The sequence below is a fragment of the Callospermophilus lateralis genome, chromosome 6 (assembly GCF_048772815.1).
Source record: "Callospermophilus lateralis isolate mCalLat2 chromosome 6, mCalLat2.hap1, whole genome shotgun sequence".
Classification (NCBI taxonomy): Eukaryota; Metazoa; Chordata; class Mammalia; order Rodentia; family Sciuridae; genus Callospermophilus; species Callospermophilus lateralis.
In genome coordinates this window covers 49,795,508-49,916,320 of record NC_135310.1, presented here as the reverse complement: position 1 = coordinate 49,916,320, position 120,813 = coordinate 49,795,508, and the positions used below count along the sequence as shown (strand labels likewise).

The window sequence follows — 120,813 nt, the reverse complement described above, 5'->3', positions numbered from 1 at the left end:
TGCAATGTGAAATCAACTTCATTATATCAGCCAAAATTGAAATCAAATTATTTTTCCTAAATTGCATAGCCAATAAAAATTATTTAGAAAGAAATACATTAGTGAATAAAATCAATCTTCATAACATTTTATACAATTATTACATCAGAACAAATGAGCAAATAAGAATTTTTTAATCAACACTTCTTTAGTTTGAATGCATATTTAGCAACAGTCCTATAGAACACAAGTTCCCAAATTTTCTGAATGTTAGAATAACAAGAATTTTAAATCTTTGGGAATTATTATTTTATTAGTACAGTCTACAGTTTGGGCATCAGAAGTTTTAAATATTCTCTGAAGTTTTATGTGCAGTAAGGCTTGGGGACCACTGTTATGTGTAACATTGGTTCTATCTCTGACTGCACATTCAAAAGAACCATCTGGTACCTTTAAAAGCAGGATGCTTAAGCTGCATCCTAGGATTTAAGTCAGAATTTCTGAGGGTAAGACCAGCTGTGCTAGGTATTCGCAGGTGATACTATTGTACAGCCAGGGGTTAGATTTAGTATTACAGAATAGTGCAAGGGCCAGTTCTTATCTTCTTTTGAATCTTACAATACAAAATCCTATAAGGCTTGGTTTACCAGCTGGTATAAAACTGGTGTAATCTCAACTACTTTTGGCAGAGTTAGAGGATAGTGTGTAATTCACCTTAATTGGTTCTGATGAAATAAAATATTATGATGTGAAGTTCAGTATTATAGTGTGGATTTGAGGTGTCCCCCAAAAGCTCACATGTGAGACAGTACAAGAAGATTTAGAGGAGAAATGATTGGGTTGTAAGAGTCTTAACCCAATCAATGAATTAATCCCCTGATAGGGGCTTGCTGAGTGGTAATTGAAGTGGTAGGGTGTGGCTGGAGGAGGTGGGAATTAGGGCATGGCTTTGGGGTATATATTTGTATCTGATAAGTGGAGACTCTCTCTCTTTGCTTCCTGATCATGATGGGAGCTACTTCCCTTTGCTATTCCGCCATGATGTTCAGCCTCACCTGCAGCCCTGAAGAATTGGGATCTGAAACTGTGAGCCTTCAAATGAACTTTTCCTCCTCTGCAGTTGTGCTGGTTGGGTCTTCTAGTTGTGGTGGCAAAAAAGTTGTCTAAAACAGCCAGGTATTTATCATGAAAGAATCAATCCATCAAACAAAAACGCCCAAGAAACAAACAAAACCAGGCACATTCCAGTCCATAAAGACTGATTAATAAACTGTGATAATAAACAACATTTATTGACTTCTCATTCCTTGCCAGACAGGCACATGTGCAATGTTTTATTTACTCTTTATAGCGAATGAGATAAGTACAAATATTAGACTTCTACTCATGAGGAAAGTAGAACTAAAATATGTTAAATGATTGCCTGTCTCAAGCCATACACTAAGTGACATGGCAGATTCTAAATTTGAGCCCAGTTTTGTTCAACCTCAAAATCCAGCCTCTTGGTTGATGGACACAGTAAGTTCTCCATGATTGTATCTAGACTGGGACACAGCTGCAGTCTGAAACTGCATTCTAATTTAATAAATATGTGCTGTGCTACTAAATAGGAGGAAGAAATTTAGAAATGAAGACATTTCTAGCATGAGGAAACTTACAGGTTAGTAAAGAAGATAAAAGGAAAACAAACAAAACTCTAAATTAAAGCTCTCTTGGGATAGGAGAACTGGCATCCTGAAAGACAAGTTTAGTCTCTGGCAATTAAGTCGCTTTTGGAATCACATGTGCTTAAGTTACTGATGAAAAGATTTACTCTGGCCTTATGTATTCAGTTTACCTAGAAAAATACTTAGTAAATTCAAAACTTCAGTAGGTCTTTATACTTTTGCAAATATATATGAGGTGATTTAGTGGAAAGGGGATGGACTTGATTTAGCAAACTTAATCATTTATGGTCTGAGCTATTTGTTTTGTGAAATTCACTTCAACTTTCTGAGTCTGTTCCCTCATCTGTCAGATGATATAATACCCATATCAGTATCTGTGAGAATAAAATAAGACACATGTGGATGTGCTTGCTGTACTCAATCATCCGTCAGAAGGTTGTGAGGCCAGGAAATATGTACCTGAAGAAGTGTATGTAAACTTGTGGCTCAGGGTGGAGGTGGAGCTCAGTTATGATTAGCAATGTAGGTAAGTGTTTCATTTCGTTTTAATGATGAAAACTATGGTTAAGGAGCTTGAGTCATTTGGGATTGAGCTGTAGCAGCAGAACAGGTTCAGTAGTGAAGAAGAACAGGCCAGGGCTAGAAAAGCCAGGAAAGAAGACCTGAGTGGGGAAGTCTGGAGAAGTTTCAATGGATGTCTGGCTGGGACTGAATGCTCAGAAATGGAAGAGGAAGCTCAAGGAGATTGTCACTGAATAAGTACAACCAGAGGGCAAAATGGCTTGAACAAGCCAAATAATCATCCCTCTTCAATAACCCAAGAATGAGAAAATGTATAGGTGGAGGGTAAGGCAGTTTCACAAAGAGAGTAAATTTTACCTGAGGAGAAAAATATGTTTTAAGAACTGAAGCAGTTATACAGTCCTGGGCCATGACTGGTTAAAACCTACATGGGGTAGATTTTAGTTTAATTGAGTGAATTAAACTCAATAAGAGAACAGAAACCATCTAACTGTAACAGCCTTATAACATTGGTGTCTGTTAGCTAGAACCAGGAATACACCAATGACAACTATATATATATATATATATACACACACACACACACACACACACATATATATATATATATATATATATTTTTTTTTTTTCCAGGAATTGAACTCAGGGGTGCTTAACCACTGAACCACATCCCCAGCCCTTTTTATTTTTTAATTTTGATACAGGGTCTCTCTGAGTTGCTTATGGTCTTGCTAAACTGCTGCGGGTAGCTTTGAACTCACAGTCTTCTTGCTTCAGCCTCCTGGGCTGCTGGAATTATAGGCCTGAGCCACTGCACTTGGCAAAAATAAATAAATAAATAAATAAATAAATACATAAAATTTGGTCCATCAGGAACATAAAAGGGATGCCTCTGCTCTATATAAATGACCTCAAAAATAGAAAGAATTCCCTTTTTTTCTTTTCTACCATAAACAACAACAACATTGAATTAAAAAGGTAAAATAAACTTCCTAAGAATAAACTGGAAACTAAGAGAGAAGAAGAAGTTGTAAGAATATATCCTAGGTCTCTAAAGCTTAACTCTTCTTACCCAGAAATTTTACGTGTCAGCAAGGAGAGTTTACCAATAAGGACTTGCAACTAGAATCCACAGAAAGAGATGAACACTAAAAAATTGGAGATGCACAGATGTACAAATTTTCAAGAAAAAGGGCTGAAACCAAGATAAGAGACTTCTTATCCTGAAACCAAGAAAAGAGACTTTTTACAATGAATAAAATTAATAAACCTATTATTAATGTAATAGGCATTTAGAAAAAAGAAAGGAATAATTAAGTAGAAGTTAACAAGAATTCACTAATTAGTAGTCATTTCCTTTTTGACAGTATTGCTATACCAATAGAACAAAGACATCTAACAAAGTGCATCTGCTATTTGATTGCAGCTGCATCTGGGAGAAAGGGCTCACTTTTTCTCATCTTTCAATTGGGGTGAGGGTGAGGGTACCCTTTTCTAATTCTTGTAAAGGTGCCATGCACCTATGCACACTAGGCTGCTGTCCAGGGACAGGGAAGAAAATATGCCTACGAAACATGGGTCCTCATTTGATAAGAATATGCAACAGCATGAGAAATCTGTGTCAGTTGGCAGTGGAAAGTACCTGAACACAAGAACTTAAATGAATACAGACTGGACTTGCAGAGCATGTAAAATTGGGAGATAGACTTTCTCAATTATGCCCATAGTACCCAACATATCAACAAGCTAAAGAGGTCAAATTTAACACAATAAAATTCACTAGAAGCACATGTAAGTGTTGAACACAAACTGCAATGTCTATTGGTTGGAGAGACGTAGCAGCGATTCTGAAAAACAGTTTACCACTTTAGGGTTTTAGTAGATTGTAATATAAGAATCAATGGGGGTAATATAATTAGAAGAAAAATTTAGTAATTAGAACAAAGCATTTAACATCATTCTTACTCTTCCATTTGGATGAAAGCTTTAATTCAGTTCTTGAGATCAGGTTTTGAGAGGGATCTTGGCAAAGTCCAACGGATAAAGAAACGTTGATGGAAGTGGGTATGTACCTAAGTAAACTGAAGCATTCTCCTTTAGAACCAAGGCTACATGCACCCTGTAGATTCAGAAGGCACAATTACAGATTTATGGAGTTGTACTGTAATGAGGGCTCTTTGCAAAAGTGGATGTCATCCAGAGGCATATTTCCAAGTCAAGCAATGGTAAATGACAGTAGGTACTGCCTCCTTTTGAGAATTCTCAATACTGATTGTGAGTTATAATCAAGTGGAAAGAGATTTTAAAATGTTGACCCTGCTGATGCTTAGACCCTTCCCTAGAAATCCTGATTTATTGGTCTAATAAAAAGAATTTATAATAGCTGATGATTCTGAGGTATTAGGTTGGAGAATAACTGACTAGAAGGTTACTTTTTGGAGTGAGTGTTGTACTTACTACCTGCCTGTAATCTCAGCTACTCAGGAGACTGAGACTGGAGGGTTTCAAGTTTGAGCCCAGCCTGGGGAAAATAGCAAGAACCTGACTCAAACAAACAAAAATACTATTTGTTGGGAAGCTAAATAAATTAAACCAGATGTTTTCTCTAAGATCTCTTCCAAATTTGAAAAGATAAGTGGAAATTAACAAATGGACTACATACTACTAGGCATTTACACAATTTATCCTAATAATTAGTAGATATAAATATCTTAGCATTGTGGACGGCATGTAGCAAACTCTCAATAATTAGCCATTTTTAATGCATCCCCTCTGTAACTATTCAGTGGAGGTATTATCTCTCTAAATATACTACAGATTAGGAAACTAAGACTGAATTATCTTAGCTTTCCACAGTTCACTGTAAATTGCAAAGTAAGGATTTGAATCATATTAAGACAAATTCTAAGTTCTAGAGCCCTTTCTCTCCTCCACAGTCCATCTCTAACACATAAGAAAATGTGTGCAAATCAGTGATTTACCTGCGGGAACATTTAACAACTTTAAAAAGACCATTCCCTCCAGAACTGCTTGTGAGGAATCTTTTAAACGCAATTTCTGAAAAGAAGAGAAGTATAAAAGTAGACATGCCCTATTTTTCTAAAAATGTAGCTGGATAGAAGCTCCTTTAGGTTTTTGGAACCTCTGAGGCCAAAGGGAATGGAAGGAGGGGGCCTTTCAGAACTCAAAACAAAGTTCTTGAAAGCAAACAGTGAGAAAAACACTTTCCCCAGTAAAACACCTTCCATTGTAATGAATTGGGTAAATAGCCCACACATCTATCATCTCTGTACAGTTGAGCTTTGGTAGGCTAATTACTGCTCACTGCGGGGGTGGGGTGGGGGAATTGACCCTAGGTGATGTCCCTGGTCAGTTCTAACAACTCCCTGGGGCCTGGTTGAACTAGGTTGTGTTTGTCTACTTTTAACAAAACATGAGGAAACTTTTCTCCAAAAGGTTGTAACTACTAAGGTGGCAAATGATCCACCTGAAAAACTTGGGTAGATGAGGGATCTCCCCACCCCCCTTTTACACACACACACACCCATGATATAAGATAATGAATTTTCCTCTTGTGAGTTGCAAACATCAAATGCTCTGCTTCCAACCCTTTATCTTTTATGATTAAAATCTGTTCAGTATGCAGGGCTTAGTGCTTCCGGATTTAGTGTATTTTGTGGTACAGTCAAAGCGAGAACTGCTTCTGATTAGGTGATTTCCTTCTCTTTGGGAGTAAAACCGAGTACGGGAGAAAAGGAAAAGTCACTATTTTGGAAGCCGCAGAAAGCAGTAGGTTTGCTCTCTGGGGGCTGCAGGGAAGCATCAGCTCTTCCTCTCTGGCCTCCAAAAGTTATCTTTCCTTTGGGTGCGATCCCAGAGTGGAACCTGAAGTATTTGCGTTCTAAGAAACTATACAGAGCAAGTTAGAGCCAAAGAGGCCTGGCAGGGCAGGGGTGCCTGGAGTCCGGCCGGTGGTGGGGAAGGCCAAGCGCAGCTCCAGGCGGCGAACCCGGGAGAAGAGGAGAAGAGCGCAGGGAGGGCCGGAGGTCGGGGTTCGGCCAGGGGAGGGGTCCTAGTTTCCCCTTCCCCATCCTCGCCTCCCCAGGCTCTGCTGACGTTGCGGTTTCCTCCTCCCTCCAGCCCAGCCGCAGCGCCCGCCGCGTACCGCCCTCCGCCCCTTTTTCGCCCACACCCCACCCACCCGCTCTGGCCCGGCTCGCAGTAGCGCCTCCCGAGGCTGCAGCGGCGCATCCCGGGGCGCGGCGCCCCACCGGCACCCATGGCGCGGCGGTCGCGTTGAGGGTTCGGCTCCTGGCGGGCCGGGGGCCCGGGCGCCCTGGAGTAACTGGGGCGGGAAGGAGGTCGAGGCTGAGGGGGCGACGCGGGAGAGGACCGAGCCTTGGCTGGGAGCGGTAAGCAGAGGCGCGCCCGCGGGGCGGCCGGGGCGCGTGGCGGGTGCTGCTGTGGGTCCCGAGCCGCACAACTTTTTTCCAGAGTCTCGGGCGGGTCGCCTGCGGGGCTGGCCGGGAGCCTCCGGGAAGCTCAGAGCCACGTCCCTGCTGGGCGCCGCGCGCAGCAGGCTGCGCGCCCGGGCCCGGCTGAGCTGGATTCCCCAAGGGCGCCCGAGGCGTGAAACCCGAGGCGTGGGCTTCCCTCAAAGGCAGCTATTAGTCCCTTCTACTCCTTGAATAGCCAGCACCAAGCTCGGCCCCCCGTAGGAACCGGGGATCGCTTTTGGCGCATCCGGGCTGCCTGGCCCAGCTGCGATTTCCCGGACGGCCCAGGGGGCTTCGGCTTCTTTCTGCCGGGTTGGGTGGCACAGATTCGTGCACTCCTTTCCCTCCGTATGAGCGCCAGCCCGGGGTGGTGGTGATCCTGTGTACCTTTCCCGGCGCTGGCAGATCGACTTTGTGGCTGAGGAAGCCGAAGGAGCACGTCGCGAGCCTCTCCCAGATGCTGGATTCCAGCGCTCCTTGGCTCCACGGACAATCGGAGAAACTGTTGGTAAACCTCACCGCCGAGGCGGCCCCAGGCAGGGGGTTGACTCACTGACTGGGAAGCGTTGTAAGCGATGCCACATGGGCTCAGCATCTGTCGCCCTGGAATCTGAGCTGTTTGTGATCTGAGAACTTTTTCGTTTTCATCTTTCATTTAAGCCAGCAACCTCCTGTTAGGCCGGCTGGCATTAAGATTAAAACTCAGTCCACTGCTCCCAGAAGTATGAGGTGAACCTCATTTACCTGGAATTCTTTAAGTCAGGAAATATGACACGTTAATTTTCTAGGGACCTTTGCGAAATAAAGTTCTTTTAAAACTTTTCCCCCTCCTCAAGCTTTAGTTTATATTACATTAAATTTGAAATAAATATAGATTCTCACTTATAAATATTTTCATTGTTTTGCATTATAGAATTTAACCTTTCAAGAATTCCCTTTTTGATTTCTCAATAAATGGACAATCTCTATGAAATGAAATATTGAGGTTAAATATTTTATAGACTATTCAGATTGTGCTACTAAATGGGGTTACAAAAATGAAATGTGCATGGAAGAAATATAGGATTATTTATGAGAGTGACATGTTTCTTTTTTCCTTAAAGGTTGCTATACAGACATAAGACCTTTGGTGGAGTATGTAGGTGAGATCTGTTTTTAAAAAACAGAAAATTGAATTTGATGTCTCCCTCACCTTGTGACCCCCTGTGTGGGTTTAGGGAAAATGCAAGAGAGGGCTGTTAAATAAAGGGACATACAGAGGTACATGAGAAACAGCTCTAGCCTTCTTGGAACTGCAAATGTAGAAAGAAAGAAAAACATATGAGCAGCCCCTCAGAATTTCAGTTATTTTTCATTGACAGGTATATGATGTCAGTATCAGTTTCATTAAGTTTTAGTTAAATAGTAACAGTGGCCTACAAATCACATTCTAACATTCAGATTTAAAAATGATAGTACAGTCACCCAGGAAAAAGGGGACCCTTGGGGGAAAAAAAGAACTAGACAAAGAGGGAAATTTGCAGCAAAATACAATATGGGCTTTTGCATGATGGGGTAGATCCCCCCCCCCATCCTTCTGGGTAGACACTGTTTTAAGTTCCTTCCTTTGAGGTTGAGGCCTAGTGGAGGGAAAACACTTGCTAAGAAAAATCAGCTAGATTTGTCAGGTAAGGTCAGAACCACCTTAGTGACTAATCTTTGTGTGTGCATTTACTTCAGTATTTGATGAAAGTAGTTCAACAGTAAGCTAGAACTGTGCATTTTAGTGAGATAGTATGTCCAGTCCAATATCTGGTAGTACTGCTCTGGGAGAACCTGGTGGACATGCTGAGATGAAGTTCTTAACTTCACAGATGTTTCCCAGTGCTTCATTTACAAAATCTCGTTTTGGGCTGGGGTTGTGGCTCAGCGGTAGAGCGCTTGCTTAGCATGTGTGCAGCCCTGAGTTCGATCCTCAGCACCACATATAAGTAAATAAAAATAAATATATTTTTTAAAATCTTGTTTTAATCACTGAGAAAGTATTTTGTGATCATAGATGAAAATGCATTCTGCAATTAACAAAATGTTGCTTTATACATTTCTTAATGTTATTTGTGATAGGCTACTTTTTTATTCCTACTTTCCTTGGATCATTGTGTGTTGCATGAAAGAAATTACACAATTCTCAATCAGTGTCATGATTTTAAATGTGATCCCAAATTCTGGTCTTCTAACTTTAGTTGTTTTACAATTCTAGTTATTTATAGAGGAGTGGCTTGGGTAGCTCATGGTGAAGCATTTAAAAAATAATTAAAGTAGAAGAGAAATAGAAAGTATTGTGAATAGAATAAAGAGGGGTTATTAGTATTAATAAACTCACACTTTTAAACCCATGTGCATTTAGACAATTGAAGGAAAGGAAAAGTCCCTGATAGATGATACAAAATACTTATGTACACAAATACTTAATTGCATTTTAAATTGACTCGGCATTCCTCCCCCCTCATCAAAGAATGCTAATAATGCTATATTTTAGCCTAACGGAAATGAAGGGTGATGTAGAACAGGTGTCTTATCTTCATTTTGGTGGTGTGGAAATAGAAATACTGAAGGTAAGTCTTGTCTATCATTTTACAAGTAATTAGTAGCGCAATTTAAACATGAAATTAACATAAATTGCACATTTAATGCTACTTTTCTCTGTTGTGACTCCAAATTCAGATTATTAAAGACTCTTAGATTTCATTTTCCTATACATCTACTTTATTATCCCTTTTATTACTCACTGCTGCTCATGAACTGTCATTCCCCTAGAATGTTTATGTGCTTTCCAGGCTTCTGTAACTGACTGTTTACAGACTGCCTTTCTGCAGCCCCCTGCTCTTCCACTCTTCTGTATCTCTTCTTGTGTCTTGTGAGGATTCCTTGTTGAGGCCTCTTCTAAATTCCTGCAGAGTCCTGGGCTCATCTCTCCATTCTCATTAGCTGGCTTCTGTCTTTTACTGTCCTTGCTTTACCAATAGTGTTGCCATATGTAGGCAAGCTGCAGCCTGTTGAGGGAGTGGATTCCAGATCCTCTTTCACATGCCCAGAAGAGTATAAACCTGCTGGAGGAGCAGCGTTCAGAAAGCCTGTTAGAGATTTCAGAAGAGGAAGGGAATGATTTTAATTTAGAAAGAAAAGATTGTTGAGGCTGTTTATTTCCTGAAAGGAATAGTTTGTTCAGTTCTTAAATCAGAATACACTGTGAATTTTATTGTGTATTATAATAATCACTGAACTTCCTTCTATTCATTTTATCTTTCTTAGAATATTCTATAAATGTGATCTTGGTGAATGTTGTCATCAAATGTTAGAAATTATGAAAGAACAGAACTTGCCTCTTCGGTAATACATAGAATCTACAGACAATATTGATAATAAGCATGATTTTCCTTGGTATCTACATTTGGGAATAGCTACAACCATTAGTCATGTTATAAAAAACGTTAACAAAAGACATTTATGCAATTAGATTTTAATTACACATACATGACATATTAATTATGGGTTGTTTGTATCTTATCTGTTTTGTTCTAGACAGGGTCAGAAAGAGTTTGCCACTACATGAATGTGTCTGTATGTTAAGAAAACCCCAGAAAAACAAAAAACTTTTTTGGGGATATATGTAGAATTAATAGTACCTCTCTTCTCCCCAATTAGTGTGAAAGATAGTAAGTAGGGTAATTATATTAAAATACTAGTATTTTAAGCTAGCATTCTTACTCTTTTAGTAGTAATTTAATAGATCCACATTCAAATTAAAAAGTTGTCTTTACATCTTTCCATTTGAAATACTTATTGCATATCTCTCTATATCTACTTATATACCATAGAGTTATAAATTATGTTTTTGATTAAATCTGGCGTTTGCATATTTTTTCATGTACAACAAACAGCTCCTAAGCAACAGGCATTTAATGCATGCAGAAATTATACCACAACCAAGTTGAATCAGCATTTCATAACTCTTAAAAGGAAATTTATAAAGGAAATGGGCTCAGCAGGCTTGTGGGCCTATAATATTTTTATTGATGGAATATGCACACAGTATACTGGCTTTACTGTTGCTGTCAAATGGCTATTGCAAGGGAAAATGAGGATATTTGTTAGCAATTCCTGAAGTAGGAGGTAACAGTGTTTGTTGTACAAATTTTCGTGCAAAATGTAATAATCTACAGATTATGTCATTAATCCAGTATTGATTACTCATTTGAGGAATAGGTGACTAGAAATTGACTATTTACAGAGTACTCTTTTCAATGAGAGTATCGAAAGGATTACTGCATCTCTAAAGTTACAGCCAGAAAATTGCATCAAAGACAAGAAATTCAAGAACTGCATAATAAAAATCACTAAGTAGTTTAAAAATATTTCATGCCAATGTACACTGAACACCCAACACAGAGCAGAGTGGTGGTAAAGACCAAGATGCTGGGCTGCAAGAAAGCACAGCTTACTTTTGTAGCCAGTAGTTTTAAAGCTATTTTAAACAGCCTATAAGCATTGGATTTCCAGAATTCCACAGATTCTGGGGAAAACCTTTTCTTATGGCCTTTGCAGTTTAATGACATAACTCTGGGAGGTATGAATGGGACTAGGTTCTCCAGCCCCATGGACAGGCAGATAAAGACCAGCTGGATTTTTGAAACACCTGCAGTGTTTTCACTTCTCTCAAGGGGGGATTGTCCTGGCAGGAAGGAAAAAGTAGAATGAAAGAGAATGTTGAACAGCTGTTTTCTATCTTCCCTGAAGAAAAAGAAGGGGGAAATTGACTTATAGTAAGCATCGAGAGGGATTTATACTAAATACAAGGAAGTTTTTCTGAATGTTTTTATCCTTGAAGATGGATTTCTGAAGGAGGCCTTTGAGTTCTCCGGAAGAGTTTAAATGAGGTTGTCTTGAAATGTTAGACTTTGTCTTCTGGGACTTGACTTCAATTCATCTAAACTTGAAAATGTTAAAAATTAAAAATGATTTAATTATGTGAATGTAGAAGGCATTGTCAGTTTTTCTGTTTTAAATTAAAGTTGCCTTTTCAGTTTCTACTTATCATTTTTATTAGAACAAAGTATTTACTAACTTATCAATCATTTAAGATTCCTTCAGCCTTCATTTCATAAACATTACAAAACTCAAACAAATGCTAAATTTGTTTTCTCCCTTAAAGACACCTTTTCCCCCTACATATTTGTACAAAAGAGGACATATTTAATTGACAGATCAGTTTGATATGCATGTACATTGTGTAATGACTACCACAAATTAATTACTACCCATACTGTACTTTAGATCCCCATCCCCATTTCTCTCTTATTCTAGAAAAATCTTTAAAAAACAATGTTGGCACAAAACTATGGTGTTCTGTTTGGACTTTCATTTGTCTTTTACCTTTCTCTGCTCCATTTCTGTGGTAGACCCAGACTGGTTTCATAGGAGAGGAATTTCCATGAATGGTCACAGGAACAGGGGTCTTCATTAGTCATGTGGTCAAAACTTGGTGGTTGTCCATGTCAGAAAAAATCTGGGAAACTTCTCTCACCAAGCTTCTTATAACAGTGTTATGGCTAAAACCAGTAATGATATTTAAAAAAAAAAAAAAAAAAAAACAGAATGTAAACTTTGTTTCATTGTGTTTACAAGATAGAATCTCGAAGAGAATTGATCCCATGCTTTAGGGAGTGGTTCTGTTTGTTTGTTTTTGTTTTCTTCTCAATATTAAAATCAGGCAGTATTGTACTTAAGATGCAATTATATTGAAAGCAGGTTCATTTTGGTGCGGCAGAGAGTGTTGAAAATTCATACTCAGGTCATACTGAGTCTGGGGGCTTGGTGGATACCAAAAACGGAGCTTAGCAAAGTCAGTGTCTTAGGCAGTTGGCATGAAGTGTTTTAACTTACTTAGATAGTAATTTTAAAGCTATTTTAAACAAAAAAAAATATATTGTTCTATTTTTTATGTTTTTGCAGTCCTGGGGATTGAACCCAGGACCTTACACATGCTAGACAAGTACCCTACCTGTGAGGTACATCCCCAGCCTCTAAAGCAACTTGACGTACTTTCCACATTTACCCTTCTCAAAAGAAGCTAATTCTCAGAAGCTCTGAAAACTTGCAAAGTTCTCTTAGGGTAAAGTATCTTTTAATTGGCCACTTTACTTTCTAGATTATTTTTTCTTCTCTTCCTCTTCTACCTTTACCTGAAGACTTCCACAGTTATAGCCTGTTGATTCCAATGAAAATTCAGGAGGAACAGAGAACAAATAAGAATTGATCTTTTGCTTTTATATATCATTGCAGTTTATCTTTCTTAAGCATTAGTGTGAAACATTAAAATCCATCTTTTTCTACCCTAAGGAAGCTAGTGTTATTGAGGACATCCTATTATCTAGGTGCTATGTTAGTGTCCTAAGATTTTTATCATTAAATTTTTTTTGACTTAATGTGACTTACATAGAATTATTCTTTATAAAAATTAACAAATGATAGTTATTTGCTATGGGAACTTTAAAAGTACAGTTTCACCTCAACTTGCTAAATTTCATCTTGCAAATTTGATATTATTGGGCCACTTCCATTATCTCTTTCTTGGGCAAGGTATGTATGGCAGTATTTATACTACTAAATTGCCCCCAAATGATAAACCCTGTGAAGTTGAGTTGTGAGCTAGCAGTGTTAGGGTGGTTATATTACAGACCTTTTTTGTGTGTGCTTATATTTTTTTTCTTATTGTTGAAGCCACTGACTTTTGGCTCAGAGATTGCAAGTTTTAAAAAGATAAATCCGTTTCTCCAAGTGAATGAATGCTTTGATGTATAACTTTTTCCAATGTACTTTTGAACTTGGAGAGTCAGATGAAAGAACATTATATACTTCAACGATAGGAATACTGAAAGGATTTAGTCATTCAACAAGTATTTGCTAGGTACTTTTTTGTTTGAGGGGAAGTCTGGGTGGCAGGAACTGAGGAGGTATACAAAATAAATATGTCATGATTTTCAACCTTGAGCTATAAAATCTTGTTGGAAAAGAATAACTGAGTATGAAACTTTATGAGAACAATTAACTGCTGAATGGAGACAAAAGCATGCAGTGATATTGCAGGAAGGAAGAGATCTGAGAGGCTTACAAGGGCAGACGACTCAACTATGGAGGGGGGTGAATTGGGCCTCAAAGGATTTTATGCAAAAAAAAAAAATGATAGGGAGAAAGCATTGCAAGCAGAGAAGCAATGGAGAGAAGGCACAGGAAGAGGAGGAACAGAAACGAATTGGCTGTCAGATCCAGGGAGACTTCTTGGAAAAATTTTGAAAACTTACTCATTCTTTTTATGACATTCTCTTTCCTTTTTTTTCATCCCTTCTTAATATATGGTTGTTTCCCACATGTGTTTTGAAGGACTGTATTGTATGTAATCAATGGTGCTTGACACTTGATGACTTAGACAAAGATGTCTAAGACTTTGACTTTATCCCTGAGGAGGTGACATCTACCTCAAATCCCTTTTGGAGCCAGAAAGGACTGAACTAATAAATGCAAAAAATGAAGATAACCATATACCTTCCAATAACTCAGTATGCATATAACTAGTAGTAATGTATAGTAGAGATAGTTTATGTTTTACACATTTTTACTGACCTTATTTTTTAGACCCAATTAGATGCTAACTTCTTAGTACACCTTCCTCATTCAACCCAGCTAGAAGTATTTACTCTTCTACAAATTTCTGTAGCACTTGGTCATTCTCATACAAAATGACTTCCTTTTATTTTAGTGGTTTGCATAAATATTTTATTTTTCATCTTGTAAGATGACATAAGCATTTTCATCACTGGACTGTCTCTGAATTCTCAAAAGAATATTGAGCAATACATAAATGGGCTTCCAGGGGAGATGATTATTCATGGATTTGCAGGGAAGGCTTCGTTAAAGAAAGGTGTATTCTTTGAATGAGAAAAGTACCAGGTGGGGTATGAAGCTGATAGAGAGATGGAATCCCATGCAAGAGGTGACCTCTGGAGAAAAATGGGAGTTTTGCTTAAGCAATAAGTGAGTCTGAAAAGTACATTGGTGTATTGAAGAAATTACTGTAAGACTGGACAGATAGGTCAGAGTTACATTGTAGAAGCTAATGAATTTTAGAGGGAATTGTTCATTCTGCTGAGGGAAACCAGCTTTTGGGTAGGGAAATGACATGGTGGTGAGTAATTTTGGAGGAACATTATGGTTTACAAAAACGATTGTTTCATAGGAAGTATTGGTCAGAATGCCTGGATTTATATATTTTCTCCTCACTTTGTATGTGACCTTTGGTAACTTACTTAATTTTTCTATGTCTTAGTTTTTTCTGCTCTGAAAAGGGGATGATATTTATCCATATATATATTATAGGACCAAGAAGAGGATTAAATGAGCTAATCTGTGTGAAATACTAGTATATATCCTGGCATGTGATACACACTATATATATATATATATTGTCTATTGGTGTAGTTATGATAAGAATTATAGTGTCTACTTTAGAAAGAAGAAAATTATAGAAGTAGAACTCTGTGTTAAATTTACTAGAACTAACAAAACATAGTACCACAAACTGTGTGGCTTAAACAACAGAAATTTATTGTTTCACAATGCTTGAGGCTGGAAGTCTAAAATTAAGGCATTGGCAGACTGGTTCCTCCTGAGGCTATAAGGGAAAATGTGTTTCATGTCTTTCTGCCAGATTGTGTGTGTATATCTGTATTTCTCTCTCTCTCTCTCTCTCTCTCTCTCTCTCTCTTTCTGTGTGTGTGAGAGAGAGAGAGGGAGAGAGAGAGAGAGAGAGAGAGAGAGAAAGATCGAACCCTGGGTCTTGCATGTGGTAAGCAAGCACCTTACCATTGAGCTCTTTTCCATTTCCCATGAGTCTGGTGGTTTTTGGCAGTCATTAGCATCCTTAGCTGATAGATGCTTCACCCTTTGTCTGCTTTCATCTTCACATATCATTCTGTGTGTACTTGGGTCTGTCTACAAATTGTCTCTTTTTATACTGACACAGTCAGGCTGGATTAGGGCCAACCCTATACCAGTAAGACCTGATGTTAACCAACAACATCTGCAATCATCCTGTTTTCAAATAAAGTCACATTCAAAGTATTAAGGATTAGAACTTCAACATATGAATTTCAGAGAGACAAAATTTAACCTATAGTAGATTCCATGTCAGATCTTTTAAGTCTACAATACTACGGTCATGGTGTGCCAAAAGGATTATAGAAAAGAGGAGGAATCTGTAGGTTTATTTGATAATAAATACATATCTATTTATTTATTATTGTCCTGATTCTTCTCTTTCTTGTTTTCCTGGCCCTGCACCATTCCCTGGATAGCTACTATGATGGATATGCCACAGAGGCCTTGGAATATCACTGTGCTCCCCATCATTTCCTAAAAGGATCTTCCTTCCAGTATGGCACTCTCTTTCACTTTTTAAAAATTGGGGTTGGAGATAAAATTATGAAGATAAGTTTAGAGATGCTGTGCTTGTATTGGATATTTTAAGTCTTCTCTCTAAATTTGGATGAGACATCACTGTCCCAATGTACAGGTGATAAAGGAAGAACTGAATGCTTTTGTAAAGAGGCAAAATAGTAAGGGTTTTATTATGGATTCAATTGAAGATGAATAATCAGGTATATGTGTGAAGCTGTGTGGTTAGACAGAAATTGGTACCTCTCTGGCTTCTGGTAAGGATTGAGGTAAATAGACAAATATGACTATGATTTCTTTAGTCACTGAGGAAGTTGGAAATATCCCCAAAGCAATAGAAATAACTTGTGAAGATGAAAAAGAATATATAGACAAATGGTGATAAGGTGATTTCAAGTCATGAAAGTGCCAGTTGAGTTACGCCTAGAGGGTCACTCAGAGAACTAAGATGTCCCTAGGGATTGAAGAGGCTGGCCCTGCCTCATTTGTGGTTTGGGAGAATGTGAGTTTGTCTTCTAGTGGAGACCAACAGAGAATAAGGTGTCACTGAGACAACTACTGCATCAATCTTTAATTAGAAAGGATCCTAGGTGGTATCTGCCCCCCTCCACCCACCTCACTGACCTCAGGAATCATCAGACCCATATATTTGGGACAAGACATGAGAGGAAATTTTGAAAAATTAGTACAAAAGGGAGTTTTCTTTAGCATGAGCAGAATGGAATTCATCAGCTTTGATCAAAGGAGTAGTTAGAGGGAATCTAGCCATGGATAGAGATAGAATCTAATGGGTAGGATAAATATGAAAGTTTGGGTGGAGAAATAGACAAGTGAGACAATAAGGAGATGTAAAGAATGGGGCTAACCTCAGAGTATGATGCTGAGGACAGAATGAAATTCCGACAGCTTATTCATCAAGGTGAGAAAGCATGCACCAAATTAAACATTCATGACCTTGTACATGCACACAGACATAAACATTAAGTATCTGGCTATGTTTTAGGCTCTGATTCAGACTATTTCTTTCATTTTTTAGGAAAAAAATCAGAATTCCTTTTATGTTTTATATGCCAGTCTTAACATTGGGAACCTTGCTCATATTGTCCCTAATCTCCTTACACTTTGGCATATGGATATTTTTATTGCCATTTGATAGATGTAGATGAATCGGGATAGTTATTCAGGAGCATGACTTTTTGTCCTATGGATACAACTCATAAATTCATAAATTATTCTCTTATTCCACATAGGGTAGTAGTCTACTAAAACATTTTTTTTTTCCTTAAGACTGGTATTCCTATAATAGAACTGTAAATGTCATAGCAAAAAAAAAAAGTAGGTAAAGAAGAAATAACAGCATCCTCATTATTTGAATTGTCCAGTTGAAAAAGTTTTAAGTGCAGAAAGTCTTTTTTGAACTTACAAATACTAACACCAATAAAACCTGTATACCAAACCATTAAATAATAATAATTATCCTTAGAAATATGTTTCAAAGTAGGAACATGAAGGGAATTTCTTTAAGTTTCAAATTTTAATTAAAATAGAATTTTTAGCCCCAAAATAGTCATCCGGCAGAAAGGGAGGCCCACTGGTCTTGAGGAAGAGTGATGGGCTGTCTAATCATGTAAGATGGGGTTAATGTTTTGAGATGACATTTAATAAAAAGACCCTGAGAAGACTCATGAGAACTATCAGTGGAATGTCAGGAAGCAACAAGGGACATTCAGAAAGTGACTTGCGATAATAAGTGCACAAGGCAGGTTACTGATGGCATAGTGAAACTTGGTTGAGCAAATCACCTGTCAGTCTGGAGTGGACTTTTAGTGAAAGCCTGTGCCTCAGCCCTCAGTAAACTATAATAATTACCCTGAGTAACCCTGAAGATTTAAGTATTATACTTTAACTCCAAAGGGTTTGTCTTGGTGTAAAAAGATTTTTATGTAATTATATTCATATTGCTGTATAACCATATGTACCATTATCTCAGAGTATTTAAATGTTTACACATTAGTTAAAAATATTCATTCAATAAGTGTTTTCTGAGTGTTCATCAATAAGTATTCTTGGATGGAGAGACCATCAGGAGATGCAAGAATGGGGCTAATGTCAGGGTATAATGCTGAGGACAGAATGAAATACGGACAGCTCATTCATCAAGGTGAGTGTTAGGCACTCTCTTCCTGTTCAGCCATGGTGGTCTCCTTGCTATTTTTATGACAAGAGGTGTGGCCTCCTTAGTATTTGTTCCTTCCACCTAGAATGCTTACCCCACAAGTCTGTATGGCTTGCACTCTCATCCACATTAAATATATGCTCAACTGTCACTTTCTTAGGCCAGCAGTGATCATTTTATTTAAATTATATCCTTAGTCTGACCAGCTATTACTCTTCCCCAACTCTCTTCTGGGTTTTATTTTTCTTCCCAGCACTTATGACCTACTAATCTACTATATAATTTATTTATTTCTTTGGTGTTCCTGGATTCTCCTTCTAGAATATAACCTCTGGGAATGGGGTGGGTGGGGAAAAGAAAGAGCAGAGACAGAGTGAGAGAGTGAGTGAGAGAGAGAAAGAGAGGGGGGAGGGGGGAATGTGAAGGCAAAAGACAGAGAGGCATGGCCAGACCACGCAGAGCCTAGAGAGCTTTTGTCCAGACTGTGGTGTTTAGTCTTTATGACACAGGAATCCTTTGGAGGGTTTTAAACAAAGCAGCATATAATCTGAATTATAATGGAATAGGATCACTCTGGTTATGCTGAGAACCTCCATACAGAGGTAAGAGTGAGGGCAGGGGCACTGGTTTGGAGGCTGTTGCAAGCAAGACGTGGTGTGGCTTAAACTATTACAGTGATGGTGAAAATGGATGCATTTGCGAGAAGAGCCAACAAAATATGCTGATGGTTGGGATATGGAAAGAAAGGTAGGAAGGGAGAATAGAGGAACTGTAATTTGTGCGTGAATTCCTGGCAGGATTTGTTGCCAGTAACGAGATGGGGAAGTCTGAGAAAGCAGTGCTTATTATGTCTTTGGGTTGGTTCCATGTATGTATCATTGTTTTAAAAACCAAATCTGTGGTATTCTGAATTTGATTATGATTCATAGTAAGACATTTTGAAAGTACCCAGGGATTTTGAAGCTAAAGAACTATGATCTGTGAGATTAAAAAAAAAAAAAAAAAAAAAAAAAAAACCACCTACATGTATAAAAGTGTTATAAGTATGTGAAAGGCAGCAAGAAAAAAAAAAGAGGTAAATTTTGTCATTGATGAGCATTTAAAGATTTGAATACTGAAAAAGAATGGAGGAATGCTTGAATATATAAGTAAGGACTAAAAAATAGATTCATATATAATGATAAGAGCATTTCTCCATATATACTTACCCAGCAAACTGAATTTCCATTTTAGTCAAATGAACTGAAGGATATAATGCCAATTAATTACTTTCCTGTGCATTCCCTAAGTCTTTTCCTTAACATCTACATATTTCATTTTTAGACAATTTCTAAGGCTTTTTTAAAAAAGTATAAGACTAATATATTCTGGGGATGTGGTCGTAGCTCAGTGGAAGAGCACTTACCTAACATGTGTGAGGCACTGGGTTTGAACCTCAATACCACATGAAGAAAAAAATGATAATAACAGATAAAATAAAGGTATTGTGTTCATCTATAACTTAAAAAAAAAGACTAGTATATTCTGCTGTTGTTTTTCTGCGTATAAACTTCAGAGAAAAATAGCAAAAGTTGAGTAAGGAAAAAATTTGATGAAAACTACTATCATATTTTCCTTTTTAATAGGTTATAAAGCATTATGGCAAGACTTATAATTTTAGCAGGACTTTAAATAATTCCATTAAAAGGAAGAGAAAGGGAATGTGGGGTGAGGGATCCTCAAGACTATCAGTCAGCTTGGTGAGTCACTAGAATAATTCACAAAATTTGCTATAATCATAGTTATGGTGTAATAGGGCCAGGACGCAAGTTAAGATCAGTAAAGGGAAAAGGAACATAGGGTAAAGTCCAGGAAAACCAGACACAAGCTTCCAGGTGTTCTCTCCTAGTGGAGTCACACAGCTTGTGATGAGATTCTTGCCAGCCTAGAAAGCTCACCTGAACCTTGATGTCCATATCTGTTGTTGGAATTCAGTCGTGTGGGCATGAAACACCTGTGTGATTGACTTCAGCTGCTCAGAATATATTCCTGCTAGAGCAAAGATTCACCAAAAATGTTGCTAGCATAAATGTCTGATCAAAGTCATACCACTTGACCCAAAGCCTCAGGCATAAAGAAAAAAAAAAAATCTCTTTGTCAGGCAGAATATTCTAGGGCTCAGTGCTCATCTGCCAGGAGCTGGCCCAGGGCCAGTCCTAAAGACAAGCTTCTTTTGGGAAAGTGTAGCTTTTGAGCCTCTTGGGCCTGCTGAGTTAACCCTTTCCTACATAGCAGGATAGGCACTGAACATGGGATTAGTGCTTTTAAGACATGTTATTGTTACAGGATTATTATAGAATAAACTGATAAATCCTCATTCTGGAAGACATGATAAAAGGCTATACCCAAAATATGCATCATTTCAAAAAGGGTCTAGCTAAATTCATAAATGATCAAGTAAGAGTAGATTATATAAGAGGTTAGACATGTTTTGTGGTATTTCTACTGAAAAATCTATAATAGATATTATGACTCACCCACAGGACTTTGCAAATACAAGCTAGAAGAAACAGAAAAACTGACTTGAAAGTATATGTGGTATTGACCCGATTCAAGAAAGAAGCCAAAAGCAGGGGGATGGGGTTGTGGCTCAGTGGTTGAGCGCTCGCCTAGCACACGTGAGGCCCTGGGTTCGATCCTCAGCACCACATATAAATAAATAAATAGAAAACAAAGATATTATGTTCAACTACAACTAAAAAATAAATATTTTAAAAAAAGAAGCCAAAGGAGAAAAGACAGCCCAGAAGTTGATGTTGAATTCTAGAACATAGTCTCAGGAGTCTGTCTTTAAAATGCAGAGTAATATTGCTTTGAGGGAAAAATGAAAACATTCTGGTAAGAAAATTAGATGCAGAAGAAGCAAGACAGAGAAGGTGATTTCCAAATAATCAGTTTGAGAAAATATAGTGAAGAAATCAGTTTTGAATAGAAGGTGAACTTAGTTTTAGATGAGGGATGAGCACTGTGAGCAATAAGTTATCAGGAATCAGGTGGAAGTGACCATGAGAGGTGCACAGTCAGGATACTTCCATGTGAAGCGCTGCAGCCGCACATTTGTGGGAAGTCCCAGGACGTAGGTACTGGAGGAGACTCATGGAAACACAGCAAGTGAGGCATAGTGGTGAAAATTTTGACCCTGAAATCAGATCTGGAGTCAAATACAAACCTGACCACACATAGAGTGTCACTGGCTAAATTATGTAACCATTCTAAATGTCACTTGCCTCATCCGTTGAAGACGAAACAGATGTCAGAATTAAACCTGGTAACGAAATTAGCATGCTTTGCACAGTACAACCAATGACTATCTTAGAACGAAGCATAAGAATAATTTTCCAGAGAGTTGTTAGGAGAATATGGTATCCCTGAAATTGAAAGTCTTCAACGTGTTGAAGAAGAGGAAATATACTTTAGGATATCATAGGTAGTCAGCATTTGGGAGAGTGAGTGCCAAGAAAGGGTCACTGGGTTTCTCTAAGGTGTTTTTGAAAGAGTTCTTGGCTTGAGTAGCTTTAATTAGTGCATCAATCAGGATTTCCAGAGAAAAAACCAATAAGAGATCTCTTTCCCTGTCTATCTATTTATATCTGTATCTATATCTACCTATCTAATCTATCTAGAAAGAATGTTATCATGGGTATTGATTTATGCTATTATGAGGCTCAGAGATCCCAACATTAGCTGCCATCTGCAAGCTGGAGACTCAGGAAAGTTGGCAGTGTAGTACCACCCTGAGTCCTAAGACCTGAGACCAGGAAAGCTGATGATGTAAGTCCCAGTGGGAGAATAGGAGACCAATGTCCCAGCTCAAGCCCTCAGGCAGTGTGTTGGGGGATATTCTGCCTTTTTGTTGTATTCAGGTCCTCAAAGGATTGGAAAAGTCCTAGGGACATTGGGGAGAGAAGTCTACTTTATTCAGTTTACTGACTGAAATGCTAATCCCTTCTAGAAGCCTCTTTACCTACATTTCCAGAAACAACATTTGACTACATATCCTGCACCTCATGACCCAGACAAGTCCACACATAAAGTGAACTATCACATAACTAGTAAGAAATAAAGTCATTTACCTCCAACTCAAAGGGGAAAAGTTAGTGATACAGAATGAAAGAGAGTATTGTACACAAACTGAAGGAGTTACATCAGCTGAAAATGAATGTCTCTTGTCATTTTCAGGAAGTGGATGTTTTTCCATTAAGCACCAAATTTTCAAAAGTTACATTTAAATCCCAAAGAAACTTTTACATTTCAAAAGGACTGATGTTTCTACATTTAGGATGTTTCCCTAACTGTGTAAGCACATATATATCATTATATTGTGTATCAGTAAGCTTTATCTACAAACTTTGGTTGGTGAAGAAATTGTATTCATTTTAAAGACTTCCTTTTCCCCCAGATGTATTCAGTCACTTAGAATTCTTAGCTTGAAAGTTATTAATGTGCAGTTGAGCAGGAAGGAGAAACTTCTTGTCATCAAATACTTTATGTTTATCAAAATATTTGGTATTTTTAGACTCTGGAAGAGACTGCAAGGTAGTCCATTAACAATGCATTGTACCTATTTGGGGAATGAAGGTCTCTGGGTGAGTTTTGTGAGCACTTCCTTGGGAGTCATGGTGCCCTCTCTCCCTGTTGGCCTGACCTTGCCTTTCTCATTGACAAGATGATGATGACTGCTACTGTTTCTTGAACTCTTTCTAAATCCTGGCACCCTTTTAATGCTTTAAATATATCAGCTAATTTAAGCCTCATGAAACCTGCAAAGAAGGGTTTTATCCATTTTACAGAGGGAGGAAAACAGGAACATAGCTGAAGATGCAGTGGTGCTAGAGTTCAAACCCAGGAAGTCTGGTTCCAGCTTACACCTTTAGCCACTAATCATGTTCTGAGGTGAATCATAACTAGCATTTTTAAAAAAATTTTTATTTTTTATTAGTTGCTCGAGACAATACAATGATCATGACATATCATACATTTGATTCAAATGGGGTATGAATTCATAACTAGCATTTTTTGATCATCATAAAGTGACACATGCTTTATAGGTGTTATTTAATATTCCAACCAGTCTATAAGAGAAATACCTAATTTTTATTTAATTTTAAATGAAGAAAGAGGTTTAGACAGTTTGTCCAGCTCTTTTCTTCATGAATCTGTATCAGGAATAAAGTTTTACTTCACTTTCCATGAGTATTTCATGGTGTAGTTTAACTGGTATTTGAAATTCTGTAAGGTTGAGATTTAGCTTTTCACATCAATTATACTTATTCTTTTCTTTTTTTTTTTTCTGGACTTTTTAGCCAGTAAACCACAAAAGTGCATTTTCATAGTTAAAACTATTGCTGAGAAAGCTATAACTGGCCCTTGGGACTCTTTCAAGAAAAACTTTGGTTACTTTCCATTGGAGAAATTTTGTAAAAGAAAAAAAAAGGATTGTGAATTTCCTCCTGGGGCCAGGAACAATAGGTTAAGAACATTGCTTTGGATGGAGGGAAATGCTTATTCATCTATATTGTCAGACAGTAGTACAAGCACTGCAGTTTTTACAAAAATCTCAGAAACACAATTTCTTCTATATTTATCCTATAGTTATTTAGAATAATTTAGGATAATTTCCTTGTTCATATCCTCAATTCCTAGCATAGTTTCTGGATTGAATAGCTGCTCGATATATAGTAGAACCAACTGATATTTGCAAGAATTTCTAATTTCCAGCATGGTTAGGGACTTAATGTTTCATTTTAGGGTAATAGTGCACTGAAAAACATGACATGCATCAATTACTATCTTTTAAAGATTCAGGTAAAGAAGTAGCAGATGATGTTTGGTTGGTAAAGTGCTACATACAATAGAATCTACTTATAGCTTCTCAGAAAGTATAATCCTTTCACTTTCCCTTTTAGCCTCTTTGTAAGCAAAATTAAGTGCCCTGCTAGTCTCATCAGAGTCTTCATACCTCCCACCTCTGCCCTCCTTTCTCTTTGCCACCATGAAAATGATTAGGATTTCACTTTCTTTCTGCATTTTTAAATGCTAACCTCTCTTTCAAAAGCTGGATCTTAATGGTTCTTAGTTTTGTAGTCATGTGTACCAGGCAAACCTCTACTATTAATTATGCATTCAGTTTGATAGCCACTGAAGTACTCACTCAAGTGGTCACTGGCAAATAGGGATGGAGCTTTCAAATTGATAGCAGAAAATCTTTGTGGCCATTTCAAACATAATTTAGAAGTGTTATTCTTCTCATATAAGGAAGTTGTAAAATTACCATTGTTGGTGTAGGAAAGTAAGTGGGCTTCATGTTATGTTATAAGAAAATGTATCTCTGTGAAAACCTTCCAGGGGGCAATTATAGATATGTTCTTTGCACCGAGCTGCACTTACCTTAAAACCTAACCAAATGTTTCTCTGATGTTGTGTGTGAAGGTGGTGAGCATCATTATTACTCACAGTGTGGTTTTGCTGTGTGGGCTCAGAGTTATAATTACTCCTTCAGTACTGTGTGTGAATTCTAGAGAGTTCCATATGCTATCATTTCATATTGTGGATTTTTGTTTAGAAATGACTTTTGGGAGGTATTTTTCATTTCACCCTTAAGTAAGGAAACAATAATCCCTCAGTAAAAGGAAGTTTCACTTTGATTAAGAGCTCTTGGTTTTTAAGTTTTTCTTTTTTTGTCTGAGTCCACAGGCTTTACCCATCAGGGAATATAGTTTTAGGGAATGACTGCATGGTATTCAAACCATATGTTTTCTTAGGATTTGACATATTTAAAGGTAAGATTAGATTTATTTCACTACAAAAATTTGTCAAAAACATAGAAGGTTTGATATATGATAGAAGTATCATATTTTGATACTGAGGAAAAAGTTTTCTTTTCCAAAAAATTATTTTAATCATGCATCTAATAAAATTGAAATAGGAAAGTGAGGGAACTTAAAAAATATGTATATTCCATTAATTAAAATATATGGAAATGGTGTCAAGTAGAACATGTAAGGGAGCAAGGTGTTTCCCAAGCATTGATACACAATATAATGATATATCACACGAAAATAGATTTTTCTGAGGGTTAAAGGTGTGATTTTGACCAGTCGAGTTGACCCAGGTCCAAGGTCCTTCCTGTTATCTTTGTCCTGATTTATTCCTCTTCACCAGGAAAGCGTATGATAATTTTACTTCCTTTGTCAATTTCCTATGAACTCAGAAATATTTCTCAATCTGCTTGGTAGTTGTATTTATGGTAAACAGATATGCTGACATTGGAGTTACACTGTTAGCATTCTAGAATGTTAGAATGTCAGTGTGTGTGTGTGTGTGTGTGTGTGTGTGTATGGGAGAGAGTTGATTAGCATTAGATAGCAGCTCACCTCCCAGAATAATCAGCTGAGATACTGATGACATAGACAGCCAAGGCTAGATGATTCTAGACTGAGGTTATCCCATCACCTCTGGCAGTGACAGCAGATGTCCCCTGAGTATTCATGAATCCTTTCTATTGTAAAGTATATTACTGGGAAACAGCTTTACAGCCAGAGATTGTGTTTCCCAGCTACTATGGTATCACTGAGACTTTCTTTTAAAAGAATACAGTAAGAAGCAGTTCCTCTTGTGCATCAGGAATCACTGGTCTTCAGAAGCATTCAAACTCAGTTCATAGCTTTTTAAATCTGTTATTCATTTAGTTGGGGCCATCTCCTCACACCAGCACTTGAAAAATGTTAAGGATCATATGCTTTCCTTTCTAGTGAGTGATGAGCTTACTGTGAATGATGAGTTGAAGAGTTGGGATCACTGTGTTCCAATTTCAGCTAAGTTTCTAACAAGCAGCATGACCTCACCCTAGTCAGTTAACAACTCTGGTTCTCAATATTTGCCTATAAAGTCAGAAGATTTAGTTTCTTTCAAATAAAATGCTTTTGGGGTAGGTTAGTATGAACTTATATGTCTGGAACTTCTCTTCTACTAAAAAATAAATATTTATTGCACCTTTATTCCATGTTGAATTTTAGGCTGAGTGTATCACAGGCATTCAGTCACCCCATGAAGAAGTTACCATTTTATGGATGAGACAATGGAGGCTTTGAGAGTGGAAGTCAGTTGATCAAAGCTAGCAGACAGCTGAACTGCGATTTATCCTTAGGTCTGCCCAACTCCTCACTCCATACCGTTAATCATTATGCTGTGCTCCTTAGATTTGGCACGTACAAGGGTTTTTAATCTATCTTAATTTGGGATATGTTTTACTTTCTATGGGGTGATTTTTCTCTTCCATCCTTATACTTTCTATATTTTCTAAAGCCTGAGGAATTGAAAGAACTTTTGTACTACCATGTGTTTCATTCTATAAGCAGTCTCAGACGATTTGGAAACTAACATCTTTTTTTGAAACTTGATGTACTAGTTTAGGGTTCAGTTCTTTCCCTCTCGGCCTACTCTTTCTGTACTTTCTTTGTTTAAAGATGGCAAAAATGGAACTTCTAATGTTGTTGAAAGTTCTTAACAATTTGTTTGGTTAAAGGAAAGAAACTTGGCTTAGTATTTAGGGGATTCAGGGTCTAATTCAGCCTTTGAAGTTTATTCTATTGGAACATACAATACTGTTTTGCCACGTTTTTAGATTATTGTAAAGTAAAAGATCAAATATGTGACAAGCATTTAGAAGCAGAGAAACAAAATTTTCTCTGTCTGTCAGCAATCACAATATCTGTATGGATTACTGAAATCAGAATTAAAGCAAAATAATTTGGAGCTTTTTGTGGCATTATGAAGATCTACTTAAGACAATTATAATTCGTTTGACTTGGTCTAACTTGGACTAATGTACATACATGTAGGCATCCAGGTAGAAGGATGGTCAAATTACTGTCTGAATGTATTGTCTTATAGTAACAGTGATTCTTAAGTGAATATCCATTGATTAAGTGAAAACTTAGTCATATTTTACTAAGATGTATACAGTAAGATAAAAAGTGGGAAGGATAACTGGATTATGAAAGTGTACGAAAGTGAAGGGGAAGAGGGAAGAGTGATTTTCAGAGAAATGAGGCTCAATAAGGTCATTGAGAAACAGCCTAAGGCATGAATTCTGGATAACTATGTGTTAATAGAGTCAGCTGCTGAGTGTAGCTGGTGGTTTTACAGTATGGAAATGCCCCTTCATGAATTAGGGGCATTCAACACAGTGAACTAAGGAGTGTGTAGCTTGAAAGATTGTCCATGGCATCTCAAAGTTCAGTCTCATTTCTCCCAGGCTCCATGTGTGGGAGAGAGGAATGGTAGGTAGAATGGGAGGTTTGGGATTGGTCTTTCTGGTATACTCCATTGTCTTCAGCATCGATTGTTTCTCTGAACCTTTTCAGAGTCTCCCAAAGTTTCTTCAGACACTATACTCAACAATTTTTGCCATGTTCGTATACTTTCTTTTCTTATTTTTAAACTCGAATGTATTTTACTTTTTATTTGTTCTATTTAGTTATGTATGATAGTAGAATGTATTTCGACACATATATTTATGGAGTATAACTTCTCATTATATATGATATAGAATTAACATTGGTCATTTAATCATATATGTGCATAGGAAAGTCATGTCTGATTCATTTTGTCTTTCCTGTTCCCATTCCCCCTCCCCTTCTTTCATTCCATTTTGTCTAATACAAAGTACTTCTATTCTTCCCTATGGACCCCCGCCCCACATTGCAAATTAGCATCTGCATATCAGAGAATACATTCGCATCCATTTACCAGCAAATGCCATTATTCTGTTCTTCTTTATGACTAATATTCTGTTGTATATCTATATCACATTCTCTTTACCCATTCATCTGTTGAAGAGTACCCAGGTTGGTTCCATAAACTTGAATATATTTTAAACACAAACTTTATATTTTTGTTATAATCTCAACTTTCATATGTTAGTTATAGTTTTTCTTAATGCACACTGAAATAAGTACATAAAATTAGCATAAAACCTGCCTATTTGGGTTCTCTTAAAATTATCTTGAGAAATGCGCTTTTCATTTAATTTTAGCTCTTCTCTTTATAGATTGGGTAGACAGAGAACCTACAGTGAATGATCAAAGGGGAAGTTCAAAGACTGGAAATAGGGGATTTGGAGTAGAATTTTCTAGACAAATGTAAAATGATGGATGGGAAGAACTATGTTTCCCTGTAGGTTATCAGCCTAAAGCAAATTTGGATTAGACTTACATTTAATTTTTCTTTCTTTTTTAAAACATAAAGACCAAAAAATCTACTGAGTAGTGTGTAGGCTACTTAAATTTTTAGACTTTGTGTTTTCTCCCATTAATTTCTTGGCAGAAATTTTGTCTGGAAAATTTCAAACTTGCCTTGGCTTCAAGTAGAGGGGAACAGGATTTACAAGATTTCTTCTTGTTCATGTTAGTGATGAGATATACTCACTAGCTCCTAAACCCAAGAGTTTAGTTCTGAGCCAGCATCTGTGAGTTACCTTTTATATGCCAGATTCAGTACTGAGCCCCATGATGCACAGAGGAAGCCATGGCTCCTGCCCTCTGGAAGGCCAGACATGTGAACAGCTGAAATAGTCCAGTGTGATGCGGTATGTGCCAGATCCAGGAGAAACCAACTCCTTGTGTAGATCAACAAAGGCTGTAATAGCTGGGAGAGCAGGAGGGCCTGGGCGCACTGAGGCAACATACAATTGGTGGCAGGGTCCTTCCTTTCTCCTTAGGTAATCTCCATAGGTGAGTGTTATTCAGAATTTCTGTGGGTTCTGTATTGGCCCACATGATATTCCCAGGAGCCATTAATGTTTTGAATATACAATAACTTGCAGCCTTGCTTCTCTGCCACTTTCACATGAATTTGAAACAAAAACTAGGGAGCCTTAAAAAATAGTTGGCATATTGAGATGGCATCATTTCCAAAACAATATCTGAATGAGATTCTGTGCTTCAGGGTCAACTCTTCTTGTTTAAATATACTCAGGCCTACTCTATGTAACTGGAAGCAATGTGACTGGGATTATAGGGTGAGTTTTGTCAGGTTAGACAAGTTGTCTTTACAGTGTAAAGAACTCTTTAGAGCAGCCCTCACTATCTGAATGACTCCATGTCTGGGTAGCAGGGTGGTATGTGCAGGGTGGGAGAAACAGAATAAAGCAAATCAACCTTTGCCAGTTTAGGGAATGTTTGTACAGAATCTGAGGTAGCAAAATTCTGGTCTCCACTTACCTTCTTACCCTCCCTATAACCTGAGCCCCTCTCCCCTCTCCCCCTGCATCACAGTTACAAACCAATAGTTGAGAGAACTTCAGTTGCTTCAAATACTTACAGGGGCCAATTAAAGGGAACCTTCCAGACTCTTCTGGGTGCCTAAATACCTACTATGCTAATTACATTGATGCCAGCTTCCAGTCTTTGACTTTTGGGGATTTTATAAATATACAGGCTTTCCTTTTTCTTTTTCTAAATCACTGGCAGGACTTTTTTTTTCTTTTTCTTTTTTTCCTGAAAGGAGCAAGAAATAATCCCCTGAGGAGATTGAGCACTACTTCAGACCTAGCCACTTCAGACCTTGCCCCTCCTCAGGCATAACCTTAGAGGACTATTTCTTTTGGCCAGGTCTCTGACCTTGAAGGATCCACCCAGCTGCCTTGAAGCTTTGGGTGCTAGACATAATATTGGCAGAATCCAAGAGTTATTTCTGTTTTATGTGTTTTATTTAGCATGACTGTATTAACTTTTTTTAATTCACCAGACGTTCTGCTCTAAAATACGGAATGCTTCCCCCAAACCACTGCTGTTGAGTTTTCTTATACATATATTTATAGTCTAAAGCACATTTAAGAATATAGAGACTCTTAGAATAAGGTAGCACACACAAGGGATGCCATATTGCCTTTCTCTTGGAGTCAGGACAGGTCGAGAATGTGGATTGACCTTCAGTGTGTGTTACATTTCAGTTTTTTCTCTTGAATGTGATGAGGCAGTTTTTCCTTGAAAAAATAGTTTGTGTTCAGCTTGGGAGGTGGATTTTTCACTGTCGGTTTTTCCCTTTAATAATTGAAAACCACTGTTCATTATTTACATAAAACTGTCTTTTCCTGGTCTGCTTTCTATAACCTTTCCCCTCTTAAGAATTTTAAGAATTCCCTGACTTTCCTCTGGGGGATTTTATGCCTGCTTTATCCCAGATGTGGACATAGACTATGCCGAGGGTTTTTTTAATTTAATTTTATTTATTTTATTTTTTGTGTGTGTGCCTACATTTGAAAGACGTTCTTTTAACCAGTGTACAAATCTACCACTGAAAAAAGGGGATTTTAAGAAAGTGAAGTAGTTGAGAAAATATGTGAACTTGGTTTAAATTTTTGATTTACTGAATGACTCCCAACATCTTGTAGGCAAAATGAAAAAATAGACCATAATTTCAGATAATAAAGGGAAAACACACATGTTTTCAGCATTTTAATTCCTAGATTTTATTTTCTGAATGAAGGCATGTCAGTTTCTAGTCCAGGCAGCCCTGTGTCTGGTCTTCAGGATGGGTTGGCTGATGTCAGCCAGGGAATGCATGAGCTTGGCTGATGTTCATACTCTCTTTGTCCTCTCTGTCTCCACCTTCTGTTCACACAAAGAGAATCTGTAGCCACACTCATGGTATTTTGTCTGCTTACATGTGCATAGATGTCTTGTCCTTAATCCCTGGTTCAGAATGTAAAATGCTAGGAAGACAGAAGTTAGAGTGAAGGAGCCTGTATTAAGAAATACAGGATTTTCTGTTTTTTCATAATGTGTGCTCAGATTCCTAGCTGACAGTTCACCCTCAGCTTTTGGTTATTGTGGTTTATGTATTAATGTCTAAAAAATACCATAAAATCTAAACTTCTCTGCATTTGAGAAACAATGTCAAGGTTTGTTCTTTCCCTACTTGAACAAACATACTGTTTATCTAGTATATTTCTTCCTAATTCATATTTTTGTTGTATTTAAAAAATAAAAATTTGTAAGTTTTGATTTTAATTCTTTTCCTAGTAAGTGAGGTTCCCATCTACCCCCAACCTGTGCCGTGTTCCTTTGAGTGACATATGCTCTTCTTTATTTTCTCATGTAGGATCTTTCGAAGATGGTTTGGCTGCCTTGGAGGTTTGGAGATCTGATGCCACAATGAGGACTCATACACGGGGGGCCCCCAGTGTGTTTTTCATATATTTGCTTTGCCTCGTGTCAGCGTACATCACTGACGAGAACCCAAAAGTCATGATCCCCTTCACCAATGCCAACTACGACAGCCACCCAATGCTGTACTTCTCTAGGGCAGAGGTGGCTGAGCTCCAGCTCAGGGCTGCAAGCTCACATGAGCACATTGCGGCCCGGCTAAGAGAGGCTGTGCACACTATGCTGTCCAGCCCCTTGGAATACCTCCCTCCCTGGGATCCCAAGGACTACAGTGCCCGCTGGAATGAAATTTATGGAAACAACTTGGGCGCCTTGGCAATGTTCTGCGTGCTGTATCCTGAGAACATTGAAGCCCGTGACATGGCCAAAGACTACATGGAGAGGATGGCAGCGCAGCCTAGTTGGTAGATTTTTGTCTTTTTCTTCCTTTTCTATTAACTGCAATTTAAAGAAATGAATCCATCAGTGAAATCTCAGAGACCAGATTTTCGTGTGTTCATGTGTGTGTGTGTGTGTGTGTGTGTGTGTAGGAGGAGTTCTTGTTACTTGTGTTGCCTGTGGCTTATGAGCGGCCTGTTTCAAAAAACACAGTTACCATACCATGTTTCAAGTAAGAAGGAAAATGTTTAGATGCAAATTAACCAAAGAAAAAAGTAATTTGCTGCTTGGGGCATACAGTGTCGGGTTGATTGTTGAGAATTCTTTCTCCTTTGTGCAATCTGCATGTACAGTCATGTATCACTTAACAACAGGGATGTGTTCTGAGAAATGCACCATTAAGTGGTTTTGGCATTATACAGACATCAAAAGGTGTACTTACACATACCTACATAATATACCTATTGCACACCTGAGCTATTTGGTACATGTGTTTAGTGTATATGTGTGGTGTATACAAATACATACATACATATACTCCAGTCCCTTGGAGTACTTCCCTCCCTAGAACTCCAAGGACTACATGCCTACTGGAATGAAGTTTATAGAAACATTTGGGGGCCTTGTACACATACACATGCCATATATGTGTGTGTGTGTGTATGTGTGTATATATACATATATATGTATAAAATGAAATTATATATTTATATGTAAATATACACATTATATATATGTGTATGTGATCATATATATAGAATGTGTATATGTATATATAAATATATAACTACATTTTATATACATATGTATATGTATATGAACATTAGTAGGGTTTTTTTGTTTGTTTGTTTCTATTTCGGTATTAGGCTTTGATTGATCTCTCCCTGTGATTTAAACTTTTGGCTAGCAAGAAATTTCAGCCAATTAGGACTTATATGCATTTTATGACAATAAATAGCTACAAGTCAGTATGATGGATTACTAACAATTTAAAATAATATTCTATCCAGTAAACAACCAGACTGTCCAAACCTTTTGGAAAATCAGTGTTATAGTATAATTGTGTGAAGAATTCTAACTATGTAATAGTTTACTTTTAGAGGTTTACAATTCAAGAACAAGCTTCAAATATCTTTTGATTAGCTTGAATTCATTTTATTTGTTTATAATTAATGTTTCCATCTGCTTCCAGAAAGATACAGGCTGAATTGACTAAACTAGGCATTCTGTAGTTATTTTTAGTGATACTGAGTTTTAATATTCATTCATGATTCAGTTGCACTAAAAAGATTTATATGATATAAGAAATATCCTTTGAAAATTACAGAAGATGCTACTTGTAATAGGGATGATGAGGGCGCATTTTTAAATGCTTAGAAAAATCAATGAATGCAAGTAATTTTGTGATGAATTGCATCTTTCATAAATTATATTTTGTATATCACAGAGGTGAAGAATAGTGATTTGTGAGTTTAATAAGTATCTAAAATTTCTTATTGAAAAAAATTATGGAAGAGTTGTCATTAAATCCATATGAGAACTGAATTTTTTAGCATTATTGTTACGTATATATACTAATTTCGAAGCTTACAATATTTTAGGATGAGAAGAATCTTTTATTGTTGTTGTTGTTATTACAGAGCCTAGCCATGTATGTGGCAGTTTCTAGTTTTGAGTCACATTAGCTGATCTTATTCTTGATACCAAGAGATAAAAGATAGATGGAAAATGTATCTGGTATTTGAACTATAAGATTATATTATTTAGTGTTGCAATAACTCACTTGACATTCATGCAGTTCATTAAAATGGCAACCATGTTTATCTTGTTTAGGGAAAAAAAACCCTTTAATGTTTACAAGGGTATTTTTTCTTTTAAAGTCCTTTTTATTTCAGATAATTGAATTCTGACAGATTAAGATATTGATGAAAATGTCCCATAGACATTACTGTAAAAAATTGCCTATTTTGGGATGGGGATATAGATCAGTTGGTAGAGTGCTTGCCTTGAATGCACAAGGCCCTGGTTTGTATCTCTAGCACCACAAAAAAATAAACAAATAAATAAATAAAATCATCTATTTCACCTCAGAAAAGACTTAACATTGTGAAGTGCCTTTTCTAGTGGATATACTTTTAACATAAATACAATAACATAGAGAATTATACAAGACTAGTATGATTTTATCATTAAAATACAAAACATTCAGATGTATTAATATGAACGAATATTGTTATTTTAGAGGATTAGATATCTTCTTTGATTGAAAGAAGGAAAATAGGTAACTTCAGGAAAATTTTTAATTTTCACATAATTTCTACAGGTTCAGATTTACTGGTCATTGGAGATGTATGGAAATTGATAAAAGGATGAATACTTTATTAATGGTAGTATTGATAAAAATAGGTATAATTCTATGCCATTCTCTATAGCCAACAACCAATCTATGACTTAATGGATCTGAAGTTGACTCTTTTGATCTCATGAAGCTGAAGGATAGAAACTAAGGGTATGCCTTTACAACTAGTTTCTAATTCCAAAAGTGATCAGTAATAGTATTATTCAAATAATAGTATTTGAACATTTCAAATTGTGCATTTTAATGATTTTATGAAAATTTCAGCTTTTTAAAAACTGAAGAAGGTTTTAACAACTTTTTAAAATGGATTTTTAAAAAAATCCATTGACTGGATTGTCCTCATTGACTTATTCATTAAATCAACAAACATTTACTGGGCATTTACTTTGTGTTGTACACTGTTGAACGCTAGGGATTTAAAGATGAAGAAATGGCTTAGTAATTTTATAATTTGCATCCAGCAGAGGGATGGATGGATACCCAAAGCATTGGATATTAGAAGTATTTCTTCTTCTCAGAATGAAGTGTAAGGATTATTTAGTGAGGGGTTTCTTTAGTTTTCATCAATGATTGACTTAAACAGTGGTATCCTGTTTCACTCTAGTGCAGTGGGAAAGTACCCACTTGGAATAATCCTCTGGGCCTATGTGTAAATTCTATCTCCCCACTCTTGATCTGTGTTACATCAGATTAATTTTCTTAGTTTGAGCATTAGTGTCTTTCCCCCACTTTTTTGATACAGGAGATTGAACCCAGGGGCACTTAACCACTGAGTTACATCCCTTCCCCTTTTTATTTATTATTTTGAGACACAGTCTAAATTGTTCAGGGCCTCGATAAATTATTGAGGTTGGTTTTGAACTTGAGATCCTCCTGCTTCAGCCTCCTGAGCTGTTGGGATTATAGGCATGTTCCAGCTGAGCATTAGTATCTTGAGTGATATATAGCTGCTATATCTAACTCCTAAGGTTGTTAGGAGGATTAAGCGAGAGAAAAATAGTGTAAAGTACTCAGCAAAGGTCTTGTAACCTAGAAAGCCTTCAGTAAAAAACAGTGACAGTTATGGTAGTTACTGCTGCTATTATTTTACCTAGTGCTTAGACCCTGTTTGGCTTGCAACTTGGTATGTGTAAGCGCTAAGGAAACAAGTTTTTATTTAGAGACTTTACCACCTGTATTCAAAATGTTCTCAAACTGGATCTGTTTAATTCATACAATTTTCCTTTTGTATTTATTCCGTTAAAGTTTTTAGTGATGCTCCCCTGGGCCTCTTCTTAACGCAACACATTAATGGTAGCACCAGTGAAGAAGGCTCTGGGGAAAGTGACAATGGTATGTCTTTTGTCTGAAAGTGCATATGAGATAAACATGATATAGATTTACTAATGTGGCTCATTTCATTGAGTAGTAAATAAGGAACTTCAAAGTTTACCTCTATAAATAAGTTTAAGAATTTGGGCCATCATGGAAGAAAAGTTAAATGGAAAATACTATATAATTGTACTGTTTCCATCTAATTTACCACAAAGTAGAAAGGGAATCTAAAAGATTGATAAGAATAATGGTGGTGATTGAAAATGGACAGCATGTATTTTAATTGTGTGTGTTTCTGAGTACCCAGACCACTGGGCACCACAGAAAGATGAAGCGTATCTGTGCACTGTGTCTGCCTTCGAAGGACTGCCCACATTCTTTCTCAGAAGATCTCTCCTTTTTTTCTGGTTTCTACTAATCCTCACACATTGTTTCTTTCATTAAAGTAACAGCTTGCGCTTAACTTGGTTCTAAAAATCAGATTTAAAAAAGATAGTCTTTTTAAAAATCCTTTTAAATAAGGATTTTTCCTCTGTAGATCTTGTCTTCCAAAAGGATTTAGATTGCACTTAGATCTGCTTTATCCAAAAGCTCAATTAGAACTTAACATACAACACTTTTAGAAGGCATAATGATCTAAGGTGATAAACCCAGGGCTGGTAACAAGTACACTTAAAGTGAATTCACTCTTTCTATAATATCTCCTAGTCTGTGTAGCCAAGTTCTGTGTATGCCAATTGGCACATGGGGCTTATTTTTAAATGATTGTTTCCTGAATTCTAGTCTTACATGGTTTTAAAAAAAAAAGTCCTAACAGAAATATTGCAAATATGTAAAATCATCTTTCATTTTTTTTCCCCTCAAGAGCTTAAACTTTGAGCTAAGGATATAGCTCAGTTGGTAGAGTGCTTGCTTCGCATGCACAAGGCCCTGGGTTCAATCCCCAGCACCAAAAAAAAAAAAAAAAAAAAAAAAAAAAATGCCCCAAGAGCTTAAACTTTAAGGTAGGAAAATAATAAAAACAGGATTTACAGATTTAAAAGAAATTTTTCAAAAAAATCAGTTTCTAGAGTGAGTTTGTGGAGTACTTTTGTAAAATTTTCATAATATTCCTGTATTTTCATTTGCTTATTTGTGCTTGTTTGTGCATGCTATCCTTCCCTATCTTAAGGAAATGTAAAATACAAAATTCAAATTAAAAGTATCTGAGAAGCCAGGCCTGTTGGCTCATGCCTGAAATCCCAGCAACTGGTGGGGCTGAAGCAGAAGGATCACGAGTTCAAGCCAGCCTCAGCAAAAATGAGGTGCTATGCAACTCAGTGAGACCCTGTTTCTAAATAAAATACAAAATAGGGCTGGAGATGTGGCTCAGTGGTCGAGTGCCTCTGAGTACAAGCCCCAGTACAAAAAAAAAAAAAAAAAAGAAAGAAAGAAAGAAAAAAAGTATCTGAGAAATAAAAGAGGGCGGGTGATTGGGGACATCAACCGGAAAAGGCATAACTCAGTTGCTAAAATATGTCTTACAGACCATGTCAAAAATGGGCCCTGAGGGAGTGTGTGTGTGTGTGTGTGTGTGTGTGTACAGCAACAAAGAAAGTAAAGCTTCCTTAATTTTCAAGTTTGCAGTGTACATGAAATTAAAAAGCAGGTCAGTTACTCTGTAAAAGTATTACTAATCGCAGGGTGCTGTGGTGCATACATGCTTGTAATCTCAGTGGCTCAGGAGGCTGAGGCAGGAGGATCACGAGTTCAAAGCCAGCCTCAGCAAATGCAAGGGACTAAGCAACTCAGTGAGACCCTATCTCTAAATAAAATACAAAATAGGACTGGGGAGGTGGCTCAGTGGTCGAGTACCTCTGAGTTCAATACCTGGTTCCAAAAAAGAACTAATAGTCTTTGCCGGAGGATCCCCAAAGAAATTTCATCTAGGATTTTCATGAAGAACCCTCACCATTCTAATAAACACTGTTACAGTGCATGTGTGATGAATTGCATGAGGGTGTTTTTCACACCACAATGGACTGTTTTGCTTATGTGTATGTCAATGGAGGATGTCTTAAGAAAATTTCATTAACATATACAGGGGTGGTGGGGATGTAGTTCAGTGGTAGAATACTTGCATAGCATGTGTGAGGTTCTGGATTTGTTCCCCAGTACCAGAAAGGGGGGGGGGGAAAAAGCCTGGGAAAGCAGGTTGGGGATGGAGAGGATGAAATTATGGTTTAGCCCAAGCTACTTTTTCTTTTAAGTCTAGCTTAATTCAGTAGAATTTTTTATATATAAGGAAATGAAATAACTTGCATGTTCATCAGGCAGCCTACTGTATATCTCAGCCAAGCTCTTAATATGAACTTGACATCATAACTCCTCAGCATATTCTCACAACAACAAAACCAAAGTCTCATTGAATTATTGGAAAACACCTCAGAGCCTAAATCACTTAAGAAAGATATAATTAAGTTTACCGTATTTCACATAACCAAATAGGACAATGAATGAAAGAGATTTAAGATAGGATTGTATCAAAGGGAATATACTTACGCCTTGGTTGATGGCATAGTTATCCAGTGTGCATTTCCCAGTAGCAGACTTTTCAGGGTTTTCCTCTTAAATTGTAAATGATGGGTTACAGGCCTGGTATAGTGGTCTTTGGAGGCAGATCTATATAGTGCTTTCATCTTGGCTCTGCTATTTTAATTAGCTGTGTGTCTTTTGGGAGGTTCCTTAACCTCTGTAAACCTGTCTCTTCATCTGTAAAATGTGGATGTTACCTCCCTGCTAGGTAATGCACATCACAGCTCTTTAGCATTATGTGCTTGGTACACAGGTTCACAAAGAGTTTATCATTATTACCCGTAAATAGTTGTGAAGATGAACCTTTTTATTTATCTATTTGTGGTGCACAGTACTCCATTTTGCCTACTCTGTCATTTGATGGTGGTGTTTTTTGAAGTATTTGTTGTGAATCATTCTCTCTCCCTTTCCTTATAGTATTTTTTTTTTTTTTTTTTGCTTACTTATCATCTGACAGAAAATAAATCACAGGGGAAAGAAATTACCTCACTCTTGCATTGGAGCCAGTTGGCTACAGGAAATCAGGAGAACTGGTGGGAGAAAGAAAGAAAGTTGAACTTTTGGACAGAGAAGTAATTGTATTTTTTCCCCCTGCAACAGACTATTAAATCTTTGCCTGTAGATTGCAAACTTCTGGATGGTGACATCTGAGGGTGTGTTTGCAAAATAAAATAAAATAATAAAATAAAGAGAGGAAAAAAGAAAAGGCTCTGTCACATTGAAGTGAACCAGCTGGTTTCCCTGCTGTATATACAGAAATGAAGAGTGGGCCCGCCTTCCTCAGCATTGCCTGCCTGCTAGGCTCCAAATGCGTTTCCCTGCAGCTGTTTCTCAGGTCTTTTACTTTTCTAAATTGCAAGTTAAGACTGAGAATCAAAAGCGGGGAGGAAGTAGCTGGGCCCCGACATGTGGAGCCATAGCACCGTGAGTAAAAAGATCAGGTTTTCCTCTCATGACCTTTCAGCGATGGAGGCTTAGTCCAGAATGCACCTGGAATCCATTAAAGTGGACTCCTGGAAACAAATGTGGGGCTGTCAGAAACCCGGCCCCCAATTCCCCTGGCTTTTTCTCATTCATGTTTTTCCTTTCTCTTTCCTCCACACCCTCCTCCCCAATGTTTCTGCCTTTCTTTTTCTCTGTCCCTTTCATTTTGTGACCTAAAGTAAGTTCTCTCCAAGCCTCAGATCCTTGGAACCATGAGGGTAAAATAACTGGTGGCCCAAGCCTTTTACATTGATCAGATTCTTTATAATTTACAGAAATGCATGTGTTAGGAACCTGGCCATTAGGATTTCCTTTCTTGAATCCCATTTCGTAAGCAGGTTGTTGCAGCATTGTTATTTTGTTTTGGACCAGCAGACCTGTCTGTGGCTGAACTAAGCTTGTGGAGAAGAGCTGAGGAGAAGCAAAGTCAGGTGTGCAGGAGAGCTTAGCATCATCTGTCTGAGAGTGCTGTTGAGCAGTCGTGTGTAGAATAGTCACACTCTACCTGGGATACCCAGCTAACCTAAATTCTTGCTGCTTAACTAACTTGAACTCTATAAACTCTTCTCCATCTATTTCAACTTCAAAAGAGGTTAAAGTAGTTCTAATAATACTTTGTCCTATCAATAACTTTTAAGATATTTTCTGACAGCTATTATCACACACAATTAAAAAGAAATCCAAAGTGAATTTTCTTTGTGGAATCTGTTAGGTATTTGATTCTAAGACGCGGTGCCAGCTTGCTCATGCTTGTTAAATGTAACATAGGCTTTCAGAGTATGTCACTAGAGAAGAGGTGTCTGAAGAAGGAGCCAAGGAGTTCCCAGAAAGAAGGTGGAAGTGGACTCCAGACCAGTGAGGTCCTTGCCTTATGTGACAGAAAAGAATTTCAGCACATGTCAGTCAGACACATAGACAGAGGTTTACTTATTTAGGAAAGTTGATAACACATTGAAGGGAGAACATGGCCATGTCAAGAGAGACAGATTTGGGGTGAAGCAAGGGAAACACATTCAAGAGAAAGTGGGGGTTCATGGCTCTTCTTTTAAAGGAAACTTGGTGAGGGCTGGGTATGGGAAGATATGCAGGAATGATATCCATCTGGTGATTGAAAGACAGTTTATGGTGTTCTAGTCAGAGTTTGGGTCCTTAAGCTGATGCATTATCTTTATTATCAGTAGATAGTACTGGAAAGTCCCCTAAATTATAGGTTTCTCAAAATATCAGGTCTCTCTTCACTTAATCTATTTATTAGGGGAGGAATGCTAATTAACAATGCACAAATACATTTATAGATTTTCCAGGAAGTAACAGGCTTGGAAAAGAGACTTGCTTGGGGAGTGACAGGCTTGGAAAACCATGCAGAACTTCTGAATTGAAATTTTATTTCCTTGTCCTTTATGTCTCCTTTCTATCTGTTTTCTAATTTCGTCTATCCTACCTCAAACTGTGCTCAAGGGCCAGAAGAATCCTTGTCCCTCTTTTAATAAGGTGGTACCCCTAACCTCATATTACAAACACAGGTACTATGAATAACGTTCCGCACAGTCCTTGTAATCTGGCTTATAAATTTTTCCAATATAAAAACTTGGCAAACAGCTATTTGGATTTTGTGTGTTCCTTGTCCCATATCTTAAGGGAAAATGTTAGCTGGCCAAGTGCTGCATGTATATCTGTAATCTATTTCAGAGATGTTTCTTCATATATTTTTGAAGTTGGCTTTATTTGTGGGATAAAATAAGTATTCAATTCTAATACCACTTACGATGTGAAGTCTTGCTGAAATTGCATTCTTGCTAATGCTATACAGATATTTAAAACAGCTGACAGTAATAATGGCATGATTGTGTTCAGAGTCTCTTACAAAACTGGGTAGTTCATTTTACCTTGGGTATCTTCAGAATGGCCTTTTACTTTTTCATATTTTCTGCCATATCCATGAAGGGAACCCATTTTAGCCATGACACAGGATCTCTCAACCATCTTCCCTTCTTTCCTTTGTTAAAGTCAGCATACTGGCTTTGGACAGCAGGAGGAGACAGTCAGGGGCCAGATCATTGCTTATCCCACAGGATCCTGTGGTTTAGAACTCTTTGTGTGTATGATGGTCTGGAAGGGATGAATCAGGAAAAGAAAAACTAGTTTTAAGCTTATAATATTAGTCTAGGAGGGAAATGAAGACCATAATTAAGACAGTGAATGAGGAGAAGAAGGAATGAACTTTAACAACATTCAGGAAAAGAAAGTCTAACCACACTTGACTGAATCTAGTATACTGTCTCTCAAAGTGTGATTCTTGGAGCACAGGGAGTGTCCTTGCAAAGACAGATTCCAGGGTCTTCCACCAGACTCACTGAATCATGACTTCTTGGAGTCATACTAAGATTCTGCACTTGTAACATGTTTCCTATGTGATTCTCAGGTACACTTGGAATTTAAATTGTAAGAGAGAGGGTGGTGTGAAGCATGGTCCTGGGGGCTGGCTGCATGTTGATGCCCAGATGATAGAGACTTTAGGACAGAGATAGGGTTTGTGGGACAGAAAAGATGACTCTTTTATTCATATGACTTTCTCCTATCTCTTTATCTTCTCGTTTTGTTGATATCACCACTTGTGGGGACAGATAACTGTCAAAACCCTCTGTCCCTGTTGTGGTTGTAAGGGCTCATCGATGTCCTCAATGCAGATATTTTAGTGATTATTATTCCCTTTTAGGACCTTTTGACCATATCGCCTAATGTTTTTTAAAAAAAAATTGTATTTGTTTTAATTAATTATACATGACAGTAGAATGCACTTATATACTTTGATATATCATACATAGATCGATATAATTTCTCATTTTTCTGATTATACATATTGTAGAATCACATTGGTCATATAGTCTCATACCTACATAAAGTAATAATGTCTGTTTCATTCTACTATCTTTCTTATCCCCACGTCCCCTGCCTTCCCCTCCTTTCACTTCCCTCTACCTAATCTAAGGTAATGCTATTCTATTTTTATTTTTGCATTACAATTCTTAATATACATATATACCACAATTTTTGTATCTCGGTTTGTATATAAAGTATGTTGATATCCAATTCAAGTTATCTCCTAATTCTTAAACATTTATTCTCTCCTGCCTTTACCTTGGATATCTTCAGTTCCATGGCTTTTGCATGGTTGCTGCTATACTCATTACCCACAGTCATTTTTCCTCTTCTCTCCCTTTTTCTGTTTTTCGCTCTTGCTACTCTGAATGCATTTTGCTGTTGGTGCTTCTTCATTGTTGAATGTAGGCAAGCACATACAGGAAAAGGTATCATTGAGAAGTAAAAAACAGATCAGCCTGTTGTCACCTTCACCATAATACATGCCCCATTCAGAGTTTGCAGATTTTCCTTTTCTCATCAATTCTATAATTTTATTGTTCTCACTGGCAGATTGACATGCAGTCTCTCCAGTGGTCCACTTGAATTACTGCACTGCATTTTCAACTCTGCCCTTATTCTAGAAGCAGTAGGTTTACAGACCAGCCCTGAGCTGACTTTTCTGCCTATAGGTATCCCAGACATATTGTCTCGTTCCTTCCACCTTTCTGTCTGTACCTATCTGGACTTCATGTTTCACATTTATTCTTTCTCTATTACATTTTTTTCTAGTCCCTCCCCTCCTGGAAATTCCCATTATTATTATTTTTTATTTGACTTATTTGTTTGAAGTAGTATCTGGGTTGCTCATCTGGTTGTCTCACCAGGAGTGCATGTCTTCTAGGTGTGACCCCAAAGAAATTTCTTTCCAGAAGCCTCCTGGACTCTGCCCTTACTCAGACAGTGTGATTTGGATGTTTCAAGAAACCTGCGGAAAACCCTCATAGGATATTTTGCTTACATTGCAATTCTTGATTTGTCAGTCTCCCCACTGGCACATAAGCTTAATGGGGGTAGCACCAGCATGTTTTAACCTTCAAGTTCTGAGAACCTGATATGGTATACCTGCCACAAAGACACCAGTAAATTATATCAAAGGAATAAATGAATGATTTATTTATTGATTGATTGAATGATTTATTTTGACTGACAGTCTAAGCTTGCCAAGAACAGAAGTCTTGAGGCTGCACACAATTTTGACTCTGATTTGATGCCTGCACAATATGGCTGCCCATATTTATTTGACCTCGCTTTTACTCTGAAGACTTGTCTTTGTCCAGCCTTTTGTCTGTCAACCCATAATTACAGGGACAATGTACCTGCAACCCACTTGGAGACCCTCAGAAGGAATGTCAGGATTGACATCTCTGTGCATAGCTCACTGAAGAATCTCAGGTTTCCTGCTCTTTGAAGTGCTCCCTCATACCTGTATTCTTGGTCCCTTGCATTTGGGCGTCCATGATCTTATATGTAGGTAATGTCCAAGTGTGTTCCCAATCAGGTAACCACAACAGAGCTTTAATCTTATTCACTTTAAAACCGACTGCTTCTATCTTTGAAGTGAATGGTAGAGGTAATGCATTATTGGAATTAAGAGCAAGGACTGTGGAGTCAGACGGCCTGGGTTCTAATCCCATTTACAAGCTGGGTGACCTTGATCATGTTACTTTGGTTTTTCTATGGTTCAGTTTCTTCATCTGTAAATTGGAGACAAATATGATACTCCACTCATAATGTTAGAGGATGAAATAAGTTAACAAAACACTGTGAGGCATAAAGTAAGTGTTAGGGGTTATTATGTTTATTACATTGCTTTTATTTTGCTTTCTTACAAATATTGCCAACAAAAGCCCTTTTCATTTATAAATAAATGTATGTACATATTCATTTTATATAAGCTTAGCATTAACTTGTTCTGTTTTAGACATTTTGTTAAGAATTGGGCATACAAAATTTTGAGGGCAAGTTACGCATCCAGCTGTTGGTCTATGGAATGTATAGAGCAATAGACAACATTATCACAGATGATAATTGTTGCCATCAGGAGAGTACAGAGTGTAATGGGAACACCCAGGAGTACTTCTCGCATCATTAGAGCACTGAAGGTGCCAAATGGTGAGGGAAGGGAGCCACCTTTGACTGTTCCAAGCAGAAGTAACCAATGTACAAAGGCCTGGCAATGTAAGAAAGCAGAATAGCTTTGAGGAACTGAAAATTTAATGTGGGGAGTAGACAAATAGCTCTGAGGTTTTGGGTAGAGAACCAGATGCTACAAGACCTTGTCTACCATGTGAAGGAACTTGTCCTTTTCTTTATAATCTATGTGAGGCCATGGAAGAGTTTAACAGGGCAGTGAATGATAAGATCTGTGTTATGAGTTAACCTTTTCACTGTAAAATAAAAGAATACCAAAGGAACAAATGTGTAGCTTAATAAAGTATATTAAATCAAACACTGGCAGCCACAATACAGCTCAAGAAACAGAGCTTTGCCAGATACCTCCAGAAGCTCCCCCACAGGTTTGTCCCAATCACAATCCCCCTCCAACACCCACACTCAAACACCACCCTGACTTCTGCAGTCATCAGGTCTTTGTGTTTCTTTTTAGTGAATCCATGTATGCATACCTAGGCATTATAGTATATATAGTCTTTGTTTTTTATTCAATTTTTTTTGAGACAATGTCTCACTACAGTGCCCTGGCTGAGTTCAAACTCCTAGGCTCAAATGATCCTTCTACCTCATTGTTGGACTATGGATGTGCCACTACATGTGTCCATGTGCCCTTAGTCTTTGCTTCCCCCGCCCTCCCAGTTCTGGGCATTGAACCCAGAGTCTATTGCATAATAAGTGAGTGCTTTACACTAGCAGTACCCCTAGCTCCATCTTTGCTCATTTTAGAAATGTCTTTTAAGACTTATTATCTGCCGGTTCCCTTGCATCCCTTTATTTTCTTCACACTCAGGAAGAACCTGAATAGGTTCTGAATAAAACCCTACATAATTTCCCACAGTCTGGATGTTGCTGATTGCATATTCAAGTGACCCACTAACTCTACCCTTGGGTTTTCTTACATACTAACAGCTGGATGCCAGTTTTGGTCATTCTCCTGTGGTAGATTTGCATTTTAAAAGAATCTGATCACATGTGGCAGAAGATTGTAGAGGAAGACTATCAGGCCTTTTGAGTTTATAGAGATGAGAGCCTGGAATAAAAAGGAAGTGATAGGTTCTAGTGATAAGACTGAGTATTTGGGGGCTGGGGTTGTGACTCAGTGACAGAGCTCTTGCCTAGCATGTGTGAGGCACTGGGTTCAATTCTCAGCACCACATATAAACAAATAAATAAATAAAAGTCCATCAATAATTAATAAAAATATTTTTTTTAAAAAAGAGTATTTGTATGACTTTACATGTCTGACAAAGGGAACAAAGAAATTTTTTTTATGGAATGCTGAGGGGATGATAAGACCAATCAGTGAACTTGTAACATTTGAAGCTGTTGGAGAATGCTAATGAAGGGCTTTGTTTTGGATATACCAAGTTAGAAGTGCCTGTGGACCTAGAGAAGAAGTCTAGTTCATATCTCTCAAGCTTTATTTGTAGCTACTTCCTGTGGGTATATTGTGATTTAAACACATAAACACAGTTATCACCAGAAAAAAATTATTTAATAAAAAATGTCTTCTAGTACAGTATGTAAGTTTCCGTTAATGTTAGAAAAATGTAATAGGGAAGTTCAAAGATCAGATTTAGTTAAATTATTTCAACCACAATAAGTCAGTGAATTACAGCTAGAAGAATGAGAGGAAAAGTCAAGGCGCTAGCACAACATTGCAGCCACATGGGTGTCCTCAGATCCCTTTCTGGAGCTGAGGCCAAAAGGAAATGTTGTGCAGGCATCAGAAGGAAAGAGTATAGAGAGAATTGTGATGCTGCTTCTGTAGCTGAAAAGGAAGAAAAAAAAAAAAAGATTTCTTGATGAACTATAGATAGTGATTTGAGTTTGGAACAACTTAGCAATTTTTACAGTGAATTCACTATTATGAGAAAAGTATTGGGAAAGGAAGAGATAAGAATCAATAAAACCATCCCATGTGGCCAAAATTTTATATTAACTTCAGTGTCTTCCTATCCTGAACTATTGCCACAATTTTTTCAAACCACATAAAGCTTATCTACTATTTCAACTTAGTGGAGCCTGTTGATGTGGGGAAGGTTTTGAAGTGTAACTGAATCCAGCTTGAATTTTTTCCTCTCTGCTTTTCTAAGGGCCTGTCAATGGTCAGAGAAGATGGAAGGAATGTGATTTCATTCAGTATCAGGGGTCAGTTTTTATTTTTAATATGACAGATAACTCTAGATTAAAAGTTAGATAAGTCAAGATAGAGAACAGCAAGAGTGCAAACATAATTGGCCTATGGAAGATATAGACTAATAGTATTAATACAGTTGATAAATGGCTGTGATTGGCCAAGCGCAGGGTGTAATGGGAAGACCTAGGGGTACTTTGCCTATCATTGGAGCATTGGGAAATTTTTTCCAGTTGGAGCCTGAAGAACAAATAGGAATCAGCCAAGTTCCAGACCCTCTGCTGGAAAGGGAGCCAGTAGGGAAAGTGTTTAATGCATTTTGAAGATAGCTCACAAATTTGGCTCATGAATTGAACTTAAATTTATTCTGATTCGAAACAACATGAGATAACACAATCCACAACACTTTTTTTTATGATTCACAAAAAAGTTACAATTTGCCTCCCCCCCCCATTTAAAAAAAAAATTGTTTTTAAGACGTCATCTTTGAAATTGTGTCCTAGGACATAAAATAAATATTATTGGTACAAAGTCCTTCCACAGGTTAATTATTTCATTATCTCTCTTGAATGTAAACTGCTTCTAAGCCACACAAACAAACAAAAAGTTTTAGAGGGCAAGGGATGCTTTTCTTGCTTTTTTTCCACATAGTGATTAGGGTTTTCTTTTTTGTTTTTTTTCCTTCCTAAATTGGCTGCCTGAGCCCATTTAGTGTTGTCACATCTGCTGCCATTGTACAGCACCTTCTGCCCTCTGCTTTGAACATTCTGAACTTCTCTTGTTTCCTGGAGTCCTTCCTTATGGTCTCATAGTGGGATATTCCCTCAGTGCTGGTTCCAGACCCTCTGCTGGAAAGTGCCTAGCCAATCAGGGTTTCAGCCTCACTCCTTCCACTGAAGCAGGCTCTGGGTCCAGGTTCTCTTTGTCTGCAAGACTGGTTTGCTGGGTGGTTATTATGTTTGTCCTTGAAGACAGTAGCATTCAGACCTTTTTTGACTGTGACCCACAGTAATACTTACTTACGTACTTACTTATTTACTTTGGTAACTAAGGATTGAACCCTAACCACTGAGCCACATCCCCAGCCCTTTTTAATTTTTAATTTGAGACAGGATCTTGCTAAGTTGCTTAGGGGCTTGCTAAGTTGATGAGGCTGGCTTTGAACTTGGCGATCCTTCTGCCTCAGCCTCCTGAGCTGCTGGAGTTACAGGCATGCACCACCACATCTGGCAGCTCTTACATTTAAATCATGCTTGGCACTCTTGCTGTTTTCTAGTTCATTCTGTTCTATTTCATGGAAATCATTTAAAATATGCTGGTCAAAAGCCATTAGTTCTTCTCACAATCTGTAGTTTGAAAGCCCTGCCCAACATGCTTCCTTTCTAGAGAATCCCTTATGATAACCCTGTTGAACATCTCCCAGGAGGGGACTCCACCACACTTTGAATGGCCTCTTTATTCTATAATTCTAGTGTTTATAATGCTTATTCCCAAAATACACTGGGAAGCATCCTTTTTTCATTAAGAAGGAGTGAAAGTCAGTAATTAATAATTACATTTCAGGTTTCCAGAGCTGAATGCAATAAACTCTGTGGCATATTATTTCCTACTGATGCCCAGAATAAAATCAGTTGCAGTCTGTCTGCTGTTTTAGAAAGTCCCCGAACTTCAAAAACTTATATGTACAACCTCAACAAAACCATTAAAAAGAATATTATAAATTAAATTTATTTTGTTTTATTTAGTACTGGAGATTGACCCAGGGCCACTTTACCACTGAGCTATATCCACAGCCCTTTTTTATTTTATTTTTATTTTTTTTATTTTGAGATTGGGATCTCACTAAGTTGCTAAGGCTGGCCCTGGACTTGCAATCCTCCTGCCTCAGTCTTCAGTGTAAAAGAAACTTTGGTAAATATCATAAAGCAGGAATACTGTGAGAGGACTATAAGAGGAAGTAAAATATCATTTGTTGTATCCTTGAATTTTAAGGGGTGCCTCGCTTTGGTTTTGATGTTTTCTTAACTAAGAGAGCAGAGAGATTTAGTGATTTGACTATTATTTTTGCCATTGTTAGAGGGTCATTCATATTTTAAAACTATACCAGGTAATTTTTTCCTCCTTTGCAAGTTATCAGAACGTTGAGGACTACTCTTTAAACAGGGAGTGTCTGAATATTCAGGCAGCAGGAGTTGGGGTACCGGTATTCAAAGGCAGTGACATCAGATTCTTAAAAGTTGGTATATTTGTTGTTAGGGCTATAACTAAGTACCACAGACCAGGGTGGCTTAAAACCATGGAAATTTATTCTCTCACAGTTCTGGAAGCCGGGAGTCTGGACTATGGATGCCAGCAGGGTTGGTTCTTTCTGGAGGCTAGAAGGGAGAAACTGTCTCTTGCTGTCACCTGGCTTCTGGTGATGGCACACAGTTCTTGGTATTCCTTGGCTTAGAGTTACACCATCTCTCTTTTTCTCACTCTTACACGAATATGTTGTCATTTTCTATGCAATATAGTTCTGTTGCATTTTACAGATTTTAACTTTAATGAGATTAATATTTTTTTGTTTAAATAATTTGCCTATTTAAACAAGGCAGAAGCTATGGACAGGTGAACCATTTTGTATACTATGATGACTTCAATTTTTGTCCTCTTTATTTTCTCTAGGATTAATACTAGCTTTTTGTTGTTGTTGTTTTATTTGCTTCGTGTTCTACCATACATTTAGCACTGTTACCAACCAGACTCACAGTCGGTTATAAGGATCTTCTCTAAGAAGGCATTCTTCATAAGACCTTTCTTAACTGCGTCTTCTTGAGGGGACTGCCACAGCCTTTTGACTTGCTTTGATCTAGGTTTCTTGAGTGCTGGCTTTGCTGTAAAGCCCTTGCCTTGTTTTTTTCTCTCGTATTGGATCCCTTGTGCCGTGAGTTCATGTTGTTTTATTTATTTATTTTTTTGATATACATTGTAATTTTGGTAGAGAAATTCTCCAATGCTTTCTAGAGGAAGAGTTTACGAGAGGTCATTGAGACCTTGGATGTTTCTCTGTGTTTGTTAACTGCGCCCTTAGTTCCAATGGTAGTCTGACTGGGTATGGAATTATAGCTCAGAAATTGTCTCCAAGTTTCGGAGACATGGGTCTATAGTATTCTAGCTTCTAGTGTTGCTATTGAGATGTCTGATTCCATTCTGATTGCTGGTGCTTTGAATGAAACCTGATATTTTACTCTGAAGCTTCTGGTTCTTTTCTGTGTCACATTATAGGATGATAGTTCTTGGTTTGGAATGGGTCTGTTTTCATCCATGTGCTTGGTGTTTGGTGAATTTTTTCAATCTGGAACTTCAGGCCCTAGGAAATTAGCTCTAGGAAATCTTAGCTCTAGGAAATTTTCTGGAGACAGTTGTATTTCTTCTTCTTTTTTTCTCCCTTTCTTTTTCATTTTCTTTCTTCTTTCTTTGTTGTTCTCTTCTTGCTCAGATATTTACCTGCTTTTCTTTCCTCTCCTATTATCTTTTTCATTCTCATTTTTCTGCTTTCTCAAGATTTCTTCAACCTTCCCTCAACCTTTCTATTGAGCCTACCTTCTTATTGTTTGGTTTTCAAGGGCCTATTTTGTGTCTCAAGGGCTATTCTTTCTTTCTTTCTGTTTTGAAATTTTTTTCTACCTTCATGAATTAATTTCTCCCCAGATACATTAATCAGGTTACTCATTTGGGTCTCTTTTTGTTTTTGTTTTTTTGGGTTTTGTACCAGGGATTAAACCTAGGGACACTTAATCACTGAGCCACATCCCCAGCCCATTTTATTTTTAATTTTGAGACAGAGTCTTGCCAAGTTGTTCATGGCCTTGCTAAATCAATGAGCCTGGCTTTGAACTTGTGATCCTTCTGCCTCAGTCTCTGGAGCCGCTGGGAATACAGGCATGTGCTACTGCACCCAGCTCTCTTCACGTTTAATATGGGATTTCCTCAAATTTCTGGTAGTTCTTGACTACAGTCTACCTTTATATACAAATACGTTTTTATGTTAGTTTCCTGTTGTTGATGTAACAAGTTACCACACACTTCACTGATTTATCTTACAGTTCCAGAGAAGTCTAACGTGGGTCTCATTGGGCTAAAAGTCAGATGTTAGTTGGGCTATATTCTTTTCTGGAGGCTCTAGTGCAGGATGCTTTTTCTAGTTTCTAGAGGCACACACATTCCTTTGCTCATGGCTCCCTTCCTCTTCCTTCAAAGCCTACAGTGTTACATCTCTGGTCGCCTCCATTATCACGTCTCGTCTCTCACCACAGCCAAGAAGAGTTGCTTTCAAAGCTGCATGTGATTACATTGGGCCCACCTGGAAAATATAAGTAATCTTCCATCACAAGGTCCTTAATTATATCTACAAAATTCTTTTTGCCGTGGAAGTTAATATATGTATAGACATTTTTGAGGAGAACTTTATTCTGCCTATTTCAGGTTCTAAATGGTTGGTTGTCTACCTTGTGAATGGGGGCTAGGGGATGCATTTTGACCTCATTAGAAGGTTGATGACAATTTGACTAAACCTTTCTCCCGAACATACCTGATGTCAGGATGTTAAGATCTTTAGTCATAACTTTGCCCTTCCTGTATCAGGCTAGGTTTGAAATGGATGATATGTTTTTGATACTGTATACTAGGAAGTTTATATTGAATTTTAAAAGATATACATAAATACATACAAATTTATACAATTATTACAGTTTACTAATTACAGTCAGAGCCAACATTTATGTTTCCTTCCCTGAAAGGGCTAGACACCTTTAATCATACTGGCTATTCTTGCATATTTAATTTTTTCTTACAATGGTATTAACTACTTCCAGGTATGGTTTCTTAGTTGATCACTGGATAATTACTCGTACAATCACAGGCTGAAGTAATGGTATTAATCAGCTGCCTAGATGAACTTTTTGAAACATATTTTGTTTTACATTTTACACATGTAAATGTAAAACATGTCTACATATAAAATACTAAGCTATTTTTTTGAAATGGGCAAAAATGATTTGATTATGCTTATGCAAACAGTATAGGCAAATCTGGGTTATTCTCGTTGGTCACATTTCTAGGTTTTAGAATTCTTTTTATCATAAGAGATTCTTTCAGAATTTGAGATAGGAATTTGATAGATAAGCCTGCTTTTAACCCTAATTCTTTGAGCTGTGCCATTCTGCCAAGACCAAGATCTTGTTAACAAAGTTGATTAATTTTCCTTATCATGTTTCTTCCTCATACCCTTTCTGGGCAAACACCAGCCCAAAGCACACTTGACCAGTTAAAAGGGATTATGCTTTTAAATGCTGTTTGATTTCACTTAGATAGATGGTTGAGGATAGAATTCTTGGATATTTGGGCAAGAGGACTTCATGTCAGTGGATTAAACATTGGAATAATGACGTGACAGTACCTTTCCCATTTAACAGCACTACTCTCATTTTATTCTCAATAACATGGCACATTTTGACACTTGGATTAATTCTTTTTGTCTACAAATAATGGAACGCTTTCCATTTAAGTAAACGAATATTCCTTTTAGTTTTTATATTTTAAAATTGGGACATGGAATTAATAGCATTAAAATGAAATTAAGTGGTAGTGTTCTGCTATCTTACATCTAGTGATATACTAAATATAGAAATATAGATTTTGGAAGAAAATGATCTTTTATATTTTGGGCTCATAAATTATTTTCCTTGAAGATACTGATCAACTTCCATTTATTATACTGTTACCTTTCTAGCAATTTCCCAAATAGGAAAAGTAGTTTTGCCCCCAAAGTAAATCTTGAAATAAGAGCACATTGTATATGTCTATTCCTCTAGCTCTGGCCACCATCAAAGATAAAACTGGACACTAATTAAAGTGGTAAGGACATATTTAAACCAGTAATAACTATTTCAGTGTGGAAAGGAGTCCAGTGTAAGTGGAACTGAACTTTAACTTGTATAGAAGTGATACACAATTTAAAGGGAGAACAAAGGAATGCGGGGGGACCAGGCAGGGTTTTAGTAGGACTAAGGAAGTGAAAATTTCAAAGGTTGATCACTGTGCCTGCGGTTGGGACACTGTGTCTGCTGGATGGCAATTATTGAAAGTAGGGTTCTATCCTCCCACAGACTGGGAGACAAGAGACCCTGTCTTCAAATAGGGCACTTTGGCAGGAACAAAGAGTACATTTTTTTTGGAGGCTTGATTTTCTCAGGCAGGCACTTTCAGGAACAAAAGGGTCATCTTAGGGATATGACCTTGAGACGTTAGAAACTATTACAGTGTTTTTTCAAACCTTTGTAGATCAAGGTCAGGTCAAGAGCCAGAGAAAAGAAGGCTCAGAGGAGCCTGGATGGAGTTGAGTCAAGGAGAGAGTCTTTGTCCTCAGCTAATGTGGCAGAAGGTTCTGGGCATGCAGGTGAGATCCACCATCCCCCAGGCCAGCTCTCCCTGGAGTGTCTTTGGAGCCCTGAGCTCATCAGAGGTCTGTGGGGAGGGAGAGACTTGTTTTGGGAACTCTGTGATTGGTTTCACAGGTTCCTGGGGTGGATCCTGAGCAGCCATATGAACACAAAATGGTGGTAACTTCTACTGTGTGGTCCTCTTCTCATATTTCATGTCTGGTGTCATGAAAATCTCAGGGGTTAGAATACTATTAGATTTCTGCAGAAATACTTTCCGCTTGCCTCTTGGTAGGTCCCTTAACTCTGGCACTTTCTTCTTCTGGATTCTTATTATAACCTTGGTGACTTTGAAAGCACAGTGCTTCTCCTCAGGAAGAAGTAAAGACAGTATAGATTCAGATAGTTCTGGATTCCATCCTTGGCTTCGGCATGTAAATTAACTATACCATCTTGAACCAAATTACTTTTCTATCCAGATTCTCTTCTCACCATCTATAAAATGTGGATGTAATACCGAATGAGGGTTGTGAAGAAGAAATAAAGTATGTAATGGCTAACATACTGTGTGTTTAATAAACGTGAAGTACAACCTCTCCCTTTACTTGTAGCGATAAATCCTGTATTTTGCTTTGCAATGACAAAGCCAGTTCTAGTCACCTGATCAGACACCTTGAATATGCAAACCAGACTGGAGTTTAACTGAACATGCTACTTGCATTACTCAGCACCTATTCCAAAACCTCCATATTGCAGCTCACTCTGCTTGTGGCAAATTACTGTCAAGGCCCCAGTGTGCTTCCCAGGAAAGGCCACAGGTTAGAAATCCACTTCCTGATTAGGCTAAATTTATAGGAATGGCTTACAAAATTTAACTGACAGCTGGGCACAGTGGCATACACCTGTAATCCCAGCAGGTTGGGAGGCCGAGGCAGGAGGATCGCAACTTCAAAGCCAGCCTCAGCTAAAAGCAAGGCACTAAGCAACTCAGTGACACCCTGTCTCTAAATAAAATGCAAAATAGGGCTGAGGATGTGGTCCAGTGCCCCTGAGTTAAATCCCTGTTCTTTCCCCCCAAAAAGATTTAACTGACATTTAACTTTCATAGTTATTTTTCACATGTAAAATGGAGTGGGGGGAGATGAATTACTTTCGCCTTAGTCGTGGTTTTAAAAGGAGATATAATACACAATTATCCTAACTTCTTGGAAGTTGATTCAAATACAAAGGCATATGGTTGAAAGTTGAAGGACTTTCTCTCAGGTTGCTACCTTCAGGAGACTTTCGGATTTTAAAAACAGAGTTGACCTTACTTTGGCATATTTTGATGGTGTTTCTGTGTGGACACTGCAGGCCGAGGAGTGGTAGTGACCCTTAGAGACAGTTGCAATGAAGCTAGCTGATATGGAGTTGAGGCTACGCTGTTTAAGTTTGTAGTTAGGAGTTTCTGAAGAGTTCACTGTTATGTTCTGAATTTAAATATGTAATTCTTATTTCATTTTCTCTAAAATTTATAGTTCTGGAACTATCTTGGTGTCTAGAATCAGATTTTTATAAACAAATTTTCTATTTTATGATTTTATAAGTAAATATATTCTAAGTTTATAAAACTGTACTATATAATATTCTGAAAATGAAAAAAAAAAAAAAGAAAGAAAGAAGTGGATCATTTTGGTTTAGTTCTCCCGGAAAGATTTAACAAATTGTAATTCCTCATTTAAACACACTTTAAAAATTACAAATTTAGAATATAGAATATATTTTCAGAATATATCCACATATGGAAAAGCCTGGTATAAAATTGTTAGTTTCTGCAAAGTGCTAGAAATAGGACTAATAGCCATAATATATTATAAAGAGAGTTGAGTTATCCCATTAATTCTAGTAGTTAGTATATACTGTTGATTAACTTAAATTAGTATTAGTTATCTCTTGGCACCACTTATATTCTAAATGGTAATTTCTTTTATTCTGAGTATTTGTTTTAAAATTACTGTCTCAATGAAGTAGACAGGTGCTGTGGATTGAACTGTATCCCCCCTGAATTCATTTTGAAGTCCTAGTTAACCAGCAATGTGGACATATTTGAAGATGGGACCTTTAGGAGATTAGATTTAGATGAGGTTAGGTTTAGATGAGTTTACCAGACTGAGGCCCTTGTGAGAAGAGACATCAAGAACTTGCTCTATCTCCCTGTATTCATATACTTAGGAAAGCCACGTGGAGCACACAGCAAGACAGAGGCTGGCCATTTTTACAAGTCAGGAAGAGTGTTCTCATCCAAACCTGATTTATGCTGGCACCCTAGTCTCAGACTTCTACCTCACAGAATTGTGAGAAGATACTTTTTTGTTGGTTAAGCCACCTTGTCTGTGTCATTTTGTTATAGCAGTTTGACTCTATAAAACTTCCAGTAATAATATTCTATGGACTTTATAATACTAAAAATTAATATTTTGATAGGTAATTGTTTTCTATAAATGATTTTTATTAAAACTATATGAAAAATTTTAAGATGCAGTCATTTGAACATTAATAAATATATATATATATATATATATTTATTATTGTGTGGCCTGCATTAAAGGAAGTAAAAGAAAGATCATTCACAATCAGAACTAAAATGAATTATCCATAAAATATTTGCAAAATATTTTAGTGAGTCAGACAAAAATTTGGCTGCCTAGTAAATGACACTGTAATACTTCACAGGTCAGCTTTTAGACTTCACTGAAAGGTATTCGAAGGACCTTAATAGCAGTGCAGTTTATGGGAAATAATGGAAATATAGAAATTCTGAGGTAGAATCAGAACCCACTTACATTAGCCTTTTAGCCAGTCTTCCCATTGTGGTGTTAACCATGTAAGTCTATCTATAGTGAGAGGTCTTGGGCTGTAGATGATCACTTTGACCAGCCATAGGAAATCAGATTGATATTCCTGTTCAACTTTATTAAAAACATAGCCATAAGTTACTTAGAACTGAGAGCCCCTTAGGTAATGGAAAGGAAGGGTTGAGCTCTGGTTGAGCAGATCCTCCAGGGAATTTTGCCTTGCCATTACATGTTCTGTGCTTTGGATCTCTTTGAATATTTTCTACCACCTCTCATCAAGAAGGAAAACACAAAAAGTAAAAATTCTTAAACTTGATGTTGCCATAAGTCTGGGAGAAAAAAAAGTGTTAATTCTAACTTCCATGAGTCATACTTTATGCCTCTGTCTTATGTGGAAGGAAGTCAATTCTATGTCATTAAAACCTCTTGGATTATCTCTGCATTTGTGCCCTGTAGTTCTGCAAAATAGACACTTATGAAGAGTGCTGAAAGCTGAGCCCTAGTGCACTCATTTATGTATTTCATTTTTCTTTGCAGGTTGGTGAAAGATGCTCCTTGGGATGAAGTCCCACTTGCTCACTCCCTGGTTGGTTTTGCCACTGCTTATGACTTCTTATACAACTACCTGAGCAAGACACAACAGGAGAAGTTTCTTGAAGTGATTGCCAATGCCTCAGGATATATGTATGAAACTTCATACAGGAGAGGATGGGGATTTCAATACCTGCACAATCATCAGCCCACCAACTGCATGGCTTTGCTCACAGGAAGCCTAGTTCTGATGAATCAAGGTGTGTGTGATCACATCATGGCCAAGGTGATGCCTGACCTGACATCAGTCATCATTGCCATGTAGTGAGCAAAGCATTTTTATAACTCTTCTTAGGTACATGTTCATACTTGTATCCTAACTAAACCTGTGAAATGAAGTAATACTCAGGGCATCTCTTAGTTAATTAAAGGATATACCTTCCTTAATTTCTGCTAGTTATATTAGCCTGTATGGTACTTAATTATGACTTGTAATCATTCCAGGCCATATCCTTACAGTATAGAGTCAGTGACAAATATTCATTTTGACAGTGAAGTTAGCCAGTCTGGAATAAATGAAGGTCTTACTTGAAATAAATATTCCTAGCACACAGATGTGACTCATAACTTCACTATTCTTGTTTTTTTTTTTCTCTAAAGACTTTAAGCAACCAGACTAGATTGTTTAAGTCAAAATTAGAAAGAACTTTTGTGGATTGTTTAGCTACTTTGCATTAACATACTACATACTTCCCAATGCCACATTTTCTTTGTTCTTGTAGCTAACGGAATTATAGCTCCTTTGAAAATCTAGAAATGATTGAGATTGTATTTAAGAAAAAGAGCTTTTAAGATCCCAGTGAATTATTAGAATACTAAATATGTAATTGGAGCTTGGAAATCTAAAAGAATTTAACTCTTGTTTATACTCCCCATAAGAATTACTCAGCATTTTATAGATTCTTCAACAACAGATTTTACCCAAATCTGGTTTTCTCCCTTATCATATCAACCAACTATTGCTTTTAAATTAAGTCTTAGGAAAAAAGAAATCTTCCTTTAACAACAATATCCGTACCTTGTACTAACAGAGATCTGTAGTTTACAAAGTATTTTAGTGGACATTGCCTGAAAGGGATTTTTGAAAAGAACAAACCAGGAAAATCAGGTAATGTGGTATCCAAGGAGCAGTGGCCTGGTTTTAGGCCATTAGTCATATTGGTACCTACATGGAAACGGAGATGGAGAAGGAAGACACAGAGGAAAAAGAGAAAAGAAAAGATAATGATGATTGGAATTTTAAATTCAAATGACAAAGGATGGAACTAGAAAAGTATTGAGAAGACTGCCATGTCCGGTACAGAGCTGGGTGGCAAAAGGAGTCAAGGGACATTTAGTAGTCACCCCTGTACAGCCAGGCCTGCAAGCATGCTGTCTCTGTGAGTTGGGGGCCAGGTCATAGCCTGGGGCCTGGGGTTAGACCCAGAGCTAATGGCATCTGGAGTTCTGGAAGTCCTCACACCTGACACACCACATAGACCATGGTAAAGTCCTAGGTTTGGATCAAAGTTCTGTTCATTTTGTGTCATGTGCCACAGGTTTGGAGCAAGGCACCCTTCCTGTAGTTTTGGGGTAACAAGGCTTAACTGAGTCCTTAAAAGAATTAAGAAAGATTTTTTTTTCAGTGCTGAGTAAATTATAGATGCTGTAGAAATGTAAACAGTTCTTACTTTTGTCTAAATGTAAGAATTCTTGAAAGCTAGCATTTCTGTGTCCAAAAGATTTTATAAGATGTTTTAGATTTTGAATTTTCAGTGGGGAGATTGAGAAATTTAACTGGTTAAAAAAGTAGTTGAACAAATGTAACTGGTTAAAAAAGTAGTTGAACAAAGTCATGTAGCTCACTTTTGGCAGACTCAGGACTCACACTTTAATTTTTTTTTTTCACCATTAGATTTCCATTCCAGTGATTTCTCAGCTCCACAGTGCTTCCTTTTCAAATTCTGTGAAATCTAAAAGCACATAGTAATGAGAGACTGTCTTCTAATGACAGGACAAAATGGTCTACCATTTATAGTATGCTGTATCTTGTTACAAATTCTATAAAATAACACTAAGTTTTACAAAGTGGTAACTTTAAAAAATATTTTCAGGCATTTTTTAGGAAAATTGAATAAGAGTCTCAATGTACAAATCTTAATCTCACAAAGTGACATGCCCTTTGTGATCTTATACATGAGGTAGTTTTAGTTTACTGATGATTGGGAAATTACTTGATATTTAAGGTTTTATTTTCATTTAATTGATAAATGACTTGTGTTCAAGAACTTTTTAACTCACATCATGGACTCACTACAAACCTGGATTAAGAGGGTATTGTTTATAATGTGAATGAGAGGTTTATCATATAATTTGTAATAATACAAACTGGTCAGATAACTCAGGTTAGTATTTGGTCATGTTTTTGTTTATGCTTTGTTACAGTCTTTTGTCATTGTTTGCATGTGTTTTCATCCTTCAGGGTACCTCCAGGAAGCCTACTTATGGACCAAACAAGTTCTGACCATCATGGAGAAATCTCTAGTCTTACTCCGGGAAGTGACAGATGGCTCCCTCTATGAAGGAGTTGCTTATGGCAGCTATACCACTAGATCACTCTTCCAGTATATGTTTCTTGTTCAGAGGCACTTTGACATCAACCACTTTGGCCATCCATGGCTCAAACAACACTTTGCATTTATGTACAGAACCATCTTGCCAGGTATAGTGAGGATTCAGAAGTGGGAAAATGTTACACAGTTATAATTTTTTTCTGATTCTGAAAATGAGCTAGGCAAAGAAAAGAAATGAGGTTTCTTATGCTGAGATTTAAAGTGATTATTTGTTTAAAAATCAAATAAAATTTTGAATTTAAAAGCTGCATATGGGTAAAGCACTTTGAGCCAACATGAGGTTTTATGATTTAGGTATTATAAAGGTTGGAGCATAATGGATCAAATATAATATCTAGTCCCCACAGTTTTTACATTTTTACACACACATATGTATACACACAAACACACACACACATGTATTTGAGTATTCATAAACTCATTTTTATGAATCTAATAAAATATTAACATTAAGGATTAAATGTCAGTTTTCCTTTTTCTATGATCCCTGATCAATCCCATTGTAGGTTTTAATTTCTGATCTTTTCTTCAGAACCACATAGACATGATTCAAAATGTATTATACCTACATATTGTGTTGATGATTTATTATTCTTTTTAAAAAAATAAACAGTATAATATATAGAAAATGAAACAAAAGCAACAACTTCTATAAAATTTCCAATTTAATATTGCTGTGTAGTTTGGCCTTGTAAGACAACTGGCTCTAAAATACGTGCCTGGTTGTGCGTGCATGCACATATGTTTTAATTATTATTTCTAGGAGAGCTTTGTAATTCACTTTATTTGTAAAACAGATCTAAGATATTAGAAATAGTTTAGGAGATACATTTTCATCAAGATGGATCTCCCTGCCCCCAGAAAATATAATCTTTATTTGGTAATTCTAGACCTACAACACAAAATACATTATTTAAACCATTTTGCTCTGGTTGAATACAGATGGATTAGAAGCTCCTTAATTGGATTAGTTATCAAAAAATGCTGTGAACAAAATAATCATTTTAATATTTAGTTTAGACTTACATTCACAGCCTATTCTCTATTGCTTATTCTTAGACGTACAGGAGAGGCTGTCTTGCAGTTCATCTTGGTAAACAAAGTCCTTCTAAAGAAAGGGGTCTCTAAGAGGTCCCAGTGCTTTTTGTAATTTGAGCAGAGTTCTAATAGACAGCCATTTTAGGCTGAGTCTAAGGGCTTGAGTCTACCCTGAGCTGTGCTTGTGGCTACTTCCTAAACTGGAAAAGACAATAGGAACATAAAGGGAGCATTTACATGTTTGTGTTTATTAATTCAATAAACTTTTATTGAACACCTATATGCCAGGCATTGGACTAGGCAGGGGATTTAAAGAGAAATAAAATAATTCTCTCCTTCAAGGAGCTCACAGACTTGATGTGATCTTTGTACTATCACATTTTATGCTAAAATTTACTTGGAAAAGCATTTACTAGTTGATTAGAAGGAGAAATTATTAGCTGTGAATTATATAAATACAATCATGATGGCATTTTTAAAAGAATTCTGTGTTTTAGCAATCTGTTCTCCACTGCAATCTCCTTTTTGCTACAGTTGATAGTCTGGATTCTGGTGATGGTTATTCTTATCTGGCCCAGAGTTTTCTCCCAGTCTTCTTTTTCAAGAGTACCTGGAACATATCTGTTCTTCTTTTTCTTCCTTCCTTAATCCAATAACAATTCTTTGCTTGATGATCCTTGCATTTTCTACTTCTTTAACTTCCAGCAGTACATAAACAGATTCCAACAGAATCTTTTCTGGGAGTTAAGTTTTTGTCCTGCATTATATTACTTATATACACTAATTTTATTAGAAATCAAATGGGAGTACTTTGTGTTATTGTCCTGGCCTGGAATGCAAGTTGAGCTGAGGGAGAGCTAGTACTCGTTCCAGGTTCAGGAACTTACTGTGCACAAGAGGATATTCATGCAAAGATGCAAGTATAGTTGTACATAGTATGGATGTTGAAAAATGAACAAAGAGGGTTAAAATGTTTATATACACTAATAAGTGTGACACATTTGTTATCAATGACAAATTGCCACATAACAAATACAAGCTTGCACACAAGATTTATGGAAGAACTTCAGGGGGATTTTGATTTTGATTGATGTGGGATAGAGCATGGACATCATAGTTTTATTTTATCAAGATACACCATTGATTCTAATTTGGAGCTAGGTTTGAAAAATCATTGTTTAGATCTTTATGTGAATATACAGTTTTAAGCTGATCTCAATTCTTTCAAACTTCCTTCCCCAGGGTTTCAAAGAACTGTAGCCATTGCAGATTCAAATTACAACTGGTTTTATGGTCCAGAAAGCCAATTAGTGTTCCTGGATAAATTTGTCATGCGTAATGGCAGTGGAAACTGGCTGGCTGACCAAATCAGAAGGAATCGTGTGGTGGAAGGTCCAGGGACACCATCCAAAGGGCAGCGCTGGTGCACTTTGCACACGGAATTTCTCTGGTATGACACTTTGGGTTGGCTTTAAAGAGAAAAAGTAATGGGGGTGCTATTCATGCTGTGCACTAATTTTTTGCATTTAAAAGGAAATACTAATCTAAAATCCATTTTAAAACTTTCTTCTTCATGTTACCTAAATATGTGCAGCTTTTAGTTTAACTTCCATCACAATATTTGAAACTGCTAGAAACATTTCTTTACATTCAAGATATAATTACACAGTGTAGTTCTTGATTCCCTTGTATTAGAGATGTCTTAGGCCTTTTCTATTTCATAGAAAAGCTTGATTTGATTTGACGTCATTTTTTAAATCATTTAAGAAGAAAGCCACAAAATCTAGTCCAGATTATTCTTATGATCACACGAAAATAAGAAGGTAGTAAAATATTTTGTTTTGTTTTGGTAAATGGAGCATTATAATCTTCTAATAGCAAAGCTGTTCCTAAACTTTCAAAAATGTTTAAAAGTGCTTGACAGTATTTGACAGCTTCACTTTGATAATAAAAGGACCGTGTAATTTTTTTGCCGTAATCTTTTAAGCCCAGAAGGAGAGGCTTGTGTCTCCTTTTTAAAATATTGCCAAATATATTGCTGGCATCCAATAAGTTAAAATCAAAATTACAGGGAACCAGTTAATCATTAATCCCTGATGACTTTCAGGCTATTGAAATTTGCATTCAGCTCCAAAATAAGCTGATTATAGTCTGCTTCTCTTTATTCTTTTTTTCAAAGTTTACACAGTTAAGGAGGGAAAAAAAAGACATTAGAAAAGTGGTAACTATCTAGTTTAACTAGCATTTTAAAACTATTTTCATAGATGAGCTAAATATATTCATGTATAACCATTGAGGATCCTTTGAGGGGTGTGGAATAACTACTTAATAGTAAAAAGAAAGTAATACTTTTACTTACCATGAATATGCAACCAAGAGAGTTCTACAAAGCCAACTATTGGATTCAGATTAATGCTAAATCTAAGCTTAGTTAAAAATCTGCCTTATAGTAATATACAAACCAATCAAAAACTGAGAGAAGGATGGCCAGTTCAGCTTGTATTTGTTAAATCATATCAATTAAGCCAACAGTATACTCAACCTCAGTAGAGACGTGATTTCTGATATCCTGAAACTGAGGCTCTAGAACAACAGATGAAAGGGCAAATCAAAGGGCAATGAGATCAACTGTACCATGAGTGACTGCACTAGGCCAAGTATACAAGAGCTAATAATGTGAGTCCACCTCTCTTTCCTTGAGCAGCAAATCACATGGCTTTGTTGAGACAGTTATCCAAGATCTTCAAAAATAAATATTCCTCTCCATTATTATGTTTGGAGATCTTCCTAATTTAAACAACCTTTGTTCTTAATCACTGTGAAAGTTAATTATTGTATTACTTTAATAATAAACATTTATCATAAATAAAAATTAGAAGTCACTTCTTTTCTAAGAAGCATGGCATTACCTGTAAATTAAAACAAAGTTAAAATAAACCATTAGAGCTGCTCTATCTAGGCAGTAGTTGTCACAATGTTAAACTTGCTAATATTAGATAGTTTCCTGGAATTTCACCCATTTGTGTTTTCAGATGTAATACTGGCCATACATTTTTATCTAATGTGTGAAGTTCCTCCCTATTTTAATTATTTTAGAAAAAAAAAAACATGGAGGAGGAACTGATTTCAAACAAGTCAATAAAATTAGTTCCTGGCAAACAGTTCCTTTAACAATTCTAGGCTTGTTAAGACCCCAGATCCTAACGTGAGTTTCCTAGAAAAGGTGCCTCTTGGCTAGAAATTTGAGTTTGAAATACTTACATCTGTGGGGCCCAGTAGTTTGGGTGGCAGCTCCGAAATTGTCAAGTGAAGAATGTCCATGTAGAAATTATCAACAGAAGTCAGTTAAGTCTCAAATGCAAGGATCACAAATTGTACTCCTCTTCAGTCACCAGAGGTTTACCCTTGTGCATGCCAATTATCTGTGTTTTCAGAAGTGTCCCTAATGCAGTCCACACTGTAGGTGCTCTCACATTTGTGTGTTGTTTCTTCTAGCCACATTACCATGTGGCACCAGTTCTGGTATTATTTTCACTTCCATTGGAAAACCATTTAATTTTTAAAAATTAATCCCCTCAGGTATGATGCCAGCTTGAAATCGGTTCCTCCTCCAGATTTTGGCACCCCTACCCTGCATTATTTTGAAGACTGGGGTGTTGTGACTTATGGAAGTGCACTGCCTGCAGAAGTCAATAGATCTTTCCTTTCCTTCAAGTCAGGAAAACTTGGGGGACGTGCAATATATGACATTGTCCACAGAAACAAATACAAAGAGTGGATCAAAGGATGGAGAAATTTTAATGCAGGACACGAACATCCTGATCAAAACTCATTTACTTTTGCTCCCAATGGTGTGCCTTTCATTACTGAAGCTCTCTATGGGCCAAAATATACCTTCTTCAACAATGTTCTAATGTTTTCTCCAGCTGTGTCAAAGAGCTGCTTTTCTCCCTGGGAGGGTCAGGTCACAGAAGACTGCTCATCAAAATGGTCTAAATACAAGCATGACCTGGCTGCTAACTGTCAGGGAAGAGTGGTTGCAGCAATGGAGAAAGATGGAGTGGTTTTCATCCGAGGGGAAGGTGTGGGAGCTTATAATCCCAGGCTCAACCTAAAGAACATTCAGAGAAATCTGATCCTCCTACATCCACAGCTTCTTCTCCTTGTGGATCAAATACACCTGGGAGAGGAGAGTCCCCTGGAGACGGCAGCAAGTTTCTTCCACAATGTAGATTTTCCCTTTGAGGAGACAGTAGTAGATGGTGTCCATGGGGCTTTCATCAGGCAGCGAGATGGACTCTATAAAATGTACTGGATGGATGATACTGGCTATAGTGAGAAAGCAACTCTTGCCTCAGTGATGTACCCTCGGGGCTATCCCTACAATGGAACAAACTATGTGAATGTCACCATGCATCTCCGAAGTCCCATCACTAGGGCAGCTTACCTCTTCATAGGGCCATCTGTAGATGTTCAGAGCTTCAGCATCCACGGAGACTCTCAGCGACTGGATGTATTCATAGCCACAAGTGAACATGCCTATGCAATTTACCTGTGGACCGGTGAGACCACAGGACAGTCTGCTTTTGCACAGGTCATTGCAGATCGCCAGGAAATTCTGTTTGACTGGAATTCAGCCATCAAGAGCACCACTGTCCCTGAGGTGAAGGACTACACTGCTATTGTGGAACACAACCTGCAGCATTTTAAGCCAGTGTTCCAGCTGCTGGAGAAGCAGATCCTGTCCCGAGTCCGGAACACAGCTAGCTTTAGGAAGACTGCTGAGCGCCTGCTGAGATTTTCAGATAAGAGACAGACTGAGGAGGCCATTGACAGGATTTTTGCCATATCACAGCAACAGCAACAGCAGCAAGGCAAGTCAAAGAAAAACCGAAGATCAGGCAAACGCTATAAATTTGTGGATGCTGTCCCTGATATTTTTGCACAGATTGAAGTCAATGAGAAAAAAATTCGACAAAAAGCTCAGATTTTGGCACAGAAAGAACTACCCATAGATGAAGATGAAGAAATGAAAGACCTTTTAGATTTTGCAGATGTAACATATGAAAAACATAAAAATGGGGCCTTGATGAAAGGCCGGTTTGGACAGGCGCGGATGGTGACAACTAGTCATAGCAGAGCTCCATCGCTGTCTGCTTCTTATACCAGACTGTTCTTGATTCTGAACATTGCGATTTTCTTTGTCATGTTGGCAATGCAGCTGACTTATTTCCAGAGGTCCCAGAGTCTATATGGCCAAAGATGTCTTTATGCGGTCCTTCTAATAGATAGCTGTATTTTATTATGGTTGTATTCGTCTTGTTCCCAGTCACAGTGTTAGCACTGAAGCCATAAAATTGTTTGATCATTTTATGATCACAAAGAGTCTATGCAAAAAAAAAAAAAGCCCCAGTTTGTTAATGAATTTTTTCCCCCTCAGACTCATTTTAGTAAGTTAAGGGAAGACATTTTCATACAAGAAAGCAGAGACATGGAAAAATCAGAATTGGAACAGCAAAGAATTTATCGAAGGAATAAGAATAGCTTGTTTGTCCCCTAGTGTTTTTGGAAGTGTTGGATTTGCTGATTTAGGAGTGATTAAAGTACTACTCTTGAAATAAATAAAAAGCTTGATTTTTAAATATTTTTTCTTAAGGTAAATAAAAAAAAGGTTTAGAAATAATTGGGTTTTATAATTATTAATTTAAATTTAATGCTGTTAGCAATTTCCAGATATACCAAATCATGTAATTCCAAGAATTATAAGAAATGAGTGACAGGATTTGTCATTATTGGAACTGGATATCTATTCATATAATAGAAAAAATGATAGCAGAAGATCATTAGAAACTTAAAACTTGTTTCCAGTAGGAAACCTATACACAAAATCTCCTTGATGATGTTGTCTCTGCAAGCATATATTGGTTGCTTTTATACATTTGTTGATTTTTCAATAAATAAGACAATTACAGACAACTTAATATTGTATTTCCTTCTATGGAAAATTCTTTTAGACCCAATGACTAAACTTTTCAAAATAAAGTATTTTATATCCTGAATTTTAATACCAAAGAATATAGGGAGTCTAATCTGGATATGATTCTTAATGTTTTTTAATAGAAAACTTTCTTCAAGTTTATTTTGCTAAATAAACAGATCATAATTGTGATTTTTCTCTAGTGTTTTCTTCTGTGTAACGGGTTACATTCAAAATGAATTCACATTTTCTGAAATCTTTGAGGTGGGATTTTTGTTTGGACATGCATTCATTAAACTTATAAAGTAGTATTTGATTCAAAAGAAGTAATTTCTCTGTTTATTGACTTTTCTGTTGTTTAAACATATTAACATTTAAAACAACAGCCAACATCTGATATTTAAATAACACCAACTCAGAAAAAAACTCCTGTGAGTACCTCTGCAGTTCTAATTTTGACCTATTTACAAAGAGAAAACATAAGTTTGACTTTTATCTATGCTTCCCTCATTATATGTGGAATCTAGAAAATGACTTCTGCGGAAGCATTTTTTCTCTTTCATGGAAAGTCTCTGGGGAGGATGTCATTACACACTGTTTAAAAGAATAATGTTTTCAAAAGAATAATGCTTCCGTTTGTCCTGCATGGATGCTCTTACTGGGATTCAAACTTGCTTTATGTGACAGATTCTCCGTTTACTTAACCTCATTCAACATTCTTTTCTTCTACTCTTTCCCATTCAGAAAGATGAACTGTTTGAAATGATCAAAAGGAAATTTTGAAAAAAAAAAGGGGGGGAGGCGGGATTACTCTTTGAGGCTACAGGCAAACCTGGTCTCAGATCCAAAACTCAGGCAAACTGTAATGGAAATGAACTGTGCAAGAGAGTGCCAAGTCCAGTTTTTCTTTTGTTTTCGTTAGGTAAAGGCTAGACAGGCATGACCCATTCTAACACATTACCTCATTTTAAAAGTGATTTTTTAAAATATGGTAATCATGTATCTTTAAAGCAAAATGAATTAAAATTACATGGGGTTTTCTTTCCCTCCTTATAATGAATGTAATATTTTTCTCACTTAAAAAATTTTCTTCAGGCAGTAATTTTAAATGGGTAAGTGAAAAATAATGCTAGGACAAATCACAGTTCTTCATAATGAGATGTGTTTCCTATCAGGGATGGTACATGTTTGAGTAAAACTAAGGAACTCTTTGTGTCTTCAAGAAACCCAAGCAATATTAAAACTCCCTTGAAACTGAGTAATCAATTATGAAATCTGTTTCTGTGTTGCTCACTATGAAAGGAGCATTTCAAGTTCATTGGCTAGTATATGAGCTGTTGTTTAGGGGATTGGCAGGAATTTTAGTCCTCGCCTTAAACAAAATGTGAGCATGATTAGCTACAGAGCTGTTTTATGTAGTGGGAGTAACATATTCCCTTGTTTGTAACCAATTAACTTATAAACAGCCCTGATGATAGATGAGACCTATCATTTACTGAGAGAACATTCATTGAAGAGCATTATTTTCTGTCTCTGGGAGGGATCCGGTGTCTGAGGCCTGGGGATAGAGGCAAAGTCCCCAGCTGCTCATCCAGGAGATGTCAATCTCAGTAGTGTCTGGTGTCCTGACCTGTGCTCGCCCAGGATGACGGTGGGTAAGGAGCAGCAGGTCACAGGGGCCCCCTAACCCTCTGGGAGACAGCGCTCTCCCTGGGCAGACCCCGGGGCTGAGGGTTAGTGGCAAGGGGAGAATAATGTCAACAACTGTCCCCGCTTGTGGTCCCTGAGGTCCTGGGGCAGGGATGCAGGAGGCAGCCAGTGTCACAAGACGTCCCTGTCCCCAGCCAGGCCGGGCGCCTGGCTAAATGAGAAGAAAGACAGTGTCCCTCCTCAGGGCCTGACCCCTGCGTCTGGTCTCACTTCCTCCCAGCACCTACTGGAAGGGGAGGAAGTGATATCCAGGGGAAGGCCCGGAAGTGAGGCCACCTTTCACATTCAAGTTCAGGGTATGAAAGCTCAGAGTGCCCCCCAACAGGCCCCATACTCAGCTCTCCTTCATGGGCCATGTCCCTTCTGAGAGTCACACCCTGCCCTTTATAGGCACAAGGACCCAGAAGTTCCAGGGACACATTAGGCCCTCGGATCTGGAAGTGCCTCAAGTGTCCGTGTTTAGGCCCCCGGATCTGGAAGTTCCTCAGACATCCAAGTTTAGGCCACCGGATCCAGATCTGGAAGTTCCAAAGGTGCACGTCCATGTTTAGGTGCCGGGATCCGGAAGTTCCTCCGGCGCACATCCAAGTTTAGGCCATAGCACGTCCATGTTTAGGGTCTAGGATCCGGAAGTTCCTCAGGTGTCCATGTTTAAGCTCCCGGGTCCGGAAATTCCTCAGGCATCCATGTTTAGGCCCTAGGATATGGAAGTTCCTCAGGTGCACGTCCATCTTTGGGCCCTTGGATCCGGAAGTTCCCCAATCCTCCATGTTTAGGCTGTAGCATCCAGAAGTTCCTCAGGTGCATGTCCATGTTGAGACTCTAGGATTCGGAAGTCCTCAGGCATTTATGTTTAGGGCCCCTGATCCGGAAGTTCCTTAGGTGCACATCCATTTTTAGGGCCCCAGATCCAGAAGCTCCTCAGGTGCATGTCCATCTTTGGGCCCTTGGATCCCGAAGTGCCTCAGGCGTCATGGTTAGGTGGTAGCATCCAGAAGTTCCTCAGGTGCACGTCCGCGTTTAGGCCCCTGGATCTGGAAGTTCCTCAGGCATCCATGTTTAGGCTCCAGGATCTGGAAGTGCCTCAGGCATCCATCTTTAGGCCTCAGCATCCTGAATGCCTCAGGCATCCATGTTTAGGCCCTTGGATCTGGAAGTTCCTTAGGCGCATGTCCATGTTTAAGCCCCCAGATCCGAAAGTTCCTCAGTCCTCCATGTTTAGGCCATAGCATCTGGAAGTTCCTCAGGCGCACGTTCCCAAACACTTTTTTGAGTGTTAGAGGAGAAACAGTTCAGAGTTATTCCAGGACAACTTACGTAAACCAGGACTGTACTAGGTAATCTGGGCTATATGGAAATCTTTGTCAGATGTTTAGATGACTCAGGAAAAAAGGAGTTAGGGAGAGGTGTGAAAGTCTATCTCAAAGTTTAGTACCAAAAAAGGAACTTGAGCTGATCAGACTGAGCTCCCTAAATCTATAGATGAGAAAATGGAGGCTCAAGCAAAAGGGCCCAGATCCCCTCCCTTCTCCCTGCCTGTGCTTATATAATTTCTATTGGCAAAGCCCCTCAGCTTGAGTCTCTCCTCCTCAGGTACATGTTGAGAAGAGGTTGGTATTTGTAGCTTAATTAACTAGCAAAGATGACATATGCTTCCAGAAATGTTTCGGTTGAATATTTATTTTATACTTGTAATGCCAATTAAGTCCTGACACGTTTTTAAGAAATGAAGGAGAAAAATCATGTGTTCCACACTACATGGCCTAAATATCTAGATTTGGGTCATCTGTTTCGTAGACAGGTTGAAACTCTCCATCATCCTGAGACTTTGCTTTGCTTCTTTACTGTGTAAATCTTTTGTTTCTTGCTTCTTACACTTCCCTTTTTCTTCAGTCACACTTCATTTTGGTGCAGCAGAGTCTCCCTGAATTCCTGAGAATGTATGCATGGGAGGCGAATATATTTTTTCTCCTTTGGTCTGAAAAAAAAAAAGTCTTTATTCTCTCTGTTACTTGATTGATCACTTAGCCAGCTGTTCTAGGTGGAAAATAACCTTCCCTCAGAAGGGTAAAGGAGTGGCTCTATGATCTGGGTTTTGATGTTCCTTTTGAGAAGTCTGTGACAGTGTTTTCTGTTGGACAGAATAATTTTTAGCAGAGAGACTCTCCAGTCTGTTCTCTGGTTAGTTTGGTGGGGAAACTAGAAGAAGGGTTCCAAAGTCAAGTGGAATAAGGGGATTACAGGTCTCACAGTTGGGTGGGGCAATCTCTTCAGAGTCACCTGCTGTGGCCAGTGCGCTTTGCTTGTCATGATTCCATTTTCCACTCAGGGGCATCCCCAATTTCAATGGTGCCTGCTGCCAATTTCTGAGCCTCTTTGTGGTTCCACTGAATGACTTGCTTCTGACAACTCCCATCCTATTCTCTTGCTGGCTTGGGCTTTATTCTCCCTTCGAGTTGCCAGTCATCCATGTGCTCTTGACATTCATGGGATTGTTCTATTCTTTACTCATTCCATTTTTGAGCACCCACTAAGTGCAGAGTACTGTTCTGGTACTTAGAACACTGCATCAGAAAATAAAACAAAGATCTCTGCTTTCTTGGTGTTTATATTTTAGGGATGGGTCTTGACTAACTGGTATAATTTATGAGTTAATTGTATAATTCATTAGGAGATAAGAGGGGGGCAATGGGTCGGGGAAGGCACGGTTAAAAGAATGGGAACAGGAGCCTATTTTAAATGGGATGATCATGGTAGGCTTTATTGATGATGTTATTCCTATGTCATTTTAAAAATCCATTTACTGCCAGTTTAGTGAGGTTTTAGGAAGGGACAAATAAATTCATATATTGAATCCAATTTGTTTAACCCAAAGTGCTACGTCACTTGAGTTGACAGATAACCAAAAATGACAACACATGCCAAGTACTATTTTAAGAAACAAAGATAGGTAGAGAACAGCAATGATAAAATAAAGGCTGGCCCTCATGAGATTTATGTTCTAGTTTAGGTGGATTCAGGGCAAACAAGGCAAACAATGACGAAAATACAAGATGTCAAGTGGCAATAACTGATGGAGAATAGAGCAAAAGGGATATAAAGTGTTGGGAAGCTGATATTGTTCTATAAGAAATGATTTCAGGTGTGATTACATATGAGAAGACACTTGAAGGAAATGAAAGCATGAACCACAAGGACATGGAGAAGAGCTTTTCACACAGAAGAGCAGTTTTCTAATGTCCTGAGGTCAATATGCATTTGGTGTGTTTCAGGACTAAAGGCCAGTGTGATGGGAGCAGAATGGTAAAGAGAAAATTATGGGTACAAGATCAGGTAACATATGTCCTCATAGACTGTAGCAAAGACTTGCATTATGAGGAGGGAGTCAGCTGGAAGAATGGAGTTTCCTGTGAACTAAGATAATGACCACAGAAGAGGCAAGGAGGGCGTGGGAGCTTGTTTAATGAAGTTAAATTTGTGCCTTTTTAAAGGATAAATGGAAATTCACTAGCTGTTGAAGAGGAGAAATGAATGTTAGGTAAGGGGAATAATATGAAAAAATAGAAATATGAGAAAGCAAGTTTGACTCAGGAATTAATCCAGATTGGTATTGTTGGCCACAAGACATGTAATAAGGAGTGGTTAGAGACAAGACTAGAAAGGAAAGCAGGGAAGATATTGTGCAGGTCTTTGTAGGGTATGCTAAGGAATTTGGACTTGATTATATAATGAATCCTCTCAACCTTTTTTAGCATTACTGAAGGATGCAACATTCATCTGTTATTGAGAGAGCACGAAGCAGTTTTCATGGCATGGGAAATGTATATGGTGGACAAAAGGGGCGTGGTTGAGGGGATATGATGATGTCACATATTCCCATGTTTTGATCCTTGGGTTAGTTCATGTCTTAGTTTGTTTTCTGCTGCTGTACCAGAATATCATAGGCTGAAAAAATTTATAAAGAATATAAAGTTTTTTGTCATACAATTCTAAGGTCTGGAAAGTCCAAGATCAAGGGGCCACATCTGATGATGACCTTCTTCTGACTGCCTCATAACATGATAGAAAGCATCACATGGTGAGAAAGAGGCTAGAGAGAGACAGTCTGCCACATTCTCTCTTTGATAACTAACCCATTTATAAGACAATGAGCCCTCAGGATCTTATAACCTCTTAAAGTTACCACCTTTTGATCCTATCATAGTGGCAATGAATCAACATGAGTTTTGAAGGGGACATTCAAACCATAGCTCCCATTCCATAAGTACACTCTAAGGGAGAATTTCCCTCTAATTGGAAAAACCTCTGTAAGCAATGGAGAGCCAATAAGGGTTTTCTCTTCAAATAATCAAATTTTCATTATAGAAAGAAATTAGCTTCAGGGTAGTGGATGGATCCAGTGGTGGGGGGGTGGGGAGGAGAATAAGCGGCCACAGTATTCCAGTAGGAGGTACTTAAGCTCTTCAACCAAGTCTGAAGAGGAAATACTTAGGGCCCAGCTCACAGGCAAAATGTATGACCGAAGGGATGTGTATTTTGTATAAGTACTGATCAGAAAGAGGATGAATCCAGGGTATCTAATGATGTATATGTCTCTGAGTTCTATTTATTGTAGAAGAGCATGGTTGCCTGCCATGACCCTGCCCCTAATCACCCTGGATATCCCTTAATAAGTTGAAGAATACCTTCCAAATCAGAAAAGTCACAGTGCTGCCCCTGTGTATCTTTAGAAACTAGTTTGTGGGAAGCCTTTGTCATGGAATGTTCATGTGATTTCAGTGGCAAGTCCCTGTGGAAACACTAATGATTTGGAATGGGCTCCTGAGGCTTTGGTTTAAGGTAGAATTTCTTAAGGCTAGAGCTTCTAAAAACATTCCAGTCTGCCCAGCACATTCCAGATTAAACAATGAGGGATGTTTTTAGTATATATTTAGGAATTTTTTTCTGAACAAAAGAGTTTTCAATGGTTGAGACACCTTCTTTTTCTTTCAAACAAATGGAAATAGCAACTCACTAGAAATACATTTTTTGTGTGAAGGGATTATGAGTTGTCTCTACTTTTTAGCTTTTAGTCTGTTGTTCACCAATTTTTGTCCACAGAGGCCTGAAATAAAATAAAACAGATCCCATTTGTTGCCTTTCTATGCAGATGATCTTGATTTCTTAACTCCTTCACCCTATTCTCTAAGGAATTTCTTTTAATGACAGAAGAATGAATCCCTGTCCTTTATTAGAGTTGTGAGGAGAAATCTTGGGGTACTGAGTATATATTTAACGCTCTGTTTTGACACCAAAAAAAAATTGATTATTTTGAAAGATGAATTCATAGAATTTTATCACTGTTGAATACCAATTGCATAAACAATTTAAAACAGATTGTTATTACTGAACACTGCTGCTCTTGGGTGGCTCACACTTAACAGACCCAAAGAGGTCATAAAAATAGCAGCTTAGTCCATCTTCCCCACTAGACTATATTCCTTCAGGGAAAGGATCTTGTCTCTTGCTCATTTATATACAAGGTTCTTACACAGTGCCTAGTGTATATTGTACTTGGTATTCAAAAGATGCATGCTGAATAGACTGACTGAATGCATGGAATATGAAGACTGGTCCTATAAGACTTAACATTGAGCTTGCTACAGAGTGAATGTTTGTGTCCCTCACAATTCACCTGTTGAAACCTAATCCTGGTGTGATAGTATTAGGCGAAAGGGGCCTCTGGAAGGTAATTAGCTAATGAGGGTGGGGCCCTCATGAGTGGGATTAGCAGCCTTATAAAAGAGACCCCAGAGAGGTCCCTTGTCTCTTCTGCCATATGTGGTTACACTGAAAATACAAGCCACCTATAAACCAAAAAACTGGCACTAATCTGTCAGCAATTTGATCTTAAACTTCCTAGCCCCCAGTACTGTAAGAAGTAAATTTCTTTTTAGTGAGTCACCCCAGTCTATCATATTTTTGTTATGGCAGCCTGAGCAAGCTAAGAGCTCTAGCTCTTGTAATGAGCTAACCTCATTAACCTCCCACATAGCTGTGAACCTTGGCCCTGAGAGATACTCCAAATAGATCCTGGAACCTTTTCAACATTATCACCTCTGAGCTATGTGGAAGTTCTAAATTCCATCTCCAGGAAAGGGTACACTGAAAGACAGATGTTAACAAGATACACAAAAGCAGCTGCCACAAGGTTATTGAACATAGGCTGGTCCCAAGTGGGACAGAGAGCCCAGATGCCAAAGCCCAACCTAAAATAACATACCATCTGCGTGGGAAGTTGTAAACCACTAGTAATCAACAGACTGTTGCTAAGCTTCAGCAACTGCCTGAGAGAGTGCCTTCTGAGTTCACAACATTGTGCAACCCAGAAAGCACCACAGGCACCTCAGACTTCCTAGAGAACACAGGACAATGCAGTGTGGGTGTCGGGGATGTGGGTAGCTGCATGTTGGGGAGGCTTGGTTATTCAGCTGGCCCTTCAGCCACACCTGCACATGGATTGGCACACCAGGGCACCTCAGAGTACACTGATTTCCTGGAAAAGACTCTGACAAAGAGTGTCTCATATAAGTTACTGCAGGTTTTTTCTAATTTCTAAATAGGGTTTCTGTGTTGCGCTGTGAATATTGTAAGAGTCTTTTAGATGATGAGAGGAACTTTGTGAACTCACTACTGAGAAAAAGTCATTTCTTAAAAATAAAAAATATATATGTATATATGTATGTGTGTGTATATACATATATGTTTATATATCATGTTTTATATATGTTTATATATTATATAATACATAATATAACATATTATGTTATATAAACACATTATATATAATATTTATATATTTTATATATAAATATTTATATTTATATATTTATAATAATATCTGTTTATATATACATTTTTGGGGGGCAGGGGGATGCCAGAGGAAGAAGTAGGGAATGAAAGAAGGATGATTTGATAATTCTGTAAGATAAGCTTTTTTTTTTTAATGGCATATGAAGAACTTACATGTCAGTCTTATTTCATACAGTGTCCTTAAATTCATGAAAACAATGCCCAGTCCATGTTTACACCATTCTTACATAAGAGCAAGCACACTGGATGTTGGTGATTGTAATAGCTATCTTACTGAAGCCTAGAAGAGTTCAAAGTATGTCCACACTACAATGCCAGTGCTAGGAAGCTAGGCTCAGAGAGATTAAGAAAATGACCACAGACACAGCCAATTAATTATTATCAATTATTATGGACTACTGTATAATGCTCAAAACTGAAAAAAGAAAAAGAAAGTTCTGATAGTTGAATTTTAGTTATTTGAAGTGTGCAAAATGCTGAATTATAATCATTTAAATTATTGAGTGATAAGCACAGTTATATCAAAAAATCTAAATTAATCATTGCCATTTTTTACCCTTAATCTTATGAAATAAAATAACAAACGAATATTATTATTAAAGTAAATTATCCATATTAAAGATAGACTAAAGGATATCCTCATAGTTATGAATTACTATGACTATTTGCCATACTGTAGAATTCTCCTGCACAGCCTCCAGAGAGCATATGATCAAGTGCAAAGATCAGACTTCTGCTTTTTGTTTCTAGTTTCATCTTGTATCCAAACTGTGAGCCACTTTGACCTTCATAAACAAACAAACAAAAATCCCAAATGATATACTAGTCTCTATGTCTTAATTTAATATTTATTATTCCCCACTTTGCCCTATGTAAATGTTTGTGATTTTTCAGGCTTGAAGTGAATGAAGCCACTATAACACTACAATGCTTTCCATTGGCTGACTAATGCCTTGCTTAAAGTAAATCAAGAAGGCAATATTTGACTAGAATGATTAAACAGAGGGTGTGGGGATGTAAAAGGGGCTAAGAAATAGTTCACAACTAATAGATCATGCAGACAGCCAGTTGTTTTATTCCTTTTAAAAACAGTACTCTGAGGGCAGGGATTGTATCTCAGTGGTAGAGCGCTTGTGCATGTATGAGGCACTGGGTTCAATTCTCAGCACCACATAAAAATAAAATAAAGATATTGTGTCCACCTACAAATAAAATAAAGATATCGTGTTCATCTACAAATAAATAAATAAATAAAACCCCAGCACTATGAGAAGGGGAAATGGAATGGCAATTTTGTTTGCTTTTATTGTTTCCTATTTTTGTCAATTAAAATGTTCTTTATAACTTTTTACTGAGTTTCGTCACTTTTTGGTCAAGATTTTAAAAATTGTTTTTACAGGTAATGTCTATTTCTAATATTTTTTTTAAAAAAAATTAACTGACACATAATAATTGCACATTTATATGGGATCTGATATGATAGTATATGTATACAATGTATAATGATCAGATCAGAGTAATTTGCATTTCTATCACATCAAACATAATCATTTCTTTGTTGTGGGAACATTCAAAATCCTCTTTCCCAAGCTTTTAAAAAATATATAGAAAAACATCATTAACTATAGTCACCTATTATGCTGTAGAATGTAGAATATGAGAACTTATTCCCTCTTTGGCTGTATTTTGTACCTGTTATCTATCCTCTCTCTTTGTCCCTTTGCTGCTAGATTGTTGTTTACCTGTATGAAATCAACTTCTTGAGCTTCTTCCCATGACAACATGCAGATTTGTCTTTCTGTGCCTGTCTGGCTTCATTTAATATAATGTCCTCCAATCTCATCCCCAAGATTATGTTATGGGGAGATGCCTCAGAAAGCACTCTTAAGTCCAAATTTCAAATCAAAAGAGAGCTTCATTTACCTGGCCAGGGACTGTCACCCACCACAGAGACTCAAGCTCTGTGGGAGGACAGCAGCTTCCTGGTCCATCCAAAGAGAATATAAGGACAAAACCCCACAACTCAGTGACTTGCTTATCATCATGTAAGCTAGCCAATCATAGAAATGAAAACATTAATAAGTGGGACCTCTGGACTCTTGGCAGGACTGGAAGTTTCCAGTCAGCAAGCAAGGCATAAACAGAAGCAAAAAAACATTAGCTTTGCAGTTCAGTTGACCACAGTCCTGGGTTCAAGCAGGTGCTACACAGTCGCATCCTGAACTTGGCAGGGGTGGGGGTGGGGGTGGGGGCAAGAATCAACTTCAAAGTCATGTAGACCCACAAGGGCATTCACACCCAGGATGTAGCTCACCATAACCACTGCTGCATCCTGAGTAGGATACAATTTGTGGGGTACAAAGAAAGACAATTTTTAAAAATAAGAATTCATCTTTCATTTCAGTTTCTCAGAAACAGCTCTTGTAACAGTATTTTATAGAAGGCAGCAAAATGGAGTCTTAGGCCTGTCTATGACAGTTCTTGCTTTATAATTGTCTTACCTCACTTATCAAAATCTTCTATCTATAATCTATATTTTTTACTAATCTATAACCTATAACTTACACTCTTATTGATTGTATTTAACAGTTCACACCACAACAATTAATTCTTTTTTAAAGCTTATTTTTTATATTTTTAATGTTTTCTTTAGTTACACATGACAGTAGAATCCATTTTGATATAATTATATAATCATGGAATTTATTTTATTCTGATTAGGACCCTGTTCTTGTAGATATACATGATGGTGAGATTCACTCTGGTGTATTCATATTGTACATAGGAAAAGTTATGCATTTTTATGACTGAATAATTGTTTCTTTTCTTTAGTGAACTAGAATTGTGTATTACAGAATGTTAGAATTGAAAGGGGCCCTGAAGATGATCTAGTCCAGCCTTCCCATTTTACAGTGACTCCAGGCAGTTTATACATAAACAGATGTATTTGGTTATGTATGTATATAACCAAAATCCACATTGCTCACATTGATTTTCCCAGTGCTTGTTGGATTAACCCTAGGCTGAGGTATATAGAAAATGGACTAAAACCAGTAATATAATGTCATTGTCATCAATCTGACTATTGGATTATTTTAACCCAAAATAATTTCAAATAAGTTATAGACTTTTAAATGCTTTCATTAATTTATTTCATTGAATTTAAAAGATAATATTTTGCTTACTAAACATCTGATTCTCTGGTTCCTAATGACTGAGTCAAATATTAAAGTCTTCAAAAGTATAACCTATTATAAAACAGTGAATCAGCGCCCTCTAGCACATGTCTGCGTCTCCACTTAAAAAAAACCAAAAAACAAAAAATCTTTTATAACATTTAACTGTGGAATTAAAATGTTCTTAGCACTGTGAGGAGCTTTTTAAAAAAACTTTTTTAACAGTGTTGGGAATTGAACTCAGGGCCTTACACATGCTAGGCAAGTGCTATACCACTGTGCTACATGCCCACTCCTTTTTATTTTATTTTAAGACACAGTCTAAATTTCCTGGGCTGACCTTGAACCTGGAACCTTCTGCCTAGCCTCCTGAATAATTGGAATTACAGGCAAGTGTCACCACTCCAGATTCTTATTTTAATTCTCACAAAGATTGTATAACATAGGTTAAAATAGGTCTAAGTAAATAAAAATATTACACAATGAGTAAGGGCTACTTCAGGTGTGAGGAGAGAGCGGCAAGCAGAGAATGGCTGACCCCATGGAGGGACAAGGTGGTAAATGAGAAGAGGTCCTGATCTCTGGGAGCTCCCAGTCTCATAGGAGACAGAACTCTGGGAAGAAATGTTGCAATGGGCACATTAAGAACTACTGCACCATTATTTATTTTTAAAATGGTGTGAGAGCAAAGAAAACAGAATTGCTAGTTCTCATTGGGAGTTTTGAAGATGAAGAGAGGGCATAGGGGTGATTATTAAAAGAAGATAATAGGTGTCCAGTTAAAGATCAGAACAGAGTAATGTCATTCAAGGTAGCAAAGGAAGCAAGTAGGAAGGTACGGTGTTGAGAAAGAACAGGAAATGTAAAGGGCTCTGTGGTGCTAACAGCCAGAGGACACAGGATGAAGTGGGGCAGAGGTTTTTGAAGCAAGAGCTTCTTCCCTGCCCAGGTGTGGATATGACACTTGTTCTCCTGACAACCGAGAGCAGAGAGGTTTTCAACTAGAAAACAATGAAATTGGATTAACTTCCTTTTTCTGCCTCATAAATTGAGAAATAACCCAGTCATAAAAATACTAAGAGACACTGTATAAAGCATAATTATAAAGGAAGCATCTCTGTAACACTCACAGTGGCATAGAAAGATGACATTGTTCATACTCCTTTCTGCTTTCCCAATAGTAATAATTTCATTCAAGTCCTAAAGATGATAACTGTTTCGATTCTTAATCACTTTGTTTTTCTTTATCACTTCTTTCTACATCCTCAAAATAAACTTTAGTTTGGACTATTTCTGAACCATTCGCAAGTGAAATCACACCAAACATTTTTTGTGTTTGATTTTTATTACTTGACATTACATTTTAAAGATTCATCCTTGCAGTCAATTGTTGCTACAGCAGTATTTGTTTTATTTACATTGCTGTATAATATTCTCTTCCTTGACTCTTTTAGAGCTGATCTTGTCTGCTGTTGTTGGATATTTGTTTTTGCATTTTTCTTTACCAGTTCTTATGTTTTATCAGTCTTTTTTTAACCACTTTTTGCCAGATATGAATAATACTACTACAAACTTTTATACTCTGTGTCCCATTGACATGGGCACAGCAGTCTCTAGAGTATACTTAGAGTCATTTTTAAAAGAGATTTATTTTAGAGCACCTTAAAGTGTGTGGCAAACTTCAGAGGATGGTACAGAGACTGCCCATATATTCCCTGTGCCCTACATGCACAGCCTCCTTTATAGCAACATCCCCCACCAGATAAGTACATTTGTTACAATTGATGAACCTGCATTGACATGGGTTTTTATAAATGTATAATGATATATATCTGCCATTGTAATATATCCAGAATCTTCCTTCACACTCTACAACTGAACTACAACTGCAGTCCCCTATCATCCAGACTAGTTTCGCTTACCTTAAATTTTTTCTGTGCTCCGCCTATTCATTCCTTCTTCCCTCTTTGGCAACCACCATTTACTACCTCTGGAGCTTTCCAGAATGTCATGTAGTTGAAATCATCTAGCATGGAGGCTTTTCAGATTGGCTTCTTTGACCTAGTAAGTGCATTTAAGTTGCCTCAAGTATTCCCGTGACTGGAGAGCACATTTCTTTTTAGAATTGAATAATATTCCATTGTTTAGATGTAGCACACTTGTTTATCTTTTACTTACTGAGGAGCATCTCAACTGCTTCCAAGTTCCAGTAGGAATGAATAAAGCTACTATAAATATTCATATGCAAATTTCATGTACCTACTTTGGGTAGGTACCCAAAGGATGAGATTACTAAGTCGTAAGGTAAGAGTGTTTTAGTTTTGTAGGAACTACCAAACTGTCTTCCAAAGTGGCTGTACTACTTTGCATTCCCAATAGTAGTAACTCATCCGAATTTTTGAAGAAGTTAATTCTGATCGGACTGTGTGGCATAAACTGCAGTGGAGTGAGGTAATGAGGAGCTGATCCACATGTGTAGAGGAGAGATCCAAACTTAGGGACAGTCTTGGAGCAGAATTACATTGCAGAGAAATGGAGTGACTCCTACTGGTGACCCTGAGTTTCCTAACGTAAAAGACCTTAAAGTTCCAGAGAAAAAAAATAATAGTAGGGTAAAATGAGTTCTATTTTGAGTTTGAGGTGGCTGGTTGGCTTGTAAGTGAAGACATCTACCAGTCAATCTACAGATGCACCTAGAAACATCCATGTACAACTTAGGAAAGGGAGGGCTGGAGATGAAGATTTCAGAATGTTAACATCCAGTTGGTTATCAAAGCCATTGGAAAGGAGAATAACCATAAATTGCCAACACCTTTTGAACACTCACTATGTGCCAGGCCCTAACATAAGAATGTTATACCTATCAATTCATTTAGTCTTCCCAACAATGTTTTCATTTTACAGATGAGAGAATTGAGACACACAGAGAGAATTCACTTACCCAAGTTCACATATCTAGTTAGTGGTGCAGCCAAGAGGATATTATTCAAGGAGTGTATTTAGAAAGGACTAAACTTTTGTGAGCAGCAATATTAATAGCTGGGAAGGGGTGGGAGAACCTGGAAAGGAGACTTGGATGAATAGTCACAGAGTTAGGCGGAGAGCCAGAAGACTGTCAAACTTGGATTAGTTTAATAAGGTAAGTACTGCAGGTGCCTGGCACTACCGCAGGAAGTCAGGTAGAGTGCCAAAGTAGTCACAGAGAGTAAAGCTCTGAGTCTAGCTGTGAACAAAACTTACTTAGGTTTGATTCAGTGCTTCCAAGAAAGGAAGTGAAACCTCTTAAGGAACCTAAAAATAAAATATGGAAAAATAGTTATTGCTCTTTGGTTGCTTCCTACAGCTAAAGTAAAAATAAATATTCTTCTGTTAAGTAATTCAGTAATGTGTGGGTATGGAGAAAGATGGGGAGATGGCAGGGAAGACAACTGTGCTGAGTAAACAAGACTGAAGCACCTGACCTGACAGGAGGAAGTTGTGGGAGATTCCCTGCTCTACCTATGCCTACAGCTCCACCATCCCTCACTGTGTCTAGTTGACTCTGATGAAAGTGGGAGGGAGTGGGTGTCCTTGAGGCTCTTCAGCTGCACCTAGAACCTTCCCCACAGCTGACTTCTTCCTGGTGTTGTCCTGACATGCTCTGGATAGGCTGTTTGCTGTTGGTCACAAGGCTGGCAGTTCAAGATACCTTTGTTGTTCTGAGCTGGGTCATGCTCAGACAGGCAAGACAGCTGCAAAAAGGCTCAAGTTTTGAGATGGATGAAACAGGCATAATGCTAACTACAGGAAGAGAAGAGAAAATTTGAGTCTTTTTTTTCACTCATTCACTTATTCAATCATGTAATTGGTTCATTCATTATTTCTACAGATACTTATTAAACATTTATAATATCCTCGGTGCTATGATAGTACCTGAGTAGACAAAAGGGGATTAAGTCAGGAATGATTCTTGCCCTCATGTCACTTAAAATCTAATTGGGAAGATAAACAAAAGGTAGTAAACAGGAAATAAAAGATTATAAAACTGTCACATGTATAAGGAAACAAATATATGGCAAAGAAGTTCAAGGAGTAGGTAAGGACTATGAACAAAGAGTGCACTGGAGACTCCCCATGCTCATCCAACCCAGTGTCCTTTGCTATGAAGGCACAAGAAAGGACAGTACTTCCCCTTTTCCTCACAGGCTGCTGGAGTCTTGGGGCTAGTTCTGTCCAGATACTGGGATTTGAAGCAGTGTGCTTCCATAATGAGGGTGAGGAGTGTGGCAACCAGTGGTTGACAGCATAGAAATTGATAATGAAGGCTACATAGATGAAAATTCTCCTTAGGTGGTGGTTGGTAAAACCATTTTCTGTATGAAATTGGAAGGAAGATTATGTAGGTAAAGAAAATGTGATTCTAGGGGGAAAACAATGTCTCTAGTGTGTGTTCCTACAAGTGTGTGTTATCTATGGACTAGGTTTTGGCAAGATTTTATAAGCTCAAAAAGAATTAGCTGATTTGTAAACATATACGAAAAAGAGAGATTTAAGAAATTGGGGCCTTGCAAAACTGGAGGTCTAGACATTGGAAACTTAGACTCCAAACACTTAGAAATTGATAAAGCCTTGAAAGACAAAGTCCATTACAATAAACCTGTGGAAAGATCAAATTAACAGTGTGGCTTCTACATTTATTGGTAATGCTTCTCTGTAGATTAAAACTGTTAGGACAGATAACATTAAGGTATTGGATTGGGTAAATATTCAGGCAAAGATCCAATTAGGATGTAGCTTTTCCACAGAAAATCATGGACTCATGTAGACTCAGGGAATCTGTAAAGGCAAAAGATACAGACAATGGGTCAAAACCAATCTCAGAAGCAAATTTCCAAAAGGACAGTGGAATGTTGATAAGTATACTTAACCAAATTCAAAGGGATAAGAAACCTTACTAAATTTCAGTTGAGATTTAAACCAAAGGAATCATAAGCCCAAGTGGATCTATGGTCTTTGAACATTACACAAAAAGGACCTGGACCAAAAAAAAAATTCCTCAGACCCCAATAAGGGCATGTCCATGGAGCCAAGGAACACAACAGAAGGAGACACTCCAGGTATTGGAAGACTTATAATCAAGAAACGTTTTGGACCTCAAGTGTAGGGATCTTTGCAGCTTTTGCTGAGGGGCCATTTCAGAATTGCAACAGGTTAGTGCCTGCCACCGCCTTCCATTTTCTCCTTTCAGAATGGGATATTTCCCATGGTTGTGCTGGCCCTGACCCTCCACTATGCATTTTCTTCAGGGAATGGATTAATCTATCATTATTAGTTCATAGCTCTGTCAACCAAGAGGACCACAAGAAGACCTGAAGTACAGACTACCACACGTAGTGAACTTCCTACAATGACCAGTTTGGATTTTAGTCTTTATGGAAGGAAGTTAGTGTATGTGTGTGTTTGGGGGGCGGGGGTGTTGAAAAACTGAAACAGAAGATAGACACTGCAATAGACACTAGTGATCGCTCCATTCTTTCTGGCCAATGGGCAAGTTATGTGTCCTTGCTCCCATGCACAGACTGTGCTGAATATTAATGACTGCCAGGATACCTACTAGCACTCTTCCTACTGTGACAATCATGGAGAATGTGACACTTAATTTTGGTTTTCAACTTGACTGGACTGAGTAATGTCTAGAAAATTGGTAAAACATACTTCCAGGTGTGTCTGAGAGTGTATTTCCAGAGAAGATTGGCATGTGTGTGGGAAGACCTGCCTGAACATGGAGGCACCATCTGCTAGGCTAGGGTCCCAGAGGAAGCACAAAATGGAAGGAGGTAAGCTAGCATGCTCAACCCTTCTTCAACTGGTATATTTTTGCTGCTGCTATTATTACCTGTGGAAATCTGACTCCAGAGTCTTCAAACTTTGCACAAGGACCTGCAACAGAGTTCTCAAGGTGCTTTTAGGCCTTTGCCCTCTGACTAGGGCTGCATCATTGATCTTTCTTGTTCTGAGGCTTCCAGCTCCATGGAGGGAGGAGCTTCAAGTTTCCCTGGCTTTCCAGCTTGCAGATTCCCATTATGGGGCTATTCAGCCTCTGATCATATAAGTCAATATAATAAACCCCCATACATACTAATAGAATGTATCATCATGCATTATATCACTTCTATTCTTCCAACGACCTCTGACTAATACAGAGAATGAGAGAGGCATTGGGTTGAAATGGAGGTACTAAATATTGAAAGTAGCATAGAGAATAGGTGCACCAGAACAGACTTGGAAGTGAGAAATTAAATTAATTGTATTAAGCTACCAAGATCGACGGTGGTTATTGCAGCATAGCATAGCCTAACCCATCTAATAGAGAAAGCTTCTTTGAGATATTTAAACTAACACTTAATTGATAAAGAGGAACTAATAGAGAATATCCCAGGAAGAGGATGATTTATATGAAAAAATCTTGAGTCAAGAAAGAGCTCATTGTGTTGGTGTTGATGTCCTAGAAGTAGAAAGTAGAACAGTGGTTGTCAGAGGCATAAGTAGCTAGGGGGCGTAAGGGAACGGGGAGGTGTAGGTCAAAAGATATAATTATGGGGGGACTGGGAGAAGATTATAGGTGAGGAAGGGAAGAGAAACGGGAATGACTACTAACTGTCATGGAGTTTCTTTTTTATGTGGTGAAAATGTTCTAAAATTGATTATGGAGATGGTTGCATGTGGTGATGGGTTAGTATGTTCAGTTTTGTGAATATACTAAAATTATTGGATTATACACTTTAATTGGATGAATTGTATGATACATGAATTATGTCCCAATAAGGCTAGTTTAAAAAAACTTAAAATAATAACATGTCCCAGACTTTCAAATCCCTTGCTTAACATGAACGATATTCATATTCTCAACATGCAGGAAGAGGGCTAGGGATGTAGCTCAGCCAACACAGAATTTGCCTAGGAAGCATGAAGCCCCATTTGATTCGAAGCACCACAAGAAAAAAAAAACATACAGAAAGATATTCTTTTCTGAGTAGGAATGTCATAGCAGTCATATTCCAAGCAGGGAGGATACCACAGTTGTGAGTTCTCATGAGAGCTACAGAGAATAAGGATTGGGAACCAGCTCCCTGGAAGATAAATGTAAGAACTTACAGAATCACAGAGTGCTATGTATTTCCTTTCAAGGGTTTCTTTTAATTTTTTTTTCTGAGAAATTGTGGTTTCTGACACCCATTCCTGACATTGCAAATGATAGTGTTGAAAAACAATGTCCCACAAAGAAAATGAAACAAACCCCATAAACATTGGTTTTCCAGTGTGCTTAACATGAGAATCTCCCACTCACTTCTCAAAAGCTAAAGAAAAGTGGCATCAGAATCAGGTTTTTACAAAAGTTCTTTAAAACATTATTATTTTAAACATTATGTAGTCTACTGTCAAAGAAGAATTCTTGAATCCTCTCAACACCACTAGTATGTTAGTCTGTTTTCACTGAATGTTGAGATTCTCAGCAGCGTCCTCTTAGCACACAAATTAGACATGAAGGACTGGGAAATTTTTAATAGACCCATAACTGGAATTACCCACTGATCTGGAGATGTCAGAGGTGGGTAGCAGTGTCCTAGAGTCAATGTCAGTGCTGAGAGAAAATTCAGGCCTGACTTGCAGAACCAGGACTCTCAACAGTTGAAGAAACCTGTAATGAGTATAAAATGGTGACCAGCATCTGAGACAGATGTTACTCCCGAGACACAGAAATAGCAAACCCAGGAGTTGTTGTTTAGATACGTAAGATGACAGGACAGTATGTCAGGATGCAATTCATTCTGTGAAGAATTTCTATAGCAGAATTACAAATGATATATTCTGGTCTGTGAAGCCCCTAAACCTGACCTTCTGCTTGCAGCTCTGTCTTCATGACATGTCCTCTTGTCTCTCCACCCTCTAGGCTCACACCGTGCTGACCTTTCAGACCAAGCTCTTTGTCATAAATATTAGATGTCATCTCTTCACAGAGCTTTTCCTTATGACACGCTAACATTTCATATCCTTTTCATTCCCTGAATACTTTAGAACTCTCTCTGCCTTAGTGCTACGCGCTCAAGGAGAACAGGACACCTGTTGATAAAGAGGAACTAACTAATTCATTTGGCTAACAAATGAATTAATTTAGTTGAGGGACGGGGCTAACAGATAGAAGTTTCTGTAGCTAAACATACATGAAACCGAAGACTTTGACTAAAAAATAGCAGAAATTTGTCACCTTAATTCAAATCTTAATAAATGAAGAAATGAAGACAGGTGGTAGGGGTGAAGTAGAGGAAGGGATGGTGCTGAATGACTTGAGCCTTGCAGGAGAATAAACTACAGTTCTCTGCACAAAAGTTGTGGATTTGTTTGAGATTTGTTTCTATTGGAGTATGAGAAGTGTGGAGGCAAGAGAAAACATCTTAGAGGAGTGAGATGGGTGAAGAAGTGTCTACCAGTAAGAGGAGAGTTACCCAAGCCACAAGGGAAGGAAGGAAGGGGTTTTGAAGATGGAGGATCACAGAGATAAGTCATAGCAAAAGTGATTCTCCTCAAACATGCAAACTTGCTGCAAGTTTACATGATGTCTGCCAGTACCTGGTCTAATATCAGAGAATAGGGCCCCAACTATCAGGATCTGGAGTCAGCCTCTAAATACACAGAAAAAATAGGTATTTATCACATCACTATGGAAGTTCTGATGTAGGTACTATGCTGGGTACTGGTCAGGGTGGTGAGAGGAAGTAATAAGATGACAAGTGGAAGTAAGAAAAGAATCCTATGTTTCTTGCCCCTTCTATAGCAAATCACTTCGTTCTATAGGATACTTATTTTTTCCTAATAGAATTAAGCAAACTTAATGGATGGATGCCAATAGCAACTAGTTCATAGAAAACTGTCCAAATGAACTTTGGATCTGAATACCCTCCTTGTAGTTAGGTACACAACTTAGAGACACACCAATTCTCTAAAGCAGTAGAGAGTCATCAAGTAATCCTCCATCTGAAACTGAGCATTCATTTGTATTTTTGTTATTGTGTAGTTTTTTCCTACTCCCAAAGGTGCAGTTTAAGCATTAATCCCTCACATTGAGCATTCAATTAATGACAAACCCTTTATGTTAAAGCACTTTAGATATGCTACTCAGTTACTCATCTCAACAATCTTAAATGGACACTATTATCCTTCTATGACAGATGAGGATGTGTCACAACACACGACAACAGGTTAGCGTCACTCCAAGTGAATTTTGGCAGAATAAATAAAGACAAGGACACATAAAGTAACTTTTCTTTGGGTTTAGTGACCGCTCCTCAGCCACACTCCCACAAGGGAGGCAAGGGAGGCAAGAAAGAGAAAGAACATGCCTTGAACCCAGGTTTTACTGGGAAGAAGCCATTCAAATGAGGCAAGGGGTCAGATTTCAGGGGGTTGAGTCTAGCTTCTTGCTGTCAGCACATTGTCTGACATCTTGGAAGGTCACATCCATCTCATGTGCTGTGTGATGATCAAAGGCAGAACAAACGAAGGGGACACATTATGTGCACAGCCCAGACAGAGCAACACTATCAGTCCAGTCTGCTTTGTGCGCTCAAAATGCTCACAGCTCACACACACAGCCCATGGGTGGCTCACCACAAGGATGCTGAGTCTTAGAGAAGCTAACTTGTTGAACACATAAAGTGACACACAGTCCCAATGCACCTAACTTCAGGCCCATGTTCTTTCAAGTGTAACTCACCTCACTTTGAAACCAAAGTAAGGCTCAGTGTCACGGAAATGGTTACAGTTTGTGTCAGACCAATGCTGTCTTGAGAAAACTGAAGGCAGAGGAAACAACGTATTAGATGTAGCTGGAGTTTGATTTTTTTTTGTTGTTGTTGTGGTGGTTCAACTAATGATCTTTGAACAACCATTTATCCTCTCTGTGCTGATCAACTTGGTGGTCACAGAGTAACAATTTGACACTCCCCCAGAAACTGACAGTGTTATGGCATATCTGAAAAAAAATTCATACTTATTGCATTGATGAGTAAATAAATTCAATATATTCAGTCTAATGCCATGTGGGAGATTAGGAGAGAAGAGTTCATATGAAGGAAGCTAGTGGTTCTATTCAGGAGGGGGACAGAATACCATGGAAGTACTAGAACTTGACTTTGTTCTGGGCTGTGGTGTGATTTAGTTTATGAAAGAAAAAAAAACTTGTCTTCAAACGTTTCCTGAAAATGATTAGTACTTTTGGAATTGAAGTTGGCTTAGAAACTAGGATGACTACAATATAGAGGAAATTCTGGGGGTTTTCTCCCCCTTTTTTGCTCAGTGACTGCTTTGAATCAGAAAGGGCAATGAAAGTGCCCTTGTTTGCTGTCTGACTGAAGGGAACAAAGATAATGACCAATTGAACAGGGCTGTGCTTCTGACAGAGTTCCTGAGTTGGAGGAGAAAGCTAACAGGAGCTTCTGCCTTTAGAAAGGGTTGGGTACTGGGGAGATCAAAGTCAACAGGGGTAGTATATAGCTTTGTCAGCCGGAGCTGGTTTTGTTGAAGTGAGAAAGTGAAACCTCAAAAGACCTGAGAAGCCCTCTTCCCTTTTTGAAAGCTGCTTCTCAGCAGAATTTGGAAAGCCCCAGACCCAGTTCACCCAATTCATCTGACAAACAGGGCAGCCAAGTGACAGAAACTTCTGGGCCTGTCCACGGCTCCCTGTGTTAGGAGAAGCCATGGAAAAGTTTAAGACAGTGCTGGACCTGCACCTCAAGTACAGTAGCGCGCTGGGTTATGGCCTGGTGACACTGTTGACGGCAAGCGGGGAGCGCATCTTCTCCACTGTGGTGTTCCAGTGCCCCTGCAGCGCCACCTGGAACCTGCCCTACGGCTTGGTCTTCCTGTTGGTGCCAGCGCTTGTGCTCTTCCTCCTGGGCTGTGTGCTGAGAGCTCGCACGTGGCGCCTACTGACCGGCTGCTGCGCGCCCGGCGCGGGTGTGAGGTGCAGCTCCGGGCTGCGGGGCGCGAAGGTGTTCGCACATATCAGCGTGGCTGCAGCGCTCGCACCCCTCACCTGGGTGGCCGTGGCGCTGCTTGGGGGCTCATTCTATGAATGCGCAGCCAGCGGGAGCAAGGTCTTGGAGCCGTACCTGTGCAGAAACCGCAGAGGCTGCACCGACCAGCTACCGCTGGTTCCCTGCAGCAAGGACCAGAAGTCCGACCTCCAAGACCTCCTGAAGGAACTCAAGGCTCAGTCGCAGGTCAGGCGCTGGCGCTGGAGGCAGGTTGGGAGGAGCAGGAGGGCGACCTCGTGAAGGAGAATTCAGTGATTTTTCTCCAGACAGGTGTCACCCAAAGAGAAGCTGGAATAGCGCCTGTTTCTAACGTACCCATAGGCAAGTATTCAGTAAAACCAACGAAAAGGAGAAAAAGCACTCATATAGTACTTGGCGCTGTGGTGAAAGGTGGAGGATGACAGTAGGCATGCCCTGGCTGCGCTGGGTCCTTTACCACCTAATTATTCTCACAACTTTGCAGGAGTATTATTATCTCCTCTGTAGAGCGAAAACTGGGAATCTATGTTAAGTTGTCTGGGCAGGAGAAAGCAGCAGAATTATCACAATTAAATGGGACTGTACAATAAAATGGGTCTGCCTGCCCTAAAGCCACCAGCCACGCTGCCTCTGGGCTTATAAAGCTCAGAGGTTCTGTAGAGTGTTCATTTGTAGGAAATCCACATTTTGAGTTCTAGGGGGAGTGACAGACATATGGGCTCCTTCAGGGTCCCTGACATGACTTGGCCTGTGTCTGACTTTCCCAATAAGCAATTGTACTGAGGAGTTGGGGAAGTTTCTGTCATTCCTTAATCTTAAGGGGTTAAGACTTAAAAGTCTGTTGGCTTGTTCACCATGCTAGCTGGTGAGTAATTTAAATTTTATCTGAGGATTTGTAAGTTTGTTTTTGTTTCTGAAGAGTGACTAAAAATTGCTATTTGTTGTGTTTTTTTAAGGTGCTGGGCTGGATCCTCATAGCAGTTGTTATTATCGTGGTTGTGATAGTTACATCTGTCTGCCGATGCCTGTCTCCAGTTAGTTTTCTGCAGCTGAAATTTTGGAAAATTTATTTGGAGAAAGAGCAGGAGATCTTTAAAAGTCAAGCCAAGGAGCATGCCACTGAATTGGCAAAAGAAAATATTAAATGTTTCTTTGAGCACTCGCATCCAAAAGAATACAACACCCCAAGTGTTAAAGACTGGCAGCAAATTTCAACACTATATACTTTCAATCCAAAGGACCAGTACTACAGCATGTTGCACAAATATGTTAACAGAAAGGAGAGTGACAGTATCAAATCTTCTGAAGGAGATGTAATGCTTCCTGTTCTTAGCTTTGTAGATTCTTCTGGTATAAATAGCTCTCCTGGGTTGTGACCTTATAAATGAATAGATAAAAAGTTCTTTTGAAATACTGAATTATTTGCTTCATTAAAAAAACATTGGTATTATTTATAGCTGTTTTCTCCCCTTTAAAATTGTAGGATTTTAGATCTGAATTGAAATATTAATCTCTTTATTATATGAATTACTAAACAAACAACTGAGGAAAAACGATTCACCCAAAATGATGAACAGAGACTACATTAGAAGTCTTATATCCCTATTCTTTGGTCTTTTAAAAGCAATAGTTATTGCTTTCAGTAGTGAGAAAAATGAAACAGTTCAGCTTCAGACCTTTCTGTTAAGTTATCTGATGTTAGTTGAAGATTCACTTCCTTGCCAATAGCAGCTTATTAGGAACCTAAAAATTATGGCATTCTAACCTGCTTGTACCATTGTGGAGAACAGTGACCTGGGTCATGGTTTTTGACTGTCTCAGAGTTGTGACTGTGCTTTGCTCTGGGAACTTTCTGTGCAAAGGTGCAGATCAAGATTGCTCAGTTGCTATGATGATGCCTTGCCTAAGGAAGTTCTGTGCAAAGGCATGGAATTATATCAGTCTTGACTTTGAGCTCAGACACCATCTGACAGGGATAGAGATTTCTGAGCATGACACGATAATTATAATTGCTTTTAAGCCCTATGAACTTCAAGCCTGCCTGCTTTGCAGAAACTTTCCTAGAGAAAACCTTTTGATGATAAAACTTATATAATAAACGTGCTGCGCTAGGTCTGGGTCACTGTTCCTCCATCAGAGGTCGGTGTCCCACCTGGTCCCAGCTTTCTCTTTGTAAATGTTTGTGTGTCTTTCTTAATCCCCTGTTGCCCCTCACAGGTTTCTAGAGTTCAGCTGTGCAGGTTGCAGCATACTAAAATGTAAGTCCAGCACACTGGACTTCTAGTCAACCCTACCGTGGTCTTTCAAATATAACAGCATTTTATGGCTCTAATATGGTTACTATATAAAAATTAACCATGAAAAGGAAAATTTTCAAAAAAACATAAAGTTGGAAAAGTAATTTAGGATAACTGCAGGCGATAACTATTGCTTTTAGTTTGTAAGATCCGAGGAAACATTTTCAAGCTATTATGATAAATTTAAAATATGTACAACAGTAGAGAGGATAGTATTATGAACCCCCTACCCAGTCATACAGCAGCTTCAGCAGAGTAGGAAAGGCAAATTAAATCTATGTCATACAAATAATTACTGGAAAAAATGCAAATTGTGATTTGATTTAGATTAGGGAAGGAGGAGGTTGGAGAAAGTTGTGAGAAACTGAAATCTGTAGAGTCGGGAGCAAAGCAGTTCAGGCAGAAGAAAAAGGATGTGCAAAGACGCTGAGGTGTGACAGATCTTAGTTGGAAGCTTAAAGACGAATGGAAAAATAAGGAAGGGACAAATAGGACAGAGCCTTGGAATCATACTAAGGTTTGGGTTTTCATTTTCTCTACATGTTAAGGAGATTTTTTTTTTTTTTTTTTTTTTTTTTTGAGGAGAAAGGTATGGCAGGGAAAAGAAGAAGAGCTAGGGTGGAGGTGGAGAGACTAACAGGAGGTCACTGCAGTGGAAATAGGCAGGAGCAAACGTGAATTGGATGGGCAGTAATCAAAATGGTAAATAAAGGATTTTGTACATGGTCATGACAGGATTTGTTGATAGAAAGGATGTAAGAATTTAGTGAGAGCGATGACATCTGTGATTTTTATTGTAAACTCTCTTATGTGATAATGCCAGCACTTTTCAGGGAAGCTTGTCTTCCATTAGCTTGTCATTCCTGCCCATTCCTCAAATTTATGACTGATTTCTACATTTTAGGAAATGGAATATGAAGACTTTAAACTGTAAGGCAATTGACTATTGGTTATATTTAGCTCTTCCTCTCTTGGCAGCCCCCTGTACTGGGTTCTATTTTGCCATTTTTTTTTTTTTTTTTTTTTTTTTTTGCACAGGGCCCTTAAAAGGAACTAGTCAGAAGGGCTGAATATCCTGTGGTTGGGAGTCATGTTTAAAAATAAAGTTGGCAGTGATGCTGCATGATCAGTTTTTTCCCACTTCCTAAAAAAAAAATATTTTGAAAAGTCACATCATGCCTATTTTCATTTTGCTTTTTTTATTTTATTTTCCATTTTTTCTTTTTATTTATTTTTTTCTCTTATTGGGGATTAAATCCAGAGCCATTTTACTTTTGAGTGACATCCCCAGGCCTGTATTCTTTGAGACAGGATCTTGCATAGTTGTTGAGTGTTTCACTAAATTGCTGAGGATGACTTTGAACTTGTGATCCTCCTGCCTCAACCTCCCAAGCACTTGGGATTACAGGTATGTGCCTCTGTGCCTAGTTCCAATTTGTGTGTGTGTGTGTGTGTGTGTGTGTGTGTGTGTATGTGTGTGTGTATTCTTTCCTTTCATAACTTTTTTTTTCCAGGTGTAGCCTGTGTACTTACATCTTCAGTAGTATCATATTGTGTTTATTTTGTTGGTATACACTTCACTTTTCTTGCAGGTTTTAAAAATTATTGTGAAAATATATGTAAGATAAAAATATATTCATATAAAATTATAATAGTGGAAATTGTGTAAGATAGAAAGTAAAAGTACCTCATTTGCAAATTGCAATATTCACTTCCCTGTGGTAGTTACTTATTCTGTCTGCAAAAAAAAAAAAAAAAAAAGAAAAGGAAAAAAAAAGATTGCACTAAAAATGTTGTTCTGTAACTTTTCACATAAAATATTATTCAATGTCAGTATATAACAATTTATGTTATTAAAAATTTCTGTATAGTATTCTACAGATTAGTATGCTATAATCCTTTTTTTTTTTTGTCAACACACACGAATCATAAAATGTATAAAGATAAGCCCCAAATTGTCAAATGTGGTCACTCCTGGAGTCTTAAGATTTGTATGGGGACTTTTTTTTGAACCTCGGGCACTTTTGATCTTTGGATTGTTCTTTTCTTGTTGTTTTTTGGTTAACGAATAATAAATATCAACTGCATAATTGGAAAAGATTAAAAAGAGTCCTTACCATAAGGGCTTGCAGTCAACAAAGCAGTTTTGCATCTCTGACCTCATTTTGTTTTCATGAGTTTAATGGGATACCCATAAACAGATCACCCACATTTAGGTGCGAGGAATCAAAAGTGAAGAGAGGTTGCATTACTAGTTCCAGATCATGTGGCCAACAAATGCAAAACCAAAACTAGGGAGCTGATCCTGTCTAAATCTTGTGGTGTAATATGGCTACATTATTGTTTTTATTACTAGATCAGATTTCTCCCTTCTTTGCACAAGTGCCTTTGTAAGCAGAAGAGATACAGATATTCTCAGCAAACCCTAATACTTTGCGTTTCATTTTGTGAAACTTGGCAACTGTTGATAGCTAAGACTGCTTTCAATAAAGATAGAGGGACCAAGATACAGTGGGATTATTTCATGATGGGAACCTGGTCACTGCTGGTTGGCTTGACACACCAATCTCTGGGCCTGGCCTCAAATAGGCCACACCATGGGTTCAAGAAGTGTTTCTCTACTTGGTGTATAGTTATTTGCTGGCCTACCAAAGAATTCTTCAGAATCATTCCCAGCTGTATGCTGACCTGAAGCCTTATTCTTGGGAGAGATTCAGACACAGCATCTGCTGTTAATATTTGCTGAAAAATAAACATATAAGAGATGATTTCACATTGTGCTGGGTACTGGCATGATATACAGTCTATAAGGAATAAGGTTAAGCATGGTCTCTTTGCTCCATCCAATGCTCTCTGAACTGATTTAAGATGAAATTCCCAAGGGAGACATCCTCAAACAGAATTAACCACATACCCAAATGTCTCTGACTGGAAAACGTCTTGGAACCCCTAACTTTGACAATACCCACATTTTATCTCCCAGGTGGCCTATGATAAATAACTCTCCCTAAGATTAAAGGTGGAGAAATACTCCCTGAGTCAGCCCTGGTAGCAGCACCCACTGCCTATTTTGTCACTACAAACTCCCACATTCTGCTTTTATTGCTTATTGTGTGCCAAACCCTTACCTGCCCTGAAAACTAAGCCTCTATTTGACCTAATTTTATCTCTTCCTTTTCATCACCTACCTATAGAATATCTCTTTTGAATTGTAGTATGAAGACTATGGAATTGGTAATATTATATTTTTATTCAATGAAAGATCTGAATCAAAACAGTATACAGTCAAAATTCTTTGCCACACACTGTTAGAACACTAAGAAGTTCCCTAGTAAAAGAAAAAAGTCTCTAAGATCAGGCAAATTATGTCAATTTAAAAAATGGTAAGATATCAAAACTAGAATGATATATGAAAATTATGTAAAAATTTAAAAACACATACAAATGCAATGACTACCAATGGGAAAGCACCCCCCAAATACCTGCCCCACGTGTCTGTATAATTCTGGCTCTTTTCACCCAGAAGTGGGAGATGATCATTTCTTTACTTTTCTTTATAGTTTTAGAACCTGTATGTTACCAAACTAACATGAGGATGAATTTATTGCTTATTAGGCAGACTACTAATGTTTAGTTTTGCATATTTTTTTGTCTATTTCTGTGTGTGTGTGTTTGTTTTGTTTTAGTATTTCCATTAGCTTTTTATTTTTATTTTTTTTAATTAGTTGTTCAAAACATTACATAGCTCTTGACATATCATATTTCATACATTTGATTCAAGTGGGTTATGAACCCCCATTTTTACCCCGTATACAGATTGCAGAATCACATCGGTTACACATCCACGTTTTTACATACTGCCATTCTAGTGTCTGTTGAACTTTATGAGAATGGAACCATCCTCTAAGAGTTGTTTTGTGATGTTCATCCATATTATGTCTAGAACAACAGTTTTTGATTTGCCTTGTACTATTTCATTATGTGAATATATCAAAATTCGTTCATCTATTGAATTACTGATAGACATTAAGCTATTCCATTTCCGGTTCTTATGAGCAAAGCTAGAGTGAACATTCATGGATCTATATTCTATGTACATGTGGATTTTTTTCAGGGTTTGTTCCAAGGAATAGATGAGAGCATAAGTATATGTGCATATCTCAGTTTGCCAAGCAATGTCCGATGTTTGCCTTAATGGTTTATTAATTTATATTACAATGAGAGTTTCCACTATTTTTTCCACAGTTTTTTTTTAACCTCTACAATATTTGGTATTCTCAATTGTTTGTTTCTGTCATTCTGATGAATATCTAATAATACTCTCTTTGTAATTTTATTTGGCATTTCCCTAATAATTAAAGGCTTTGGGTATCTTTTCATATATTTACGACTCATTTTTATATTCTTTTTAATGAAATGCCTATTCAAGCCTTTGGTTTACTTTTAGATATGAGTTTTATGTCTTTTTCCTATTGATTCATCAGATTTCATTATTATTTTATTAACTAAACCAATGAATATTTATTGAGTGCCTACTGTGTTCTGTGCATGTCATTGGTATTTGGGATACATCAGTGGCCACAGCTCTGTCCTTGTGGACCTTACATTCTAGATGGGGAGAGAGGTAGTAAATAAGTAAACAATTGAAAAGGTAAAGTGAGTAGAGGAAAGGGACCAAATTGTGGGGAGCGGGGAGGGACGGGGAAAGTGCTGAGAATTGATAGTGGTCAAATTATATTGTTGTATTTTGTGCATGAATGAATATGTAACAACAAATCCCATTAATATGTACAATTATAATGCACCAATAAAAATGCAGGAAAAAAGATTTTTTAAAAAAGAGAAGAAAAATACTGTGAGGAAAAAAAAAAAAGAAAAAGGAGGGCACTCAAAAACATTAGGAATGCTGGTGGTAGGACAGCTATTGCCCTCATTGAAAAGTGAGTTAGGAGACAAAGGTAGGCCACAAGGCCAGAGAGGTAAGGAGGTAGGGAGATCACATAAGGTCTTTGCACTACTGTCAGGACTTTGCTTTTTAGTCTGAATGAGATGAATAACCACCTCACAAATTCCCTACAATGCCTACTATCTGATGATTAAAGCTCTGGGATAATGAACAGAAGATAAGACCATACTGATAAACAAGTCATTTGGTCCTTTTAGAGCATGGTGGTCATAGACCTGGAGCAGGAGATGATGTCTTCAACCTAGTGGATGTTACTATGGAATTTATGTAAGATGGAAAGTGTAATATTTGTATTTTGTGCATCAGTTTTCTTATATCTTTAGTACATTTTTCATAGTGTGTTTTGCTAGGAGATTATAACATAAGAAAACTGGTTTGACAAAATTATTGACAATGGTGAAAAGTGAACTTGTGCATTCAGTGGAAACATACAAATATATATTGAGAATAGCTACTATATGTGGTTGTTTTATAGTCCCTTGATTAAAGCTCAGTCACTAGAGCATAAAACACTGCATTCTTGGCTTACCCTCTCCTACAGATGAAACTTTAAACACCTCTCCAAGTCTCAGTGTCAGCATCTAAAAAATATGGAATAGTCTTATTACTTATTCTCCTGATTGTTGTGAGCACTGAATGAGATACTGCCTAGAAAATGCTCAATATGTAGGAAATAAATAAGACATAATCTTTTCTCTCAAGGAACGGATAGTCCATGTTAGAAATTTTCTGCTGCTATAATAAAATATCTGAGATTGAATAATTTATAAATAATAGAGGTTTGTTTGGCACATGGTTTCAGATACTGGAAAGTCGAAGAGCATGGCACTGACATTGATGAGGGCTTTTGTCCCGTGTCATAACATGAATGAAGAGTGAACAAGCAAGCACGAGATAGAGATAGAGGAAATTTATCCTCACTCATCCTTTCTGTCAGTAATCCTTTCCCAGGATAACAACACTAGTCTATGCATGAGGGCTCTGCCTAGTCGACTACCTCTTAAAGTTCCCACCTCTTAATACCATTAAAATGGCCATGAAATTTAATCACAAGTTTTGGGTGGGATGTTCAAATCATAGTAGTAGGCAAATAAGTAAATAGTCATAATAAGAATAAAAATAAAATGTACTGGAATGAAAATATAAGCAAAATGTTTTGAGGAAAGAGAGAATAATTTCTGCCTGGGAGTATTCACAGAAATTTTTAAAATAGGAAATATTTTAGCTAAGAGTTTCGTAAGTTAGATACCAGTCATCCAAATGAAAAGTCAAGGGTACTGAAAGTACCTCATCAAATCCCTGACTGCCCAGAGAAGCTCCTTCTGTCATGTTCCTACTGAGCAGGACTTTTCTAGAATGTGCTAAGCAGCATCAGTACTAAATATCCCCCCGCACCCCCGCCCCCCGCATATTTAAGGGGCCACTTCGGGATTTTACCACTATGGCTTATCCCTCAGGAGTAAACTTCTCTTGAATTCATTCTGTCTTATGGGATGGTGGTGATTATATTTTTTAACGTAATATTTCATTCAGTTAACTGAAGGATATTTTTTTCTTGAATAGTGGCAGCTTAAAAATCTATTTCATTCAAATTAATGTTGCTATGTAAAAAAAATAACTCTCACAACTCTTTTCACCATATCCACAGTATCCTGGTTATTTTTTCTCATGTATTAAATAGCACCTGTCATAATGAGCCCAACATCCACACATAGTTTTGGTTGGAACTCATTGTGGATCAAAAATGAACCGACCAACCCCTCCCCATATACACAGTCCTTAGGTGGTCCCTTCTTTGTCTCCTTGTCTTAGCATTACTTTTTTCCTCTAGTGATGTTTGATGCTGTAGCTGAATGCCCTGTGTCACCGTGAGTTGCTGATATACACTTCAACTTCACAGACTTGTCTCATCAGATCTTGGGTTATTGTAGTGGTCTTCTACCTGATTTACCTGACTGAAGTCTCTCCCTGTTCTAAACTCTACTTTTGGCAATTGCAGGATCAATCTTCTTAAAACACAGGTTATCTCACTCTGACTGAGACACTTATTATTCATCCCATCAATACTAGACTCTAAGCTCCACACATTGCAGAAGGAGACTACTTCTCAGTTTCTGAAACTACAGACTGAATTTATTGCTTGTTAGGCAAAAGAGAGTTGGGCTACTCGTGCAAAGTTTCCTTGACAAGAGAAATCTGCTGAGTTCTGGGAAGTAAGATTTCAGGAAATTTGTGAACTCCTAGAAATAGAGACTGTGAATTGGCAGTTTTAAGCATGGAAGTGCAATTACTGGAGAGCAGCTAATGCTATTAAGCCAAATTTTCAAAATTGTGAGGCTGTCACTGATTGGCTGGTATTCTGAAGTGTGAGACCAACATTGACTGATCAGCTTTGACATTGTAGTCATTGAAGCAAAGACGTTTGTTGCTGGTCAATTGGGAGAGGTTTCAATTTGGTTCGATTGCTTTCTCGTTTAAAGTTTGAGTGTGTGTAACTTTCTAAGGCCCAATTTCTTCCTGAATTTGGAGGCTGAGGAATTTTTATTTTTACATAATTAGGGAAAATGCATCTAATTTTGTCCCCCAATGTATGTCCAAATGGTTTCTTCACTTAAAAATCAGATCTAAATCCCTTTGCCTATCATTTGAGGACTTTAAAATCTACATTCCCCCACCCCATTCCACCCTACCCATCTCCCTTAATTTTTCAGTGTTCTTTAATATACCATCTCTGATTTATTCAGGTCTTCTGACCATTCTACCATTTCTACCATACCCATTTCCAGGCCCACTCACACTTCTCCACTCAAATCATTCTCTAATCTCTCATTATTCCATTTGTTAAGTCTGAAATTTGATTTTACTACAAGCTAGTAGTCTGTCACTTTATCATGGAAACTTCCAGAAGAGATAAAATTTCTGGGTCAGGGACCAAACTTGTATTAATCACAGCAGAGCAGAGCAAATAGCATGAGCATCACATTTGCACTGGTTCCCGTGTCTCTAAATTCTATGGAGACATGGGAGGCCAAGATGGGTTCTTGCACACAGAGTAGGTTACTGGAGAGAACACCACCCACCACGATTTTATAGCAAGCAGAAATTAAACCTGTTCCTCTCCAAGAAGATTTTACTTCATCTCTCAATGTCACTTGCCACAAACATAACCCTGAGAAATGATATGGATAAAAAAGTAGCCAGAGCCTTGAATTCTTGGCATACTAGCAGATTTGTGAGAAACCTATGAAGAACTGTCTTCCAACACACAGTAATTTTCATCTTTCAAGCCCTATTTCAAATCATACTTCCTCCACAGTGTGTTCTACAACTACATCAATTCACTGAAATTTTTTTCTCTGCACTCAAAGAACTTGATCATATGCATCTTTTTAAAAACTATTTATTTTTTAGTTGTAGTTGGACACAATACCTTTCTTTCATCTTTTTTTTTTTTTTTTTTTTTTTTTTAATGTGGTGCTGAGGATCAAACCCTGGGTCTCGCATGTTCAAGGCGATCTCTGTACCGCTGAGCCACAACCCCAGCCCTGCATCTTTATAACATAGTAAAACTTTGTTTTCTCTTCCCAGCATGAGTTTATGCCTTTTGAATACTTTTAAAGATTGTATTGTGACTCCCACAAAATAGCAACAAAATTGATAAGACAAGTGAGAAAAATTAATTTACAAAATTAAAAATTTTGTAAATTTTATTAAGAAAAAATTTAAAGTACCATAGATACTTCTTGAAATTTTAAGTCACAAAGTACATAACCACATATAATAAATCAAATGTTGCATTTTTAAAAAGCATTATCAATTTGAGACTGGAAGACCATATGTTTATATGCCAGGTGATTTCTTGTCCTTGTTGCTCTTTTGCATATGACACTCTTACAGGCAGATTATACCATAAGAAAAACTATTATGTAAATATGCTAAATATCTTTCTTACTTGTAGTAAAGAAACAAAACTTAAGTGAAAAAATCATTTTTTATACAGTGCCCACAAACTTAGGGGTTATTGATGTTCCATAGAACACGGTTCAAGAATCTGTTCATTACCATATGATCATCTTGATAGATGCAGAAAAAGCATTTGACAAAGTACAGCATCCCTTTATGTTCAAAACACTAGAAAAACTAGGGATAACAGGAACTTACCTCAACATTGTAAAAGCTATATATGCTAAGCCTCAGGCTAACATCATTCTAAATGGAGAAAAACTGAAGGCATTCCCTCTAAAATCCGAAACTAGACAAGGATGCCCTCTTTCACCACTTCTATTCAACTTAGTTCTTGAAATACTAGCCAGAGCAATTAGACAGACAAAAGAAATTAAAGGCATAAAAATAGGAAAAGAAGAACTTAAATTATCGATATTTGCGGATGACATGATAATATACTTAACAGACCCAAAAGGGTCTACAAAGAAACTGCTAGAGTTAATAAATGAATTCAGCAAAGTGGCAGGATATAAAATCAACACACATAAATCAAAGGCATTCCTGTATATCAGCAACAAAACTTCTGAAATGGAAATGAGGAAAACCATTCCATTCACAATATCCTCAAAAAAAATAAAATACTTGGGAATCAACCTAACAAAAGAGGTGAAAGATTTATACAATGAAAACTACAGAACCCTAAAGAGAGAGATAGAAGAAGATCTTAGAAGATGGAAAAATGTACCCTGTTCATGGATAGGCAGAACTAACATTATCAAAAAGGCGATACTACCCAAAGTTCTCTACAGGTTTAATGTGATGCCAATCAAAATTCCAACGGCATTTCTTGTAGAAATAGATAAAGCAATCATGAAATTCATATGGAATAACAAAAGACCCAGAATAGCAAAAACAATACTAAGCAGGAAGTGTGAATCTGGAGGTATAGCGATACCAGAGTTCAAACTGTACTACAAAGCAATAGTAACAAAAACAGTGTGGTACTGGTACCAAAACAGGCAGGTGGATCAATGGTACAGAATAGAGGACACAGAAACCAATCCACAAAATTACAAATTTCTTATATTTGATAAAGGGGCTAAAAACATGCAATGGAGGAAGGATAGCATCTTCAACAAATGGTGCTGGGAAATTTGGAAATCCATATGCAACAAAATGAAACTGAATCCCTTTCTCTCGCCATGCACAAAAGTTAACTCAAAATGGATCAAGGAGCTTGATATCAAAGCAGAGACCCTGCACCTGATAGAAGAAAAAGTTGGCTCCGATCTACATATTGTGGGGTCAGGCTCCAAATTCCTTAATAGGACGCCCATAGCCCAAGAGTTAATAACAAGAATAAACAAATGGGACTTACTTAAACTAAAAAGTTTTTTCTCAGCAAGAGAAACAATAAGAGAAGTAAATAGGGAGCCTATATCCTGGGAACAAATCTTTACTCCTCACACTTCAGATAGAGCCCTAATTTCCAGAATATACAAAGAACTCAAAAAATTAAACAATAACAAATAACCCAATCAACAAATGGGCCAAGGACCTGAACAGACACTTCTCCGAAGAAGACATACAATCAATTAATAAGTACATGAAAAAATGCTCACCTTCTTTAGCAGTCAGAGAAATGCAAATCAAAACCACCCTAAGATACCATCTCACTCCAGTAAGATTGGCAGCCATTAGGAAGTCAGACAACAATAAGTGCTGGCGAGGATGTGGGGAAAAGGGTACACTTGTACATTGCTGGTGGGACTGCAAAATGGTGCGGCCAATATGGAAAGCAGTATGGAGATTCCTGGGAAAGCTGGGAATGGAACCACCATTTGACCCAGCTATCGCCCTCCTCGGACTATTCCCTGAGGACCTTAAAAGAGCATGCTATAGGGATACTGCCACATCAATGATCATAGCAGCACAATTCACAATAGCCAGACTGTGGAACCAACCTAGATGCCCTTCAATAGATGAATGGATAAAAAAAATGTGGCATCTATACACAATGGAGTATTATGCAGCACTAAAAAACAACAAAATCATGGAATTTGCAGGGAAATGGATGGCATTAGAGCAGATTATGCTAAGTGAAGCTAGCCAATCCTTAAAAAACAAATGCCAAATGTCTTCTTTGATTTAAGGAGAGCAACTAAGAACTGAACAGAGGGAAAGAGCATGAGGAAAATATTAACATTAAACTGAGACGAGTGATGGGAGGGAAAGGGAGAGAGAAGGGAAATTGCATGGAAACGGAAGGAAACCCTCATTGTTATACCTTTTATAATGAGGTTAATTTAACAATAATTTAACAATGAGGTTATAATTGTTATAACCTCATTGTTAACCTCATTGTTAAGGTTGTGAGGGGAAATGGGGGGAAGGGAGAGAACGGAACAACAACAGATGAGGTAGAGAGGGAAGATGAGAGGGGAGGGGAGGGGGGATAGTAGGGGATAGGAAAGGCAGCAGAATACAACAGTCACTAATATGGTATTATGTAAACATTGTGAATGTGTAACTGATGTGATTCTGCAATCTGTATTTGGGGTAAAAATGGAAATGCATAACTCACTTGAATCAAATGTATGAAAGATGAAAAAAATAAAAATAAAAATAAATTAAAAATAAATTAAAAAAAATAAAATAATTCTAGTTAGTGGGCTGGGTTATGTCTCAGTGGTGGAGCACTTGCTTAGCATGTGTGAGGCACTGGGGTTGATTCTCAGCACTACATACAAATAAATAAAGGTCAATCGACAACTAATAAAAAATAAAAAATAATAATTCTAGTTAGTGGGTTCTCTTAAGTATGCCCAAGCTAGGTAGAAAAAAAAAAAAAAAAAAAGAATCCGTTCATTGATAATCAGAGGCAGATGGCCACCAACTGTACCATATTCTTAAGTCACACAGTTTGATACAAAAATAACAATTTGAATAAACTTGAATCTGAGACATGGTACAAATATGGGACAACCTATTCCGATGGCAAAGCAGGTACCTGAATACATAAGGGAGTCATTAAACCCTCGTTATTTCATGGAGACAGGATCATCATATGTCTAGGCATCTTTAAAGATATTTAAAAGCACTTAGAGGGAAGGGCATAAAAATCAAAAACAGATGTTTTTCCTCTTAAAAATAAAAACAATCCTAACCCTTTTCTGAGCTTCCAGCTCTGCTCAAGATTTCTTGATGAAACAACTGCTTCTACTCAATTCATATGCAATCAAAAGGACTAAGTTTAATGAGTTCATTTTTTAAAGAAAACTTTTAAATCTGTTTGCCACTGTTCATACCAACAGAATTCCACAACGTTTCCAGGCTCATGAACACATTTATCCCAGCTAGAAGCTGCCTAATTCTCCTTGCAGATTATGATGAAGCATTTTCTCTAAAATAGTAGTTTTATTTTCCTAAAATTTAAGCCTTTATTCTGGATCTTCTATATTGCCACTCCAATTTGAGGTCTAACAATTTATTCTTATTATAAATAATGCTTGGTAAATATGATTATTGGCAACAAAAGTCAATAAAAAGATATGACTTCTGGTTAAAACTGTTGATGTGAAAGTACATTTAGCCACAGTAAAAATAAAAGGTTCTTTTTCAGTGGCATAAGGCAACCGGAGAAAAGGAGAGGGGGAAAGTGCAGCATAGTTTTGGGATGCTGGTGAGCAGATGGTGAACGATGATTAGGCTAACAGACCTGAGAAACCTGAAACCCAAACAAGAAGGGGGAAAAGGTAAGAAGCAACAAGATTTGTACCATGGAATCTGCAAAAGGCCCAGCTCAGGAATCAGCAGCACCAGTAACCTATGGAAATGAGGCTAGTGATATAGTTAAAAGGGTGGATGGAGAACTTGTTTAGGAATTGCCTCTCAGTTCTTTGTTCCCATTCAACTCAGGTGAGAACTGCACCTCCACACCCTAGCACAAGATGAGAATTTTAATCTCTAGATATAAATTTAAAAAAAAAAAAGATTTCTAAATGAAGGGCACTACATTTAAAAAAATGGAAGCTAAGTTAAAAACATATACTGAATTTTTACCTCCCAGCCTTCTTCCCGAATCTGGCTTCTAGAACGCTCGCCTTGGTCCTCTGTTCTCCAGGAAGTAGTCCAGGGAGCCATTTCTAGTAAATATGACTGCCCAGAAGAGACTTCAATAAACTGGCACAATTTGAGATTCACACTTAACATTCTCCAACTTTTCCTTAATCTATAAACCAAAATTCATATTTTATTCAGTGTAAGTGGATAGCCCAGGAGCTACAGAAGGTTGAGAAAAATATGAAAGACAGAGGCCAAAGAAAATAGAAAAAAAAAAAGAGTTACGGGAAACAGAAGCTCTACACTTTTTAAAAAAATATTTCTTTAAACCTACTTTTTTATGACTTTTGAGACATAAGAGTAGACATTATATATAAGAAATAAGAATACAATGCTATTAAAAACATTTAGAGGATAAAAAAATTCTTGTAAATTAACAAGATGCTAGCAGAAGTTAAAAATACAATAGAAGGCTTGGAAGATAAACTTGGGGAAAACTTGTAGGAGGTAGTGTTAAGAAACAGAGTTGAACAAACAAGAAAAAAAAGGCAATTAGAGAACTACTCGAGGAGTTTTAATATCCAATCAATAAGATTCCAGAAGAAGCAGAGAAATGGAGAGAATTGGATAAGAAACTTTTAAAGAATTAATTCCACATGTTAAGGAAGGTATGTATGATTTCTAGACTGGAGTTCCAGTAGGTGATCAGCAAAGTGGAAGCATACAGACCCATACTGTATCATGGTGCAATTTCAGAACACTGAGACCACAGAGAAAATCCTACAGCTTACCACGTAGAAGAACAGACCAAGGACAAAGAATCAAGTGGTACCGAACTTCTGAAAAATAACTAGAAGCTGGATAATCATATCTGAACAACCTTTATTTCCTCTTCACTCTTTTTTAGGAGGTTTCTGGTTCATGTACTCTTCCAGAAAAATGAGTAGGCCAAGAAATAAAAGTAGTAGGATCAAGGAACCAAGGGACTCCATGCAAGATAGAGGATAAAGAAAACCCTAAGATAATGATGAAATGAAAACATCCTATAGAAATGATGGCAAAACCAGCCCCTCCATAATAAGTTAGCCCCAGATGACAAGAGTTAGAGAAAAAAAAATTTTAAATGTTAACAAGATTATGAGTCCCTGTGGTTTTACTGGAAAACCACTGAGACCTCTTTCATATAGTGTCTGATGGTTTTAAAGCTCGTTCCCAAAGTCTTTGAAATTCTTTCCTTCAAGAGATAAAGATTAATGCCTCCCTTGAGTGTGTGCCAGACACGAACTTAAAATGAGAGAGAAGTAAAAGTGATGATGTGGCTGCTCAAAACCTACTCTAGTAGAGGAATGCATGTCAGGAATGCCTATGTATGTGACTGGGGTACAGGTTGTGTGGGAGAAAGCTTCCTCTTCCTTATGCAGAAGGTAAAAAGAAGTTTAAAAGTCATGCACTGAACAGTGAGGAAAAAAAAGGGGGGCCATGTGAGCATATTGTATCTAGAAACGCAACAAATACCAGAAGAGGTAGAAATAGTGGAGTTCGGGGAGGGGAGGAGTGGTAGGCAGATGATTTACATTCTTATCTTACTGTTTTAAAAGTATTTGTATAAATCCATTTTTAAAAATGTAAACTGAAAAAAAGGAGAAGCAACATTGTCACTAAAATCATCACTGAAAAGTATGGACAGAATCTGGAAATGTTGATGGTGTTTCTAATCAGTGTTTCACATATCCTTTGTAATGCCCAATTCTCTTCAAGAGGCACTCTGAATATGGTCAGTGCATCTACTATCTACATGAATGTGGTTGGTAATCTACTGTCTACATGATATTAATAATCTGTGCTTAAATTCTTTCCTTTCTGTGTTTCCTAATCTTAGGACCACAGTCATAATAATGTGCTGTTTGACAATAATCATTTTGTGTTCTGATATGAAACAAAATTCCTAATAACTACTTTAATCATCTCTGGTTTGTTTTCTCTATTGATTCAGAGCATGAAAAAATATTCTTGTTATTAAATAGATTTCGTTCACTGTACCTTTGCTTCTGGTTGCAATGTCACTCAAAGAAAAGTATTTAAAGCAGGAGCTATTTTGATTTAATAAATATTTACTAAGTATTCATTACATGAACACAGTTTAAAGGGACAGGAAAGACCTGTAACCAAATAATTATCATGCATTGGAATTTAAGCAAAGATTAATGTTGTACATGTCAGAGAAATAGAGTACTAATTTGCCTGGGATATACATCAGATATATGTAGGGCACAGGTTTTGGAGAACATAACCACTACAAATGTATCTGGAAGATGAATTGTTTATCAGATGTAAAAAAGGGGAAGAGAATTGAAGGAAGAGGGAACAGTATGTGAGAAGGCACAGAAGCAAGAACAGCATTGTATATTCAGGAAACAAACTAGTTCAGTATTGTCCTGCCCCTGGATGCAATGTCATAAGAGGCTACATTTGTCATCAGAAAGGATTTATACTTCCCTGTAGACAATGGAGGAGTGATTAAAAAAATGGATATGGATGGACCATCGTGGTGAAGGATTTTTTAAAATTATTGTATGACTGTTATGTAAACATAGAGAAAAATAGAATAGTATAATGGATCATGTAAACATAAATTTAACAAATGTTAAATGTTTAATCATTATCATTTCAAAGAAATATTTATTAAGGGAAGTTTCAAGAACAAAGTAGAAAAATAATAATAAAATGCAGCCCTGTGTACACACACACATCAGCTTCAACAATTGCCAACTCTTACCAATCTTATCTACATTCCCAGTGTTTCCTTTGTTATCAGATTATTTTGAGGCCTATTCTCATGTCATCATTTTATCTGTAAATATAAAATATATCTCAAAAGAGAAATCACTTAGAAAAAAACTCACAATACCATCATCCACATCATCACATCTAAAAATGATTTCTTGACATCATAAAATATTCTGTCAGCATTTAATTTATACTTGCTTCCTAGAGGGATTATCTGTTTGAATTCGAATCAAATAATTGAAATTACATTTATTGCAAACTTGGAATGCCCCTTAAGAATTTTTCTGTGTTTAATCATTCCTTTACTATAGATATTTTATCATTATTTTTGTTGTTGTTGTTGCTATTATTATTATTATTATTTTGGTACTGGTCATTGAACTTAGGTTCAACCACCAAGCCATATCCTCCGAACTATTTTGCATTTTAGGATCTCACTGAATTGTTTAGTGCCTCATCTTTGCCAGAGGCTGGCTTTGAATTTGCCATCCTCCTGCCTAAGCCTCTGGAGCCGCCAGGATTACCCGGAGAGCACTACCACTTCTGGCTGATTCATTTAAAATTGTAATTGTTGTCAAACACCTGTAACATGAAATTTGCCATATTAACCATTTTAAGTGTACATTTCTGTAATATTAAGTTCATTTGCATTGTTGTGCAATCATCATCAACATTCATCTCAAGAGCTCTTTTCAACTTGCAAAACTGAAACTGTACTCATTAAATAGTAACTCCTCATTTCCTACTTCCTCTAAACCCCTGGTACCCACCCCACCAGTCTGCTTTCTGTCTCTATGAGACTACTTCTCAATACTGTATGTAAGTGGAATCATATAATATTTGCCTTTTGTGACTGCATTGTTTTATGTAGCATTAATATCCTCAGAATTCATTTACGTTATAGCATATATTAGAATTTCCTTCTTTTGTAAGATTGAATGATACTTCAATATGTATGAGACTTTTTAATCTATCCATTAAGTTGCTTCCACGTTTTTGCTATTGCAACCAATTCTGCTATGAGCACAGTTGTATACATATGTCTTTGAGACTCTGCTTTCAATTCTGAGGAGCATTTAATCAGAAGTGAAATTGCTGGATCATATGGTAATTCTATTTAAAAATGTTTGAGGAGTCACTATAATGTTTGCCATAGTAACTGCAACATTTTACATTTCTACCAACAGTTCACAAGAGTTCAACTTCTTCACATCCTGACCAACACTGGGTATTTTGTTTTTGGACAGTGGCCATCCTAATGGGTGTAAGGCAGTATCTCACTGTAGTTGACTTTTGTTTATACAAATAAGAATCTTTTTCTGTGCTTATTGGCCATTTGTATATCTTCTTTGTAAAAGTGTCTATTTGAGTTCATTTCATTTTATTCATGTATATTTTTAAATGCTGAGTGTTGCTTCAGTTTCTTATATACATTGTGCATATTGACCCTTTACTATATATATAATTTGCAAATATTTACTCCCATTCTGTGAATAAAACAAAAATACATAGACTCCATATTGACTCTATTGATTGTGCACTTTGATACATAGAAGTTTAAAAAAATTATTGGTGCATATAATTAAACATATTAGAGGATTCATTGTTACATATTACACAGTTGTACAAGGAATTTTAAACTTTAATGTGATTCAATTCATCAATTTTTCTTTTATAATATGTGCTTTGAGTGTCATCTGTGGGATACTTTTAATTTTAAAAAAAATAAGAGCATTATAATTATACATAGCATTTGGGTTCATTTTGACAAAATGATATATACAAGAAATTTTATTTCAATCCCCATTGCCCCACCCCTTTTCTTTCCCTCCTCCCTCCTCCCTATTCTACCACCTCTACTAAACTTCATTTCACTCCTTTATTTATTTACCTTTGATTGGTACTTTCTACATACATATAAAGGTGAAATTCACTTTGGTACATATTTATATGTAGTAACATGATTATGTTAAATTAATTCCATATTTCTTCCTCTTTTCCTTCATTTCTCCCCCTCTCTTGTTCTGTCTTCTACTTCACTGATCTTCCCCCAATTTTTATGATCTCCGAGCCCCCCCAACCCCCGCCTTCTTTCCCTTATTTTGCTCTAGCTTCCACATAATAGAGAAAACATTCAACTCTTGATTTCCTGAGTCTGGTTTATTTCATTTAGCATAAATTTCTCCATTTCCATCCACTTACCAGCAGATGCCATTATTTCATTCCTCATTCTTCATGACTAAATAAAACTCCATTGTGTAAATATGTGTGGGGGGTGGGTGTGTGTGTATTTGCCACATTTTCTTGATTCATTCATCTATTGAGAGACATCAGGATTAATTCCATAATTTGGTTATTGTGAATTATGTTGCTATAAACATTGAAGTGACTGTAACACTGTAGTAGGTTGATTTTAGTTCTTTTGGGATAGCTGGGTCATATCACGGTTTCATTCCTAGTTTTTCCTAGGAATCTCCACACTGATTTCCAGAGTGGTTATACTAATTTGCAATCCCACCAACAATGTGTTAATTCACCTTGGTTCCCATGTGATCTTCTAAAACAAAAATACATAAAGACTCCATATTGACAGTTTCCAATTCAACTTATACACTATACTTTTTATATAACTTAACTTTATTAAACTTATCTTTTTAATTACTTTTTTCTCATGCCAAAAATTCCTTGTCTTAATAACACTAACATAATTGCTACTTTTCTTTATACTACCATGTATATTCAAAGGCTGATAATTATGCCAATACCACCATAAGTAATTTTATTATGGAGGGCAATTTTGTATTTTTAAATTTTTGCTGTTCTTTCTTGTCCTTAAAGTATATCCCCCTAAAATCATACAATCAATAAAATTAACTGTGTTTAAAATGATTTCCATTACTTCTTCTTTATATGTTATGCCACTAACTCACTATGCAGTTAGCTCCATTTATTTAATGTTGCTTTTAATTGTTAGTAATTGCTTTCAATTTAACATGTTTAATTATTTCATTAAGTAATTACACAGTTGCAATGTCAAACTATCCAATCAAGGTATATTTTGAGAAGTCTACCTTTTATCCTTATTACTTTCATTCTGTCTCTACCCCACTGATGGTAACCTTTTAAGAAATGTTTTTGGTTTAGTCTTCCACTTTAAATGTATGTTATTAAATGGAACAATATGTGTATATTGCATTTATTTATTTGAGAACTCCCTTTTCTTAGATAAATGTTAATTTATTATGAGCAGTTTTTCCCACCTTCCTTTTTTTACTTAATAGATTCTACAAGTTATCATAACATGTAGTGATATATTACTCATTACTTTTTAAATAGCAGTACATACTCCATTTTATGAATATATTATAGTCTACTCAATTAGTCCTTATTGATAGACATATGATTCTTTTATTTTTAATAAAAAGTCTTATTTACATATCTACCATGAATATTTTGTCATATTTGATTAATCTTTTGTGAATAAGCTTAAAGAAAAATAGATATGTTATTTTCCAAAAGTATTTTATATATCCCTATAAAAATGATAATATCCTAAAAAAGCACATTACTACTATCATCCAAAGTATAATTAACAAAGTGGTAGTCAGTTTTCAGGAATGGCAAGAAGGGAAAGCCATTTCTGTGGTGGTAAGGAATAAAACTAAGGAAATGGCATTATGTAGGAAAAACAGGAAACTTATTCAAGGGACATTTAGTGGTAGTGGTGGGGGTGCTGATATTCAACCAGACTTGGTGATATAATCGATATTTTTATTGTGCTTATTTTAAGATGTCTTCAATTTACCTATGAAAGTAAATAAAATCTTTTTTTGATGAGGTACCCATATCCATTCTATTACAGTTTGTATGGCTTTTACTTTTAAAGCATATGTCCTTAAGATGAAAGAGTGAACCAAAGGACAGGTAGAATAAAGAATATTTATCCCATTTGTTATGGAGATTGATCACACCAGAAAATTAAAAGGGAGAACACATAATTTAGGAAATATGCAAGAAAATTATGGTCTTCCCCCTAATCCCCATGTCTTGAGCAAATTATGTAGTTCTGTGCATGACCAGTCAAAGCAGTCTGGATATCTTCATGACCACATGCATCTATAATTACAAAGGTACATTCTATCTGTTTCATATTGGTGAGTTTTGGAGAACCCTGCACAAAAATCTTGACATCAGCAATAGAAGGTCAAATGAAAAATGAGAAAAGGAGGATAACTTTCCAAGATGGGCCAATTGGATATTTAGATTATCATCTCATTCATTCATTCTGCAATTTTGTTATATAGTAAAAAAATACTATTGAGTGTCAAGGATCACTCTAGGTGCTAGGAAATATAAAGATAAATAAGATATACTCTTTGTCAAAGCAGAACTCACAGACTAATTTAGGGGGAAAGACAAGTAAGAATACACTCAGCATATATAGTAGAAATGAGTGTGAGGTACTAACTGAGGGAAAATCATTCAGTCCAGAGAAGTGGGTCATGGGCCAGTTAGGATAGTCTTTACTGAGTATATTGTATATGCAGGAGGTTAAAGAGATGGACCTAACTTGATGAGTAAGGAGGATGGAAAAAAAACAAAAGGGAGGATGGTATGTTTTGGAAATGCTATAGACAGGTAAACCTTGGAGAAGCATAGGTGTTATCACCATCTGGTTGCTTTAGAGATCACTTGATTCCAGTGTGGAGAGTGAAAAAGGGGTGGAAGTAACTGGAGATGAAAACCAAGTAGGAAGCAACTTCAAGAGTGCAGATGAACAATCTGTAATCCCAGAGACTCAGGAGGTTAAAGCAGAAGGATTGCAAATTTGAGGCCAGCCTCAGTAACTTATTGAGGCCTGAAACAACTTAGGGAGACCCTGTCTCAAAATAAAAATATAAAAATGGAAGGTGATGTAAGTTTAATGGTAAGATGCCCTATACAAACAAAGTCCAATTGAGGGTCCTTGAACTAAGTGGAAAAGAAAAATTAAGGGCAATTTAGAATGTAGAATTAAAATAATTAATGACAGATTGGATGTAAGTACTAAGAGGGAAAGGGGCCATACATGAATAAAGGGGTTTTAGTTTTGAAAATGAGGTCATTAGCTAGGAAGTGGAAAATTAGAGAAAAGGAGAGTTAGCAGAGAGCAAACGAAATAATGAGCTGAGATTTGAACTTACCAGTTATGTTTCTGGAACATCCAGGTGGAGTCACTCGTAGGGAATGGAAGCAGGGGGTGAGGAGGGTAGAAAGGAGAGGCATTCTGTGTGAGGCTCATAGTGTCCAAGGGGATTGTTGACCTCGAGAAATCTCCAGCCATGAGCCCTGTGCATAACATCTGGGAAAGGCAGAGGAACTACAGGCCATGAAGGAGACTTGGCGTCATTTGATGAAATACAGCAGAAGAATCAAGATGCTGACTTTTTTTCTGAAGCCCATCAAGAAGAAAGGACCAGGAAGGAGGAGTGAGGAATATTAAGACACTGCAGAGAGGTAAAGATAGACTAGAAATAAAATGCTGATTTTATTGGACGAATAAGTGGGTAAATTGCAGCAGCTAAAGACTCAGTGGAATGTGAGATTAGAAACCAGGTTGCAGTGAAGGAGGAATGGATGGTAGACAAAGAAGAGAAATCAATAAGCATAAGAATAACGGGTGCCCTTCATTAAATGATCTTTCAAAGAAGGTGTTATTGTGTTATTTTTCCTGAAGGAAAGAGACTTACCTAAAGGTCCCTCAGCTCTTCATTGGCAAGGTAAGCATTTTAACACAAGAGTGTCCAGTTTCAAAGCTGGTACTTATTCTGTCACATCATGATTTTCAGATAAGTTTGGCAATGGAAGGACAAGGAAGGCACTGGTGGGGAAGAAGTGTCAAGGGAGTGTTCTTTCTAGGATGATAGAGACTTGAGAATATTTTTAAGCTTCTAAGGAGGAGGCAGTGGGAGGGGTAAGGAGGTAATTGAGCAAGTAAGTTGGCTGATGAAGTAATAGGAATTGGAGCACTCTTGCATATCTCCAAGAGGAAGCAATTCCATATACTAGTAATTGCTAATTTAATTTTCTCTTTTTTGGTATCTTCCTTATGGCATCAAATCAAACTTTCAGTTATCATAACCTCATCAATTAAAAAAGTAGGATACTTTATAAATTCTCCAATACTTTTTGTGTTGTTCTAAACTTTTATCTTTATAGCTTTTTATATAAAGTCTAATATACCAGAACTGGAAAGAAATATCAATTTCCTACATGGTTTGCCTCCCTGTCTTTTAGCCAAATTTGTGACAAATATTTCTGCTTCTAAAAGGTAGCTACCATGGATATCATTAAGACTTAGTTCAACTATGTTCAATTACGTTTAAGTTTATATTATAGGAATAAATCTTTGCCAAGAGACAGCTGGCTGAGTTCATGCCTAGAAATACAACTTTAATCAATTATTGAGTCTGGAGAAGTTACATTCTTGGTAAAGAATTACCCCTAGAGTTGTCTGAACTTGAGCAACCAGTTTTGGGACTTTTTTCCTCAATTCATTCATTTTGATTTGACACCCTCCCAGGGGACTACACCCAGCAGGTGTTCAGAGAAACTTAAAAGGCCTATCTTTCACCTGTCTAGTGGGTTTAAAAGGACATTGTTTTGACCTGGAGTGCTTCCAGACTGTCTGAAATGTGAAATGTCTGAGGCAGCCACCAGACAGTCACAGGTTATGGTTTTGGGGGGACTCCTGGCAGTGGGAGTGAAGATTTTCTTCTTGTCAGTTTTTAAGCATTTCTCCAGCAGTAAAAGTGGTCTTATTGGCAGTCTTCCCCATGATCCATGCAGAGGAGACAAACACAGTTTAAAAGAGCTGGCTGCAACATTAAGCTAAGAAAGCAGCGAAAAATCATAGTACACAGAGTGTAGTTTGTAAACCAAGGGCAGGATGGCTCTGCGACCTTAAGGGTCAGCTTCCATGCTAAGTACTGGCAAAGAGAGTGTGAGCCAATGGTTCCTTTATTTTATAGCTGAGACATCAGAGAAAGGGATAAGGTTTCAAAGGTGGAGTCTTGCTTCTTGACATCTCTTGGTCAGCAGATTGATTGACATCTTGGCAAGTCACACCCATCTCAGGTGCTGTGTGGGATCCTGGGCAGAGCTAGAGGGGGAGGCTCACCTGCATCATGTGATCAATCCCTGACAGGGAGTTCATAGTGCCAGGCCTATCCCCTCAGGAGGCTACAATGTGCAACACAATCCACACACGGCCCATGGACAGCTCATGATACTCCAGCTTTTGTGCTGTTTTTTCTGTTTTTTTTTTTTTTCCCCAATTATGGCTTTTATCAGCTTTTCCCATTTCTGTGACATCTTTGGGATAATCGCCAACAAGTCTTGGTAGTGTCAGTTACGTTGCTTTCCCCAGTGGCATTACCATGTGTGTATCACAAACATTTTCAAATGCAGGAAAACCTGGGAAAAATTTGTAGCCTCAGTCTGATGGCTACTTGAAGAACTCCTTATGATGGCACACAGCCAAATGGCCCATCTCTTCTGGACATTGTTTTCATCATTCATGGGGAATCTTAGATAAGCCTGACCAGTCAGGATGCCATAGTGGGAATTAATGAGCACAAGTAAAGCAAAGATCATGTGCATTTTCTCCCTGAGCATGCTCATTCAATCTGAAGGCAGGTTATTTGCTGCTTTAAGGATTATTAGCTAAGGGTATGGACAAAGCTCCACAGCAGAAAGTATAACAGCCTCTGCTCACCCCCTTCTCCACAAAGAACTTGAATCTTGCTTCTCGGGGAAGATTGAGGTCAATGGTCACGAATGGGATCAAGGTCTTCTAAAACTTCTCATCCCATCCCGCTCTCTGCTCACTCAACTTCTCAGAGGAAGGGGTAATTGAATAGTTCTGAGTCAGACCCTTCCCCTGTGATCCAGATCTTTCCCATGTCCACTTCTTATGACTTTGCATCATCAGTTATTCCCTCTCTCCTGTGTTTTCAAAGGACACTATTATGTTGGGTGTGAGGTGTCCCCCAAAAGCTCACACATGAGACAATAAAAGAAGGTTTAGAGGAAAAATGATTAGGTTATGCAAGCCTTACCCCCAATCAGGGAATTAAAACCCTGACAGGGGTTAACTCAGTGGTAACTGAAGGTGGGTGGGGTGTGGCTGGAGAAGGTGGGTCCCTGGGGGTGTTCCTTTGGAGTATATATTTTGTATCTGCTTTTTGATTATCATGTGAGCTGCTTCCTTCTGCCACACTCTTCTGCCACGATATTCTGCTTCATCTCAAATCCCCGAGGAATGGAGCCAGCTGACTATGGACTGAAACCTCTGAAACCATGAGCCCTCAAATAAACTTTTCCTCATTAAAATTGTTCTTGTCAGGTCATTTAGTTGCAACCGAGAAAAAGCTGACTAAAACAGATGTATTCTCAAAAAATAAAATTAAAAGAGCAAATAGCACACCTTTGCACTGAATAGCCTCTTTCCTTTTATGGTCAAGTTCCTTAAAAGAATCACCATTGCAAAGTGTCTCAGCTCCCATGGTCTCCTTAGTCCACCATAATGAAGGCTCTGCCACTGCCACTGCCCTAAATTGCTCTGAACCAAAGACCTTCTCAATGCAAATTCCAAACCCCTTTACTGGCTTAACTTTCTTGGCTTTTCTGTGGCATCTAACACCTCTGCCTGCTCTATTTCCTTTGAAACCTGGCTTCCTGCCCCGAGTTTCTCCCCTCTATGTTTCTGACTGAAAAGTTGGCCTCCTTGGTGTTCTTCTCCCCTGTTGCCTCGTGAACAATGGTGAGTCTCAAAATTGTATCTCTGCCCCTTGTGTTTTCTCAAGTCTATACTCTCCTCAGTGTTGCCATCCACATCCATGATCTGTATAATGATGATTTCAAAGTCCATTTTCAGTTCAACTCCCTCTTCTGAGCTCCTGGTAGTTTTTGAATGTTTCAAAGCCACTGTAAACTCAAAATACTCAGGGCTAACTAGCATCTTTCCTATGCTGGCTGCTCCCGCGATGGTCCCTCTACTCATTAATCCTCCAGGTTGAATTCTTGGCAGCCATTGCCATCTCCCTTTATCCACTAGCCTCACATCTTAATACATGTAAGGCACTGGAAAATTAAGTTATTTTGTAGGTTCATAGCCAACCCCCCCTTTAAGCTACATACTTAATGCCTCATAAACTGCTGTGAGAATTAAATGATATACCAAGCACCTGCTAAAAATGTTAATTGGACACAAATAAAAGAAATCAGCATTTCCAGGTTTTTCAATTACTTGATACGTATCACTGGGAATTAGGATTTTACCTTCAAAGTCAACAAAATCTGTGTGATTCACATACTTCCCTGAAATAATAAGTCCCTAAATGAAGTCTGCTGTTTGAAAGATTTATATCATTGGGCAGCTCCTGAAATCAGAGAATTTTGACCTATCAGATATTATGAAACAGGCTTTATTTCATTGCTAATAAAAGGAATGGGAGATTTGGAAAATGCATTACTTTAGATCCTGTTGATGGCTAGTTGGTAACAAAATACCAATCCTGTTCTTGTAAAGAATACAATAAATTTATTGGCTTGTGTAAATGAAATTCTAGAGATAGGGCAGGCTTTTTTCCTCTTCATCCATTTGTCCTGTCCTCCTCCTATGTTAGCAGAAACAGAATAAGAAACAGACCTGAATAGACACTAGGAATAAGAAACAGACCTGAATAGACACTTCTCAAAAGAGAATATACAATCAATCAACAAATATATGAAAAAATGCAAATCAAAACTACTCTAAGATATCATCTCACTCCAGTCAGAATGGCAGTTATTATGAAAACAAACAACAATAAGTGTTGGCGAGGATGTGGGGAAAAATGTACACTTATACATTGCTGGTAGGACTGTAAATTGGTACAGCCAATATGGAAAGCAGTATGGAGATTCCTTGGAAATCTGGGAATGGAACCACCATTTGACTCAGCTATCCCTCTCTTAGGACTATACCCAAAGGACTTAAAAACAGCATACTACAGGGACACAGCCATATCAATGTTTGTAGCAGCACAATTCACAATAGCTAAACTGTGGAACCAACCTAGATGTCCTTCAGTGGATGAATGAATAAAAAAAATGTGGCATATATACACAATGGAATTTTATTTAGCATTAAAAGAGAATAAAATCATGGCATTTGCAGGTAAATGGATGGTGTTGGAGAAGATAATGCTAAGTGAAGTTAGCCAATCCCAAAAATACCAAATGGCAAATGTTTTCTCTGATATAAGGAGGCTGATTCATAGTGGGGCAGGGAAGGGGAGCATGGGAGGATTAGATGAATTCTAGATAGGGAAGGGAGGGGGCAGAGGATTAGCAAGGGCGGTGGAATGTGATGGACATCATTATACAAAGTACATGTATGAAGAATTGAATTGGGTGTCAACATACTTTATATGTAAACAGAGATACGAAAAATTGTGGTATATTTGTATAATAAAAATTGTAATGCAAAAAAAGGGTACACGTATAGAGCCATGAATTGGCATGAACCTACTCTATACAAAGATATGAAAAATTGTACTCTATATGCGTAATAAGAATTGTGATGCATTCCACTGTTGTGTATTTAAAAAAATAAAATTAACATGCCAGAACCAATGACTGTGGTCTGGGGATACCATATGTAGATTATGACTTTCAAAGGAGTGTTTTTAAACTGGAAATGAGACCCTATGCTTAGATAGTAGCAACAAAGTGGGTATAAAGCTGACTTCTCCTGAAGTAGATGTGTTGCCTAATGAAATGATGAACACCTAAACAGAAAAATGTCATTTTATTAGGAGGGGGAAAGACATAGCAAGTCAACAAAAGTATATTACATGAAAGGTAGTTCTTAAAGGAAAGAGGCTGGGGACATAGCTCAGTAGTATAGCATTTGCCTAGAGTGCAGAAGGCCCTGGGTTTGATTGTTAGCACTAAAGTGGGGGTAGGGGGGTGGAGGGAGAGAGAGAGAGAGAGAAAACTTGAAAGTTTCAGGAAGATTCCTTGGAAGAACAAAGTATGTAATTGGCAACAGGACTTCTAGAAAAAAAAAGTGGAGGATAAAAGAATCAGAGGAAGAAAAGCAAAGAAAGATTTAATTGGGAAAGAGAGAATCTGATTTTAAGAGATAACCAGTAACTACCCCAGGATATCTATTTCTTAAGTGTTTCAAGTGAAGGCTTTACAATTTTTGATTTGTTAGGTTTAGTTCCTTCTCTCTAGTGAAATACTTGAAAATAAAATCTCACTGATTATTGTGACTGTTACTTGTTTTCAATTTTAGGGTGATACTTGCTGATTGGATCTGAACTGGTTGTTTCCTTCCCAGAGAACAGACTGAGGTGCTCTTCTCTCTACTGATGGTTTGCTGTAGACACTGTTGGTTGACTGCTGTTCATACCCAGATAAAATCCTGGAAAGTTCACCAGAATGAGGAAGTGTAGCAACTGGATGAATCTTTCAAAGAATATACAACTAAGCATAGTAAACAAAATTTGAAAGAAGATGAATATGGGACCTTTTATCATGCAAATTTTCCAGGTTGGAAGGATGCCTCCCTCAAGGGCTCTAGCTGGTAGATGAAGCTGTGAAACATAAGGATTGCAGAGGGTCTACAGTCCCCACTGGAGGGTCCCTTACCAATGGATAACATCGCTTCTTTCAGTGTTTTATTACTTCAATTAATATTTAGCAAATCTTAGTTGAAATAGTGTCTTTGGTTTAAAATTTTGAAATATTTCCTTCACTTTAAGCATTTGGTTTTCTACATTTCTTCTTTGGTCTCTATCAAGGAAAAGAAGGAACTTTCCATTTATTCATAATAGTCCATTCCAACTGCTGAAAAGATTCAGGCTTCTAATAACTAATGAATGAAACTGAGAAGTTTGAGAAGACAATAAATAAGTGCACGGAATGCTGAGGGAAGCATCTCTGATTCCTGGCAACTGTAACAGTGAACAGGCAACCAAGGCCGGCCTTCTCAGAAACACCTTGGGCAGCAGTCTGAGGGTGTCATTTGAAGGCACTAGTCTCTCTCTTTCTCTCTCTCTTTCTGTCTGCCCCACACATTTCTTCCTCTTTTTGTTTTGCCAAGATGATAAAAATCTCTGCTTTGATCAAGATTTTAAGTCCAAATTGAAGGCTTTTGTGAAATGAAAACATGACATCACTTCATAGTTATGTATAATTTCCTCAAAGCCTCTATCAGAGAGACCCAACTTTACACAATAGCAATGAAAACACAATTAGAGCCCAGGGATGATGTGCTATCTTTGTTTATTGTTTCTCTGGGTCACAGCTCAGTGGAGAGAAACCATTCCATGGATGTCTGACAGTTTCTTTATGCTGGTTTTCCTTAGCTTCTCTCAGGCCCGCCCATCTCTTCTCTTTCTTTCCATAATCCTGGATCCTCCAGATTCTTTATTTGCATCAAAGATGAAGGAGATTTAAAGATTGCTTGATTGGGAATTCTACACCATTGCTGTCCACAGTAGCAGCTGGACATATTTGGCTATTAAAATGTGACAAGAGTGACTGAATTTTGAATTTATTTCAATTAATTTTGATATAAAAACTAAAGCTACTAACCACCACTAATCACAACTTCATTGTTTTGAAAGGACATTTATCTTTAATCTTTGAAAATTTACCATTGATTTCAGATGTACTAAAAGCATAAAATACATACTGACTTACTATAAAAAAATGTAAATTGCCCATGTTGAAATAATAATATTTAGGATAAGTAGTAGAAATGAAATATATTACTAAAATTAATGTCACCTGTTCTTTAATGTGACTTTTAGAAAATTTAAAATTAGTGGCTCATAATTCAAATGGGCAGCACTTTCTAGCTTCTCACTTTCCTCAGGTTGGAACACATATTAAATGCAAACAAGTCATTCTCTTGGGTATTAGGTTACCTTTTGTAGCATAAATTTGATGCCAAGAGACTCCCTTCCCACCAGGTGAGAAACACAAAGGATATTCCAGGATAAACAAACTTTATCCTTAAACCATTGCTAGTTGAAACACTCGGCATCACTGAGAATAAAAGATTAAGTCATCTTCTGTGTATGGATTTTAATAGCTGGATTGGGAGAAAAAAAGGAGGGAAAGTATAGAGAGATCGGAGAATACTCCAGGCATAGAGCTAGTTGAGTGCTGATTTAACAAGGACTTTCTTAAACATTGGTCTCCATGGGTTCCTGGAGGGATAAGTGTACTGGAAAAAAAAAAAAGGTAATGGAACAGAAAGTGGGGAAATCCTAAAAAGAAGCTTTGAGATGGATTGCAGGCGAGAATTCTGTTGGAGGCATGAACTTAAAATACGTGACATAATATCCTTCTGATAGTTGACATCTTCTTCAAGATTATACTCATCTTCTATGCAACAGACCTGAAGGACTTTCCATGATGCTGCAGCTGCCTCAGGGACCCTCTCTGGTCCTTTGGGTCTACCTCAATAACCTTCAAAGAGACAACTGATAGATGAGGAATAAACAATTTTCTTATGATCTTTTAATGTCTCCAAATGTGGAATTTCAGGGTCACTTTTATCATTTAAACACACTGATTTTTTTAGATATTTATCATGTCTAATCCCTTCAAGTTTAAAGGGTGGGAGGAAAGGGAGAGAAGTGTGTTGCCCAGGATTAGCCACACTAGTTAGGATTAGCTGATGCCACTGGAAACAGAATTGGGATTGGATCATCAGGCTCCTCAAGTCCTAGTTGACCTCTATCACTACCAGACCCAAGTTTTAATTCAGGGAGCCCTACTAATTATAACTTTTACTTGTACTCTGAGTTCTCTGCAGTACTGATTTCTGGGCTGTGTTCAAGGCTGCTCTTGTGCACTGATGGTCTGGCAAAGATTACTGTCTATATAATAATGCGGTTCATTTTGAATTTTAAATATGTTCTGACCACAGACAAAATATTCTTTGGAAGATTTTTAGGGGATTAAAAATGATAGTAAAAATTCAAAGTAAATAAACTTTGGAGTTACAAAGTGTTCTTCTAAGAACATTATTTACCATTCATTTTTAGAGATTTCCTCACTGGTTGTCATT

General features: G+C 37.5%; 2 protein-coding genes across 4 annotated transcripts; both read left to right on the top strand.

Moving 5' to 3' along the window:
- The first annotated feature begins 5,893 nt into the window (after window positions 1-5,893).
- Window positions 5,894-65,963, top strand: Dse (dermatan sulfate epimerase). 3 transcript variants are annotated; one of them, XM_076859820.2, is made up of 6 exons: window positions 5,894-5,957; window positions 31,473-31,941; window positions 56,171-56,424; window positions 58,686-58,925; window positions 61,117-61,324; window positions 63,454-65,963. In XM_076859820.2, exons 2-6 carry the CDS (start codon window positions 31,526-31,528, stop codon window positions 65,213-65,215), a joined length of 2,880 nt encoding a protein of 959 aa, XP_076715935.1. In that variant the 5' UTR covers window positions 5,894-5,957; window positions 31,473-31,525; the 3' UTR covers window positions 65,216-65,963. The 3 variants fall into 3 exon arrangements, with proteins under 3 accessions (XP_076715935.1, XP_076715934.1, XP_076715936.1); XM_076859819.2 differs by lacking the exon at window positions 5,894-5,957 and adding an exon at window positions 6,406-6,580; XM_076859821.2 differs by lacking the exons at window positions 5,894-5,957; window positions 31,473-31,941; window positions 58,686-58,925; window positions 61,117-61,324 and having other exon boundaries at window positions 56,269-56,424.
- A 22,359-nt stretch (window positions 65,964-88,322) lies between these two features.
- On the top strand, window positions 88,323-90,034 carry Calhm6 (calcium homeostasis modulator family member 6). The gene is made up of 2 exons (XM_076859818.1): window positions 88,323-88,847; window positions 89,597-90,034. Exons 1-2 carry the CDS (start codon window positions 88,323-88,325, stop codon window positions 90,014-90,016), a joined length of 945 nt encoding a protein of 314 aa, XP_076715933.1. The 3' UTR covers window positions 90,017-90,034.
- The last annotated feature ends 30,779 nt before the right edge of the window (window positions 90,035-120,813 follow it).

Excerpts from the sequence above, each read along its gene's own strand:
- Dse (XM_076859820.2), top strand. The coding sequence starts at position 31,526 with ATGAGGACTCATACACGGGGGGCCCCCAGTGTGTTTTTCATATATTTG. Across the intron at positions 31,942-56,170 it reads ATGGCAGCGCAGCCTAGTTG|GTTGGTGAAAGATGCTCCTT; the intron begins GTAGATTTTTGT and ends TTTTCTTTGCAG. Across the intron at positions 61,325-63,453 it reads TTGCACACGGAATTTCTCTG|GTATGATGCCAGCTTGAAAT; the intron begins GTATGACACTTT and ends TAATCCCCTCAG.
- Calhm6 (XM_076859818.1), top strand. The coding sequence starts at position 88,323 with ATGGAAAAGTTTAAGACAGTGCTGGACCTGCACCTCAAGTACAGTAGC. Across the intron at positions 88,848-89,596 it reads AACTCAAGGCTCAGTCGCAG|GTGCTGGGCTGGATCCTCAT; the intron begins GTCAGGCGCTGG and ends TGTTTTTTTAAG.